The sequence below is a fragment of the Macaca thibetana genome, chromosome 1, assembly GCF_024542745.1.
Source record: "Macaca thibetana thibetana isolate TM-01 chromosome 1, ASM2454274v1, whole genome shotgun sequence".
Lineage (NCBI taxonomy): Eukaryota > Metazoa > Chordata > Mammalia > Primates > Cercopithecidae > Macaca > Macaca thibetana.
The window spans coordinates 14,088,122-14,205,260 of record NC_065578.1 but is presented as its reverse complement, the minus strand read 5'-3'; the positions used below and the strand labels follow the sequence as shown (position 1 = coordinate 14,205,260).

At 51.9% G+C, this 117,139-nt stretch overlaps 4 protein-coding genes and 1 long non-coding RNA gene across 24 annotated transcripts in view; 1 reads left to right on the top strand and 4 right to left on the bottom strand.

Moving 5' to 3' along the window:
- Nucleotides 1-11,823: 11,823 nt before the first annotated feature.
- On the bottom strand, nucleotides 11,824-20,508 carry LOC126959986 (chymotrypsin-C-like). Its single transcript, XM_050800162.1, is given in 9 exon segments — nucleotides 11,824-11,838; nucleotides 12,762-12,947; nucleotides 13,796-13,941; nucleotides 14,987-15,123; nucleotides 15,966-16,091; nucleotides 17,936-18,033; nucleotides 18,135-18,154; nucleotides 18,157-18,225; nucleotides 20,463-20,508. Coding segments are annotated over 9 exon segments (837 nt in total). The 5' UTR covers nucleotides 20,503-20,508.
- A 17,072-nt stretch (nucleotides 20,509-37,580) lies between these two features.
- On the bottom strand, nucleotides 37,581-49,262 carry LOC126959451 (chymotrypsin-C-like). The gene is made up of 11 exons (XM_050798988.1): nucleotides 49,235-49,262; nucleotides 48,498-48,626; nucleotides 48,311-48,388; nucleotides 45,740-45,799; nucleotides 43,810-43,901; nucleotides 43,614-43,711; nucleotides 41,644-41,769; nucleotides 40,667-40,803; nucleotides 39,465-39,610; nucleotides 38,435-38,620; nucleotides 37,581-37,595 (listed from the first exon to the last, which is right to left on the bottom strand). Exons 1-11 carry the CDS (start codon nucleotides 49,260-49,262, stop codon nucleotides 37,581-37,583), a joined length of 1,095 nt encoding a protein of 364 aa, XP_050654945.1.
- Nucleotides 49,263-50,619: 1,357 nt separating this feature from the next.
- EFHD2 (EF-hand domain family member D2) lies at nucleotides 50,620-70,339 on the bottom strand. Its single transcript, XM_050788956.1, has 4 exons — nucleotides 69,900-70,339; nucleotides 54,847-54,994; nucleotides 53,630-53,764; nucleotides 50,620-52,324 (listed from the first exon to the last, which is right to left on the bottom strand). Exons 1-4 carry the CDS (start codon nucleotides 70,205-70,207, stop codon nucleotides 52,193-52,195), a joined length of 723 nt encoding a protein of 240 aa, XP_050644913.1. The 5' UTR covers nucleotides 70,208-70,339; the 3' UTR covers nucleotides 50,620-52,192.
- A 295-nt stretch (nucleotides 70,340-70,634) lies between these two features.
- On the top strand, nucleotides 70,635-77,091 carry LOC126953824 (uncharacterized). Of its 2 annotated transcripts, XR_007725370.1 has the most exons (4): nucleotides 70,635-70,904; nucleotides 74,382-74,570; nucleotides 74,666-75,094; nucleotides 76,071-77,091. It is a non-coding gene; the product is annotated as an uncharacterized LOC126953824 (long non-coding RNA). The 2 variants fall into 2 exon arrangements; XR_007725369.1 differs by lacking the exon at nucleotides 70,635-70,904 and having other exon boundaries at nucleotides 74,147-74,570.
- Nucleotides 77,092-80,331: 3,240 nt separating this feature from the next.
- FHAD1 (forkhead associated phosphopeptide binding domain 1) overlaps nucleotides 80,332-117,139 on the bottom strand; it is a 155,265-nt gene continuing 118,457 nt past the window's right edge. For 6 of the 19 annotated variants that reach the window (XM_050787852.1, XM_050787927.1, XM_050787937.1 and 3 more), the window contains 13 exons: nucleotides 115,718-115,802; nucleotides 112,597-112,703; nucleotides 110,717-110,876; nucleotides 108,847-108,979; nucleotides 103,715-103,844; nucleotides 102,639-102,766; nucleotides 98,602-98,697; nucleotides 97,948-98,168; nucleotides 97,211-97,376; nucleotides 95,543-95,597; nucleotides 91,254-91,334; nucleotides 88,087-88,140; nucleotides 83,081-83,313 (listed from right to left, as the gene is read on the bottom strand). In XM_050787852.1, the coding sequence (XP_050643809.1) occupies nucleotides 83,216-83,313; nucleotides 88,087-88,140; nucleotides 91,254-91,334; nucleotides 95,543-95,597; nucleotides 97,211-97,376; nucleotides 97,948-98,168; nucleotides 98,602-98,697; nucleotides 102,639-102,766; nucleotides 103,715-103,844; nucleotides 108,847-108,979; nucleotides 110,717-110,876; nucleotides 112,597-112,703; nucleotides 115,718-115,802 (1,514 nt within the window). In that variant the 3' untranslated portion in view covers nucleotides 83,081-83,215. Of the gene's footprint in view, nucleotides 80,519-83,080; nucleotides 83,314-88,086; nucleotides 88,141-91,253; nucleotides 91,335-95,542; nucleotides 95,598-97,210; nucleotides 97,377-97,947; nucleotides 98,169-98,601; nucleotides 98,698-102,638; nucleotides 102,767-103,714; nucleotides 103,845-108,846; nucleotides 108,980-110,716; nucleotides 110,877-112,596; nucleotides 112,704-115,717; nucleotides 115,803-117,139 lie in introns of those variants that run through there. The other 13 variants (XM_050787885.1, XM_050787974.1, XM_050787947.1 and 10 more) reach the window with 11 other exon arrangements.

Below are 117,139 nucleotides of genomic sequence, written 5' to 3'. Positions count from 1 at the left end.
ATCTCAGCTCACTGCAACCTCTGCCTCCTGGGTTCAAGCAATTCCCCTGCCTCAGTCTCCCTAGCAGCTGGGATTACAGGTGTGAGCCACCATTCCTGGCTAATTTTTGTATTTTTGGTAGAGACGGGGGTCTCATCATGTTGGCCAGACTGGTCTCCAACTCCTGGCCTCAAGTGAGCTGCTCACCTTGGCCTCCCAGAGTGCTGGGATTATAGGCTGAGCCACTGGGCCCAGCCAGGAGTTGTGTTTTCAATGTAAAGATGAAGGTGGCATGCTGAACCCCCAGCGTTCTAAGGCGGTATTTCTCAGTGGGGCTGGTTCAGCCACCAGGAGACGTTTGACAACATCTGGAGACATTGTTGGGTGTCATGGCTGGGGTTGATGTTATTGGCATCCAGCAGGCAGAAAGCAGAGATGCTGCTAAACCTCCAACAATGCACTGGGCAATAGGACGTGCCCTGCCCTGGATGTCAATGGTGCTGAGGCTGAGAAAGCCTGTTCTAGGCCACACCAGGGCTTGCAGTGTGACCTTGGCTGGGTCATGTAAGTCTCTAGACCCATCTGTGAAACAGGGAGACAAACCTGTGCCCAGCGTGTTTCACAACATTATGGTAAGGATTTGTGTAATGTGGGGAAGGGAAGGTGCACCCGTAGCAGAAGGCGAGGCCGACATGCACAGTTAGGATCTGGCTGCTCTAATGATGGGGGAAGCAGAACGCTGGCAGAGGAGGGCTTCATCTGGTGGATCAAAATGCACTTGATGGCCAGGTACAGTGGTTCACTCCTATAATCCCAGAACTTTGGGAGGCTGATGTGGGTGGATCACCTGAAGCCAGGAGTTTGGGATCCGCCTGGCCAACATGGTGAAACCCTGTCTCTACTAAAAATACAAAAATTAGCCGGGTGTGATGCTGCATGCCTATAGTCACAGCTACTCAGGAGGCTGAGGCAGGAAAATCTCTTGAACCTTGGAGGTGGAGGTTGAGGTGAGCTGAGATTGCACCACTGCACTCTAGTCTGGGCAACAGAGCAAGACTCCATCTCAAGAAAAAAAAGAGACCAGCCTGGACAACATAGTGAGACCACCCGTCACTACAAATTCTTTTTAGAAAGTTAGCCAGGCGCGGTGGCACACATATGTGGCTCCAGCTACTCTTGGAGGCTAGGCTGAGGCAGAAGGTCACTTAAGCCTGGGTGGCAATGGCTGCAATAAGTTGCAATTGATCCATCTCAGCCTGGGTGGCAGATACATTTTATTGTCCTCTTCCAAGAGAACAGCGGTGTGCACTTCTCCAATAACGTCATCTTCCAAATGGGGTCAAAGCAGAAGCTTCTCCAAAAGGGGAACAAACAAAGGTACAGTGACACCCAGCACCACACAGATGTTAAATGCACTCACATTCCTTATTGAATCTAAGCCACAAAAAACCCTGCAAGAGGCTCTGTTATTTCACAGGAGGAAGCTGAGCTTCGGAGAGGTGAAGTGACTTGCCCAAGATCCTACAGCTTCTAAGCGGCAGAATGGGAATTGGAACTAGGTTGGTCTGATTCCAAAGCCCATTACTTGCCACCACTGGAGACAGCATCCTGCCTCACCTCCTAGGACTTCAACTTGTGTTGGGGGAAGCGTGGAGTGAGCACGGTTTCCTGGTGGACTCTCTTGTTCTTCCTTAGACCTTCACTCTTCTTGCCTTTTGGGAGAGCACAAAGCCAGGCAGGCCCACTGCTGATGAGGAAGCTCCACTCTGTGATCACAAACTCTAGCTTTTGCCCCAGTCAAAAAAACAGAAGGGAAAGTGAACTTCAACTCTTTTTTTTTTTTTTCTGGTGAGATGGAGTCTCCTTCTGTCAACCAGTGGCATGATCTCTGCTCACTGCAACCTCCACCCCCCAGGTTCAAGTGATTCTCATGCATCAGCCTCCGGTGTAGCTGGGATGACAGCTGTACGCCACCATGCCCGGCTAATTTTTGTATTTTTAGTAGAAATGGGGTTTTGCCATGTTGGTCAGGCTTGTTTTGAACTCCCGATCTCAGGTGATCCACCTGCCTTGGTCTCCCAAAGTGTTGGGATTACAGGCCTGAGCCATTGTACCTGGGCGGACTTCAATTCTTAAGGCTTGAGTTCAAGTGATTTTTTTTTTTTTTTTGTGGTGGAATCATGCTGTGTCCCCCAGGCTGGAGTGTAGTGGTGCGATCTCGGCTCACTGCAACCTCTGCCTCCCGGGTTCAAGCGATTCTTCTGCCTCAGCCTCCTGAGTAGCTGGGACTACAGGTGCCAGCCACCACGCCCGGCTTATTTTTGTATGTTTAGTAGAGATGGGGTTTCACCATATTGACCGGGCTGATCTTGAACTCCTGACCTCGTGTTCACCAGCCTCAGCCTCCAAAAGTGCTGGGATTACAGGCGTGAGCAACGGCACCCAGCCATGTTCAACTCTTTGATCCACCAATTTTGAGTGTGGTGGTCTGGACAAGCCACTTATCTTCTGGGCCTTAGTTTCCTAGATAACCATCCAGGCCTGGATTGCAGGATAGTTGCACGGGTAAGAAAATGGGTGGGAAAGAATTCTGTAATCTCCCTAAGATTGTGCAAAGGTGAGGAAGATTGGGTGGGGGTGCGGGGGCAGAATCCCGTGGGACTGGATGTCAGAAGACGTGAGTTCCAGTCCCAACTCCATCCCATGCTCCCTTTGACAGTTTGGACTCATTTATGGATCTGTATCAGTCACTGCAGCAAGCAATTATTTCTTAAGTCCCATATTTTATCTTAAAGGTTCATGTGAATTCGGCATTCTGTTCTGTATCTTTGTTTGTTTTAATATAAAAATAAAGTTGGTCCTGTATGAGAACACTGAACAAACACCTGCTGTGAATTTGCTGTGTGACCTTGGGTCAGTCCCACAGGCTTTCTGGCCTGGGGTGCCTAGCTACAAACAGAGAGAGGAACAGATGCTTTGTCTGTTCCATCCCATTGCTGTCAGGATTTTTTTTTTTTTTTTTTTGAGACAGAGTCTCGCTCTGTCACCCAAGCTGGAATGCAGCAGTGCCATCTTGGCTCACAGCAACCTTCACCAGGAGGTTCAAGCGATTCTCCTGCCTTTGCCTCCCGAGTAGCTGGGATTACAGGTGCCCACCCCCATACCCGGCTAATTTTGTGTTTTTCTAGTAGAGACAGGGTTTTACCACGTTGGTCAGGATGGTCTCGAACTCCTGACTTCAGGTGATCCACCCACCTTGGCCTCCCAAAGTGCTGGGATTACAGGCATGAGCCACTGTGCCCGGCCGCTGTCAGGATTGGAAAGTGACACAAAACTTCACTCGGTTGTTCTTAAGCCAAAAGGTCATTCATTGGGTCACAAAATGACAAAGGCCAGGAGCAAAGCAGGTTTCAGGGCCCTGGTGATGGCCCTTGAACTTGACTTTTCTTCATCTTTTGCTTCTGCCTTCTGCTTTGAGGTCTCATATCAGGCTCCGTTAAGAGGCCTGTGGCTGCTCCAGGTTCTCCCTTCCTTGAGGACAAGATCACCGCAGCATCTCTGGTCCAGAGTTCCTCACCTGCAGCAGTGTTGACATTTCGGGCGGGATGATGCTTTGTTGTGAGGGCTGTGTCTATGTTCTGTGCATTGTGGGAGTTTGACAGCATCCCTGGCCCCAGTCTGCTAGATGCCAGTCCCTACCCCTCCCCACACAGTTGCCGCAACCAAAAATGTCTCCACACATTGCCAGATGTACGCTGGGGAGCAAAATCACCCCGTCTCCCGCTTCCTCTCTCATTTTGCTTTGGAGTCTCACATCCACTCATCCTCACACCGGTGCAGCGAATGAGTGACAGCCATCTGGTAACTCCGGGCACAAGTCATGCAATCTCTCTGATTGGACCTACCTCAGGTCACATGCCTATCCCTGAGCCAATCGCTGTGGTAGGGAAGGGGATGCAATGTGTTGATTGGCCAGGCCTGGAGCACTGGCTCCTGCCTTGGTCTGGGCCATGAGGTTTCACCCAGAACCGCCGGGATCCGGTGGGGCAGCGCCTGCACAGAAATCCAGGCTTCTGTGCTGGTAGGAGAGGAAATAGAGGCAGAGGAGGCAGAGTGCAGGAAGCTGCTACAGCCCACTTCCCTCCCTGGAGCTTCATTCTCCATTTACATATTGTTTAACAATGATGTAATGTGTCAGATTGTGTACTGGGCTGGGTCCTTGGGGTCTCAGTGGGGCAATGAGATGTAGATGCGAAATTCTTTTTTTTTCTTTTTTCTTTTCTTTCTTTTCTTTTTTTTTTTTTTTTTTTTTTTTTTTTGACAGTCTCTCTGTGTTTCCCAGGCAGGAGTGCAATGATGTGATCTTGGCTCACTACAACCTCCGCCTCCCATGTTGAAGCAATTATCCTGTCTCAGCCTCCCAAGTAACTGGGATTACAGGTGCCCGCCACCACGCCTGGCTAATTTTTTGTAATTTTAGTAGAGACGGGGTTCACCATGTTGGCTTGAACTCCTGACCTCAGGTAATCCACCCACCTCAGCCTCCCAAAGTGCTGAGATTACATGTGTAAGCCACCGCGCCCAGCCAGATGCAAAATTCTCATGGGGTTTGTGACTCATTCAGAACAACTACTCTGAAGAGCCACGTGGCCTAGGGGCTGGGGGCCTGGGCTTAAGACCCCAGTGCCTCTGTGTAGTGAGTCTGTGGTTTGGCTCCTCTCTACGGAGTGTGACCTGGGCCAGCAGCATCAGCACAGCTCAGTCGCTGGTTAGAAATGCAGAATTTCCCATCTTCGGTGTCTGTGGTTTAATAGGATCCCCGGATGATTTCGTTCCTCTGCATATTAACATTTGAGAAGCACTGGGCTAGGGCACATTTCACTGTCTATTCCTTGGGTTTCTCGGCTATCAAAGAGAAACAATAACAATACCATTTATGTCTTAGAGTTGTTAGAATCAAGCAGCAGTTTATTCACTGAAAGCACTCAGAATAGTAACTGTGCAATAAACATTCACTCTTAATTCCTTAGACCTTCAGACCTCAGATATTAGAACAGCACAGAATTCTTGAAACCTTTTCATCAAATAATCCACGTAGTTTAGCGGCTGGCAAGCTTTCTGTGTAAAGGGCCAGATAGTAAATATTTCAGACTTGCAGACCATATGGTCTCTGTCGCAACTAGTCAACTCGGCCGTTGCAGTGCAAAAGCAGCCATATGGGCATAGCCATGTTCCAATAAAACTTTATTTACAAAACAGATTTGGTTTGCAGGCTCTAGTTTGCAGTAAAGTGATGATCTGGGATCTAGCACTCAGCACTAACAATAGCAAAGTGTCTTGGAAGTCTCGTTCTTCATCTGAAAGCTTAATTTGAATTTTGCAACTTCGTAATATAGCTGGGTTTATTTCCATATAAAGTTTTTTCTTCCCTCCCGATCTTCACAGACAATGGATGCTATGGGAAGATACTGCCTGTTTATTCTCTGCCTTCATGTGGTCCCCTGGCCCACTGCCATGAGGTCCTTTGTAGACTCAACCTGTGTCTCAACTTGATAGGACTCAGTTTCTGGGAAGTGGACCCCCAAGGATATGCTGGAAGCCTGAGACCTGAGGCCTGCTAGGAAAGAGGCTTCCTCTCCGAAGGAACGAAAAGAGAGAGGGAAGGCCGGGTGCAGTGGCTCACACCTTTAATCCCAGCACTTTGGAAGACTGAGGCGGGTGGATGACCTGAGGTCAGAAGTTCGAGACCAGCCTGGCCAACATGATGAAACCCAGTCTCTACTAAAAAAATAAAAAATTAGCCGGGCATGGTGGCGGGTGCTTGTAATCCCAGCTACTCGGGAGGCAGAGGCAGGAGAATCACTTGAACCAGGGAGGCGGAGGTTGCAGTGAACCAAGATAGCGCCACTGCACTCCAGCCTGGGCAACAAGAGCGAAACTCCATCTCGAAAAAAAAAAAAAAAAAAAAAAAAAAAAAGACAGAGGGAAGATTTGAGTCCAGGGAGTGAGGTCAGTAGTAGTAATGGCCCCTTCCGCCCCATTCACAAGCCTCTGCCATTTCATTGGCTCCCCAGTAAGGAGACAGGGCAGGTGTCCATTTCACAGATGGGGAAAACTGAGGCCCAGGGAGGTTAAGTGACTCAGCCACTGACTGCCTGTCGGTGGTGAGTTCAGAGCTCCAGCCCAGTGAGTGCCCTCCCTCTGCCCTGCCCTAGTTTATGCTTCTCATTTGAGTCAGAGAGAATGTGGATGTGGTGGCTGACCGAGATTGCCCTGATTCCTCATCCTCCCTGCATCCATGCCCTTTGCCATGCAGTGCCCTCCCGGGATGTGGGTGAGACATGCAGAGCCAGGCTGCCCAGTCTGACCCACACTGGATCAGCCAACCCTGGCTGACCCCTAAACATATGAGTGAGTCCAGCCCAAATTAGCAGGGCTGCCTGACACCCCCAACTGTCCCCAGACGTGTCAGCAATAAGTGCTCATCACTGCCTGCCCCTAGGCGTTTGGGGTTGGTTGTTAGGCAGCATTATCATGCCTCTGCTAGTTGATACAGTGACTGAAAGTCTTTCGTGAGCATCTGGGAGCAATGACTCTCCTCTCCAGCCTCTGGGCTGGGCTTATCGCTGGTTTTACTGAGGCTTCTCGGCACCCCCATAGCCTACACCTCCCTGGTCACTACAGGGGGTCAGCGTGCAAGGGGATCCTTAGACTTTAGGATTCATGGCAGAACAACAAGTTGTTAGTTGCACAGGCTCTGGGGTTAGACGACCTGGGTTTAAATCATGGTGCCCCGTTACTAGCTGTGTCATCTGGTCTGAGTTTGAAATCTCTCTGAGCCTCAGTTTCCTCATCTGTAAAGAGGGATAATAATCAGGGTTGCCATGAGGATGAAATGAGATCGTATATATGAAGCCTTGGGTGGAGCCTAACACAAATTACTGAGTGCTCAATACATACCAGCCACGCAGCGGCTATTAGGCACCCAATGCACCCTAGTGGATCAGTGGCTCGTGGGGCTCAGTAGCCCCTTCCAGGCCTCCCAGCCCCCAGGCAGAAGGTGGCGGTGGGAGGGTCAGTGCCTATATTTCCAGTTTCCCTCCCTTCCAGCCACCAGTTTGTGACTTCTTGGACAAAGTCCACAAATCCCTACTGTTACCCAAGCCAGATCCCAGGGAGTCCTTCCTGACCCCTCCCTCTCCCTCCCCACTACACCCACCACAGTGCGCTTTGATTTTGCCTTCTAACACGGGAGGAAGGATGGTGAATTTGGTTCCTATTGCTGTTGTAACAAATCATCACAAACTTAGTGACTAAAAACACACACATTTATTATCTTGTAGTTCTGAAGGTCAGAAGTCCACAGTTCGTCTCACTGGGCTAAAGTTCAGGTATGGGCAGGACTGTTTCCTGCTGGAGGTCTGGAGAAGAATCCATTTCCTGGCCTTTACCAGCTTCCAGAGGCCGCCTGCGTTCCTTGGTTTGTGGCCCCTTCCTCTATCTTTAGAGCCAGCAGCGTAGCATCTTCAAATCTCTCTCTGACCCTGACCCTCTTGTCTCCCTCTTCTAAGGACCCTTATTGATTACACAGAGCCCACCCAGATAATCCAAGATGGTCACTCCATGGCAAGATCCTTAATTTAATCGTATCTGAAAAATCTCTTTTGCCAAGTAAGGTAACATGTTCACAGGTTCTGGGGATTGGGGTGTACACATCTTTTGCAGGGAGCATTATTCTGTTTACCATATATAGGCATTGATTCTTGGGCATAATAGTGGATCTTGTCCCCAAAGCTGAGAATTTTACACCCCCTTTTTTTTTTTTGGAGACAGAGTTTCGCTCTTTTGCCTACCCAGGCTGGAGTGAAGTAGCACGATCTCAGCCTCACTGCAACTTCCACCCCCCAGGTCCAAGCGATTCTCCTGCCTTAGCCTCCCGAGTAGCTGGGATTATAGGCGCCTGCCACCACGCCTGGCTAATTTTTTGTATTTTTAGTAGAGATAGGGTTTTGACATGTTGGCCAGGCTGGTCTTGAACTCTTGACCTCAGGTGATCTACCCCCAGCTCGGCCTCCCAAAGTGCCAGGATTACAGGTGTGAGCCACCGCGCCTGGCCAAATTTTACAGTCTTGTTGAACAAATTGAACTGTGGGTTGTGTTTCACCATGTATTAGCTAACAAATAGTCATTTTTGTTGTTGTTGTTTCTTGTTTTCTGAGACAGGGTCTCACTCTGTTGACCAGGCTGGGGTGCAGTGGCACGATCACGGCTCACTGCAGCCTTGACCTCTTGGGCTCAAGTGATCCTCCTGTCTCAGCCTCCCAAGTAGCTGCCAGCACAGGTACATGCCACCACGGCTGGCTAATTTTTGTATTTTTTGTAGAGACAGGGTCTTGCGATGTTGCTCAGGCTGGTCTCGAACTCCTGAGCTCAAGCAGTCCTTCTGCCTCAGCCTTCCAAGTAGCTGCGACTACAGGTATATGCTACCATGCCTGGCTCCTGACAAATAATAGTTTTGATAATTAAGCAGATTCCTGGAAGTTTATGTCGATGTGGGGCTGGAGGCCTGCTGCTCTACGCTAGTTGTGCCTCTTAAATAATTACTGAAACCTCCCTTTTCTCCTTTTCATTACCACCTCCATCCAGGCTGTATTATTTCTGGCCTAGACTGCTACAGGAGCCTCCTTACTGGCCTCTCTGCCTCCACTCTTGCCTGCTCCAAATCACCCTCCCTACAGCTGTCTGGTGGACACTTTAGTGTACACGTCGGACCATAGTGGCCACTTTGCTATCTAAAAGCCCTCTACAGCTCCCTCTGCCCTCAGCATGAAGTCCCAGCAGCCCCTACCACTGCACAAGGCCTTCCATAAGGGCGTTTGCTTCCTTTCCAGTCTTGTCGCTTGCTCCTCCCTGCCAGGGTGACCAACCATCTTGGCTCGCCTGGGACTGTTCCGGTTGTAGCATTGATACACCCGTGTCTTGGAAAACTCAGTCCAGGCAAACCAGGACAATTGGTCACTCTGCCCTTGCCCCTGACTTTATGCTCTGGCAACACTGGAGTTCTCTTTCAACCAGTCGCTATAGCTTTGCTCATGCTGTTCCCTCGGCTAGAAAGTGACCCCTTCTGTTCCCTAGTGAATTGATTAGCAAGTAACTGAAAACCTTCAGTGGCTAAAACAAGTGCAGATGTATTTTTTTCACATAGCCAGACATTCAGAGGAAAATGGTGGCTGGCATTGGATCTATAGCTTGACGAGGTCTAAGCTGACATCTCTGTAATTCTCTTGGCCACAAGGTGGCTGCCTCAGCTCCAGGCATCACATCCATATTCAAGGCAGGAAGAAGGCAAGGGGCAGCATCAGCTATATCAGATCCTTCTTATCAGGAAAGATTTTTTTTTTTTTTCCCCAGAGGATGTTTTACATTGCAGGGCAGCAGAGCATGGTAGACAGGAGCACAGGCCCTGGCGTTAGATCACTAAAGTCTGGATCCCGGCTCCACCATCTTCTAGTTAAACATTGGGAAGTCAATAACCTTCTCTGGCCTCAATTTTCTCATCTGTCAAATGGGCATGATGTTAATAGTAACCTACCTCACAGGGTTGTTTTTGGGGATTGAGATAATGTAAAACCTATAGGATAGTGCTTGGCACATACTAAGTGCCTGATAAATGTTAGATATTATTTAACATTTCTTAAATAACATTGCAATATTAATTAACTTTGTAATTAGCTCCTTAACTACAAGGGATCTGAGGACAGCAAGCATTTAGCATTTATAACCCCCAATATAAAGACATACACAAAAGAAGACAGCTGGGAATGAGGCTGGGCCTGGTGGCTCACGCCTGTAATCCCAGTACTTTGGGAGGCCAAGGCGGGCAGATCACCTGAGTTTGAGACCAGCCTGGACAACATGGTGAAACCTCATCTCTACTAAAAAATTACAAAAAATTTAGCTGGGGCTGGGCATGGTGGCTTACACCTGTAATCCCAGCACTTTGGGAGGCCAAGGCAGGTGGATCACGAGGTCAGGAGATCGAGACCATCCTGGCTAACATGGTGAAACCTGTCTCTTCTAAAAATACAAAAAAATAAAAAAAAATTAGCTGGGCGTGGTGGTGTGTGCCTGTAATCCCAGCTACTTGGGAGACTTAGGCAGGAGAATCGCTTGAACCTGGGAGGTGGAGGTTGCAGTGAGCAGAGATGGTGCCACTGCACTCCAGCCTGGGCATCAGAGCAAGACTCTGTCTCAAAAAAGAAAAAAAAAAAAAAGAGGATAGCCTGGAATGAAGTCTGGATTAAGCAAACAGGACTGCCTTCTGTACTTGGGTACCTTCTGGTCAAATTTTAAGACCGAGCTTGGGCATCATTACTTCTAGGAAGCCATCATGAATTCCTCCTGCCAACTGACACTGGTTTAAGTGTCCCATTTCTATGCTTCTGGTCTGTATTTCTGTTTTCAAATGTATACCAGGGAATTTAATGATCTATTTACTGGTCCGTCTCCTGCACAGCTGGGGTTACCCCATCCTGGATTCCCGGGTCTGGGTGGTCCGGGGCTCCCTGTAGCCCCCACTTCTTGTCGATAAGTCAAGTCTTTCCTGAGACTTGCCTTGGCATCACTGGGGTGTGGGAGTCACAGCATGGTCCCCACTCCCAGAGGACAAAGTCTGGTGGAGAAAAGGGAGAACTCTTGGGCCAGTCTGAGCAGCTGCAGCCGAGGGCTCTCCAGCGAGGGGTCCAGAGGCTGGGCTAGGGGCACCTCCCCAGAACAGGACATTCCCAGGAGCACGCCAGGCCAGAGGCCCCTATCACCAGGGTCTGATCCCCCTGGCATGTCCCTCCCTGGACACTGGGTCCCTCTCATCTCTGGCCACCCCCATCATCAGGGTCCGATCCTGCTGGCACGTCCCTCCCTGGACACTGGGTCTGTTTCATCTCGGGCTCCTCTTGGCCTCTTGTCAGCCTCGGGAGAACTCTCTTCTGCTGGATCAGGCATTGCCGGCTGTCCCAACTCCTTCCTCTCTCTGGGCCTCAGTTTCCCCACCTGTCTAATGCAATGAAAGCATATCCAGCTCTGACCACTGTGATTCTGTGTGGAAACCATTGCCTTCAAACATGTGTCTCCTGAGGGTGATGCTGGGGTCTCCTCCTCTTCCTTTACCCTCATCATGCCCAGCACAGGGCAGGACACAGGGGCGGCTCAGTAAACACGTCTCAAAGCAGAGAGCCCCTGCCAACAACAGCCGTGGGGTCTGTGCTGCGGGGTGGGTTGGGGGGGTCCTGGCTAGGGAGCCCCTTCCCCAGGAGTGGCTGTCCCTGAGCTTTGGCCATCCTCCTGTGGGGTGGTCTCTCTGGCCTGCGGGAGGCTGCTCTTGGGGAGACCCTGCCTTCCACCTGCAGCTGGGGGCCGTGAGGACCTGCCAGGCCCCTCGGTGGAGGTAGGATCAGAGAAGCGAGTGATTTCATCAGCGTCTCCCCTGTTCACAGCTTGGGAGATGGAGTGGGGAAGGTGTCTGATGTGTCCTTAACTCCCATCCCCTCCGGCTTCACACAAGACTCCCTGGGCTCTCCGCCCCCAGCCCCCTGCCTGCCATTAATGCCCCAGGAGGCTGTTTCCTTGGTCCTCTCTCTGGGCCTCCGTTTCCTCACCTGTCTAATGCAGGGTGGGGGAAACTGGCTGGGTGGGGTCTCTCTTTGGCTGCATAGTGTGGAAAGGGGCAGCCCCAGAGAGCTGGGAAGCAGCAGTTAGTGGCTGCGCAAATCAAGGATCCAGGCAGCCCCGGGAGAAGGAAGTTTATTGCTCTTGCAGGGACTCCCTGTCGCCGCTCCCAGCAACAGGTCACAGCTGCATTTTCTGGAGGAGCAGAGAACAGTGTGAGGGACTCAGGGCTGTGCCACCTTCTGGGGCAGCACAAGGCTCTGCCCGGAGGGTAGGTCCATGGGGGCATGGCCGGCGGCCCCCAGCCTTCACATGCCAGCCTTATCCCTGTCCAAAGGGTCTGAGCCCCTCAGCATTTCAGGTTATTGTGCAAAGGGGTCTTGGAACACACCCTGTCCCCAGTGGGGAAGCCCCCAGCCCAGGGCGACCCTCTGTTCCCCTACTCTCAAGATGATAATGGCCATCCACACCATCCCTCTCCTCTGCTGGGCCATAGCCTCAGAGGGTCAGGTTTTGGGGGAGACTGGTGTGGGGCCTGGATGGGGACATAAGTGCTTGATGAAGGCAGTGGATGGATGGATGAAGGAGTCGATGACTGTTTTCCTTATTGGGACCCAACTTAAGGCCTGCTACTGGAAGCACTCAACCAATATTTCTTGAATGAGAGAGTGAATGTGTGAATAAGTGCATGAATGAATCACTGAATGAGCAAATGAATGAGTGACAAAATGCATGAATGAGTGAATAAATGCAAGCATGAGTGATTAAATGCATGAATGAGTGAATAAATGCAAGAATGAGTGAATAAATGCATGAATGAGTGAATAAATGCAAGAATGAGTGAATAAATGCATGAATGAGTGAATAAATGCATGAATGAGTGAATGAATCAGTGAATAAATGAATGAATAAATGTGTGAATGAGTGAATAAATGCTGAATGGGTGAATAAATGCATGAATGAGTAAGTGAATAAACGCATGAATGAGTGAATAAATGCATAAATGAGTGAGTGACTAAATGCATGAATGAGTGAATAAGGGCAGGAATGAGTGAATAAATGAATGAATAAATGCATGAATGAGTGAGGGGGTGGGCGAGTGAGGGGGAGGGACTGACAGGTGCAGGGACAGCTGTGGAGGCGGCACCCACCTCGTTGATCCAGTCGATGTAGGCGGACACCCGGGTGTAGACTACCGGCTTCTTGCGGGTGTTGCAGCCCTGCGAGGAGCCAAAGCTGACGATGCCAAACACCTCCCAGGAACCGTTCTCCAGCTGGCAGTTCAGTGGACCACCGGAGTCCCCCTGCACCAGACCGGGAGGGCATCAGCCACCAGGCCCCCGAGAGGCAGGCTTGGGAAGCAGGGCTGGGTTGGGGTGGGGGATGTGGGTTGGTTTCTCAGCCTTAGTTAGTAGACAGTTTTGGCCTCAGACTTCTCATGGTGAGGGAGGCAGAGGAAGTGTGGTTTGAGGCTGCCTTGGCCTTGTTCTAGGAGGCCCTGGGGTGTCGGACTAGCTCTTGGTTTGCTGCGTGATCTTGGGATGATGTTACTCCTCTCCGTGCCTCAGTTTCCCTAGCTGTTCAGGTCTCCTTGTCTAAGACTCTGTGAGCTAGTCAGAGCAGTGAGGATGCTGGCAGCTGTGCCAGAGGCCTGGGAAGGTGGGGAAGGAGGGCGAGAATGGGGAAAGGGTTGTGTGTGAAAACAGGACATTCCCTGATTATCTTAGATGTTTTATGGTTCTGGTCTCCCTGGACTGGCGGAGCAAATGGCATGGAGGAGCATGTGTAGAGACTTCAGTGAAGCCTCTTCTGCATCCTTTAAACTCATTTAATCCTAACCCTGTGAAGTGGTTACTGTAACTCCATTTTACAGATGGAAAAACTGAGGTCAGAGGTTCAACAGCCTTCCCAAGGTTCTGCAGCTCTTAAATGGTGGGACTGGGGCTTGAACTCAGATACTCATGCTCAATGCTCATGCTCTCACCACAGTGCTGAGCGGGGGGCGGTGATGGGCTTACCCTGAGCCTGCTGGGCCCAGTCAGGGCTTGCTCAGTCTCCTCCCAGGGGAAGGGTTTGGTCCATTACACCCCTCTCCTCCCACGTCCTCTTGGCCACTTGGAGTAGGGACAAGGTGCAGAACCTAGTCACTCACATTGCAGGCTGAGATGACGCCGTCGCCCCCAGCACACACCATGGTTTTCCTCACCCTGAAGCCCCACCAGTCAATCCTGGAGCACGTAGCGTGATCCACCACAGGCTGCAGGCCCTGCTGCAGCTCATCAGCAATGGGGCCGTTGGCTGGGGAGAGAGTGAGCAGTGACCAGGGAGGCAGCCGGGCAGCCCAGCCCAGTCCAGTCCAGTCCCTCCCCAGGCCTTCAGGGAGCAGAGGCCTGGGATGGGACCCAGGGGAGCGCCGGCTGAGATGCTGTGCAGACCACACACCTGCCCTTCATCAAGAGGCAAGCCCAGGTCCCAGAGGGCCAGGAGCAGGCTGCCGGCAGAAGGAAGCTGCAGCGGTAAGTTGAATTGTTTTTAAATTGGATTCTGGGGGTTTAGTTGTCAATCATTTCTTGCAGGTCTCTGTCTTTGCTGTCACACATTAAAAAGCCTTTCTCACCCCCAAGATTTTCTTTTTTTTTTTCTTTCTTTTTTTTTTTCTTTTAAATTTTTTGATATAAGGTCTCACTCTTGCTCAGGCTGGAAAGATCACAGCTCACTGCAGCCTCAAACCCCTGGGCTCAAGTGATCCTCTCGCCTCAGCCTCCTGAGTAGTTTGGGACTACAGGTACACACCACCATACACTGCTATTTAAAACATTTTTTTTTTGTAGAGACAAGGTCTCACTATGTTGCCCAGGCTGGTCTTGAACTCCTGGCCTCAAGTCGTCTTTCCTCCTCAGCTTCCTAAAATGTTGGGATTACAGGCGTGAGCCGCCACACCTGGCTTCTCCCCCAGGCTTTTCTAAATAGTGATCTGCATTTTCTTCTAAGTATCCCACAGTTTCATGATTTGCATTTACCTTTCAATTCCCCTGGGATCTATTTGGGCATATGGTATACCGTAGATGTCACCCCCCCCCAAATGGTTTATTTTCCTTTATCTACATGACAGTGTGTGCCAAGTGCTGTTCTGAGCACTTGACAAATTATAATTCGTCTAAACCTTACCACATCTCTCAGAGACCCTTGTTAGTGTCTGCCACATGGTATGTACTTAATAAATACTAGCTGTTATTGCTACACGGTTTACAAAGACATGAAAATGTGAAGGCAGAAAGGGAAAGTGGGTGGCATGCTGCTTCCTTCAGGAAGGCTCTCGGGATTTGCCAGGGACGATACTCACTCCAGAGGCGGCCCCAGCCAGTGACATAGCAGGGGTAGTCGTTGGGGAGCAGGGAGTCCTTCTCTGGCAGGCAGGCCACCTGGATGGTGTCACTCAGCTCCACGTGCTCTGCAAGCTTGATGAGGGCAATGTCGTTGCTGGAATCCAAAGTGGAGAGGGTGAGTGGGCAGGAGGACCCTGGCCCCACAAGTCCGGGTTAAGGGGCTCGGGCTGTGAGTTGGGAGTCAGGCCCAGGGTGCTCAGGGGTCCTGCACAAACTTCCTGACTGCCAGCTGCTTCTTGACCTTCGGGGATGTCGGGACGAACGATTCACCATCTAACACGATCACCCGCCCTGTTGACGGCTTCTTCTCACATGTCATCACCTCGGGAAAGGGTTAACAGAGGGAGGTGGGGGTGGAAGTGTTCGAAACCACTGCTGGCTGTGTGCCCATTGAAACAGAGGCTGTAGCAAGTTGCGAACTCTAATGCCAAAGATGGCACTTGCAGATGCCAGTTTTAATATTTTCATGTTTCAGGCATAAAAGCTGGCTGCCCCAGACACACCTGGTTTGATTCCTAGTTCTGCCACAAAGTGGGCTGTGTGACCTGGGACACATTTCTTAACCTCTCTGAGCCTCGGTTCTTTGTCCAGGGCTGTTGTTAGGATTACATAACAGATGGCACATAAAGTATCTATTGCAATGTGGGCATACAGTAGGCACTCAATAAAGGTGAGCCCTGGCCCAGCCTCTGGAGAGACACTGTGGGGGGCCTTCCTTGTGCACCTTCCTGGGAGTCTTGGCCAATGAGGGGGATACGAGGGGTATTTGTCTCCACTCAGCATTTTGCCATTTTGTGTAAGAGAGTCATTCGCTGGCTGTCCAGGGTGAGGATGGGGTGTCAGGTGTGGGGTGCGACAGGCTCTGCGGCTCTGTCTTGGGGACCCCTCCTTCCACACTGCCCCCAGCGGCTGTGGGATGGGCAGTTTGTCACTCACAGTACTAGTAAGGAGATCCATTTCTCGTGGACATAGATGGTGTCCACACCCACAATCAGGGATCCCTCCTCATCTTCCACCTCCAGGTTGTGCTTTCCCAGGGCCACACGGTAGATCCGGTTGTTGCTGGGCAGAGGAAGGGGACCAGGTCAGGGTGGCCCCTGGTCCTGCCAGCCAGAGGGATAGAGAGGGAGCTTGGGGCTTTGGTGGGACTCATTTGAGGGCAAGAGAGTGTCCCCATTGTCCTTTCCCAGGGTGACGGGGAAGGGCCTAGGACTTGGGGTCAAGGGACTTGGGTTCATGTTGTGAGCTTGCTGCTCCTGGCTGTGTAGCCTCGTGCCTCAGTTCCCTCATCTGTAAGGGGGAGGCAATACTGGAACATACTCCCAGGGCGGCTGTGAGAATAAACTCATCCAAGCTTACACCGCTCTTGCCTGCATAGTTGCAGCATCCACCTAACTGCCCCTCACTTGTACGCTGGCCTACTCCTGTCTATTCTGAACCCAGCGGTGTGGGTTTAAAAATATCCCAGGCCAGGTGCAATGGCTCACGCCTGTAATCCCAGCACTTTGGGAAGCTGAGACCTGAGGATTACTTGAGGCCAGGAGTTTGAGACCAGCCTGGGCCACATGGCAAATCCCCATCTCTACAAAAACAGAAAACTTGCGGTGAGGTTTGGGCTTCTAAGTTAAAAAACAAACAAACAAAAAAACAAGAAGAAAAATTAGCTGGGAATGCCTGGTGGTGTGTGCTTATTGACCCAGGTGGGGTCTTATATATTCAGGAGGCTGAGGTGGGAGGATCGCTTGAGCTCAGGAGGTCCAGGCTACAGTGAGCCATGAAGGCGCCACTAAATGAGACTCTGTCTCTCTAAAAAAAAAATTATATATGAAATATATAAAATGAAATATATTGCAATATATGTTTTTAATAAACTATATGAAAAATATTTTATGGAATATATAAAAATATGTCAGCCCACAACTCTCCTTTGCTCAGAAACCCTTCCAAGAGCTCCCTCTTACTCAGGGCCAAAGCCAAGGTCCTGACAGTGACCTGCACTTATTTCCTCTCTAGCTCCCCTCCTCCCACTCTGCTCTAGCACACGCTGCCCCTGCCACACCGGCTTCCTCGTTAGTTCTCAACCACACCGACAGGTCTCTTCTCCAAGCCTTTGTGTGGCTGTTCCCTCCACCTGGAACACCCCTCCCCTAGACCCACGATTTCCTCCCTCACTTCCTCCAGGCCTTTGCCCTAATAACCCCCTCTTAGCTCTCTGAAATGTCCCAAATATTTGCCAAATATCCCCCTTTCAGCTCTTCCCCTGGCCATCCCTTTAAAAATAGAACCCCTCATTCTGTTTCTCCTCTTCTGACCTTATTTTTATTTATTTTTATTTTTTTTGAGATGGAGTCTTGCTCTGTTGCCCAGGCTGGATACATGGGTGCCATCTCGGCTCACTGCAACCTCCGCCTCCTGGGATCAAGCGATTCTCCTACCTCAGCCTCCCAAGTAGCTGGGATTACAGGTGCCCGCACCACACCTGGCTAATTTTTGTATTTTAAGTAGAGATGGGGTTTTACTATCTTGGCCAGGCTGGTCTTGAACTCCTGCCACCTACCTCGGCCTCCCAGAGTGCTATGATTACAGGTGTGAACCACTGCACCTGGTCAATACCTTATTATTATTATTTTTTAAAATCACCCGAGATGTAATATCTTGTTTAACTGTCTGCCGCTCTGCCTGCCACAAGAATATAAGCTTCCCGAGAGCACAGACTTTGTCTTCACTGCTGGTTCCTGGCACATAATAGATGCACGATAAATACTTGACTGAATAAATGAGCTACTGGGTGTGAGTAGCTTCTGTAGCCCAGCGCCTGGAGTGTGGAGAAGCTGCTCAGTAAAAGCAGAGTATCAGGCTCCCACCCATGGGTGATGGCCAGGTCTCAGGGTACCATCCCCGCACACCTGATGCAGTGGGCAGCGGTGAGGACGAAGTTGCTGGCGATCAAGGTCCCGCCGCACGTGTGCCACCACGTGTTGTTCTTGAGGTACTGGAGGGAGATCTGCAGGAGGGTGGGGAGGGCTGTGTGTCAACCCGCGGGTCCCTGGGACCCTCACCCCGCCAGCCTCTCTATCTCTACCTCCCAGCCCCACACAGGCTTACCTGCCAGGGCCAGCTGTGGGCCGGGCAGTCTCTCCTCCCACCACGCGGGCGGATAGGCTGGGCGGGAAGCTGGGCACCCCGCAGCTGGAGGCTGGGGAGACAGGAGGCCAGGAGAGCCGGTGAGTGGGGCTGGCTGCCCACGGGGAAACAAGTGGGAGGGTGGGCAGGTGGAAGGAGCACAGATTTGGGGCTGGGCAGACATGGGGTTGATACTTTACTGTGTGACAGGGGGGAAGTCACCCAGGTTTCTAGGCCTCGTTTTCCCTTTCTGTGAAATGTGAAGAATCACACTAACCCGGTGAGTTTGTCCTGAGGACTGAATTAGACAACACATAGAAAAGAAAGCGTTTGGCTGGGCGCGGTGGTTCACACCTGTAATCCCAGCACTTTGGGAGGCCGAGGCAGGCGGATCCCTTGAGGTCAGGAGTTTGAGACCAGCATGGCTAACATGGTGAAACCCTGTCTCTACTAAAAATACAAAAATTAGCCAGGCGTGGTGGCACCTGCCTGTAACCCCAGCCACTCAGGGTTACAAAAATTAGCCTGGCTAATTTTTGTATTTTTTGGATTTTTAGTAGAGATGGGGTTTCACCATGTTGGCCAGGCTGGTCTGGAACTCCTGATCTCAAGTGATCCACCCACCTCTCCTGAGGCAGGAGAATCGCTTGAGCCGAGGAGACAGAGGTTGCAGCGTGCTGAGATCGTGCCACTGCACTCCAGCCTGGGTGACAAGAGCAAAACTCCATCTCAAAAAAAAAAAAAAAAAAAAAAATGTGGCTGGCATATGTGCGAGTGCCTGGTACACCTGTGTTCTTCTGTCCCTTTTTAGACCCCTGTATCATGGTGTGTGTGTGAGAGAGCACGGAGTCCACTGTTATAGCTGGGAAGATGTGTGGAGCGGTCAAGAACACGTGCTGTTCCGCGAGACAGACGTGGACTCAAATTCTGCCTCTTCCACTAACCTGCCATGTGATGTCAGGCAAGATACTAAGTTGCACTGAACCTGGATGTCCTCATTTGTAACATGGGGCTATTAATAGACCCTACCTCTTTTTCTTTTTCTTTTCTTTTCTTTTTTTTTTTTTTGAGATGGAGTTCCACTCTTGTTGCCCAGGCTAGAGTTTGATGGCACGATGTCGGCTCACTGCAACCTCCTCCTCCTGGGTTCAAGCGATTCTCCTGCCTCAGCCTCCTGAGTAGCTGGGATTACAGGCGCCCGCCACCATGCCTGGCTAATTTTTGTATTTTTTGGATTTTTAGTAGAGATGGGGTTTCACCATGTTGGCCAGGCTGGTCTGGAACTCCTGATCTCAAGTGATCCACCCACCTCGGCCTCCCAAAGTGCTGGGATTACAGGCGTGAGCCACCGTGCCTGGCAATAGACCCTACCTCTTAGGGTTGTTTTGAGGATTGAATTGGCTCCTACATGTAAGGGTCCCAGCACAGCACCTGGCACATAGTAAATACACAGAAAACAGGAGCTGCTATTATTACTGTTGTTGTTGTTGTTAACGGAAGGACTCTTCATTAAGTGCTCTCCTTTGCCAAAAAAGCCAGTGAGATTTAGAGAGGTGAAATGACTTTTCCAGGTCCTGCAGAGAAGATGTGGCATTTAAGCCAAGTCCCTGGGCTCCTAATCTTGGAAAACGCCACCAAAATGATGGAATGGAGAATCCCCAAGGGAGAGAGGGTGCCGGGAAAGGCAGACCCTGATGGTCCCTGGGGTGAACCCAGGATGAGGCATCTCGTGTCCCTGCCCCTTGTGTGCAGCTTTCCACACCTCGTTTCTTTTTTTTTGTTGTTGAGATGGAGTCTTGCTCTGTCGCCCAGGCTGGAGTGCAGTGGCCGGATCTCAGCTCACTGCAAGCTCCGCCTCCCGGGTTCACGCCATTCTCCTGCCTCAGCCTCCTGAGTAGCTGGGACTACAGGCGCCCGCCACCTCGCCCGGCTAGTTTTTTGTATTTTTAGTAGAGACGGGGTTTCACCGTGTTAGCCAGGATGGTCTCGATCTCCTGACCTCGTGATCCACCCGTCTCGGCCTCCCAAAGTGCTGGGATTACAGGCTTGAGCCACCACGCCCGGCCTCCACACCTCGTTTCTAACTGGGGACACATCAGATCATCTCCCCTATTCTGCAGATGTGGAAACAGAGTTGCTAGGCAGGCTGTGGCTTGCCTGACACACAGCTGGTTGGTAGCATCCGAACCCACAGGAGACCCCAAAGTGTCTTACCTGGAGAGCAGAGGCCCCCCACCCCCATCCTGTCCTTGCCCTGGAGGCCAGCCCGAGCTCACAGCCTGCTGGCTGCAGCCCCACCCCACCGCTTACCACAGGCCAAGAGCGCAGCGAGGACAGTGATGCCCAACATGGTTGGATGCTCAGGACTGGCTGACCCTCAGGATGGGCTGGGCACACTTATAGGCAAGAGCAGGTGAGTCACCTGGTCAAGGCCAAACCGCCCCTTGGAGAGAAACCTGCTCTGATAAGGCCCTTTCCCCGACCTTGGGTGGTTACTGTTTAATTCGGGCGGGAGATGAGGCTTTCTCAGAAGTATGGATTTTCCAAATATCCTGAAACAGAAAATTCTGAGTTGCAGTGCTTTTTGGCATCCCCCACCCCACTCTGCTTGACGTGTGTGTTCGTTCTCTCTCCCTACCTTATACTATTTATTTATTTATTTATTTATTTGGAGACGGAGTCTTGCTCTGTCCCCCACACTGAAGTGCAGTGGCACAGTCTTAGCTCACTACAACCTCCACCTCCCGGGCTCAAGAGATTCTCGTGCTTTAGTCCCCGTGTAGCTGGGACTAAGGCACCTGCCACCACGCAGGGCTAATTTTTTGTATTTTATTTATTTATTTATTTTTAGAATGGGGTCTTGCTCTGTCACCCAGGCTGGAGTCTCGGCTCACTACAACCTCTGCCTCGTGAGTTCAAGCGATTCTCCTGTCTCAGCCTCCTGAGTAGCTGGGACTACAGATGTGTACCACCATTTTTTTAAATTTTATTTTAGTAGAGACAGGGTTTCCCCATGCTGCCTAGGGTGGTCTTGAACTCCTGAGCTTAGGCAATCTGCCTACCTCAGCCTCCCAAAGTGCTAGGATTACAGGTATGATTACAGGCCGCTACCTTTTTCTTTTTAGTTATTTATTGGGCACCTACTGTGTCAGGCATTGCGCTCAATTCTTCTTGCATTATCTCACTTAATTCTTCCAACAACATGAATAGACACGATTATCTGCTCTGAGATGAGATGAGATGAGAAAGGAGCAGGCACAGTGGCACATGCCTTTACTCCCAGCTACTCCTGAGGCTAAGGCAGAAGGATCGCTTGAGCCCAGGAGTTCAAGGCTGCAGTGAGCCATGATCGTGCCACACTGCATTCCAGCATGGGTGACAGAACAAGACCTTGTCTCTAAAAAAATAAAATAAAAGTGAGGAAGCTGAGACTCAGCGGCTAAGTGACCATCTAGGGTCACACGGCTGGGCGGCAGCAGAGCCAGACTTTGAAGGTGGAGCTTCTAACACCAGCCTGGGCCTTCAAGCTGTGGAGACACACTGCTCCTTCTCTGCCTTTCTAGTGCTATTAGATCGCTTCCTGGTGCTCTTTCTGTCTCATCTTTCTAATTGCCTGGGCTTGGTGCGCTCCTGCACCTGCCTCCAGGGCTGTTGTTGGAGGCAGAGGCCCAGCAGGCTCTGGAAGGTGCTTAGTTGGCCAGATTCCCTCCTGCAGTCAGCTTAGTTGTCGGTCCTCAGTTTCCCCATCTCTAAAATGGGCAGATAGGACCAGATGGACTTTCAGGCTTTTTTCAGTCCTACGATTCTGTGACTTGAATGCCAAGGTCAGTGGCAGTTCTGAGGGCCCAAAGCACTGAGTGACAGAAGTTCCATCAGAGCCTCCGGCATTCGGGGTTGGCCATCCCTTGGAACATGTGGGTTGATCCATTCGCCCCAAGGCCTGGCCTCAGCCTGGTTGGTTAGATTCTGTTCCTTTTCCCCTCTACTCATACTGAGCTCCCCTTGAAGGTCATTTTCTGAGCTGGGCCTACTGGCCACCTTAGGAATTATTTCCTGAGAGAAAAGTTCAGAGCACTAGGCACCCCACCATTCATAACGGTGATCTGGGGGTGAAGGAGGATTTTAACCTACACTTTACACTTTTTTACTTTTTTTTTTTTTTTTTTTTTTTGAGAGTCTCGCTCTGTGGCCCAGGCTGGAGTGCAGTGGCGCGATCTCAGCTCACTACAACCTCCACCCCTGGGTTCAAGCAATTCTCCTTCCTCAGCCTCCCGAATGGCTGGGATTACAGATGCCACCACCATGCCTGGCTAATTTTTGTATTTTTAGTAGAGACCAGATTTCACCATGTTGGCCAGGCTGTTTCTTTTTTTTTTTTTTGAGATGGAGTCTCCCTCTATCGCCCAGACTGGAGTGCAGTGGTGCAATCTTGGCTCACTGCAACCTCTGCCTCCCAGGTTTAAGCAATTCTCCTGCCTCAGTCTCCTGAGTAGCTGGGACCAGTGCCACTAACCTCGCTAATTTTTGTTCCTTTTGTAGAGACAGGATTTCACCATGTTGGCCAAGCTGGTCTTGAACTCCTGACCTCAAGTGATCCACTCACCTTGGCCTCCCAAAGTGCTAGGATTACAGGCATGAGCCACCGTGCCTGGCCTCTAACTTACACATTTTTACGCAGCTTAAATTCTTTTTTAAAACAAACCTATGTTACTTTGGTAATATAAAAATCAATAGGTTGAATGTTTTAAGAAAGATACACAGACAGGGAGTGGGAATGTGCACTGGGGGCTCTGTTTACTGCGGTGACCTCAGTCCTGGGGTGTCTGGGGATTTCAGGCTGTGAGGAATTTTCTGTTTCATTTTGGAGGTTGGTTGTACATGATACAGGTTTATCAGTAGCTACTGCCCAGTCTGCTTCAGACCCAGGGCTTTTGGTTGCCAAGCCTTGCAAAGGGTCATTCTAGCCTGGAGACTGGGAACATAAGCAGAGACGTGGCTTGAGCTAGGTGACCGGTCTTGGAAATCAGCAGGGTGTGAAGGCGGGAGGCAAGACACCTGGTTTCCGTCTCAGTCCGTGACAGAATGGATGACCCAGACCCTGAGCAACCTCTTTGAGCCTCAGTTTCTCTCAAGTGCCTTGAGCAACCTGGGAAGATGAATTAACTGGGCTTCTCCTCATAGGAGCTCATCAATTTATACTCAGAGATACAGCAACTTCCTAGCACGCATCTCAGCCGTGTATACATGCCCATGGATTCACAAATATACATGGACAGGCGACACATACACATGGACACACACACACATGCACACACATGCACACACACGCTCCTCCGTTACCACAAATATGCACACGCCAATGACATAATACATATAAAGCATTCGGTTATGTGTAGAGCCAAGCAGAGCCATGGGCCACGCATTCAAACATGTACACAAACATGGAAATGGCCGAATGGATTGATGATGAGGTGGCAGGTGAAGAGAGCTATTGTTAGCTTTCTGAAGGTTCTCAGAGGAACTGACCATTTTTGGAGGCAGGTTGCTGGCTGCTCAGCTATCGGGAAACTTGCTTGTTTTGAGACATCTACAGGGAGGGGTCTTTTATGTAAGGCGGCACCAAACAATTGTCCCTGGAAAGAACTGAGGCTGCCCTTAATCTGTTTCAGATGCTGAAGACGGATGGTAAGTGCTTTGCTTAGGGTTGAACCAAACCCAGCACTATTGCTTCGTAGCTCTCTGGCCTTATACTTGTGACTTGACCTCTCTGTGCTTCCTCGTTTGTAAAGTGAGAGTGAAAACGGTACCTCCGGCCGGGTGCGGTGCCTCACGCCTGTAATCCCAGCACTTTGGGAGGCTGAGGCAGATAGATCACTTGAGGTCAGGGGTTCAAGACCAGCCTGGCCAACATGGTGAAACCCTGTCTGTATAAAAATACAAAAATTAGCCGGGCGTGATGGTGGGTGCCTGTAATCCCAGCTATTCGGGAGGCTGAGGCAGGAGAATTGCCTGAACCTGGGAGGCGGAGGTTGCGGTGAGCCGAGGTTGTGCCATGGCACTCCAGCCTGGGTGACTGAGCGAGACTCCATCTCAAAAAAAAAAAAGAAAGAAAGAAAGAAAATGGTACCTCCCTCTAGGGCTGTTGGAAGATGTGCCTGGCACATGGTAAGAACTGTGTAAATGTTTGCTGTTACTATTATTATTGTTGTTTTCTGGTTCTTATGAGAAAGTTTGAGACTGGACTTGGTCACTGAGTACTTTTGCCTTCATGGGTCCCTTTCTCGATTAAAAAAATATTAAAAACTGGCTGGGCATGCTGGCTCGTGCCTGTAATCCCAGCTACTCAGGAGGCTGAGGTGAGAGAATCTCTTGAGGCCAAGAGTTCAAGACCCGCCTGGGCAACATGGTGAGACCCTTGTCTCTAAAAGAATTTTAAAAATTAGCTGGATGTGGTGGCACAGGCCGGTAGTCCCAGCTACTCTAAAGGCTGAGGCAGGAGGACTGCTCGAGGCCAGGTATTTGAGGCTGCAGTAAGCTATGATCGTGCTACTGCATTCTAGCCTAGCTGACATAGAGAGATCCCCAGCTCCAAAAAATAAAACATAACAAAATGAAAAATTATGTTTCCTTCAAAAAATAATAAAAATAATGTTTTATTATATAGTTATAAAATGCAATCCAGTTTGGATCCTTTTCATTTTTTTCCTACTGATTTTAAAGAAATCAAAATATTTTTGTGTGCCCCTAAAGCTATTATGGGTTCCAGGCCCTGTGGCCCCTCCTTGTGTGAGGTTCTAGATGACCCAAGGGCTGAGAGTTTGGGGAATGGTCTGTGGATCCCCCTGAGCACCTTCTCTGGGCCCTGGAGGTGCCTTTAGCTGTGTCCCAGGGCAGTCAGGAGAAACTTGCTCTTCCTGAAAAAGGTAGACAGGTGTAGAAGCTGCCTCCGGGCACATGCGTGGCTGGTGCCAGCCCCTCCTGACCCCAGGCCTGGTTCAGGGAGCAGCCAGTCAGGTGACACCATGATCGCAGTGGCTCAAACTGCCTAAGTTACGGTGGTGACGCTGGGTTGGCTGACCTGATTTTCTGGCCTTGATCACCGAGACTGAAGAAGTACCCCAGGGGGCCTATGGACATCTGCAGACGGAAGCCCTGGGAGGGCGGATTTCCTGTGACGGGAGGGGTCAGGGCTTGAAGTTGGATTAACTTGTATATTTATTTATTTATTGAGGCAGAGTCTTACTCTGTCGCCTAGGCTGGAGTGCAATGGCACAGTCTCAGCTCACTGCAACCTCTGCTTCCTGAGTTCAAGCAATTCTTGTGTCTCAGCCTCCTGAGTAGCTGGGGGTACAGGCACGAGCCACCACGCCTGACTACTTTTTATATTTTTAGTAGAGACAGGATTTCACCATGTTGACCAGGCTGGTCTCCAACTCCTGACCTCAAGTGATCCATCCCCCTTGGTCTCCCAATGTGCTGGGATTATAGGCGTGAGCCACCATGCCTGGCCTAATTCACATATTTAAAGAAGTGACTGTTTTGTTTGCTGGGGCTGTGAGTCACTGACATACCGTATATCCAGAAAACATCATTCATTCACTCATTCATTCCTCCCACATTCACTGAGCAACTACTGTGTGCAGGCCCCATGACAGGATTGGGTACACAGAGATAATAAGACCCGTTCAGCTGTGGGGAGCTCCCTGCTGGACAGGGTGAGTGGTCCTTGGAGATAGTCTCCCATGGAGAGATGGGCCAGGGCGTGGAGTTCTGGGTGAGAAGAGACTGGTTCTGGTGGGGTCTGATGGGGGCAGGTGGGGAAAGGATTCCTTCTGTACCGAATCCATGTCCAGAATGAATCTGAGGCCTCGAGGCTGAGAGAATGCTGGAATCCACCCCCATCCCACTGCTGAACCCTGGGATTTTCAGGGCCTGGAGTGGGGTCTCCCAGGACCCAGGACTTCAAAGTCCTTGAGCCACTTGGGGCCAGACTGTGCTGGAGAAATAACCAGGGCCGACTTGGCAGAGGCAGCTGGAAAGGGGTGGGGGACGTGGTCAGGTGGTGCCCTAGGGCCTCAGAAGGAGCAATGCCAAGGTGGGGGTGGGGCGGGGTAAGAGCCTGAGAAAAGAGGCAGCTGTCACTGACGGGGCTGGCATTTTGTGGCCGCTGGGACAGGACTCTTGGGTGGCAGCTGTTACATCTCGGGTGAGGCCCACTAAGGGGCCAGCTGAGGGGCTGGCAGCGCTTCTCCTCCAAACCGGATGGAAGCACTGGGGGTTAGAGAGGGATGTGGGCCCAGTGAGGGGTTGGCGTTCATCGAGGGGTTAACAGTTCAGAGAGAGAGGCTGGGGGTTCCACGGGGATTTGGAGCTGGGACTCAATGCAGGGAGGCTTAATGAGAGGAAGGAACCTGGGTTTTTTTTTTTTTTTTTTTTTTTTTTTTTTGAGTGACAGGGTCTTGCTCTGTCTCTCAGGCTGGAGTGCAGTGGTGCCATCATAGCTCACTGCAGCCTTGAACTTCTGGGCTTAAGTGATCCTCCTCCTGAGCCTCCTGCGTAGCTGCCCAGCTAGTTGTTTTAAATTTTTTTTCTAGAGATGAGGTCTCGCTATGTTGCCCAGGCTAGTCTTGAACTACTGGACTCAAGTGATCCTTCTACCTCGGCCTCCAAAAGTGCTGGGATTACAGGCATGAGACACTGTACCCAGCCTTGGGGGGTTTAAGGAGTCCTCTCTCTTGGTGCTGGGATCACTCCAGGTCCCTTCCCGCCTCAACTTCCTTTCACTGCCAGGGCTGGGAGTTGGGGTCTTGTGCAGGCCAAGGCTGGGGGCTCCTGACAGGCGGAGACCCTTGGTGGAGGGCCCTGGCATGGGACAGCTGGCCCTAGTCTCTCGCGGTCCAAAGACTCGAGGCCCATGGCCATAACCGTTAGGTGCTTCCTTTTCAGTATGATTTGTTATTATATTTTGTAGAGATCAGGTCTCACTGTGTTGCCCAGACTGGTCTGGAATTCCTGGCTTCAAATGATCTTTCCACCTTGACCTCCCAAAGTGCTGGGATTACAAGTGTGAGCCACCGTGCATTCTTTCAGCGTCCCTGTCCCTTGTTCCTGAAGCCCTTTCCAGCAGGATGTCAGGGATGCAGATGTTCCTCCCTTGGGGAAGGCTTTTTGAAAGGCAGTGTGGAACTGAAAGTCCCAAGTTGGTGGTGGCTTACAGTCTCAGACCCTGGCTAGCATGTGGGGAGGACACTGCCTTCCCCAGGCATCCCGGCTGCTGTAGTACCACCCCTGGCCACCTGGGGGCAACAATGCCCAGCCTAATCCAAACTCCAGCTCCCACACCCTCCTGGGAAGACCCCAGACCCTTGCCCATACTCGCATGGAATAGATGGGGAGACTGAGACCCAGTGGGGACCTGATGTATCTAAAGCCTCACACAGAGAGCTGCTGGTGTCCGCCCCATCACCCCTGGGTTTTTCCAGCCTGTGGAAGACTTTGGGTGTCTCCCTGGCAGGTGTGCTTGGGGGTCTCTGGGGTGCACAAGCCATAATTCCCAGGGCCTTAATGCCACTGCTGGCCACCATGTGGCCTTGTGGAGAGGGGCAGCCCCTCCTCTCTGCTCACCTGGTAGGTTTGCGAGCTGTGACCTCCACAGCCTGGGCCCTGCCTCTTGCCGCCCCACTCGCCTGTGTGTCTCTGAGAGACTTTCCAGGCCTCCCTGTTTTGTTTTGTTTTGTTTTTTGAGATAAATCTGTTTGTCACCCAGGCTGGAGTGCAATGGTGCGATCTTGGCTGACTGCAACCTCTGCCTCCCGGGTTCAAGCAATTCTCCGGCCTCAGCCTCCTGAGTAGCTGGGATTACAGGCATGTGCCACCACGCCTGGCTAATTTTTGTATTTTTGGTGGAGATGGGGCTCCACCATGTTGGCCAGGCTGGTCTTGAACTCCTGACCTCAGGTGATCCACCCGCCTTGGCCTCCCAAAGAGCTGGGATTACAGGCGTGAGCCACAGCGCCCGGCCACGTCACTGTTCTTTTCTGCAAAAGAGGAGTAAAAATATCACCTCTTGCATGGGCTGGTTGCAAGGATTCAAGTGAGTTAATAGACACAAAGCGCCTAGACTGGTGCCTGGTGACAGCGTCTGTGCATCCAACACCAACCTCCTCCACGGGGGCGGGTCCCCTCTCCTCCCAGGCTCTGACACCACTGTCCCCACACCTAGTGACCTTGTCATTTCCCTGCCCACTCACCATCAAGAACCATACACACATAAGAATATAGAATTTTATCTTCTTTTAGTTAAAAAAATAATTGTACCATAGAATGAACAAGTAGCCCCCCTTTTTTTTTGCAGGGGCGGGGAAGGGAAGGTGAGAAGGGGGAGGAAAAAAAGCAAAAAGCCCAAAGAAAAAAACATTTTAGGCCGGGCGCGGTGGCTCAAGCCTGTAATCCCAGCACTTTGGGAGGCCGAGACGGGCGGATCACGAGGTCGGGAGATCGAGACCATCCTGGCTAACATGGTGAAACCCCGTCTCTAGTAAAAAATACAAAAAACTAGCCGGGCGAGGTGGCGGGCGCCTGTAGTCCCAGCTACTCGGGAGGCTGAGGCAGGAGAATGGCGTAAACCCGGGAGGCGGAGCTTGCAGTGAGCTGAGATCCGGCCACTGCACTCCAGCCTGGGCGGCAGAGCGAGACTCCGTCTAAAAAAAAAAAAAAAAAAACATTTTATATTCATCTGTATAAACATATCCGCTAAGGCAAACGCAATCCGGGGCCAAGGCTGCTGCGCTGGGCTCCGTGCCTCCTAATTTCCGCAGATTCTAAGGCCAAAAAATAAAACCTCTGCAAGTCCGCGTAGGTTCAAGGACTCCTGGGACATTTTACTAAAATAAAGAGTTATCGTGTTTAAAAAGCAATGACGCCGTTATGGCACACACTGAAAGTTGCATAACTGTGGCCTCGAGGGCCACTGACTTGTTTGGACTGAGTGATGGTCACAGTTTCACGACACAGCAACAGACACCACACACAGGCATACGTATGTCAGCAAGCACGTGGGAAGCTGTGGCCTAACTGGGGCGGGCATGACAGGCAGGTCGCTGGCAAGGCAGTGGACATCACTTGGGGAAGGATGGCAGGAAAGGGCTGGACAGGGCCCCGCTGCCCACCGCCTGGCGCATGCAAACACACTTAAAGCACTTCTCGGACACTTCTCGGAGAATCAGGATGATGCGCTCATTTCCTTCCCTAGGAAGGCGCCAAGTCTTCCTCCCACCCCACTCTCTCCAGAGCCCCCTGGGACCCTCAGGTTGTTCTGCGTGGGTGCTAAGGAGCGGTGTCTCCGACCCTCAGAGCCTTCCCTGCCCAGGATCCCACGGCATGCCCGGCAGGGGATGGGCGTGTGACGTAGATTGGCACAGCTGCCCCCACCCCCTGCCTGGCTGGGCCCCAGAGATCTGGGGGTCTCCAAGTCAGCATGGGATGCTGGGGGCCTAGGTCCCTTCACCAGAACAGAAGCTCCCCACACCCTCTCCCATTTCAGTAGATGGAAGAGGCAGAGGTGGAGGAAGAGCCCCTGGGGAGGGGTCCCCTCGTGCCTCCAATAAGCCCCTTGGGTCCCACTCTGTGGGGGCAGCCCTTATTCTCTCTCTTCTGCTGTCTCCCAGTCTGGGAAGGGGCTGGCAGGGGGCCCCGGGGGCGGTGCGGCCTGCTGGAGGAGGGCAGGGGTTCCCAGGTCGGGGGGATGGAGATGGTGGTGGGCAGGCACATGGGTCCAGGAGGGACCTAGTGCCACGAGCTGGGCCAGGGGCAGTGCTGGAGCAGACTGCGGGGCAGTCAGGGGTGCAAGACAGCCCAGGGATTGCCAGGGAGGGCCGGGCCAGGCAGGGAGCCGGTGTCGCGGCCTCGCAAAGAGCAGAAGGGAGCGGGGAGAAGCCGGGCCACCTCCGTGAGACCCCTGAACTTGCTCCATTCACAGACATTTTAGGTTTTTAGTAGTGGTCCCGTCAGACAGAGGCAACGATTCAGGCTCGGCCTCCCATGCGCCGCCCTCGCCCACCGCGCTGGGGCCGGAGCAGGGTGGTCGGTGCAGCCCCCGCTACTTAAACGTGGACTGCAGCTACTCAAAGGCCGCTTTCCGCTGCTTCATCTCCTCCGCCTGCTTCTTCCGTTCCTCCTGCTCCGCCTTGATCTCCTCCTCGAAGCGGCTGGACACGTTGATGGCCTGGACCTGTGGGGGTATGGGGGTGAGGGGTCAGGGCTGGATGGTGTATGTTGGGGGGGTCTCCCTGCTACAGCTGCTTTTTCTTTTTTTTTTTTTTTTGAGACGGAATCTCCCTCTGTCGCCCAGGCTGGAGTGCAACGGCGCATTCTTGGCTCACTGCAACCTCCGAGGGGTGCAGGAGGCACGGCCAGGTGGCAGGAGGCGGCCTGGGTGTGTTCAGGGAAGTGTGGCGCAGTGCCTGCAGGAAGTGGCGGAGACTGGCTGAGGGGTAGGAAAGCCAGGAACAAGCATCAGGCGATAGAGATGACTCCCCTCCGCCCTGCACACTCAGGTTTTCTTTTTTCTACCAACACAACCTGGCAGAGACAGGGATGGGTTGGAGGCAAGTCCCTCTTGACTGGCTTCTGTGTAGTAAGAGCCTAGGTGGCCTCTCTGCCTGTTCCCTGGCTGGGAAGGCACCACTGGTTCCTGGAGCACACAGCCTGGTGAAAGAGGGCCAGGTGCTGTTTGCCCAGCTAGGCTCTCTTATCAACCAAACACCTGCCCTACTGGTCTCTGGGAACAGAGTGGGAAGAAGACAAGATGGGGGCTGGGGAGAGTGATCCCTGTGTTGGTAAAATGGGCTTTTCTTTGGGACGGGTGTCATTGTTGCTCAGGCGCGATCACAGCTTATTGCAGCCTCTACCTCCTAAGGAGGTCTCAACCAATCCTCCCACCTCAGCCTTCCAAGTAGCTGGGACTGCAAGTGCATGCCACCATGCCTGGCCAACTTTTGTATTTTTTTGTAGAGATGTGGTGTATGTTGTTCAGGCTGCTGTCGGAACTCCTGGGCTCCAGCAACCCTCCCACATCAGCCTCCTAGAGTGCTGGGATTACAGGCGTGCGCCTCTGTACCCAGCCAAAATGGGTTTTTCCACACCTAAAGCTGCCTTGTGCAGCCCCTAAGGCCTTGAACTGGCTGGGTGACAGTGCTGGTGACAGCAGCACAACACAGGGACCTGTGTCCCAGAATTCTGTGTCTTGGACGCCTGAGCTTCTGAATGAATGTCTCATTTGTGCACCTTTTCCAGGCTCCCCAGCTCTCTTCACCTTCTCTAGGTAAGTGTACTTTGAACACCTAATAGCAACCACGTACTGAAATGTGTCTTTACGCTGCAAACTACTTACTTAATACTTTTAATAACCTCATTTTATAACCAAGGCTCAGAGAGGTTAAGTGACCCACCCACAATCACACAGCAGTAAGGAGCTGGGTCTCTAGACTAGGTCTCCTGGGTTCATAAACTTGCACCATTTGCTGTGCCCAGTCCCTCCCCCACATGTCCTGGCGCCACTGCAGAACACAGACAATGCCTGGAGTGTGAAGGGAGCATTTTTGCGAGGGATATAAATACTTCGCAAGCCAGTGAGTCTCAGTGGTTGTGTCCCTAGAATTGGTGTGCTCTTGGTCTCAAACTCCAAGAATGAAATCGCGGACACTTGTAGGTGTTACAGTTCTTAAAGATGGTATGGCCGGGGTTTGTTCCTTCAGACGTTCATGTGTCTGGAGCTTCTTCCTTTCGGTAGGTTTGGGTTCTTCTTGTCTTCAAGAGTGAAACTGCAGAGCTGCGAGATGACTGTTACAGTTCTTAAACGCACCGTGTCTGAAATGCACCGTGTCTGGAGTTGTTCATTCTTCCTGGTGTGTTCATGGTCTTGTTGGCGTCGGAAGTAAAGCTGCAGACCTCCGCAATAAGTTTAACGGCTCAAAAACACAGCATTCAGCCAGAATGATCAACATTTATTGCAGAGTAAAAGAATAAACCTTCCACACTTAAAGAGTAGATCTGATCTCGGTTGTTACTGGTAGCGCAGGCAGCCTGCTTTTATTCCCTTATCTGACCCCACCCACATCTTGCTGATTGGTCTATTTTACAGAGAGCTGATTGGTCCATTTTACAGAGAGCTGATTGGTCCATTTTACAGAGAGCTGATTGGTCCATTTTGACAGAGTTCTGATTGGTGCGTTTACAATCCTTGAGCTAGACAGAGTCACAGAGTGCTAGTCCTCCAAGTCTGCACTAGGTTAGCTAGATACAGAGTACCAATTGGTGTATTCACAAATCCTGAGCTAGACACAGAGTGCTCATTGGTGCTTTTACAATCCTTGAGTCAGACACAGAGTCACAGAGTGCTAGTCCTCCAAGTCTGCACTAGGTTAGCTAGATACAGAGTACCAATTGGTGTATTCACAAATCTTGAGCTAGACACAGAGTGCTCATTGGTGCTTTTACAATCCTTGAGTCAGACACAGAGTCACAGAGTGCTAGTCCTCCAAGTCTCCACTAGGTTAGCTAGATACAGAGTGCTGATTGGTACACATACAATCCTCCCGCTAGATATAAAAGTTCTCCAAGTTCCCATTCGGTTTAGGAGTCCAGCTGGCTTCACTCAGTGGATGCTGCATTGGGGCTGCAGGCGGAGCTGCCCGCCAGTCCGGAGCTGCGCCTGCACTCGTCAGCCCTTGGGCTGTCAATGGAACTGGGCGGCTTGGAGCAGGGGGCGGCACCCGTTGGGGAGGCTCAGGCCGCGCGGGAGCCCACCGCACCTAGGGGAGCTCAGACTTGACGGGCTGCAGGTCCGAGCCCTGCCTCACGGGGAGGCAGCTACACCCGGCGAGAATTTCAGTGCAGCGCCAGCGGACCAGCACTGCTGGGGGATCTGGCGCAACCTCCGCAGCTGCTGGCCCGGGTGCCAAGCCCCTCACTGCCCTGGGCCGGCGGTGCCGGCCCGCCGGCCGCTCCGTGTGCGGGGCCCGCCGAGCCCGCGCCTGCGCCTGCGCCTGCCGGAACTCGCACCGGCCCGCGAGCGCCACACGCAGCCCCGGTTCCCGCCCGCGCCTCTCACTCCACGCTGCCCGCAAGCAGAGGGAGGCGACTCCGGCCTCAGCCAGCCCAGTGAGGGGCTCCCACGGTGCTGTGGCGGGCTGAAGGGCTCCCACGGTGCTGTGGTGGGCTGAAGGGCTCCTCCAGTGCCGCCAGAGTGGACGCCGAGGCTGAGGAGGCGCTGACAGTGAGGGCTGCTAGCACATTGTCGCCTCTCAGTTGGAAGTGACGCAGCACAGAAAAGATGGGTCTTGGGATTCCTGGAGGGAACACAGGGTCCTGGGGCCTTCTGTCCCACTGATGGGTGAGGGCTGGGGTGGAGGCGGATGGGCCAGCGGCCCCTGTGGGCAGTGGCCACCTCTGTGGCAGTAGAAGGTGGGGACTCAGAGGGTCAGGCAGGCCAAAGCTGCTGCAGTCCAGCCTCTACCTGGAGCTGGAGGGGCTCTGGGGACACAGCGGAGGCCTCTCCTGTCACCTCTGGACCCTGTTTGCTGCCTGCTGGAGGGCTGGGCGGGTGCCACATGACCACGGCGCTGTGCAGGGGCACCTGGTGAGGGACTCAGTCTTTCCGGAGCCAAGTCACGAGGACTCTCCTCAGTGCCCCCCACGAAAGCAAAGCCCCTGCCGCTTTCTGACCCTGGGCTCCCAGGAAGGTCAGCGATGACAATCGGGCTCTGGAGACAAATTGCCTGGGCTCCTCAGCCACAAAATGCAGCATCTCTTAAGCTGGGGTGCATGTGCCCCCCAGGGGACATCTGGCAATATCTAGAGATGTTTTTGGTTGTCATACCTGGGGCGGGGGGTGCCGGTGGTATCTGGTGGGTGGAGGCCAGGGAAGCTCCATAGCGCACAGGGTGGCCCCACCACAAAGAATGACCTGGCCGGCCAGGCGCGGTGGCTCACGCCTGTGATCCCAGCACTTTGGGAGGCTGAGGCGGGCAGATCATGAGGTCAGGAGATCAAGACCATCCGGGCCAACATGGTGAAACCCCGTCTGTATTAAAAATACACAAATTAGCTGGGCATGGTGGCAAGCACCTGCAATCCCTGCTACTTGGGAGGCTGAGGCAGGAGAATCACTTAAACACAGGAGGAGGAGGTTGCAGTGAGCTGAGATTGTGCCATTGCACTCCAGCCTGGGTGACAAAGTGAGACTCTGTCTCAAAAAAAAAAAAAAAAAAAAAAAAAAAAAAAAAAAAAAAAAAATGACCTGGCTCCAAGTGCCAGTGGTGCTGAGGCTGAGAACCCTGCTGCAAGGGGGCCTCCCTCATGGGCCACTGTGAGGAATGACAGCCCATCCCTGTCAAGCACTCAGCACAGCTCCCAGCACACAGAGCTAGCTGCATAAATGGCCGTCGACGCCACTAAAACAAGATTGAATCACCTCCACTAACCTCCTGACGGCGCAGCGCTTTCTCTTTACAACCCCCGTGCTCAGCAATCCTCCAGGTCCGGATTAGGTCAGAAGGGCTGTTATCGGTGGGGCCACCAGCCCCCTAACCAGCAGGTCAGGGGTTCAGGTCCCAGCCTCTGGGTCCCATGTCTCTCTCTCTCAGCCCCAGCTTTATCTATTCAAATGGATGGGTTTCTTCTGCAGCCAGGGGCAGCTCAGTTTCAGAGGAAGTGCAGATAAAGTGTCCAAACTTGGATGGAAACGTGGGCTGTGGATCCCTCTGTCTTTGGCAGCTCCCAGGCCTGGCTGGGCCGCAGCTCAAACCACGATTTGAACGGCCGCCTCTATCAATCAAGGGCCAATCAATTACTGGGGCTGGGCTCCATCCAGGGCAGGCTCGGGCCCCCAGGGGGACAATATAGGAGCTGGCTGTGGTGCCAAAGAGTCCATCACCAAGAGGAGGTGACTGGGGCTGCGAGAGGCCAGGTGGTGGGGTGGGAGGTGAAGCCCCCAGAGGTAGCCGTGGAGGAGGCCATTCCCAAGAGACTCCTGGAGAGTGGCCATCTGCCCTGTGCCCTGGGCTCTGATGTGGTCTAGTGCAGGGGATCAGCCAGGTTCCAGGGTCAACCTGATTGAAGATGGCCTTGAGGGTTTGTGGTTACGTCAACTGTGCTGAGACTGACCTGGGTCCAAACCCCAGCTCTGCCATCTGCTGGCAGGATAACCCTGGTCAAGTCATCTAACTCCACAGACCTCAGTTTCCTCATCTACATCATGGAGATCAAAGAACTCATCTCAGGATGGAGGCAAGGATTAAAAGAGACGATATAAGCAGACTCTTAGCACAGAGGCTGGTCCACAGGAAGCACTTTATACACGCCTACTATGATACTAAAAACCAGTTATTCTTCCTAACATCTACCTTTAAGATTATTAAAGAGTAAATGAGGCTGGACGCCATGGCTCACGCCTATAATGCCAGCATTTTGGGAGGCTGAGGTGGGAGGATCACTTGAGCCCAGGAGTTTGAGACCAGCTTGGGCAAGATAGGCAGACCACATCTCTATAAAAAAAAATAAAGGGCCAGGCGCGGTGGCTCACGCCTGTAATCCCAGCACTTTGGGAGACTAAGGCAGGTAGATCACCTGAGGTCAGAAGTTTGAGACCAGTCTGGACAACATGGTGAAGCCCATATCTACTAAAAAAACCCAAAAGAATTAGCTGGGCGTGGTGGTGTGTGCCTGTAATCCCAGCTACTTGGGAGGCTGAGGCAGGAGAATTGCTTGAACCCAGGAGGTGGAGGTTGCTGTGAGCCGAGAACGTGCCACTGCACTCCAGCCTGGGCATCAGAGTGAGACTCCATCTCAAAAAGAAGAGGATAACTGGGAGTGAAGTTTGGATTAAGCAAACAGGACTGCCTTCTGTACTTGGGTACCTTTTAGTTAAATTTTAAGACCAAGCTTGGGCATCATCACCTCCAGGAAGCCATCCTGGATTTCTCCCGCCAGCTGACACTGGTTTAAGTGTCCCGTTTCTCTGCTTCCGGTCCATATTTCTGTTTTCAAATGTATACCAGGGAATTTAATGATCTATTTACTGGTCTGTCTCCTGCACAGCTGGGGTCCCCCCATCCTGGATTCCTGGGTCTGGGTGGTGTTGGGCTCCCTGTAGCCCCCACTGCTTGTCGAGTAAGTCAAGTCTTTCCTGAGACTTGCCTTGGCATCACTGGGGTGTGGGAGTCACAGCATGGTCCCCACTCCCAGGGGACAAAGTCTGGTGGAGAAAAAGGAGAACTCTTGGGCCAGTCTGAGCAGCTGCAGCCGAGGGCTCTCCAGCGAGGGGTCCAGAGGGTGGGCTGGGGGCACCTCCATAGAACAGGACAATCCCAGGAGCACGCCAGGTCAGAGGCCCCTATCACCAGGGTCTGATCCCCCTGGCATGTCCCTCCCTGGACACTGGGTCCCTCTCATCTCTGGCCACCCTCATCATCAGGGTCTGATCCCCCTGCCATGTCCCTCCCTGGACACTGGTCTGTTTCATCTCGGGCTCCTCTTGGCCTCTTGTCAGCCTCGGGAGAACTCTCTTCTGCTGGATCAGGCATTGCCGGCTGTCCCAACTCCTTCCTCTCTCTGGGCCTCAGTTTCCCCACCTGTCTAATGCAATGAAAGCGTATCCAGCTCTGACCACTGTGATTCTTTGTAGGAACCATTGCCTTCTTCAAACGTGTGTCTCCTGAGGGTGATGCTGGGGTCTCCTCCTCTTCCTTTACCTTCACCATGCCCAGCACAGGGCAGGACACAGGGGCCGGCTCACTAAACACGTCTCAAAGCAGAGAGCCCCTGCCAACAGCAGATGCGGAGTCTGTGCTGCGGGGTGGGTTGGGGGGGTCCCGGCTGGGGAGCCCCTTCCCCAGGAGTGGCTGTCCCTGAGCTTTGGCCATCCTCCTGTGGGGTGGTCTCTCTGGCCTGGGGGAGGCTGCTCTTGGGGAGACCCTGCCTTCCACCTGCAGCTGGGGGCCGTGAGGACCTGCCAGGCCCCTCGGTGGAGGTAGGATCAGAGAAGCGAGTGATTTCATCAGCGTCTCCCCTGTTCACAGCTTGTGAGATGGAGTGGGGAAGGCGTCTGATGTGTCCTTAACTCCCATCCCCTCCGGCTTCACACAAGACTCCCTGGGCTCTCCACCCCCAGCCCCCTGCCTCCCATTAATGCCCCAGGAGGCTCCTTCCTTGGCCCTCTCTCCGGGCCTCCGTTTTCCCACCTGTCTAATGCAGGGTGGGGGAAACTGGCTGGGTGGGGTCTCTCTTTGGCTGCATGGTGTGGAAAGGGGCAGCCCCAGAGAGCTGGGAAGCAGCAGTTAGTGGCCGCGCAAATCAAGGATCCAGGCAGCCCCGGGAGAAGGAAGTTTATTGCTCTTGCAGGGACTCCCTGTCGCCGCTCCCAGCAACAGGTCACAGCTGCATTTTCTGGAGGAGCAGAGAACAGTGTGAGGGACTCAGGGCTGTGCCACCTTCTGGGGCAGCACAAGGCTTTGTCCGGAGGGTAGGTCCATGGGGGCATGGCCGGCGGCCCCCAGCCTTCACATGCCAGCCTTATCCCTGTCCAAAGGGTCTGAGCCCCTCAGCATTTCAGGCCATTGTGCAAAGGGGTCTTGCAACACACCCTGTCCCCAGTGGGGAAGCCCCCAGCCCAGGGTGACCCTCTGTTCCCCTACTCTCAAGATGATAATGGCCATCCACACCATCCCTCTCCTCTGCTGGGCCATAGCCTCAGAGGGTCAGGTTTTGGGGGAGACTGGTGTGGGACCTGGATGGGGATATAAGTGCTTGATGAAGGCAGTGGATGGATGGATGGAGGAGTCGATGACTGTTTTCCTTATTGGGACCCAACTTAAGGCCTGCTACTGGAAGCACTCAACCAATATTTCTTGAATGAGAGAGTGAATGTGTGAATAAGTGCATGAATGAATCACTGAATGAGCAAATGAGAGAGTGACGAAATGCATGAATGAATGAGTGAATGAATGCATGAATGAGTGAATAAATGCCAGCAGGAGTGACTAAATGCATGAATGAGTGAATAAATGCAAGAATGAGTGAATAAATGCAAGAATGAATGAATAAGTGAATAAATGAATGTATGAATAAATGCATGAATGAGTGAATAAATGCATAAATCAGTGAGTGACTAAATGCATGAATGAGTGAATAAGGGCAGGAATGAGTGAATGAATAAGTGAATAAATGATGAACGAATAAATGCATGAATGAGTGAGGGGGTGGGCGAGTGAGGGGGAGGGGCTGACCGGTGCAGGGACAGCTGTGGAGGCGGCACCCACCTCGTTGATCCAGTCGATGTAGGCGGACACCCGGGTGTAGACTACCGGCTTCTTGCGGGTGTTGCAGCCCAGTGGGGAGCCAAAGCTGACGATGCCAGACACCTCCCAGGAGCCGTTCTCCAGCTGGCAGTTCAGTGGACCACCGGAGTCCCCCTGCACCAGGCCGGGAGGGCATCAGCCACCAGGCCCCCGAGAGGCAGGCTTGGGAAGCAGGGCTGGGTTGGGGTGGGGGATGTGGGTTGGTTTCTCAGCCTTAGTAGACGGTTTTGGTCTCAGCCTGCCCATGGTGAGGGAGGCAGAGGAAGTGTGGTTTGGGGCTGCCTTGGCCTTGTTCTAGGAGGCCCTGGGGTGTCCGACTAGCTCTTGGTTTGCTGTGTGATCTTGGGATGATGTTACTCCTCTCCGTGCCTCAGTTTCCCTAGCTGTTCAGGTCTCCTTGTCTAAGATTCTGTGAGCTAGTCAGAGCAGTGAGGATGCTGGCAGCTGTGCCAGAGGCCTGGGAAGGTGGGGAAGGAGGGCGAGAATGGGGAAAGGGTTGTGTGTGAAAACAGGACATTCCCTGATTATCTTAGATGTTTTATGGTTCTGGTCTCCCTGGACTGGCGGAGCAAATGGCATGGAGGAGCATGTGTAGAGACTTCAGTGAAGCCTCTTCTGCATCCTTTAAACTCATTTAATCCTAACCCTGTGAAGTGGTTACTGCAACTCCATTTTACAGATGGAAAAACTGAGGTCAGAGGTTCAACGGCCTTCCCAAGGTTCCACAGCTCATAAATGGTGGGACTGGGGCTTGAACTCAGATACTCATGCTCAATGCTCATGCTCTCACCACAGTGCTGAGAGGGGGGCGGTGATGGGCTTACCCTGAGCCTGCTGGGCCCAGCCAGGGCTCGCTCAGTCTCCTCCCAGGGGAAGGGTTTAGTCCATTGCACCTCCCTTTGCTCATGTCCACTTGGCCACTTAGAGTAGGGACAAAGTGCAGAACCTAGTCACTCACACAGCAGGCTGAGATGATGCCATCGCCCCCAGCACACACCATGGTTTCTGTCACCATGAAGCCCCACCAGTCAATCCTGGAGCACGTAGCGTGATCCACCACAGGCTGCAGGCCCTGCTGCAGCTCATCAGCAATGGGGCCGTTGGCTGGGGAGAGAGTGAGCAGTGACCAGGGAGGCAGCCGGGCAGCCCAGCCCAGCCCAGCCCCGCCCCTCCCCAGGCCTTCAGGGAGCAGAGGCCTGGGACGGGACCCAGGGGAGCACCGGCTGAGACGCTGTGCAGACCACACAGCTGCCCTTCATCAAGAGGCAAGCCCAGGTCCCAGAGGGCCAGGAGCAGGCTGCCAGCAGAAGGAAGCTATAGTGTTAAGTTGTCTTTAAATTGGATTGAAATTAAATTGGATAAAATGGGGGTTTAGTTGTCAATCATGTGTCTTTGCTGTCACACATTAAAAAGCCTTTCTTACCCCAAGATTTTCTTTTTTTCTTTCCTCTTTTTTTTTTTTTTTTTTGATACAAGGTCTCACTCTGTTGCTCAGGCTGGAGTGCAGTGGCAAGATCACAGCTCACTGCAGCCTCAAACCCCTGGGCTCAAGTGATCCTCTCGCCTCAGCCTCCTGAGTAGTTTGGGACTACAGGTACACACCACCATACACTGCTATTTTAAAAAATTGTTTTTTTTTTTGTAGAGTCAGGGTCTCACTATGTTGCCCAGGCTGGTCTTGAACTCCTGGCCTCAAGCGATCGTTCCTCCTCGGCTTCCTAAAATGCGGCATTACAGGCGTGAGCCGCCACACCTGGCCTCTCTCCCAGGCTTTTCTAAATAGCGATCTGCACTTTCTTCTAAGTATCTCACAGTTTCATGATTTGTATTTACCTTTTAGTTCCTCTGGGATCTATTTGGGCATATTATACGGTAGATGTCATCCCCCACCCCAAATGGTTTATTTTCGTTTATTTATGCTACACTTACTATGTGCCAAGTGCTGTTCTGAGCACTTGACAAATTCTAATTCGTCTAAACCTTACCACATCTCTCAGAGACCCTTGTTAGTGTCTGTCACATGGTATGTGCTTAGTAAATACTAGCTGTTATTGTTACAAAGTTTACAAAGACATGAAAATGTGAAGGCAGAAAGGGAAAGTGGGTGGCATGCTGCTTCCTTCAGGAAGGCTCTCGGGATTTGCCAGGGATGATACTCACTCCAGAGGCTGCCCCAGCCAGTGACATAGCAGGGGTAGTCGTTGGGGAGCAGGGAGTCCTTCTCTGGCAGGCAGGCCACCTGGATGGTGTCACTCAGCTCCACGTGCTCTGCAAGCTTGAGGAGGGCAATGTCGTTGCTGGAATCCAAAGTGGAGAGGGTGAGTGGGCAGGAGGACCCTGGCCCCACAAGTCCAGGTTAAGGGGCTCGGGCTGTGAGTTGGGAGTCAGGCCCAGGGTGCTCAGGGGTCCTGCACAAACTTCCTGACTGCCAGCTGCTTCTTGACCTTCGGGGATGTCGGGACGAACGATTCACCATCTAACATGATCACCTGCTCTGTTGACGGCTTCTTCTCACATGTCATCACCTCGGGAAAGGGTTAACAGAGGGAGGTGGGGGTGGAAGTGTTCAAAACCACTGCTGGCTGTGTGTCCATTGAAACAGAGGCTATAGCAAGTTGCGAACTCTAATGCCAAAGATGGCACTTGCAGATGCCAGTTTTAATATGTTCATGTTACAGGCATAAAAGCTGGCCACCCCAGACACACCTGGTTTGATTCCTAGTTCTGCCACAACGTGGGCTGTGTGACCTGGGACACATTTCTTAACCTCTCTGAGGCTCGGTTCTTTGTCCAGGGCTGTTGTTAGGATTACATAACAGATGGCACATAAAGTATCTATTGCAATGTGGGCATACAGTAGGCACTCAATAAAGGTGAGCCCTGGCCCAGCCTCTGGAGAGACACTGTGGGGGGCCTTCCTGTGGACCTTCCTGGGAGTCTTGGCCAATGAGGGGGATCCAAGGGGTATTTGTCTCCACTCAGCATTTTGCCATTTTGTGTAAGAGAGTCATTCGCTGGCTGTCCAGGGTGAGGATGGGGTGTCAGGTGTGGGATGCGAGAGGCTCTGTGGCTCTGTCTTGGGGACCCCTCCTTCTACACTGCCCCAGCAGCTGTGGGATGGGCAATTTGTCACTCACATTGCCAGGTCATAGCTCCAATTCTTGTGGACATAGATGGTGTCCACACCCACAAACAGGGATCCCTCCTCATCTTCCACCTCCAGGTTGTGCTTTCCCAGGGCCACACGGTAGATCCGGTTGTTGCTGGGCAGAGGAAGGGGACCAGGTCAGGGTGGCCCCTGGTCCTGCCAGCCAGTGGGATAGAGAGGGAGCTTGGGGCTTTGATGGGACTCATTTGAGGGGAAGAGAGTGTCCCCATTGTCCTTTCCCAGGGTGACGGGGAAGGGCCTAGGACTTGGGGTCAAGGGACTTGGGTTCATGTTGTGAGCTTGCTGCTCCTGGCTGTGTAGCCTCGTGCCTCAGTTCCCTCATCTGTAAGGGGGAGGCAATACTGGAACATACTCCCAGGGCGGCTGTGAGAATAAACTCATCCAAGCTTACACCGCTCTTGCCTGCACAGTGGCGGCATCCACCTCACTGCCCCTCACTTGTACGCTGGTCTACTCCTGTCTATTCCGAACCCAGCGGTGTGGGTTTAAAAATATTCCAGGCCAGGTGCAATGGCTCACGCCTGTAATCCCAGCACTTTGGGAAGCTGAGACCTGAGGATTGCTGGAGGCCAGGAGTTTGAGACCAGCCTGGGCCACATGGCAAATCCCCATCTCTACAAAACACAGAAAACTTGTGGTGAGGTTTGGGCTTCTAAGTCAAAAAACAAACAAACAAACAAACAAAAATAAGAAGAAAAATTAGCTGGGAATGTGTGGTGGCGTGTGCTTATGGACCCAGGAGGGGTCTATAACCTACTCAGGAGGCTGAGGTGGGAGGATTGCTTGAGCTCAGGAGGTCGAGGCTACAGTGAGCCATGATGGCACCACTAAATGAGATTCTGTCTGTACCAAAAAAAAAAAAGTTATATATGAAATATATAAAATTAAATATGTGGCAATATATATTTTTAATAAAATGTATTAAAAATATTTTGCAGAATATACAAAAATATGTCAGTCCACCACTCTCCTTTGCTCAGAAATCCTTCCGAGAGCTCCCTCTTACTCAGGGTCAAAGCCAAGGTCCTGACAGTGACCTGCACTTATTTCCTCTCTAGCTCCCCTCCTCCCACTCTCCTCTAGCTCACGCTGCCCCTGCCACACCGGCTTCCTCGTTACTTCTCAGCCATACCGACAGGTCTCTTCTCCAAGCCTCTGCGTGGCTGTTGCCTCCACCTGGAACACCCCTCCCCTAGACCCATGATTTCCTCCCTCACTTCCTCCAGGCCTTTGCCCAGACCCTTTTAGCTCTCTGAAATGTGCCAAATATTTGCCAAATATCCCCCTTTCAGCTCTTCCCCTGGCCATCCCTTTAAAAATAGAACCCCTCATTCTGTTTCTCCTCTTCTGACTTTATTTTTTATTTTTTTTGAGATGGAGTCTTGCTCTGTTGCCCAGGCTGGATACATGGGCGCCATCTCGGCTCACTGCAACCTCCGCCTCCTGGGTTCAAGCGATTCTCCTACCTCAGCCTCCCAAGTAGCTGGGATTACAGGTGCCCGGCACCACACCTGGCTAATTTTGAATTTTAAGTAGAGATGGGGTTTTACTATCTTGGCCAGGCTGGTCTTGAACTCCTGCCACCAGCCTCGGCCTCCCAGAGTGCTATGATTACAGGTGTGAGCCACTGCACCTGGCCAGTACCTTATTTTTATTATTATTTTTTAAAACACTTGAGATGTTATATCTTGTTAATTGTCTGCCGCTCTGCCTTCCACAAGAATATAAGCTTCCCAAGAGTACAGACTTTGTCTTCCCTGCTGGTTTCTGGCACATAATAGATGCACGATAAATACTTGACTGAATAAATGAGTTACTGGATGTGAGTAGCTTCTGTAGCCCAGTGCCTGGAGTGTGGAGAAGCTGCTCAGTAAAAGCAGAGTATCAGGCTCCCGCCCCCGGGTGATGGCCAGGTCTCAGGGTACCATCCCTGCACACCTGATGCAGTGGGCGGCGGTGAAGACAAAGTTCATGGCGATCAAGATCCCGCCGCACGTGTGCCACCACGTGTTGTTCTCGAGGTATTGGAGGGAGATCTGCAGGAGGGTGGGGAGGGCTGCGTCAACCCGCGGGTCCCTGGGACCCTCACCCCACCAGCTCTCTATCTCTACGTCCCAGCCCCACACAGGCTTACCTGCCAGGGCCAGCTGTGGGGCCGGGCAGTCTCTCCTCCCACCACACGGGCGGATAGGCTGGGCGGGAAGCTGGGCACCCCGCAGCTGGAGGCTGGGGAGACAGGAGGCCAGGAGAGCCGGTGAGTGGGGCTGGCCGCCCACGGGGAAACAAGTGGGAGGGTGGGCAGGTGGAAGGAGCACAGATTTGGGGCTGAGCAGACATGGGGTTGATACTTTACTGTGTGATGGGGGGAAGTCACCCAGGTTTCTAGGCCTCGTATTCCCTTTCTGTGAAATGTGAAGAATCACACTAACCCGGTGAGTTTGTCCTGAGGACTGAATCAGACAACACATAGAAAAGAAAGCGTTTGGCTGGGCACGGTGGTTCACACCTGTAATCCCAGCACTTTGGGAGGCCGAGGCAGGCGGATCCCTTGAGGTCAGGAGTTTGAGATCAGCGTGGCCAACATGGCGAAACCCTGTCTCTACTAAAAATACAAAAATTAGCCAGGCGTGGTGGCACCTGCCTGTAACCCCAGCCACTCAGGAGGCTGAGGCAGGAGAACCGCTTGAGCCCGGGAAACAGAGGTTGCAGCGTGCTGAGATCGTGCAGCGCACTCCAGCCTGGGTGACAAGAGCCAAACTCCATCTCAAAAAAAAAAAAAAAAAAAAAAAAATGTGACTGGCATATGTGCGAGTGCCTGGTACACCTGTGTTCTTCTGTCCCTTTTTAGTCCCCTGCATCATGGTGTGTGTGTGAGAGAGCACGGAGTCCACTGTTATAGCTGGGAAGATGTGTGGAACGGTCAAGAACACGTGCTGTTCCGCGAGACAGACGTGGACTCAAATTCTGCCTCTTCCACTAACCTGCCATGTGATGTCAGACAAGATACTAAGTCGCACTGAACCTCGATGTCCTCATCTGTAATATGGGACTATTAATAGACCCTACCTCTTTTTCTTTTTCTTTTCTTTTTTTTTTCTTTCTTTCTTTCTTTCTTTCTTTTTTTTTTTTTTTGAGATGGAGTTTCACTCTTGTTGCCCAGGCTGGAGTTTGATGGCACGATGTTGGCTCACTGCAACCTCCTCCTCCTGGGTTCAAGCGATTCTCCTGCCTCAGCCTCCTGAGTAGCTGGGATTACAGGTGCCCGCCACCACGACTGGCTAATTTTTGTATTTTTTGTATTTTTAGTAGAGACAGGGTTTCACCATGTTCGCCAGGCTGGTCTGGAACTCCTGATCTCAAGTGATCCACCCACCTCGGCCTCCCAAAGTGCTGGGATTACAGGCGAGAGCCACCATGCCTGGCAATAGACCCTACTTCTTAAGGTTGTTTTGAGGATCGAATTGGCTCCTACATGTAAGGGTCCCAGCACAGCACCTGGCACATAGTAAATACACAGAAAATAGGAGCTGCTATTATTACTGTTGTTGTAGTTGTTAGCTGGAAGGACTCTTCATTAAGTGCTCTCCTTTGCCAAAAAAGCCAGTGAGATTTAGAGAGGTGAAATGACTTTTCCAGGTCCTGCAGAGAAGAAGTGACATTTAAGCCAAGTCCCTGGGCTCCTAATCTGGGAAAACGCCACCAAAATGATGGAATGGAGAATCCCCAAAGGAGAGAGGGTGCTGGGAATGGCAAGTCCCGATGGTCCCTGGGGTGAACCCAGGATGAGGCATCTCATGTCCCTGACGCTTATGTGTTGCTTTCCACACCTCGTTTCTGACTGGGGACATGTCAGATCATCTTCCCTGTTCTGCAGATGTGGAAACAGAGTTGCTAGGCAGGCTGTGGCTTGTCTGACACACAGCTGGTTGGTAGCATCTGAACCCACAGGAGACCCCAAAGTGTCTTACCTGGAGAGCAGAGGCCCCCCACCCCCATCCTGTCCTTGCCCTGGAGGCCAGCCTGAGCTCACAGCCTGCTGGCTGCAGCCCCACCCCACCGCTTACCACAGGCCAAGAGCGCAGCGAGGACAGTGATGCCCAACGTGGTTGGATGCTCAGGACTGGCTGACCCTCAGGATGGGCTGGGCACACTTATAGGCAAGAGCAGGTGAGTCACCTGGTCAAGGCCAAACTGCCCCTTGGAGAGAAACCTGCTCTGATAAGGCCCCTTCCCCGACCTTGGGTGGTTACTGTTTAATTTGGGCGGGAGATGGGGCTCAGTTCTGAGGGCCCAAAGCACTGAGTGACAGAAGTTCCGTCAGAGCCTCCGGCGTTTGGGGTTGGCCATCCCTTGGAACATGTGGTTTGATCCATTCGCCCCAAGGCCTGGCCTCAGCCTGGTTGGTTAGATTCTGTTCCTTTTCCCCTCTACTCATACTGAGCTCCCCTTGAAGGTCATTTTCGGAGCTGGGCCTACTGGCCACCTTAGGAATTATTTCCTGAGAGAAAAGTTCAGAGCACTAGGCACCTCACCATTCATAACGGTGATCTGGGGGTGAAGGAGGATTCTAACTTACACTTTACACTTTTTTTTTTTTTTTGAGAGTCTCGCTCTGTGGCCCAGGCTGGAGAGCAGTGGCGTGATCTCAGCTCACTGCAATCTCCACCCCTCCCGAGTAGCTGGGATGATAGATGCCACCACCATGCCCGGCTAATTTTTGTATTTTTAGTAGAGACTGGATTTCCCCATGTTGGCCAGGCTATTTTCTTTTCTTTTCTTTTGAGAGTCTCTCTCTGTCGCCCAGACTGGAGTGCAGTGGTGCGATCTTGGCTCACTGCAACCTCTGCCTCCCAGGTTCAAGCAATTCTCCTGCCTTAGTCTCCTGAGTAGCTGGGACCAGTGCCACTGACCTGGCTAATTTTTGTTCCTTTTATAGAGACAGGATTTCACCATGTTGGCCAGGCTGGTCTTGAACTCCTGACCTCAAGTGATCCACTCACCTCGGCCTCCCAAAGTGCTGGGATTACAGGCATGAGCCACTGTGCCTGGCCTCTAACTTACACATTTTTACGCAGCTTAAATTCTTTTTTAAAACAAATATATGTTACTTTGGCTATATAAAAATCAATAGGTTGAATGTTTTAAGAAAGATACACAGACAGGGAGTGGGAATGTGCACTGGGGGCTCTGTTCACTGTGGTGACCTCAGTCCTGGGGTGTCTGGGGATTTCAGGCTGTGGGGAATTTTGTGTTTCATTTTGGAGGTTGGTCGTGCATGATACAGGTTTATCAGTGGCTACTGCCCAGTCTGCTTCAGACCCAGGGCTTTTGGTTGCCAAGCCTTGCAAAGGGTCATTCTAGCCTGGAGACTGGGAACATAAGCAGTGACATGGCTTGAGCTAGGTGACCGGTCTTGGAAATCAGTAGGGTGTGAAGGCGGGAGGCAAGACACCTGGTTTCCATCGCAGTCAGTGACAGAATGGGTGACCCAGACCCTGAGCAACCTCTTTGAGCCTCAGTTTCTCTCATGTCCCTTGATCAACCTGGGAAAATGAATTAACTGGGCTTCTCCTCGTAGGAGCTCATTAATTTATACTCAGAGATACAGCAACTTCCTAGCACGCATCTCAGCCGTGTATACATGCCCATGGATTCACAAGTATACATGAACAGGCAACATACACACATGCACACACACATATGCACACACACATGCACACACACTCACGCAAACGCATACACACACATGCACACACACAGGCAAATACATGCACACACATGCACACACACTCTCCTCCACGTCCACAAAAATGCACACGCCAATGACATAATACATATAAAGAATTCGGTTATGTGTAGAGCCAAGCAGAGCCATGGGCCACGCATTCAAACACGTACACAAACATAGAAATGGCCGAATGGATTGATGATGAGGTGGCAGGTGAAGAGAGTTATTGTTAGCTTTCTGAAGGTTCACAGAGAACTGACCTTTTTTGGAGGGAGGTTGCTGGCTGCTCAGCTATCGGGAAACTTGCTTGTTTTGAGACATCTACAGGGAGCGGCCTTTTATGTAAAACGGCACCAACCAGGGGTTTCACCATGTTGACCAGGCTGGTCTCCAACTCCTGACCTCAAGTGATCCATCCCCCTTGGTCTCCCAAAGTGCTGGGATTATAGGCGTGAGCCACCACACCTGGCCTAATTCACATATTTAAAGAAGTGACTGTTTGCTGGGGCTGTGAGTTACTGACATACCGAATACCCAGAAAACATCATTCACTCATTCATTCCTCCCACATTCACTGAGCAACTACTGTGTGCAGGCCCCATGACAGGACTGGGTACATACAGATAATAAGACCCGTTCAGCTGTGGGGAGCTCCCTGCTGGACAGGGTGAGTGGTCCTTGGAGATAGTCTCCCATGGAGAGATGGGCCAGGGCGTGGAGTTCTGGGTGAGAAGAGACTGGTTCTGGTGGGGGTCTGATGGGGGCAGGCGGGGAAAGGATTCCTTCTGTACTGAATCCATGTCCAGAATGAATCTGAGGCCTCGAGGCTGAGAGAATGCTGGAATCCACCCCCATCCCACTGCTGAACCCTGGGATTTTCAGGGCCTGGAGTGGGGTCTCCCAGGACCCAGGACTTCAAAGTCCTTGAGCCACTTGGGGCCAGACTGTGCTGGAGAAATAACCAGGGCCGACTTGGCAGAGGCAGCTGGAAAGGGGTGGGGGATGTGGTCAGGTGGTGCCCTAGGGCCTCAGAAGGAGCAATGCCAAGGTGGGGGTGGGGCGGGTAAGAGCCTGAGAAAAGAGGCAGGTGTCACTGACGGGGCTGGGATTTTGTGGCCGCTGGGACAGGACTCTCGGGCGGCAGCTGTTACATCTCGGGTGAGGCCCACTAAGAGGCCAGCTGAGGGGCTGGCAGCGCTTCTCCTCCAAACCAGATGGAAGCACTGGGGGTTAGAGAGGGATGTGGGGCTCAGTGAGGGGTTGGCATTCATCGAGGGGTTAACAGTTCAGAGAGAGAGGCTGGGGGTTCCATGGGGATTTGGAGCTGGGACTCAATGCAGGGAGGCTTAATGAGAGGAGGGAACCTGGGAGGTTTTTTTTTTTGAGTGACAGGGTCTTGCTCTGTCTCTCAGGCTGGAGTGCAGTGGCGCGATCATAGCTCACTGCAGCCTTGAACTTCTGGGCTTAAGTGATCCTCCTCCTGAGCCTCCTGCGTAGCTGCCCAGCTAGTTGTTTTAAATATTTTTCTAGAGATGAGGTCTCGCTATGTTGCCCAGGCTAGTCTTGAACTACTGGACTCAAGTGATCCTTCTACCTCGGCTTCCAAAAGTGCTGGGATTACAGGCATGAGACACTGTACCCAGCCCTGGGGGGGTTTAAGGAGTCCTCTCTCATGGTGCTGGGATCACTCCAGGTCCCTTCCCGCCTCAACTTCCTTTCCCTGCCAGGGCTGGGAGTTGGGGTCTTGTGCAGGCAAAGGCTGGGGACTCCTGACAGGCGGAGACCCTTGGTGGAGGGCCCTGGCATGGGACAGCTGGCACTGGTCTCTCACGGTCCAAAGACTCGAGGCCCATGGCCATAACCGTAAGGTGCTTCCTTTTCAGTATGATTTGTTATTATATTTTGTAGAGATCAGGTCTCACTGTGTTGCCCAGACTGGTCTTGAATGCCTGGCTTCAAGTGATCCTTCCACCTCGGCCTCCCAAAGTGCTGGGATTACAGGTGAGCCACCGTGCATTCTTTCAGCGTCCCTGTCCCTTGTTCCTGAAGCCCTTTCCAACAGGATGTCAGGGATGCAGATGTTCCTCCCTTGGGGAAGGCATTTTGAAAGGCAGTGTGGAACTGAAAGTCCCAAGTTGGTGGTGGTGTACAGTCTCAGACCCTGGCTAGCACATGGGGAGGACACTGCCTTCCCCAGGCATCCCAGCTGCTGTAGTACCACCCCTGGCCACCTGGGGGCAATGATGCCCAGCCTAATCCAAACTCCAGCTCCCATGCCCTGCCTGGGAAGACCCCAGACCCTTGCCCACCCTCGCATGGAACAGATGGGGAGACTGAGACCCAGAGGGGACCTGATCTGTCTAAAGTCACACACAGAGAGGTGCTGGTGTCCGCCCCATCACCCCTGGGTTTTTCTAGCCTGTGGAAGACGTTGGGTGTCTCCCTGGCAGGGGTGCTTGGGGGTCTCTGGGGTGCACAAGCCATAATTTCCAGGGCCTTAATGCCACTGCTGGCCACCATGTGGCCTTGTGGAGAGGGGCAGCCCCTCCTCTCTGCTCACCTGGTAGGTTTGCGAGCTGTGACCTCCACAGCCTGGGCCCTGCCTCTTGCCACCCCACTCGCCTGTGTGTCTCTGAGAGACTTTCCAGGCCTCCCTGTTTTGTTTTGTTTTGTTTTGTTTTTGAGATAAATCTGTTTGTCACCCAGGCTGGAGTGCAATGGTGCGATCTTGGCTGACTGCAACCTCTGCCTCCCGGGTTCAAGCAATTCTCCGGCCTCAGCCTCCTGAGTAGCTGGGATTACAGGCATGTGCCACCACGCCTGGCTAATTTTTGTATTTTTGGTGGAGATGGGGCTCCACCATGTTGGCCAGGCTGGTCTTGAACTCCTGACCTCAGGTGATCCACCCGCCTTGGCCTCCCAAAGAGCTGGGATTACAGGTGTGAGTCACTGCACCCAGCCGCCTCCCTGTTCTTATCTGCAAAAGAGGAGTAAAAATATCACCCCTTGCATGGGCTGGTTGCAAGGATTCAAATGAGTTAATAGACACAAAGCGCCTAGACTGGTGCCTGGTGACAGCGTCTGCGCATCCAACACCAACCTCCTCCACGGGCGGGTCCCCTCTCCTCCCGGGCTCTGACACCACTGTCCCCACACCCAGTGACCTTGTCATTTCCCTGCCCACTCACCATCAAGAACCATACACACATAAGAATATAGAATTTTATCTTCTTTTAGTTAAAAAAAATAATCGTACCACGGAATGAAGAAGTAGCTTTTTTTTTGCGGGGGGTGGGGCGGGGGGAAGGGAAGGTGAGAAGGGGGGAAAAAAAAGCAAAAAGCCCAAAGGAAAAAAAAGCATTTTATATTCATCTGTATAAACATATCCGCTAAGGCAAACGCAATCCGGGGCCGAGGCTGCTGCCCTGGGCTCGGTGCCTCCTAATTTCTGCAGATTCTAAGGCCAAAAAATAAAACCTCTGCAAGTCCGCGTAGCTTCGAGGACTCCTGGGACATTTTACTAAAATAAAGAGTTATTGAGTTTAAAAAGCAGTGACGCCGTTATGACACACACTGAAAGTTGCATAACTGTGGCCTCGAGGGCCACTGACTTGTTTGGACTGAGTGATGGTCACAGTTTCACGACACAGCAACAGACACCACACACAGGCACACGTATGTCAGCAAGCACATGGGAAGCTGTGGCCGAACCGGGCCGGTGGCGTGGGCCTGACCACGGCCTGTCTGGGTCCCCATGCTTCCTCAGGGTGTGGGCATGACAGGCAGGTCGCTGGTGACAAGGCGGTGGACATCACTTGGGGAAGGATGGCAGGAGAGGGCTGGACAGGGCCCCGCTGCCCACCACCTGGCGCATGCAAACACACTTAAAGCACTTCTCAGACGCTTCTCGGAGAATCAAGATGAAGCGCTCGTTTCCTTCCCTAGGAAGGCGCCAAGTCTTCCTCCCACCCCACTCTCTCCAGAGCCCCCTGGGACCCTCAGGGTGTTCTGAGTGGGTGCTAAGGAGCGGTGTCTCCGACCCCCAGAGCCTTCCCTGCCCAGGATCCCACGGCACGCCCGGCAGGGGGTGGGCGTGTGAGGTAGATTGGCACAGCTGCCCCCACATGCTGCCTGGCTGGCCCCAGAGATCTGGGGGTCTCCAAGTCAGCATGGGGTGCTGGGGGCCTAGGTCCCTTCACCAGAACAGAAGCTCCCCACCCCCTCTCCCATTTCAGTAGATGGAAGAGGCAGAGGCGGAGGAAGAGCCCCTGGGGAGGGGTCCCCTCATGCCTCCAATAAGCCCCTTGGGTCCCACTCTGTGGGGGCAGCCCTGATTCTATCTCCTGCTGTCTCTCAGTCTGGGAAGGGGCTGGCAGGGGGCCCCGGGGGCGGTGCGGCCTGCTGGAGGAGGGCAGGGGTTCCCAGGTCCGGGGAACGGGGATGGTGGAGGGCAGGCACATGGGGCCGGGAGGGACCTAGGGCCAGGAGCTGGGCCAGGGGCAGTGCTGGAGCAGGTAGCGGGGCAGTCAGGGGTGCAAGACAGCCCAGGGATTGCCAGGGAGGGCCGGGCCAGGCAGGGAGCCGGTGTCGTGGCCTCACAAAGAGCAGAAGGGAGTGGGGAGGGGCCGGGCCATCTCCGTGAGACCCCTGAACTTGCTCCATTCACAGACATTTTTAGGTTTTTAGTAGTGGTCCCATCAGACAGAGGCAAGGATTCAGGCTCAGCCTCCCATACGCCACCCTCGCCCACCGCGCTGGGGCCGGAGCAGGGCGGTCGGTGCAGCCCCCGCTACTTAAACGTGGACTGCAGCTCCTTGAAGGCCGCTTTCCGCTGCTTCATCTCCTCCGCCTGCTTCTTCCGTTCCTCCTGCTCTGCCTTGATCTCCTCCTCGAAGCGGCTGGACACGTTGATGGCCTGGACCTGTGGAGGCATGGGGGTGAGGGGTCAGGGCTGGATGGTGTATATTGGGGGAGTCTCCATGCTACAGCTGCTTTTCCTTTTTTAATTTTTTTGAGACAGAGTCTCGCTCTGTCGTCCAGGCTGGAGTGCAACGGCGTAATCTCGGCTGACTGCAACCTCCACCTTCCAGGTTCAAGTGATTCTCCTGCCTCAACCTCTTGAGTAGCTGGGTTTATAGGCGCACTCCACCATGCCCGGCTAATTTTTGTATTTTTAGTAGAGATGGGGTTTCACCATGTTGGCCATGTGGCTGGTCTTGAACTCCTGACCTCAGGTGATCCACCCACCTCAGCCTCCCAAAGTGCTGGGATTACAGGCGTGCGCCACTGTGCCCAGACTTGTGGCTGCTTTTCCTGGGGTCCCTTCTGGCTCAGGCTTCTGCTGAGTCCTACCCAGCAACACAAACAGCTTGACCGCACCAGCTCTGGCCCCGGGTCAGGTGCTTCATTCACCTTCCTGAGCCTCAGTTTCCTCACTAGAACCTGGCACCCAATAACTCTGATCTTATGGAGTTGTCGAGAGGATTGAAAGAGAGAACGTATATTCTGTGGCTGCTGCAGAGCAAGGGTGCTCGAAGGGCGTCACTTAAGCCGCTGCCATCCTGATCCTCTGCTTCCTGTCCGGGGAGCCCAGTGGCCCACCCAGTGCCACTGATGAACCCTGAAAAGTTCCACTGATGCTCGGAAGCCCAGAGGGAGGTGGGAGGCAGTCTCTGGAAGGAACGTTCTTGGCTTAGCAAGGAAAGAGAGAAACAAGGCGGGAGAGCTGGAGCCCTGGGTGGGCAGGACCCAGGAGCCACCAAACCACAGGTGTCCCTTCCATCTGAGAACTTGCTGAAAGGGGAGGGTATTGTGCATGCAGGTGGTCTCTGAGCCCCCAGGCTTCCTCCCAGGCTGGAGCTGGTAGGGCAGGTGTCTGCCGGGGACCCTGGAGAACCAGTGCTGTGTTCTCCTGGGCCCTTCCCTCCTAAGGCCCAGTCCTCTGGGTTAGCGGCTCAGTGTGCCAGGACCGGGGCACCTCAAGGTAGTCCCTGTCCCATTTTGAAGAGTACATGTCCCTCACCCATCCTCTGGTGGCTGCCAAGGATCTCAGCCAGGAGTGGGAGGGGACAGAAGACAGAGCGTGTGGGCCTGGCCCAGCCTGGCAGGGAGTCAGCTCCCATCTCTGCAGCCTCAGCAGGGACGGGAAGGGGACGTATTAACTTCGGGCCGACCCAGGGTCCCCTTGTCCTGGAGTGTGGGTCAGGGCACCCCCCGGGCTCCTCACCTTGGCCTCAAAGAAGCTCTTGGCTCCCTTGACGCCCTCACTGGAGACATCGATCTCAGAGAGGCGGGCCAGCACGCACAGCCCGCTGTCCTCCTGAAGCTCCCCAGCCGCTGCCTTGCGGAAGATCAGGAGGAACTGCAGTGGGGAGAGAGGCGCGCGGTGTCAGGAAGGCAGAGAGGGAGGGGAGCCGGAGTCCCTGGCCACACCCAGGCCCCAGCCTCAGGCCTCCCCTGCAGAGAAGGACTGGGGGGCAGTGAGCTGGGTCTTGCCCCTTGGTGCTCCTGTGCTTCCCTTCACTGGGCCTCTGCCCATCTGTACGATGGACGGTGACTCATGTACCCACCCAGGATGCTGGGATTCTGCAGCCCTGCCCCACCCACACCAGCTCCCGATGACACGGCCTCAGCCTACCTCTTACCTGTCTCCCACTGTTCCCCTGTGAACCTACTCTGTGTTCCATGTATTGAGTCCTGAAGGTGTCATGACAGAATGAGGGAGCCTCCGAGACAGTAAAATACATGCCCAAAGTCTCAGCGCCTAAAAGTATCAGAGGGATTTGAACCCTGCTCTCTAACTTCTAAGCTGTTACCCTGCACTGCCCTCCCAGCCTCTCACACTCCCTCACCTGCCCCTGCCACCTCTCTCCTTCCCTGCATCCTTCATGCTTCCTGCCAGACCTCCTGGGCCCCACTTGGGCCTCGAGTCCCCACACCTAACCCTGTGCTGCCTGGGGTCCAGTATCATTGCTGTCTGGCTTGGAGCCTCCATTTCCTTCCCTGAGAAACAGGCTTGCCCCAGCTCCTGTCTGGGAGTGAGATCCTGGGCATGAAGTCGCCCAGTGCTGTGGCCCTCTTCCTCGGTGTCACAGCCCTGATTTCCCTCTGTGGTGTCTCCCCCTCTACACTTCCAGGAAGGAACCTTCCAGCACAGGGCCTTCCTCTACCCCAGAGCCTGCACAGGGTCAAGTATACAGAAATCGCTCAATATAAGCTCCCTATGTGAAGGAGGGGATGTCCCTCTCTCCTCTTCCTCCCTGAAAGGACCTCACAACCCTCTCTGGTGCCTGCTCTAACAGGCCCTCTGAAGCCTCACTCGGCCAAGCAGCAGCTGCTCAGAGCTGCTGTTCAATAGTGACGCCGTTCATTCATTGACAAAGGGTGGGGGTTGGTCTCTCCCGGGCCACCAGGTCCTCAGGTGAAGCCCCTGGTCGGCCTTACCTCCCGGAAGCTCAGCTTGCTGTCAAAGTCCTCATCCACCTCCTTGATCATGTTTTTCAGGCCCAGGTGGGTCTGAGGGGCCCCAAGTTTCTCCATCATGAGCTTTAGCTCCATCAGGTCGATGAAGCCATCCCGCCCGGCATCATACCTGCAGACGCAAAAAGAGAGGACATCTTGGCACTGGCTCAGTCAGAGAGGCTGCAGGCTTGAGTGCAAGGAGACTGGGGGACTAGAGGGCATCTCCCACCAAACATATCATCCCGTCACTGCCGGAAGGGACCTCAGTCCAGGCAGAGGACCCATATGTGGCTCAGCTCCTGCTTGGTTACCTCTGATGACGGGGAACTCACCACAGGGCCTGGCAGCCTCCTGCACGTAGAATAGCACTAACTTCTGGACAAGCCTGAGGCACAAGGAAGCTGAAATGACAGCCTCCGTGTGCTGACTGTGATGGCCCAGACAGTGAGAAGGAATTCTCTTCTTCTTTTTTTTTTTTTTTTTGAGACAGAGTCTTGTTGTTTTCCAGGCTGGAGAGCGGTGGCTCAATCTCGGCTCATTGCAATCTCCAACTCCCCAGTTCAAGCGATTCTCCTGCCTCAGCCTCTCGAGTAGCTGGGACTACAGGCATGCACCACCACACAGCTAACTTTTGTATTTTTAGCAGATTCAGGGTTTCACCATGCTGGCTGGGCTGGTCTTAAACTCCTGACTTCAAGTGATCCACCCACCTTGGCCTCCCACAGTACTGGGATGACAGGAGTAAGCCACCGTGCCCGGCCGAGAAGGAATTCTCAATACCATGGCAGGATGGATCAGGCTCTGAGCTGAGCACTCAGCACCTCCATGACCAGCGGGCTCACTGGAATCTCCATGGGCACTTGGGGGACATCTGACCCCCACCCTAGATGGTAGAACCTTGCAGGCAAGGGCATGGTTTCTCAACCTCAGACCTTAAACAATCTGGACAGAATAAATCCTTGCCGTAGGGGCTGTCCTGTGCATTGTGGGAGGTTTCTAGTAGCATCCCTCCTGAGTTGTGACAGCGAAAAATGTCTCCCAGACATTGTCAAATGTCCCCAGGGGGGAAAAAGCATTCCCTGTTGAGAAGCACTGGAATGGGGGATGTGGCATGGGTGTGGAAGGTGCCCTCTTTCCATGTGATAAATGACTCTTCTTACTCAGCACCCTCTGTACTGGGGGGTCTATTTCACGCCCCCCCCCACCAGCTTACCCTAGGTACTGGGAAGGAGGTTAAAAAGCACAGTAGGTGCTCAAAAATGTGTAATGAAGAAATAAGACGTGAATAAATGAAGGGGTATCTAAGGCAGGGTCTCTGCCTTTGTCGAGGGCACAGAGCAGGAGGGGGACAGGGGGCAGTGCCAGGTGGCAGGAGGCGGCCTGGGTGTGTTCAGGGAAGTGTGGCGCAGTGCTGCAGGGAGTGGCGGAGACTGGCTGGGCGGTGGGGAAGCCAGGAACAAGCATCGGGCGACAGAGATGCCTCCCCTCCGCCCTGCACACTCAGGTTCTCTTTTTTCTACCACCACAACCTGGCAGAGACAGGGATGGGGTTGGAGGCAAGTCCCTCTTGACTGGCTTCTGTGTAGTAAGAGCCTAGGTGGCCTCTCTGCCTGTTCCCTGGCTGAGAAGGCACCACTGGTTCCTGGAGCACACAGCCTGGTGAAAGAGGGCGAGGCGCTGTTTGCCCAGCTGGGCTCTCTTACCAACCAAACACCTGCCCTGCCGGTCTCTGGGAACAGTGTGGGAAGAAGACAAGATGGGGGCTGGGGAGAGTGATCCTTGAGTTGGTAAAATGGGCTTTTCTTTTTTTCTTTTTCTTTTACTTTAGGACGGGTGTCACTGTTGCCCAGGCACGATCACAGCTTACTGCAGCCTCTACCTCCTGGTCTCAAGCGATCCTCCCACCTCAGCCTTCCAAGTAGCTGGGACTGCAGGTGCATGCCACCACGCCTGGCCAATTTGTGTAATTGTTTTGTAGAGATGGGGTGTCAGTATGTTGTTCAGGCTGGTCTCGAACTCCTGGGCTCAAGCAATCCTCCTCCACTCAGCCTCCTAGAGTGCTGGGATGACAGGCATGCGTCACTTTGCCCAGTCAAAATGTTTTTTTCTACACATAAAGAAGCCTTATGCAGTCCCCAAGGCCTTGAGCTGGCTGGGTGACAGTGCTGGTGACAGCAGCACAACACAGGGGCCTGTGTCCCAGAACCCTATGTCCTGGGCGCTTGAGCTTTTGCGTGAAGATGTCTCATTTGTGCACCTTCTTCCCAGCTCCCTTCGCCTTCTCTAGTTAGGGGTACTTTAAACACCTAATAGCAACCAGGTACTGAAATCTGTCTTCATGCAGGGAACTGCTTACTTTACTTAATCCTCCTAATAACCTTAGTTTACAACCAAGGCTCAGAGAGCTTAAGTGACCCACCCACAGTCACATAGCAGTAAGGAGGGAGCTGGGCTTCCAGACTAGGTCCGCTGGACTCATAAACTTGCACAGTTGCTCTGTACCCAGCCCCTCCCCTGTGTGTCCTGGGGCCGCTGCAGAGCACAGACGGCTGCCTGGAGCGCGAGGGGAGCATTTGTGCGAGGGGTATAAATAGTTCACCAGCCAGTGAGTCAGTGGTTGGAAGTGACACAGCACAGAAAAGATGGGTCTTGGGATTCCTGGAGGGAACACAGGGTCCTGGGGCCTTCTGTCCCACTGATGGGTGAGGGCTGGGGTGGAGGCGGATGGGCCAGCGGCCCCTGTGGGCAGTGGCCACCTCTGTGGCAGTAGAAGGTGGGGACTCAGAGGGTCAGGCAGGCCAAAGCTGCTGCAGTCCAGCCTCTACCTGGAGCTGGAGGGGCTCGGGGGCACAGCGGAGGCCTCTCCTGTCATCTCTGGACTTTGTTTGCTGCCTGCTGGAGGGCTGGGCGGGTGCCACATGACCACGGCGCTGTGCAGGGGCACCTGGTGAGGGACTCAGTCTTTCCGGAGCCAAGTCACGAGGACTCCCCTCCTCAGTGCCCCCCACGAAAGCAAAGCCCCTGCCGCTTTCTGACCCTGGGCTCCCAGGAAGGTCAGCGATGACAATCGGGCTCTGGAGACAAATTGCCTGGGCTCCTCAGCCACAAAATGCAGCATCTCTTAAGCTGGGGTGCATGTGCCCCCCAGGGGACATCTGGCAATATCTAGAGATGTTTTTGGTTGTCATACCTGGGGCGGGGGGTGTCGGTGGTATCTGGTGGGTGGAGGCCAGGGAAGGTCCATAGCGCACAGGGTGGCCCCACCACAAAGAATGACCTGGCCAGCCGGGCGCTGTGGCTCACGCCTGTAATCCCAGCACTTTGGGAGGCTGAGGCGGGCAGATCATGCGGTCAGGAGATCAAGACCATCCGGGCCAACATGGTGAAACCCCGTCTCTATTAAAAATACACAAATTAGCTGGGCATGGTGGCAGGCACCTGTAATCCCTGCTACTTGGGAGGCTGAGGCAGGAGAATCACTTAAACACAGGAGCGGAGGTTGCAGTGAGCTGAGATTGTGCCACTGCACTCCAGCCTGGGTGACAAAGCGAGACTCTGCCTTAAAAAAAAAAAAAAAAAAAGGAATGACCTGGCCCCAAGTGCCAGTGGTGCTGAGGCTGAGAACCCTGCTGCAAGGGGGCCTCCCTCATGGGCCACTGTGAGGAATGACTGAGCCCATCCCTGTCAAGCACTCAGCACAGCTCCCAGCACACAGAGCTAGCTGCATAAATGGCCGTCGACGCCACTAAAACAAGATTGAATCACCTCCACTAACCTCCTGACGGCGCAGCGCTTTTTCTTTACAACCCTTGTGCTCAGCAATCCTCCAGGTCCGGATTAGGTCAGAAGGGCTGTTATCGGTGGGGCCACCAGCCCCCTAACCAGCAGGTCAGGGGTTCATGTCCCAGCCCCTGGGTCCCACATGCCTCTCCCTGAGCCCCAGTTTTATTTATTGCTCAAGTGCATGGGTTTCTTCTGCAGCCAGGGGCAGCTCAGTTTCAGAGGAAGTGCAGATAAAGTGTCCAAACTTGGATGGAAACGTGGGCTGTGGATCCCTCTGTCTTTGGCAGCTCCCAGGCCTGGCTGGGCCGCAGCTCAAACCACGATTTGAACGGCCGCCTCTATCAATCAAGGGCCAATCAATTACTGGGGCTGGGCTCCATCCAGGGCAGGCTCGGGCCCCCAGGGGGACAATATAGGAGCTGGCTGTGGTGCCAAAGAGTCCATCACCAAGAGGAGGTGATGGGGGCTGCGAGAGGCCAGGTGCTGGGGTGGGAGGTGAAGCTCCCAGAGGTAGCCGTGGAGGAGGCCATTCCCAAGAGACTCCTGGAGAGTGGCCATCTGCCCTGTGCCCTGGGCTCTGATGTGGTCTAGTGCAGGGGATCAGCCAGGTTCCAGGATCAACCTGATTGAAGATGGCCTTGAGGGTTTGTGGTTACATCAACTCCGCTGAGACTGACCTGGGTCCAAACCCCAGCTCTGCCACCTGCTGGCAGAATAACCCTGGTCAAGTCACCTAACCCCACAGACCTCAGTTTCCTCATCTACATCATGGAGATCAAAGAACTCATCTCAGGATGGAGGCAAGGATTAAAAGAGACGATACAAACAGACTCTTAACACAGAGCCTGGTCCACAGGAAGCACTTTATACACGCCTACTATGATACTAAAAACCAGTTATTATTATTCCTAACATCTACCTTTAAGATTATTAAAGAGTAAATGAGGCTGGATGCGGTGGCTCACGCCTATAATGCCAGCACTTTGGGAGGCTGAGGTGGGAGGATCACTAGAGCCCAGGAGTTTGAGACCAGCTTGGGCAAGATAGGGAGACCACATCTCAATAAAAAAAATAAAGGGCCGGGCGCGGTGGCTCACACCTGTAATCCCAGCACTTTGGGAGGCTGAGGCAGGCAGATCACGAGGTCAGGAGTTCAAAGCCAGCTTGACCAACATGGTAAAACCCTGTCTCTACTGAAAATATAAAAATTAGCCAGGCATGGTGGCATGCACCTATAATTCCAGCTACTCGGGAGGCTGAGGCACGAGAATTGCTTGGACCCAGGAGGTAGAGGTTGCAGTGAGCTGAGATTGTGCCACTGCACTCCAGCCCGTGCGACAAAGTGAGACACTGTCTCAAATAAATAAATAAATAAATAAATAAATAAATAAATAAATAAATAGCTGGGCATGGTAGTGTATGCCTCTGGTCTCAGCTACTAGATAGGCTCACTTTAGCCCTGGAGGTTGAGGCTGCAGTGAGCCCTGATCGAGCCACTGCTCTTTAGCCTGGGCAACAGAGTGAGACCTTGTTTTAAAAAAAACAAACAAAAAAGAGAAAATGAAAACGAGATTACAGATATAAAATGCCTGGTTCATAGCGCATCCTTAAAACCTGTTAATTTTATCATCATCATAATAGTAGTTGTTACATTGAGAAGTTTGTGTGTGTCACATATACACATCATATACTTCACACATACAATATAAAAAGGGTGATGATATTAGAAATAATGTTAAAAAATACACTGGCCTCTGCCACAGGCTCCAGTCCTGATTGGTGGTACAGGGCTGGGAGGCAGGGCTTGTGGTGGCTTGGCCTGGAGGCAGGGGTGGATATGACGACCCAGGGGATCCCTCCAGCATGAGCCCTCCTCTGAAGTCCTCACTTCTCCCCTACTAGGCCTGACGCAAAGCCCCAGCATCTCTGGGAGGTGGGAAGACAGACGGCCGGCCGCTGGACAGAGCCCTTGAACAGGGAGAAAGGAGACTCAGGGAGCGAGGAACCTTCCCTTGGTGTTGGAGGGAACACTCTCACGGTGCCGGTGTGTGTGTGCAGGGGGTGGGGGACAACTGGCAGCACAGGAGAGAACGAGGTTCCACGATGGCTGGAAACAGACATCTCCCGGGCTAGGGGCCCTCTCACCCACCAGCCCTTCTCCCTGAGCTGGAACTGAGGTTGCAGGTGGCTTAGAGCATCCAGAAAAAGAGAGGTCAGCCCGCAAGATCCACCCAGACAGCCTGGTCTACCCGTTTTCCATTACATAGGGAAACTGGGGCCCAGAGTGGGCAGTGACTGGCCCAGGGTCACACAGCCAGCAGACTGCAGGATTCCAACAGCTGGAAGCTCTTCTCCTCCCTGGCCCCCTCTCTTTTTCCTGGTCCCATGGAGGGTCCCACATTCTCAAGCTTGAAGGGCCAGCGGAGGCTGGACTGAGAGCCCAGCGTGGTGCCTGTTTGGGAAGGCCAATGCCATTCGGCAGGACTGGCAGAAAGCACCCAGCCTGGGAACTCAGCACTTTTCTCCAGCACCGGAGGGAGGCTGTGGGGCCTGGCACTGTGCCTGCATTCCTATCTGCCTCCCCCTGAACTGTTCTTGCCAGGAAGGGCTCAGCAGCTAGCTGCGCCTGGATGCTGGGAATGAAATCCCCACCCATCCCCCTCTTGAAAGCGGAGCAACGGGTTACCCCCCAGGACAACCCTTCCCCTTTGGGGTGAGCATGGTCCCCAGCTGGTTGCTTCCCTGCCCCTGCCTCTCTCCCAGTTCTGATAACTAGGGGGTCACAGGGGTAGGCAGTGGAGGCGTCAACCATGCATAGTGCAGACGTCCCAGCCTTGCGCACAGGCGAGCCACACGTCATAACCTATCATCATTCCTGGCTGCTCTGCTGGGCGCTTGCTATGTGCCAGGCGCGATGCCAGGTGTTTCGCATCAGATTCTCACAAGAAGTCCATGAAGCGGCATGAACATTCCTATTTAACCCACAAGGAGATGAGGCTCAGAGGGGAAGCCACTTGGCCCAGGTCATAGGTGACGAGGGTGTTGATGGGCTCTGAACCAGGCCTGATCAAACACATGCACTCTTAACGACTATGCTATGCCCTGATGCCGATGGGTACACAGCAGTGAACTTCAGGGTTGGAAGGGATATTGGAGGCCATCTTATTCAGTCCTTCCTGAAAATCAGATTCCTCATGTAGTTCTTTGTTTAGTGCCTTGAATACCTCTGAGGGCAGGAAGCTCATTGCTTGTCTAAGGGGGCCCATCTTGGCTTTGGAACTATTAGAAAGTTGCTCCTCGGCCAGGTGCAGTGGCTCATGCCTGTAATCTCAGCACTTTGGGGGCTGAGGTGGGCGGATCACTTGAAGCCAGGAGTTCGAGACCAGCCTGACCAACATGGTGAAACTCTGTCTCTACTAAGAATACAAGAATTAGCTGGGTGTGGTAGTGCAGGCCTGTAATCCCAACTACTAGGGAGGCTGAGGCAGGAGAATCGCTTGAACCCGGGAAGTGGAGGCCGGAGGGAGCCAAGATTATGCCACTGTACTCTAGCTTGGGTGACAGAGCAAGACTCTGTCTCAAAAAAAAGAAAGAAAGAAAGAAAGTTGCTCCTCATGTAGGTCCCCCCGAGCTGTGCTGCACGTTCTGATGGCAGAAGCAAGCAGAGTCATCGCAGCCACTGCACTTGGGAAGGTGGGAGCACAGGGGACCCCAACTCTGTCTCTCCTGACTCCCATCCCAGGCTTTGCTGATGGCCCTTCTGGGCATGCGGGTCCCAGGAAGACAGACAACTGGACGGGGTGCGTGTTGGGTATGGGCTCAGGAGCCCTCAGGCCCCCCTGGCTTCCCCAGTTCCTGCACGTCCCCACCCCCAGACCGCCTGACTCATACGGGGAAAGCCCAGCGCTCGCCACTTCCTCTAGTCCTATCTGGGAATCTCACACTTGATCTGTTGCCCTGGGTCAGCTAAGCGGGGTATGGGGTAGGGAGAAAGAGAGAGAGAGAGATGGAGAGATAGATAGAGAGCACACAAGTGTGGCACTCGGGGCTCCCCCATGGAGGATAAAGAGGGAGACACCACGAAATTTGCTGGGGGGGCTGTCAGGGCTCAAGGGCATCCTAACCTGGAGTTCAACAACATCTCACCGCACCTGTGGCACTCCCTGCCAACCGCCCCCTTTCACTTCTTGCTCTTCATAATCATTATTGTTATGATAGTGATTATAAAGAATATTTATTGAATGCCTAATATTAATATAACCCAGTGTTTATAATGTAACTCAATCTTTACTCCATTCATCTTATCCTCTTACAGCTCAGACAGACAAAGTCACCTGCCTAAGGATAACCTTAAGTCAACCTCAGGAAGCAGTGGGGAGATGGCTGTGCGGGGCCCTGAGCCGTGGCTTAGCGCTTCTTAAACGTCAGTGGGCACACCTGGTGAAGCTGGTTACAGTGCAGATTATGGGCTGGGCGTGGTGGCTCATGCCTGTAATCCCTGCACTTTGGGAGGATGAGGTGGGAGGGTGGCTTGGAGCCAGGAGTTTGAGACCAGTCTGAGCAACATAATGAGACCCCCATCTCTGCAAAAATAAAAAAAATTAGCCAGATGTGGTGGCGTGTGCCTAGAGACCCAGCTACTCAGGAGGCTGAGGTGGGAGGATCACTTAAGCCCATGAAGTTGAGGCTGCAGTGAGCTATGATCGTATCACTGCATTCCATCTGGGTGACAGAGCAAGACCCTGTCTCAAAAAAAAAACACAGATTACAGTCTGGTACATCTGGGGTGGAACCTGCGCGTCTGCATTTCTAACATACTCCAGGGCGGTGTTGCTGCTGGTGTTTGGGCAACTGTAAGGGTTCAGAGGACTTGGGAGCCAGGGAGGCCCAGGTTCAAATTCTGCTTCTGCCCCTCACTAGCTGTGTGACTTTGGACAAGTCACGTAACCCTTCTGAAAGCCTAGTCTCCTTAACTGTGAAATGGGCGAGGACAATGTTGCAGGATAAGAAAGGACCGAATGGGAGGCAAAGCACCTGGTTTGAAGCATCTGATGGCTCAGGACTCCCCAGGTGGCCCGGCTCCCGTCTGGCCACACCTTTCTGGCACTGACCCCTGCTTCTCTGCTGTCCTCGAAAAGCGGAAGTCAGCCAAGGAGAAGGCTGCCAGGCAGTCAGGGGAACTCAGCTGCTCCAGGGTGTGCGGACCTTCCCTGCAGAGGCTGCCAAGTGACTGCCTCTGCTGGTGGGGCTGGCCTTGTAGAAAGGACCTCCGACATCCCCTGAGGCAGCAAGGCCTGCTGTCCTAGAGCCTAGACTCTCGCAGTGGAAGCCAGTCCAAGCCACCCAGGCCTTGGACCCAGGGGGCGTGGAGGAGAGCAAGGAGGCCGAAGAAGAGAAGGCAGGAAGGGTGGACCAAAGAGGAACCAAAAGTCCTGGGTTGGGGGTGTGGGGGAAGGAGAGGTGACTCAGACACTGATGTAGAGGGGAAGTGGGAGGAACGGAGTAAGGGCCGAGGCCGGGAAATCCTCCCTCCCCAGGGGTGCAAGGCATTCTCCCCACCCACTGACCCTAAGCTGCAGGTGAAGGACCCCACCTCTCCACCTCTCTAAGGCTCTGGGAGGCTCCCCCAAGCCCCACCCACAAACACAGCTTCACTTGGCCTCCAGGGGCTCGTTGCAGGAGGATCCGGTTCTAATCCTGTCACTGTCAGTTCATATAATCTTAGACAAGTGACAATTGCCTTGAGCCTCAGTCTCCTCATCTGTCAAATGGGGATAGAAATGATAGTACCAGGCTGGGAGCGGTGGCTCACGTCTGTAATCCCAGCACTTTGGGAGGCTGAGGCAGGCAGATCACTTGAGGTCAGGAGTTCGAGACCAGCCTGACCAACACGGTGAAAACCCATCTCTACTCAAAAATACAAAAACTAGCCAGGTGTGGTGGTATGTGCCTATAGTCCCAGTTGCTTAGAGGCTGAAGCAGGAGAATCACCTGAACCCAGGAGGCGGAGGCTGCAGTGAGCCAAGATCACACCACAGTACTTCAGCCTTGGTGGCAGAGTGAGACTCCATCTCAAAAAAAAAAAAAAAAAAGGAAAACAAAGACAGTATCAATCTCATTGTGCTGGTGTGAGAATTCAATTCCGTTCTCTAAATAATACACATAGGCTCCTCCAGGAATGGCTAGAACTAGTGGCTCTGTTTAACAAGGAGGGGGCACAGAGGTAGGGGCTGGCTGCAAAGAGAACATCAGCATGGTGTGATGCGTGAGAGCTTTTGGTCCTCATGGCAGAAATAAAGAAGGAAACCTTCCATTGATAGCCCTGTGGGTGCATCCTCTCTACCCCTAAATCTCTACACGTTTGTTCTATATAAGACTGTAAGCCTCCTGAGGGCAGGAACTTGATTCATTTAATTCTCTGGATCTTGTAGCACAAAAACTTAATAACATATCTGTTGGAAGAATGATCACATGCGTGAACCTTGCATTTTTCAAAAACATCATCTATCATGCAAACAGCCCAGACACCATGATGGGCTCTTAACAAAGACCCAGAGCTTTTTTATACCTAATCCTCAGAACTTTACCAGGTAGGTTCTTAAGCCCCTGGGGAAACCAAGGCTCAGAGAAGCTGAGTTGTCTGCCTGGAGCAACCCAGCTGGGTGGTGGCAGACGGGAATCCCTGTTGTGCACCCTCCAGAGCTGTTGTTTGCTCTCCCCTTTTTTGTGCCACCTGCCTTTCCTGTAACTAGGTGATAATGAATTCATTTCTCTCTTTTTGTTATTTATCAAAGCCATATGTAGCTGTCAATCAGAGTGGCTGTTCAGCAGGAGAGAAGGGGGGCTCTAACCTTGGGTCCTGTCACTAGGGCCCAGAGCAAAGGGTTGTCAACAACCTGGCAGGCCGGAAGCTCCACTGATGGTTAAGTGGAGGCAGCCAGTGGGTGTTGTGGAGCTGGCTCTGAGCCAGCCGCAATGACCAATGCCAGGGCCCTGTGAGGGGGCCCAGGAGAGGGTGTATGCTGAGCTGGGGATGGCGGTGACAGTCATTTAGTAACGACTTGCTCTGTGCCAAGCACTGGGCTAAGCGCCGTACCCAATCCTGTGAGGTGGGTCCCCTGTCCCCCCTGTTCCAGGGTGAGGAACAGAAGCTCAGAAGGGCTCCAGGGCCCACAGCTGGATTCAAACCCAGGGCTGCAGACTCCAGAGGCCCTGCCGACTGTGTCCAGGAAGAGCTCCTGGGAGAGCTGTGTCCCTGGAGGTGGAGGGTGGAGAGGAGGGTGGAGAGGAGGGTGGGATGCTTCCAGAGCTTGTGCAGGGAAGAGTTGGCCACAAGGAAGGAAAGCCTACGTCTCTGATGCAAGGTATCCTGAGATGAAGTGGCTGGGGACGAGGGTGGGGACAGGGCCTGCAAGGCTGGGCTAGGCAGGAGACAGGGATCTAGGGCATCGTCCTCAGATTCCACAGCAGGTTCAGAATTACACGGCTGCATACCTTTCCGGCAGGTCTCGACTTACAAAACCCTCCAGAGCACCCCCTAGGCTGTTGTCAGCACCCCCGAGGCTCTCCAGGGCCATTCTATTTGCCTCTCTGACAGGAGGGTTCCAGAGCCAGCCCTGGAGGAGCAAAGAGAGGGAGGCAGCAGCTGGGAGATCAGAGGTGCTGGACATAGCCTGAGGCCGCACGGGGAGGGGGACGGGGAGTCCTGGCTGCCGGGGCCAGGGAGACGCAGGGCCTCCTCGTGCCTGGCACTGGGCCAGAACTCTAAATGTCTCATGTCCTCTGAGCCCCACCCTGAGACACTGGGACCATCTCCTCACCATACAAGGTTTCAGCCTCACTGAAAACCTCTCTGTAACCACGAGCAAGTCACCGCCACACCTTTCTGGGTCTTGGTTCCCTCTTCTGTAAAACGGGGGGAGGGGCTGGAGTCAACTCTCCAGGTCTCTCTCAGGGGGAAGCTGAATGACTCTAGGTGTGACAGCAGTGATGGCTGAGAGTCTACCTTCCCCCTGTCCCCTCTCTTCCCCATCGATCTCCAGCCTCGGGAAGCACCTGCTGAATCAACATAGATGGGTGGAACAGAAGGCCCTGGAAGGCAGTTCCAACATCCAGAAGCGCTCAGGACCCCTCAGACATACGCAGGTCAGGGCTGAAGGACCTTTGGGGATCATCAGGGATAGCCTGCCCCTTTTACAGGTGGGTAAGACTGAGGCCCAGGGAGGACATGCAGGCTAGGACGGAGGCCCAGCTTCCTTGCTCCTGGCCCCCAAGGAAAGGCCGGCTCCCATTCTCCTGCTGACCTCATGGTCTCCTGCCTTCTGCTCTGGTGACTGGCTTCCCAGGAGGGCAGGCTCCCCTCCTCCCTACCCTCTGCCCTCCCCAGAGCCCTGGCTCTGATGCCCTGGCTATGATCCGGGGACCCTGCTTGGACCCAGGAGGCTGCAGCCCCACTCGGACAGCGTAAGCAGAACAGGGGTTTTGTCTTCCACGAGAGTCCGTCTGTTGGCGGCGGGGTTGGGCTCGGTTGGCACAGTGAAGCCTTGTTTCCTTGAATACACAATCTGCAGCTTTCCACCCTCACCCGGGCCCTGACGGGCGGCACTTGCTTCCCTAGAGGTTCAGCTTCCTGGCCCCTGCCTGCCCCATCAGCCCTCCCAAAAACCTGGCAAGCAGTGCTGGCGCCAAGAGGTAGCTTGGAGGGGTCCAGGTGCCCTCAGTCTCCCTCAGAGTACCTCTCATCAAACTAGAAACGGCCTATGTAAAAAAAAAGTGAGTTTGCTGTGCAGATGAAGCTTGCAGACTGTTCCCTCAGCCGCACGCCACTTCCAACCATACTGCAGCCTCCCAAGTCCCGCTCATCTGAAGTGTCTGGCTTCTCCCACAACAGCTCCACCTTTGTTTTGGTGGCCAGTGGGCAGGGAAGCTATGGAAGCCCAGGAGAAGGCAGGCTCTGGGGGAAAGCAGAGACTGTGGCTGGAGGTGGGGACATGAGTGGACAATCCGCCAGGAGCATAGAAGCAGGTGTTGGAGGTTTTCCAACATGAAAGCAGATGTCTGTGATGGGAAACCCAGAAGGAGAAGAACCCAGGATTTGGAGTCACAGACCTGGGTTTGAATCCAGGCTCTATCATTTTCTAGCTGTGTGGTCTTGGCAAGTTATTTAAGACTCCTTGTCTGCACAAAGGTGCCGAAGAGCTCTGTGTCACGGGGCTGTTTGAAGGACCTGGTGAGTGCCTCGGCGCCATCAGCACAGGGATCTCTGCGGTGTCTGAATCAGCTCTGCACTCCCCGATGGGGGCAGTGACAGACACGGATCCATACCCACCCCTGCATCTGCCCGCCCCGGGAGTGTTCAAGCTACTCTTTCAGGAAGCCTGGAAATCCTGCTCTCCCAATCTCGCCAGTCTTCGGCTGGGAAGAAACTTTAGAAGAACTCCAACCAAACAGCCTGGAGTCAAGGAGGTGGCGCCCTGGGATTTTCTCAGAGGTTCAGAGGGGCTGGGGGTCAAGGACTTGATGTTCCCCCAGAAGGACCTTGGGAAAGCATGGGACTCGTCAGTCACCCCCAACTGGGAACCAGAAATCCTTCCCCCTGCCTTGGGGCCAAATGCAGAAGCTGCGGCAAGCTGTCCTGAGCAGGGGAGAGCCTTTCTCAAACTGTGCGGTTGCAAAACGCCCCTTCCTGGGCTTCCGGCTTGATGTCTGGGCACTGACAGCTGCATATGGTGAGGTCTGCCCCCACCTCCTGCCCAGCCAAGGGGGAGCCGGCCTTGCTGCATTGCTCCCTCGGCTTTGGGCTGCCTGTGCCGGGTGGGCTAGACCTCCTGGCTCACCCCCAAGACTCAGCCTCAAGCCAATTCTATCCCCTTCCAGAACCACTCCCGACCAGCACCCAGATCGTGGAACAGAGGCTGTTCCCTCTCCAGGAGCCAGGGGCAGGGGGACAGGGAACAGGAGGTGGGGACAGGTACCAAAGGGAGGGGCACTGGCACCTTCCCCACCCCCTGGGCACACACATGGTTGGGAGAGAGTGGCTGTGCATCTTAGACCCAACAGAGTGGGACCCAGGGATGGGCCGGAGGGAGCTGGGCCCTCTCTCTCTAGTCCCTCCACAGAGACATTAAGACTGTTTTTGTGGGGGGAAGGGGGGATGAGTCCACAGGCCTGGGGGTGCCCATCTACCCTGGTGAGGGCACAGCACGTGGAATCTGATGGAATAAAGGGTAGGTATGGGGGTAACAGGGCAAGTCACATAGGAAGGGGCCCCTTTCGACTAGGGTGGGTGTGGGACATTGGGGGTTCCTGTGGGGAGGGAAGGGGATATATGGAGTGGGGAGGAGAGATGGGGGCCTTGTGACAGAAGCAGGTGAGCAGTGACTGCAAGCTGCTGGGTGCAGGGGGGTGGGGCGGGCAGGAGGAGGAGGGAGGCCTTCCAAGCCCAGAGGGGACTGGGCCCACAGGGACGACTGGAGTGAGGTTTACACTCCTGCAGAGGGGGAACAGGGGCCGAGGGGTCCCTTCCTAGGGAGACCACTTGTGAGTGAAGGATTTGGGTCCTTTTTAATGAGTGGGTGGAGATGGGAAGGGCAAGTCTTCGCCCCCAGTTTGCTGGTAGATGCTAAATAACTGGAGAGGAAGTTGGGGGAATCCCTGCCCAGAACCCACCTTGAGGGAGACCTGAGATCAGGAGAGGAAATGAAAAGACCTTAAGGAAAGGAATGTGGTTGGCATGTGGTGTCCGGGGTCACTGGGGTGGGTGTCTTTGGCCAGCGTGTGTTGGGGTGGGGGTGGGGAACGCGAGCAGCTGGGATGGGGGAAGGAAGGCCGCTGAGTCCTCAGCCTCGGTGTGTGCCTTGTGGGGTGGTGGAGAAGCGCCACTAACAGGGTGGGGGGCCCGGGACCCACACGTGTGGTAGTGGGGGTGGGGCTCGCGGGGCCTGGCGATTATCTGGAAGGAGGTTCGGGGTCCCCAACTCTGTGGGTGCGTCTATGGTGTACCGGAGGCAGCACAAATATGAGTCACCGCCGCGTGCCAGGGCCCGGGGGTCCCCCAGACTAACGTGCGTGGTGGGATGCCGGGTCTAGATCTGGAAGGGGACGCGGGGTCCCTAATCCCGGTGCATCTGGGTTCGGGGAAGCTTGGCTGACTGCTGGGATCCTGGGTCGGCGCGGGATCCGGGGATCGGGGGGTTCGGGGCCCGATACCGGGTAGTGGGGCGGGCGGGGGGCCGGGTCGCGCGGGCACTCACTGCTTGAACATCTTCTCCATGTCCTTGATCTGCTTCCTGGAGAACTCCTTGAACTCGGTGTAGGGGTTGAAGACGCGGCGGCTGGGCGACTGGGGCTCGCCGATGCCCTGGTTGAGGTCGGCGCGCCGCAGCAGCTTGGCGCTCAGCTCGCAGTCCGCGCTGCCCAGCGCCTCGGCCGCCTCGTCGGGCGCCCCCGCCGCCGCCGCCGCCGCCCCGTTCAGCCCGGGTTGCTCCGGGGTCTCGCCGCCGCCCTCGCCCTCCATCTGCAGCCGCCGGCTCAGCTTGGTGGCCAGCTCGTCCGTGGCCATGGTGGCCCGCACGGCACTCGCCTTGACCGGGCCCCTGTTCACAGCGCAGCGCCGCCGGCCGCGCTCTTCCTCTTCCTGACACTCCCCGGGCCAGGCACCGCCCCCGAAGGTGGGACTTGGGCCCTGGCGGGGACCGCGCGCCCCGCCTCCGCCCCCGCCCCCGGGCCCGGACCCGCGCGGCGTGCGCGTGATCGCTCCCGGCCGCCGGGGGTCGAGTGTACTCTGCGCGCCCCGCCCGCCGTCGTCTGCCCCCCGCGAGGCTGGGGAGCGCGACGGAAAGCCATTGCCCTCTTGGTGCCCGCTGTAGCAGCTGAGCGGGAGGGGTCCGGCTGGGGGCCGGGGCCGGGCGGGAAGGAAGAGGGCTCCTCCCCCGCGGCTTGGGTGAGGAGCGGGGCTTGCCGGGGGGCAGGGGGGCGAGGAGGGGTGCCGCCCCACCCCCTTCTCCGGAATCCCCACGCCGTGAAGTCATAATCCTGTATCTGTGACACCCTGTCGGTTGCTATGGAGACGACTCGCTGTTAAACACTGGCGTTCTCAATGAGGGTTGCAGGGGTTCCGAGGCGGACCTGAGGAGCACAAACCCCTGTTTAGGGTGAACCGTGGCGGGCGCCGCTGGCCTCTTGGAAGAGGACAGACTAGCAGCTGCGAGGGAGATGGGGCTGGGCTTCACCCCTAAAAGGGCCCCTGGAGACAGCGGGTGAGGGACAGGGGAAGGGGCTGGTGGTCCTCTCTCCCGAGGCCCCGCACCATCACACAGATGACTTGGCAGAATAGCTGCTGGGCCAGTGTTGTCGCCTGTGACTGTACTTTAAGGAAACTGACAGGGAGATCATGATGTCGCCATTTTGATGGGGTCACCAGAGGAGAGATGTCCTCTCCAAAGGCTCCTGGACAGGGCTAGGGAAAGAGTTCAGATAATAAGTATCTCTGTGGTCTGGGCTGTCACCTCACAACTGCACAACTCTGGACCTTCAGCATCAGAACCACTGGGGCCTAGGTTAATAATACAGATTCCCGGGCTCCAATTTGGACAGACAACACTGATCTCTGGGGTGGGATCCAGGAATCTACATGTAAACAAGCACCCAGTGGAGTGCTGCTCACTGAAATTTGAGAATCCCTGATTTAGAAGGACTATGCTCTGTGCATGTTCTCTGACATGTTAGGTCAATCAGGACCCCTCTACTGAAACTGCTCCAACCAGCCAAGGTGCAGAGAAAAGATGCATGCAGGGCCCCCAAACCAGTGTGCTGTGGAGGCAGGGAGCCCTGGAGAATGTAAAGCCAGCAAGCTGTTACAGAGTGATTTGCACAGAACAGACACTCAGTTGATATTTGTCAATTTGCTCTGTTTAAGAACATTGCTGAATTAATTTAAAAGGTATTTTTAAAAGAATGAAATTGAGGAAAAACCTTCAAGGTTCAGAAAATGTGAAGTTCTCATTTACTTGTTTATAAAAATTGTTTTTGAGTCCAATAAAGATGCTTAGCTTAAATGATTTCTTTTTTAAATCTCAGAATTAAGTTTCTCTTAGTTTTGGGCAGTTTGGTCCAGCTGTTTGCAAAAGACAGGCTTCCCTGTCTCCCATATGCGGCCCTGAAGGACCCAACAGAAGCAAGATAGTTATTTAAGGAATGTAAAGGACTAGGGACAGGATGTAGATTAAAATGTTTAAGATGATGTCTGCAGATGATTTTGTAGATGCTGAAGTTTGTTGAATTCTTAGTCTTCCTCACAAAGCAGATAATTTCAAGACTCTGGTGAGCCTCAATTTACTCCAGTTTATGATTTCCAATGGTTCTGCATAAAACTGGGTTGCCGTTTTATGAAATTGTTTGCATCTGCTTCACGTGGGCGCAAACTTCACAGTGAGGAGATAATGTGAGGGTTTTGCCTTCTTGCAAAACAACTTACATATATATGTGAAGAAACTGGGGTTTGGGTTTGAATTATGTGGACTGCCTGTGTGTAGTAAGCTCTCTGGTCAGTTACCCATTTGGCTTTGTGTGGACACAGCTCATGGGAGCGAGGGTTGCTTTCCATAACACACAGGTTGGGGGAATTCCTGCTCGTTACCTATAGCATCTTGCAGGAGGGCTGCTGAACACCGGAGCCTTGCAACTGTTAAACTCAGGCAGAGCTCAGGAAATGCTGCCCGGATGGGTGAGTCGTTTTAACACCTCTTGGGTTGATTTTTCTCACAGGTTTTTGGAGTTTGCAGAGCTCTGAGCCTGTGACCCCAGGGTGAGACCTCAAGCTGCCCAGTACTGTGGCCCCATTTCAGAGGCCTTGGGCCTGGGCCAGAGATGGACGCTAGGGGCTGTCTTTTACTCTAGGTTTTTTTCTTCATTGGTCATTGGTCATTGGGTTTCAAGAAAAGCACTTTTTTCAAGAATCAAAGAAGCAGTGATGGAAGGAAAAGCAGAGAAAACCGATGAGCCCTGATTGGCGGTGAAACTTCCAGGAAATATCACTTGCCTCTTGATTAGGGGAAATCACTTTTGAGTGACCCTGAATTTTGTGCCCCAAGCATAGATTCTGGCAGAAAGAAATGATCTGGACTGATGACACACTACAGCATTCAGTCATGTGGAAAGAATGATCTTCAGGAAAAATCACACCCTTGGCAAAGGCTTTTTACAGAGGCAAGGGCGAGCCGGCCAATTCTGACAATATTCCAGTGGCAAGGGAGCCAGGCTGACTTAGTCATCATTACTTATGTTTCTTCTCTTCCTCCCACATCTCCTTGTATAACTGTCTTTTGGGGAGGGGTGAAGTGATAGTAAGAAAAACAACAGCACTTTGAAAAAGGGGTGGGGGGAGAAACAAGAAGGAGAGAAGGAGTTGGGAAGAGCTCTTGAGTGATGGGGAGATGGCACTGGGGACATTCTGGAACCTGACAGAACTGTGTGGTCCCTCCAGCCTGAGATGCTGGGAAAACAGGAAGGGATTTGGGAGATGGCAGAGATGAAGTTGGCTCACAAAATGCAGGGCTCCCTTAGCACTTCACAAATACCAGCTTACGAATTAATCATTACAAACACTCCGCAGTCATCAGGAAACCCTTGATGGATGGAGAAAGATGCACAGAGATCAAAGTTCAGGGGCAGCAGCAATATTCATTTGGGGCAATTGGAGTGACAGCAGCACGGGTTCACAGCCTGGTTGACCTCAGAGGCTTTCTCATCTCTTGCAAGATTTGGAAGCTATGCAAAAGGTGTAATGGGGAGAGGCGCTGATGTCAGGCATTTATGGGACCACTGAGGGGGGCAAAGAGGCAGGACAAAAAGCCAGTGACGATGGGTCAACAGCTGCAGGTAGACCCATTTGCAGGTTATTAGAAACTAACTTATCTATCCAGCTCTCTCTCTTTTTTTTTTTTTTTTTTTTTTTGAGATAAGAGTCTTGCTCTGTCACCCAGACTGGAGTGCAGTGGCGTGATCTCGGTTCACTGCAACCTCCACTTCCTGGTTCACGCCATTCTCCTGCCTCAGCCTCCTAAGTAGCTGGGACTACAGGCGCCTGGCACCACGCCCAGCTAATTTTTTTGTAATTTTAGTTGAGATGGGGTTTCACCGCGTCAGCCAGGATGGTCTCGAACTCCTGACCTTGTGATCCACCCGCCTTGGCCTCCCAAAGTGCTGGGATTACAGGCGTAAGCCACCACGCCCAGCCCTCCAGCTCTCTTTTTGTGGTTACCTTAGACACTATGAATCTACGTGAAAACCAAGACGATCGATCCTTCGAGTGACTGCAGGTGTCCAACGGGCTGTGTTTTTTGCTTCTAAGCGACAGGCAATTCCATGTGCAAGTTTAACACCCTGATAGGCCCTAGCCTTAACTATGTTTTAAACTCCCCAAAAGTGTTTTTGTGTTTGTGTGCATGTGAGGGAGATACCTTAAAATCCAGCAATGCTGCTTCCACAGTGCTCTCCTGGGCCCCTTCCAAAGATAGTAATAATATGGGCAGCTGGTTTCGATTTTTATACTTCCAACAGCTACTCTGTGAAAACGGTGTGCAGCAACAGCCAGGCAATCCATACATACTTATTAGATGTGCTGGGCACTGGGTACTGGTCCTGGAATTCTCCTGGTTGTAGGCAAGCTGGGGGACAGGGAGGTGAGAGCTGGAATCGTCATTCTGAAGTGTGATATTTATTGGATCCCATACTAGGCGACTGATGGAGAGGGGCTACCACTCTTCCAGCTGAACCCCGCTCTGGTTGGGACCCAGCGATTATTTTCCATAGCGAAGTGTTCATAAAATATCTATCACTTCCAACACAACCTCCTGGGGGAAGGGACCTGTCTGTCTGTTTCAATTCTGGATCCTCAGCACCCATATCAGGGTACCTGGCCCGAGGTGAGTGCTGTAGAAATAGTTGTTGAATGAATGCATGAAGGCCTGCTCTGCCTGAGGGCTGGGGACAGATTGGGTATTTTCTGTGTCCCCTCCAGAGCATCCGGTGGCCCAGTTTTAGGTCTCAAGGTCACTGCCAAGAAAGAGAAGCTGCTAAAGTGACACCTCAGTGCACCCACATGACTCAACACAAAAGTTAACAGGAACTCTTCAAAAACCAGCCTCTCAAGTGTCTGCCTCCTGTCGTCCCTGAGGACAGCATCAGTGGCATCAGATAGGGGTTGGGGCTGGGTGACCTGCTGGTCCTCAGCCATCACCTCATCCACAGCTCTCTGCTTAGCAGACAGGCAGAGGGAATAGATGGAAGGTACAGGTAAACACTGCATGTGGCCACCGCAAGGACACCCCAGAGCCTGGGAAACGGACAGGGACATCGTAAAACCAACACATAATGGACGAGTGCAGAGAGAGGCAAAACCAGTCAGAAGAAGTAGCATGGTGCCTAGCCCAGGGACACCGGACTTAAGGTATTTTTGTTCATTTGTTTTGTTTTTGGAGACGGGGTCTCTCTCTGTCACCCAGGCTGGAGTGCAGTGGCACACTCACTGCTCCCTGCAGTCTCAACCGCCTAGGCTTAAGCGATCCTCCCACCTCAGCCTCCTTAGTAGTAGCTGGGACTACAGGTGTGCACCACCACACCCAGTTAATTTTTTGTATTTTTTTGTAGAGACGGGGTTTCGCCATGTTGCCCAGGCTGATCTGAAACTCTTAGGCTCAAGCAATCTGCCTGCCTCGGCCTCCCAAAGTGTAGGGATTACAGGCGTGAGGCACCACACCTGGTTGACCTAAGGTATTAACTAAAGAAAGCAGGTGATTCTCAGGGGGGCCTATGAAAGCAGCCTGCCTAGAGGAAGGGAACATACCATGAAGGCATTGTCTTCTGAGACTCAGTCCAGGAGAAGCAGGTCTTTTAGACCCAATGACAACGCTCCCTAGTGTGCAGATGCATCTCTCTGACTACAAAAGGCAGTGTGGTTGTGATATTTTATATATACAGTTTTTGTTATTGTTGTTTTTGGGATAGGGTCTCTGTCACCCAGGCTGGAGTGCAGTCGTAAGAACATGGCTCACTGCAGCCTCAAATTCCCAGTTTCAAGCAATCCTCCCACCTCAGCTTCCTGAGTAGCTGTAACTACAGGCATGTACCACCTGGCTAATTTCTCACATTTTTTTGTAGAGACTGGGTCTCACTGTGTTGGCCACGCTGGTCTCAAACTCCTGGGCTTAGGCAATCCTCCTGCCTCGGCCTCCCTCAGTAGTGGGGTTACAGGCGTGAACCACTGCACCAAGCCCATATTTTGTTTTTTGTCCACAGTTCCTGGCTTATAACTCCCATGGCCCTTGTTACAGTAAACACGATCTCACTCTCTGACATCCTTCTACCCTCCTTTCACCTGCCCACAGCAGGACTCTAATCTGATTCTGGGTCTAATCTCATTGCAGAGAGGATCCTGCCGGATACCCTGGAGGAAGGAATGCTGCACAGAGAAGCTGAGAAGAGTTTGAACAGACAGGCCTTGCTGGGTTTAGATCTCTTTTTGTCCAATCCCATTTTGACACAGTTGTCCATGCTTCAATCATACTTATCCAATGAGGTTTCCGTAACAGGCCTGAGAGGACCGGGTTCAGGAGCTTCCAGACAGCTGAGCAGGTGGAGGTTCCTGGAGGGTGGTGTGCCAGGGAGAGTGCGGAAGCTCCGCCCCTTGCCCCATACCTTGCCCTATGCGTTCCTTCATCTGCATCCTTTAGTTTTTTTTTATTTTTTTTGAGATGGAGTCTCGCTGTTGTCGCCCAGGCTGCAGGGCAATGGCACGCGATCTCAGCCCACTGCAACTTCCACCTCCCAGGTTCAAGCGATTCTCCTGCCTCATCCTCCTGAGTAGCTGGGATTACAGGCACCCATGTATCAGCCACCATGCCCAGGTAATTTTTGTATTTTTAGTAGAGACGGGGTTTCACCATGTTGGCCAGGCTAGTCTTGAACTCCTGACCTCAGGTGATCCACCCACTTCAGCCTCCCAAAGTGTTGAGATTACAGGCGTGAGCCACTGTGCCTGGCCTGTATCCTTTATAGTATCTTTTATAAACAACCAATCAGTAAATGTGTTACTCTGACTTCTGTGAGCTGCTCTAGCAAATTAATCAAATCCACAGAGGGGTCATGGGAACCCCAACTTGAAGCCTGTCGGTCAGAAGTTCCAGAGTCCCGGACTTGTGACTGGTGTCTGAAGTGGGCAAGTCTTGGGGACCGAGCCCCCAGCCTGTGGGATCTGATGCTGTCTCCACGTAGATAGCAATGGAATTGAATTGGCGGACCCTCGGCTGGTGTCTGCTGCAGAGCTCATTGCTTGCTTGGTGGTGGAGAGAAGTCTCCCTCCACATGTGGTCACAGCATCTTCTGTCTGTGTTGATTGCTTTTGGTGTTGATCGAGAGAACAGGAAAAAGCACATTGAATGGCATTCTTTTTCCCCATATTCAAAGTGGTGTAATTGTTAGGAGATGGGTTTGGAAATCCCAGTGGGGTGACCTTGGCCAAATTACCTTTCTGGCCTCAGTTTCATTGTCTATAAAATGGGATCCTCTCAAGCACTCCTATCTCTTCCTGGAGTGCTTGAGAGGATTCAATGAGAAAATTTATGGAAAGTGTTTACTTCAGTGCATGGCACATAGTAAAAGCTCAAAAAGGTCTCAATGATGAAGATGACAATAATCTTGCTTCTAGGTTGTCATGTGGCAGGCAACAGCTGTGCAGATCCTAATAATCTACTCTGGATGACAGTTTAACACAGGGGTTGGCAAACGTGGCCCACTTCCTATTTTTATAAATAAAGTTTTATTGAAACATGGCCATGGTCATTCATTTATGTATCATACTGCACTGGTAGAGTTGAGTGGTGGTAATGAGACACCTGTGGTCAATAAAGCCCTTTAGAGAAGAAAAGATTTACTATTTGGCCCTTTACAGAAAAAGTCTGTCCTCCTGTCTTCATTCATTAGTGGACAACCAGCTGGTTCCTGGACTTCCCTGAGGAAAGTGCTATATTAAGCAGTTGTGGGTATGAAGTCTGAGCTTCAACACTTGCTCTGTGACCTTGGGCAAGTTACTTACCTACTCTGGACTCATCATTTTCACAGGTATAACAGGAGTGATGACATGGTGGGGATGAAGTGGGCTATTGTCTGGACCACGTTTTGCATAGGGTCTGATGGCCAGGAAGGACTCTATACAAAGTAGTTACTATTATTAGCTATTATATTTCAACTGATGAAAGGTACAGAGAAACTCCCAGGAAGAGGGTCTCTTTAAAGAACACCCAGCAGGGCCGGGCGCGGTGGCTCACGCCTGTAATCCCAGCACTTTGGGAGGCCGAGGCGGGCGGATCACAAGGTCAGGAGATCGAGACCATGGTGAAACCCCATCTCTACTAAAAATACAAAAAATGAGCCGGGCGCGGTGGCGGGCGCCTGTAGTTCCAGCTACTCGGGAGGCTGAGGCAGGAGAATGGCGTGAACCCGGGAGGCGGAGCTTGCAGTGAGCCAGGATAGCGCCACTGCACTCCAGCCTGGGCGACAGAGCGAGACTCCGTCTCAAAAAAAAAAAAAAAAAAAAAAAAAAAAAAAAGAACACCCAGCAGTAATCCCATACATAGCCAACAAGATATGTGGACGTCAAAAGTAAGTGCTCCCATGCAACATACCCAGTAAATTAATGATTCCACTTCCTTTTCAGTCAAAGCAGTGGATCAGAATTTGAAAAGGAGTAAAGGTCAAGGCCATGAGGTCTAACTAACATGGTAGCATCAGTGCCTGGCCCATAGTAGGCCCCCAGTGTCTGCTGGCTGAATGGATGGAGGCTGGTTGTTTAACTGTAACACCATACTCTCTGATGATAAGACCACAGTTAGCCAGAAGATAAAGTTTCTGCCTCCAATATTTTTGGGTCCTAGAAAGGAAAACCGTGTGCTAAAGATGACAGGAAACTCAAAACAAGGACCTGCTAATGCTTCCCCCAACTGGACAGAGGCATTGCAACGGATCCCTGGGCAACAGATGGCAAAGAAAAATGTTTAAAAACAAAAGCAGGCACATAAGGTCATGAATTGGCCCAAAATAACCTGGGACACTGAGCAGACGGACGCAAGCAGCACACCTGATGGAAATGAGGCCAAGCTGATGAACTGAAATAGCCTCACCAGTGCCCTCCGTCCTGCTTTAGGAGGCCTCAGGATGGAAAAGAGGCATGCATTAGTATTATCAGGTTTAAGTTTCCTCACATCCTTAGTGGATTGCTTTCATTCCTAAGTCCCTAAAAAATTGGATACCACTCCACTTACCAGGAGCACGCTTTGGAATGCAGATCTGGAAGCTATTTTTTCCCTCCAGACATTTCATGACTTTGGTTTCTACAACAGCAGGCGATGGTGACACTGCCAAGTTTCAAGAGAAGGGCACCTTATCTGCAAAGTCACGAATCCAAGGATCCACATGGGCTCCCACTGGCAAGGGCGGAAGGAAGTTGTTTGTCTTAGCTTCTTGAAAGATCAGAAGAAGACTGGGAGGTTTGGGTATACAGGTACGTCATTGTACCGTGGTACAACCCCCAGGGGAAAGACAGCTGCTAGCTTCTCAGAATCAGTAGTGGGTGGGGGCTGTGTAGCAGAGCGTCATAGTAAATGCCCATTTGGTTGCAATGAACAGAAACTCAAACCAGCTAAAGCAAAAAGGGGGCATCTATAGGGAAGAAAAGCCAGCTCCTGACATCCAAGCCTGACTCTTCAGCTTTGCTTAGCCACTGATTCTCTGACCCTCCTCATTTCCTTCCAGTAAACTCTCTTTCTGTTTAAGTTAGCCACAGGAGGTATCTGTTGTTTACAACCAAGGGATCTTGAGTGATACAAAGGGTCCTAGTGGAACCCAAGGGCAGGCATTGGAACTGGCCTTCACAAGGAAGGGAACTGGGAATAGAAAGTCATTGGGAATCAAGGTAACTTTCTCCTGGGTCAGCTGGGAATGCATTCAGCTTCAAATAGCAGAAAACTCAATGTGAGTAGATTGTAAAAATTTGGAGCTCCTCCCGCACCGACTCTGGCTTTATCTGATAGGATATTAACAAACACAAGGCAAGTAGAGACTTGAAAAGTGCTTGTGTATTGGGGCTTGTTCTCACCTGCTGCTCTTGGGAACCTGTGGCCACCACATGTGAATGAGCCTAGTCCAGTCGGCTGAAGAATGAGTGGGCCTGCTGAGCAGAGACAAAGTGTGGCAGTGGAAGGCCTCTCTAGACCAGGTTTCTCAACCTCAGTGCTATTGACATTTTAGATCAAATAATTCTTTGTTGTGGGGAGTTCTTTTATCCATTGTAGAATGTTTAGCAGCACCTTTGGCCTCTACCTCTAGATGGGCACCTATACTTCCTTTGTTGTGACAACTAAAATTATGTCCAAACATGGCCAAAGTTCTCTTGCGCAGCAAAATTGCTCCTCGTTGAGAACTACTGCCTTAACCCAACTTGCCTGCCAAGGCCAGGTGTATGAAAGAGGCCATTCTAAATCATCCAGCCCCAGCCAAGACAGTCCAGACAGGACAAGTGTGCACTTGATCCATAGAATCAAAAGAAATAATAAATATTTGTCATTTTAAGTCACTCAGTTTTGGGTGGTTTGTTCCACAGCACAAATACATAGATCTGACTACAGTGGCTTAAATAGATAGGGATTTATTTGTCTTATACAACAGGAAGTACAGAGGTAGGCAGTTCATTCATGGTTCAGAGCTCAGCGATGCCACTGGGTGCCCACCTGGGCCTTCTCATCCCTCCACTCCACTATCCTTTGCCCTGCTACTGGTGTCTGCTGATCCCCAAGGTGGCTGCTCCAGCTTCTGTTCTGACCTCCAGGAATGAGAAAGGAGACAAGACAAAGGTACCAAGGGTGAATGCCTTCTCCTAGAGAAGCTGGAAGGGAAGCCCTCCACAGGGGCTTTTCCTTATATGTCATGAGCCAGATTGGTCCAACATGGCCTGCCCTAGCTGCAAGGGAGGCAGGAAAATCATGGCGATTAGCTTTGAGCCTATATGGTAGAGGAAAGTGATGTCTGAGCAATGACTAGGTAGACTTAGTATCTGCTGAGTAGCTGCAGTATCTGCTGCACTGCCTCTTGAGGTTCTGTGGGTTTTTTTGTCTCTCCTTGTTGCATATCTATTCCAGCCTCTTTTTTTCTGACGACTGGCTTTGTTTCCCTGAACACAAGTGGGGAAATGGCTGCTCTAGCCCTGGAACTGCATCAAGACTCTCAGCTCTATATTTGGGGATATGATACAGTCTAATACCAGGTTCTTTAATGTATTAAGTTTTTGAACATTTCTGAGATTTTCTAGAATATTTGTAAAGTCATGTTACACTCCCATTTCTTACTGACTTTATTTATTTATTTTTGAGACAAGGTCTTGCTCTGTTGCCCAGGCTGGAATGCAGTGGGATCACTGGGCTCAAGTGATCCTCCCAGCACAGCCTCCCAAATAGCTGTGACTACTGGCACACACTACCACACCAGCTAATTTTTAAGTTTCTTGCAGAGACAGGGTCTCACTATATTGTCCAGGCTGATCTGGAACTCCTCAAGCAACTCCTCAAAACTTGAGCCTCTCAAAGTGTTAGGATTATGGGTGTGAGCCACCATGCCCGGCCTCTCACTGGCTTTAGATCCTAACCATGTGTAAGACGTGCCTCCTATGGAATATCACACAAAGAGTTTGTCCTACTTCCCCCAGGTTTAATGGGTTTAAAGAATACATTTGGTTTTAAAATATTAAAAGACATTTTTATTGTGCCTTTTTAAAAATAAAAAAAAAGCAGTCTGGGTGCAGTAGCTCACGCCTGTAATCCTATCACTTTGGGAGGCTGAGGCGAGTGGATCACCTGAGGTCAGGAGTTCAAGACCAGACTGGCCAACATGGTGAAACCCCATCTCTACTAAAAATACAAAAAATGAACTGGATGTGGTGGTGGATGCCTGTAATCCCAGCTGCTCAGGAGGCTGAGGCTGGAGAATCACTTGAACCTGGGAGGCAATGGTTGCAGTGCCATTGCACTCCACCCTGGGCGACAAGAGCAAAACTCCATCTCAAAAAAAAAAAAAAAAAAAAGTATTCATGACTTCTGGCTCTTCCATTTTTTTTTTTTTTTTTTTTTTTTTTTGGCTGTGTGGCCACACAAGAATGGCAGTGAGGGGATGGATGGATGGAGAGAAGGCAGAACTTGGAAGGAGCAGAGAGTACAGCAAGGAAAATGGGGGTCTCTCCAAACACAGTGGAACAGGAGTGTGCGTACCTAGGCCGTGTGTGCTCTTTGGTGACTAGGAACTTGGTCTGTCCTTGTGGCCTGGGACTGTAACAACTAGGCCATCTGGTGTATCAGAATGGACAGTATGAGATGGAATTAGAAACCTGGGTTCAAGACCCAAATCTTGAGTTGACCAGCTGTGTGATTTTAGGCAGGCATGTAAGTTCTCAGGGCCTCGGCTTCCTCATCTGTCAAATGGGGAATGTAATACTATTTACCTCCCAGGGCCTGGGGGAGGATTCAATGAGATGTGTTTTGAAAACTGTAGAGTGCTATGATTACAGTCATGATTACAGAAGCAATAAAACTGATTGGTGTTCTAAATGTATTGTAATAAACCGAGATTTTTTTTTTTTTTTTTGAGATGGAGTCTTGCTCTGTCACTCAGGTTAGAGTGCAGTTGTGTGATGTTGGCTGACTGCAACCACCACCTCCCAGGTTGAAGTGATTCTCCTGTCTCAGCCTCCCCAGTAGCTGGGATTACAAGTCTGGCCAATTTTTTTTTTTTTTTAGATAGAGTCTCACTCTGTTACCCAGGCTGGAGTGCAATGGCATGGTCTCGGCTCACTGCAACCTCCGCCTCCCGGGTTCAAGTGATTCTCCCGCCTCAGCCTCCCGAGTAGCTGGGACTACAGGCCTGTGCCACCACACCCAGCTAATTCTTGTATTTTTAGTAGAGACAGGGATTCACTATGTTTGCCAGGCTGCTCTGAAACTCCTGACTTTGTAATCTGCCTGCCTCGGCCTCCCAAAGTGCTGAGATTACAGGCGTGAGCCATCCTGCCAGACCATAACTGAGATTTGACTTCACTATCCCGAGGCCCTGGTAGTTCCAAGGCTACAATTTTGCCCTGAGGCTCCAGTACAAGTCTTAGGTTTTCTCCAGTGTGAGTCTGTTGGAACTCTTAGGAGGTTTGATATTTGGGAACATCATGACCCAATGTGGAACCACATAATTATATCTACCAGGCCTGGACATCTGGGTCACACACTTCTATTCTTCATATACCTGAGTTCGTGTACATTCATAGGTATTTTTTAAAAAGAACGCTTCTCCCCACACACTCCAAAATATAACACTGTTCAAAATACCAGTCTAGAAAGCGGAACACTAGGGTAACAATCTTTAAAGTCCTACAAAAGCAACTCAGTATTTTGACACAGATGACACAGAAGAGTCACATGAACTCACACAGGATCACACGAGGCCTGGTGGGACGAAGTTTCTCTAGTACTTTCCACTGGGCTTAGAATGCAAAAGGCTCTGGCTGGACTTGCTGGAGGTCTCTTTTCTCAGCATCTCTCTTTCTTGGTCCATCTTTAGGGAGGCTTTTCTGGTTCCGACCTTTAACAAGCAAGAGAAAAAACACACAAACTCCATTGCAGCAAGACTCCAACTGTTCCACTCAAGTGGTTTTGTTATTTTTTATTTAATTTAATTAATTAATTTATTTTTTGAGATGGAATCTCGCTTTGTCGCCCAGGCTGGAGTGCAGTGGTGTGATCTCGGCTCACAGCAAGCTCTGCCTCCTGGGTTCATGCCATTCTCCTGCCTCAGCCTCCCGAGTAGCTGGGACTATAGGCACCGCCACAACGCCCAGCTAATTTTTTTGTATTTTTTTTTTTTTAGTAGAGACAGGGTTTCACCGTGTTAGCCAGGATGGTCTCGATCTCCTGACCTCGTGATCCGCCCACCTCGGCCTCCCAAAGTGCTGGGATTACAGGCTTGAGCTACCACGCCTGGCTTTATTTAACTATTTTTAACACGAGGAGGACTAGACACTTTCCATGTATTTTATTGTATTGTACTTATTTATTTACTTATTATTATTATTATTATTATTTTTTTTTTGAGATAGAGTCTTGTTCTGTGGCCCAGGCTTGAGTGCAGTGGCATGATCTCCGCTCACTGCAACCTCCACCTCCCGGATTCAAGTGATTCTCCTGCCTCAGTTTCCCAAGCAGCTGGGACTACAGGCACATGCCACCATGCCCGGCTAATTTTTGTATTTTTAGTAGACACGGGATTTCACCATGTTGGTCAGGCTGGTCTCAAACTCCTGACCTCAAGTGATCTGCCTGCCTCAGCCTCCCAAACTGCTAGGATTACAGGCATGAGCCACCACACCTGGCTGGTTTTGTTATTTTTTTGTACACAAAATAAAATGTTTGTTGTAAAAAATATATATATATATATATATACACACACACACACATACACATACATGTACACACATAGATATGAGCAAAAAAGAGATAAAACAATTTATTATCATCACATTACTCAAAGATGAGCCTTAGCCTTAGTGAGGTTTTGGGGTGCACCCTTCCAGGTATAAAGATATTGCTTTCCCTTTCTCTATTTTCTTTTCTTTTTTCTTGATATGGGGTCTCACTCTGTTGCCCAGGCTGGAGTGCTGTGGAGCAATCCTGGCTCACTGCAGCCTCGACCTCCTCAGGCTCAGGTGATCCTCCAAACTCAGCCTCCCGAGTAAGCTGGGACTATGGGTGTGCACTACTATACCCAACTAATTATTTTATTTTATTTTTTGTAGAGACGAGGTTTTGCCATGTTGCTCAAGCTGCTCTCGAATTCCTGGGCTCAAGTGATCTACCCTCCTTGGCCTCCCAAAGTGCTGGGATTACAGGCGTGAGCCACCAAGCCTGGTCCATTTACATGTTTTTTAGTTTGAAACCAGGAGGTTATTATGGTAAGCACATTCATTGTGATGGTGTTTCTCCTGAAAAGCTGTTACTGAATTGAATGTGTCTAAAGTCTCTGATGGCTTAGAACCGGGTGTCCAATCTTTTGGCTTCCCTGGGCCACAATGGAAGAAGAATTGTGTTGGGCCACAGGTAAAATACACGAACACTACCAATAGCTGATGAGCTAAAGCAAAAAAAAAAAATTATCCCCTAATGTTTTAAGAATGTTTACGGATTACTATTGGGCTGCATTCAAAGCTGTCCTGGGCCGCAGGGTGGACAAGCTTGGCTTAGAAGGAGGAAATGAAGTCTATTTAAGGGGGTCTGTTTAATCTCTTGAGCACTTCCCAGCTCAAAGGAGGGGGCATCCTGGTGGCCACATGCATGACCCCACTCCCAGGCTGTATTTGTTGGACACTTGGCACAGCCGGGCTTTTCCGATGCCCACTCCTAGGAGTCGGGGTAATGGACTGTGAGATGCCACTCACTCCCTGGGCTGGCCCTTTGAACTGAGGGACTGTAAGGTTGTCCCTTCCTGTCACACGACTGGAGAGAGAAGAAATCAGCAGAGGTATGGAGAGGGGGAGAGAAATGACAGAGACGTGTGTGTGCCCGAGTGCGTGCATGCATGAGACAGACGATGCCTGGGCTATCCTAGTTCTCTCCCATAGCTTTTATGAGGCATTCATTTCTGTATCTTTATAAAAGCCCTCCGCTCTGCCCCCTTTCTGAGTAGGTTGTTAACTGCAACCCAAGATCTCTCTCTCAAACAATTCTGGACACACTGTAGACACTACTGTGGCTTGCAAGTTTCTTGCCAACAGGATTTCCCTTGCCGACCCTGTCTCCTGCATAGCTTTGCCACCAGCCTTCAGGCTGCACATACACCTGGGGCAAGAGGGCTGGGTGGCCAGTCGCGTTTCAGCTCTGCCACTCGCTACGTGATCCTCAGTTTCCTCATCTGCCAAATAGGGATGAATATCCATCCTGCCTTCCTCAGAGGGCAGAGAGGAGATTCTGGGAGGATTTCAATGGAAGGGACTGTTAGGACTATCGCTTAAGCTCTTTCCACCTTAAGATGGATTTAAAAATCACCTCCTGAGCCCATGGCAGTGGCTGATGGGAGCCTCAAACGTGTTTTGAGACTCTCTGGGGGCCGGGCGCGGTGGCTCAAGCCTGTAATCCCAGCACTTTGGGAGGCCGAGACAGGTGGATCACAAGGTCAGGAGATCGAGACCATCCTGGCTAACACAGTGAAACCCCGTCTCTACTAAAAAATACAAAAAACTAGCCGGGCGAGCTGGCGGGCGCCTGTGGTCCCAGCTACTCGGGAGGCTGAGGCAGGAGAATGGCGTGAACCCGGGAGGCGGAGCTTGCAGTGAGCTGAGATCAGGCCACTGCACTCCAGCCTGGGCGACAGAGCGAGACTCCGTCTCAAAAAAAAAAAAAAAAAAAAAAAAAAAAAGAAACTCTGCATTCAAGATCGTTTCAGGGCAAGAAAGGGTAAGTCAGTCCCATACCAGCCCACAAAGTAAATATTTGTCTGAATGCCCAGGGAAAAAGAAAACAGACAGCAAACTCAAAAGCCTTCCCCCTTAAACAACTCTTACTTTATATTCCTTTTCATTTGATTTTCAATAAAATTGCCTACTGTGGATGGTTTCCAAATGCCAGTGCCCTGAGCCGGTGTGGAGTTGGCTATCAGAGTTGGAGCCAGGGAGTTATTTAAAGAGTCCCAGGTCCCCGGTCCCCAACCCCAGGGCTGCCAGGAGCATGGGATGGGAAGCACCAGGGAAGGGGCTTTGGTTCTCTTCATGAAGTGACAAGGGATGGGGCAGCAGAAGGCAGCCAGGACGGCTGCCCTAGGAATGGGGAATGCGAAATGCACAGATTCCGTTTGAGATATTTGGAACCACGTGCCTCACCCTTAGAATGAAAAGGCAGGGGTAGAAGTCAGTCATTTAAATAGCGACACCCAGGTGTGAATGACCTCAGGCCATCCTGGGGTGGCTGCTTCAGGGAACTGCAAGCCTCAGCTCTAGGAATCCCCCTGGCCACTCCCACACAACCTCAGGAATGGGTTTAAATATCTGGTCCTTGGCCGGGCACGGTGGCTCACGCCTGTAATCCCAGCATTTTCGGAGGCCCAGGTGGGCGGATCACGAGGTCAGGAGATCCAGACCACGGTGAAACGGGCCCGATGGCGGGCGCCTGTAGTCCCAGCTACTTGGGAGGGTGACGCAGGAGAATGGTGTGAACCCGGGAGGCGGAGCTTGCAGTGAGCCGAGATGGCGCCACTGCACTCCAGCCTGGGCAACACAGCCAGACTCCGTCTGAAAACAAACAAACAAACAAACAAACAAACAACATCCGGTCCTCGAGGAGGCGTCTCCTGGAGCTTGGACGGGGGCTGAAGGGGTCCCTGTGAAATATGCTCAGTTTCATCCAGAGGCTTTTGTCCTCCAAACACCGGGCACAAAGTTATCAGCCCTTGCCCCCTGAGAATTCTTTCTTTATTTTTTTTGAGACGGAGTGTTGCTCTGTCCCCCCGGCTGGAGTGCAGTGGTGCGACCTCGGCTCACTGCAAGCTCCGCCTCCACTGCAAGGTTCGCGCCAGAGTAGCTGGGACTATAGGCACCGCTTCCACGCCCGGCTAATTGTTTGTATTTTTAGTAGAGACGGGGTTTCACCTTATTAACCAGGATGGTCTCAATCTCCTGACGTCATGATCTGCCCTCCTAACCAGAGCAGCAGCCACCTTCTAGTAGTCTTAGGACAATGGTGTCAGTTAAGAAGAGGCTTCTATTTTCCAAAAATATCCCTTGCATAGAATATCTTCAGTTTTTCCAATGATAATTTTGTTGTCTCAGAATAACTGTGGCCTTTTATCAAACTTGTTAAATAAGTCTTTCTTATTCAACCGAAATGTATTTTGCTTTCAAGCTTCCTGAGAGCTTGCCTCTACTTTCTGCAAAGCAGGAGTGTGGATTGGATCAATTCCAGTTCCAGGGCTGATTTGTGAATGGCAATGATTCAACGTGTTTAAGATTTTATAGACTTGATTTAAAAAGAGTATTCAGCCGGGTGCGGTGGCTCACTCCTGTAATCCCAGCACTTCAGGAGGCTGAGGCAGGCGGATCACGAGGTCAGAAGATCGAGACTATCCTGGCTAACACGGTGAACCCCTGTCTCTACTAAAAATATAAAAAAAATTAGCCAGGTGTGGCAGCACGCACCTGTAGTCCAAGCTACTTGGGAGGCTGGGGCAGGAGAATTGTTTGATCCTGGGAGGCAGAGGTTGCAGTGAGCTGAGATCTAGCCACTGCACTCCAGCCTCGACAACAGAGTGAGACTCTGTCTGAAACAAAACAAAACAAAAAACAGAATTCTAGAGGATGCTCTTTCTGCTCACCTGGGAATTTGAGTTCTGCATCCTGTTCTTCACCATCTTTACAAATACTCGTCTCTTTAATACAGAAATAATAGGAACAGAATTTAGCTTAGATTCCTCTTTGCCTTTTGCATCAAAGAAAAATGGATTTTTCTCCACTCTTAGATGCTACCCATTTGGAATGCTGGGCCTTCCCAGGGACAGCATTCCAGATGAGTAGCACATGAAAATTGAGAAAAATCCATTTTCTCAACAAGAAGGGGGCACAGCTTTTGGGAACCGCGGTGCCCCATCTTGCTGAGTCTCTTGGGGGTCTCTGTTCTAGATTTCAGCAGAGGTGGAGGCTGCTCAACCCAGGGCCTGTGAAGGACACTGCTCTTCGCGGAGGACACGTCTGTTTTAGCTGGAGGCAGCGCCTCCAGAGCAGGTGGAAGGGGCTGCAGATGCCCGGTGGTTCACACCTTGGCATCCCAATGGCTCAGGGATGGTGGGGCCCATGATGGTTGAACTCCCTTCAGGGGGGCCTGTTGAATGCCATCGTCACCCAGAATCTGAAGCTTGCTATTTCCCTGGGGTTTGATTTACAGTTGCTGATCCTGGGGTCCCCAAGATGTGGCACCTCAGGGACAGTTCCCTGAAGAAAGAGCAGCCCCAGATACTAGGGACCCCTCAGGGAGGGAGGGAGCTGGGCCCCCTCAGAGATCCCTGACTTTCCCCGGGGGTCACCAACCTCATGCCCATAGGGGCCAGGAAGTCAAAGGCGGCGGCGAGATGGACATGGCAGCAAACCCAGGGGCCGGGGTCCTTTCTAAGGGGCTGGAAGCTGGTGGCGTGTGGGACTGTGGGCCTAGTGTCACCAGCAGATCCAAGTTTCCCAAAGAAGTCAGAAATCTGGAGTATTCTGTTAAAGTGCCATTTTTTTTGTTTTTTTTTGTTTTTGTTTTTGGTTTTTTTTGAGACAGAGTCTTGCTCTGTTGCCCAGGCTGGAGGGCAGTGGCGAGATCTCAGCTCACTGCAACCTTTGCTTCCCAGGTTCAAGTGATTCTCCAGCCTCAGCCTCCCGAGTAGCTGGGATTACAGGTGCCTACCACCACACCCGGCTAATTTTTGTATTTTTAGTAGAGATGAGGTTTCACCACGCTGGCCAGGCTGGTCTGGAACTCCTGACCTCAAGTGATCGGCCTGCCTTGTCCTCCTGAAGTGCTGGGATTAGAGGCGTGAGCCACCATGCCTGGCCAAAAGTGCCTTATTTTGAAATGATACTTTAACAAACCCCCAAAACAAAAAAAAAATTCCATGGGTCAAAAGAGGCATAGCCTTGGGCTGCCATTTTGTGACGTCTGCCTCAGGGCCGCCCTGCTTGGCATCTAGCTGGCGCTCAGTGGACAGCTGTGGGTTGCCAGATAAAATACAGGATACCCAGTTACATGTGAATTTCAGAATGAAAACAAACACTTTAAGTATGTCCCATGCAATATTTGGAACATACTTAACACTAAATCACTATTTGTTATTAATCTGAAATTCAAATATAACTGGGTATCTTGTTTTATTTTTTTCCTTTAAATCTGGCAACCCCATTTGGCATTCCCCAGACCCACGGGGACAGCGAGTCAGGCTGTCTTTTAGGATAGGGACATAGGTGCTCATAAGTCTCCACTGTTCTCCCACAGCAACAGGCTGTGAAGACTCGTGGCCTGTATTTAGCTGACAGTTGACCTCTAGAAGGCCTGCAGCCTGCAGCCACTCAATATTTATCACAAAGTTAGTGAGAGGAACAAATTCAGCAGAGAGTCATCATTTCAGATATTGCCAGGCAATGGTTTTAAACCTCTCTTCCCTCCTAATTTCTTCTTTTCCAGCAGGTTTTGTTTGTTTGTTTTTGTTTTTGTTTTTGAGACAGGTTCTTGCTCTGTTGCCCAGGCTAGGGTTCAGCGGTATGCTCAAGTGGCTCATCGCAGTCTTGAAATCTGGGCTCAAGAGATTGTCCCACCTCAGCCTCCCGAGTAACTGGGACTACAGGTGTACGCCACCATGCCTAATTTTTTGTGCTTTTGTAGAGCCAGGGTTTCCCAATGTTGCCCAGGCTGATCTCGAACTCCTGGGCTCAAGTCATCCGCCTGCCTTGGCCTGTCAACATTCTGGGATTACAGGTGTGCCAGCAGGATTCTTTACCCACACAAAGTCCGCTCAGTGGACACCTGAGCACTGGAGAGCAGAGCCCCGCCCCGTACAGATCTGCTAGATCTGCTTTTACTGAACTTGACTGGATTCAGTGGGATGTGATGACATCCATCTGTCTCAAGGGCTGTTCTCAGCCGTGGCTCAGCCCACGTCACCCCACGAAGGCTGTTCTTCAAGATGCTGCTTTTTACGTCGCACACCGTCCCCTCCAGGGGGAAAGTCCAGCAAGGTCTTTGTTCTAAGAGCACTTGCGAGCGTCCATCCATTGTATCTCATGGACACTGTGAACTGTGACCAAGTTGATTTCCCATTTCTCATTGGCTGCCAGGAAGGTGGGAGTCGAACAGGGCTCCCCCTTGGCAGCGGTGGAAGTGCTTATGCGAGGCACTTTCATCCTCATTCCCGCTCCGTTTTGTAACCACTCCCACCTTCTTTCACCCCCCTCATTTCACTCTTAGGACAGGGGTTCCTGGGGCTCCTCACTCCTCCCTTCTTCTCTTAGGACCTTGTCTCCAAGTCCCCAAGTCACTTAGTGGCCTAGGAAGGCTGCTCCATGAGCTAAAGCTGCGCTGGAATATCCCTTCTGCCTTCTCTCACCTTAACGGACTGGGCTTGATGCTTGCTTGTCTCTTAGGTCATCCATTCAAATGAGGCAGGGGCTGGGGAGGGAAGGGAAGGAAGGGAGGGGGAGGGAGGGAGGGAGGTGGGGCAGGGGCTGGGGAGGGAAGGGAAGGAGGGGAGGGAAGGGAAGGAAGGGAGGGAGGGAGGGAGGGAGGGAGGTGGGGCAGGGGCTAGGGAGGGAAGAGAAGGGAGGGAGGGAGGTGGGGCAGGGGCTGGGGAGGGAAGGGAGGGAAGGAGGTGGGGCAGGGGCTGGGGACGGAAGGTAGGGAGGGAGGTGTGCGGTGCTCCTTGGGCAGCGCGTGCAGGCGTTTGCACGCCAAGAGCTCTTACCCCATGTTGAGACTGTCTCTACTGTGTCTGCAACATCAGAACACCTCCCATACCTGCTTCTCTTTCTCTTTGAAGGCACAGTTGCAAGGTGTCGGTTCTTTTGCGTTTTTCGGTTCGTGCTCCTCTACACTTTCCTAAGTGAAAAGTATCAGGTTAGCAAGAGAGCGCTAACCTTAGTGTATCCTTACCTGTTCCAGTCTGGGACAGGCATCTGAGGTTTCTAGAAGATGCTGGGACTCACTCAGATAGGTGGGCAGAAGATAGGGGATCACTGCAGGGGAGTCTTTTTCTTTTTTATTTGAGACAGGGTCTCACTCTGTCACACAGGCTGGAGTGCAGTGGCATGACCACGGCTCACTGCAGCCTCGACCTCCCAGGCTCAAGCGATCCTCCCACCTCAGCCTCCCAAGTAGCTGGGACTACAGGCATGCACCACCACACCCAGCTAAGTTTTTTCATTTTTAGTAGAGATGGGGTTTTGCCATATTGCCCAGGCTGGTCACCATCTCCTGGGCTCAAGCCATCCTCCTATATCAGGCTCCCAAAGTGCTGGGATTACAGGTGTGAGTCACCATGCCCAGCTAATTTTTTATTTTTTGTAGAGATGGGAGTCGTGTTATGTTGCCCAGGCTGGTCTCAAACTCCTGGCCTCTAGCTATCCTTCTGCCTCGGCCTCCCAAAGTGTTAGGATTACAGGCATGAGCCACTGCACCCGGCCTGGTATCTTTTTCTTGAGCCATTGTCTATCCACACACTGCACCACTCTAGCCACATTTTACTTTTCCATCCTGGCGAGGGCCCGAGGTTACCACCCCCAAACCCCCATTCTATTCTCATCCCACACATCTACCAATTTCTACTTTTTGATCAAAAACACATAGTGGTGCTGAGGAAACCAGGATCTTGAAAATACCTGGGCCAATGAAAATCTTGGGAAATAGTTAAATAAAATAGTACTGATACGATGATGTAGAAAACAATACTGATATGATGGCCGAGTGTGGTGGCTCATGCCTATAATCCCAGCACTTTGGGAGGCCAAGGTGGGCAGATCACTTGAGCCCAGGAGCTCCAGACCAGCCTGGGTGACACAGTAAAACTCTCTACTAAAAAATACAAAAATGACCCTCTACTGAAAAAATACAAAAATTAGCCGGGCCTGGTGGCGAGTGCCTTGTAGTCCCAGCTACTGGGGAGACTGAGGTGGGAGGATCATTTGAGCCTGGGAGGCAGAGGTTGCAGTGAGCCAAGATTGTGCCACTGCACTCCAGCCTGGGCAACAGAGTGAGACTCTGTCTCAAGCAAGCAAACAAACAAAAAGAAAAAACAAAAACAAAAAACAAAAAGAAAGAAAAGAAGAAAAAGAAAAAGAGAAAAGAGCATGATTGAGAGGTCCTGTTAGCTAAGGGTTTTTATATGCGTTCCTTCACGGGATTGACTCCTGTGGGTTAAGCACATTTTTATTTTCATCTTAAAGAAGAGGGACTTGAGCTCATAATGCAGAGGGAAGGTTAGGGGCTCCAGCCCAGCTGAGACCACTCCGCAAAGCTGTAGCCAAGCCCCTTGGGGAGGATTTGATTGGCTGGAGCCCGGAAGGGGAGCTGGGCGGCTCCCCAGCCAGAAGCAGCTAGTACATTTCAGTGGTTCTCACATTCAAGTCCTAATAAAGGCCGAGGAACAGGCTTGCATCCTTCTCCAAGGGCAACTTCTGTGTGTTTAAAATGTTCCTATTGAAAATCCCAGTCTTAACCCATTCACGAAAATATCAGCTGTTTCTTGGCTGTGGCCCTAGTTGTATTCACTAAATAGAAAAGACAGCTTTACAAAGGCACTGCTGGCTCTAGGAGGACCCAGGAAAAAGTCTCGGGGTCTGCAGGACTCGCCAGCGGGCAGGAAGCTTATTGAAAGCGATGCAGGCATTGCCCCCGCCCCCGAGTGGCCTTTTCTCTTCCCCACAGTAACCGAGTAACCGAGCTTGCTCTGTGACGGGCTCTGCCGGCATCACACCATTTAACCACCCCACGAAGCAGGTCCTGTTGTTACCGTTATTGCCGCTGTTGAGAAACCTGAGACAGAGGTAAAGTTACCTACTGAGGCTCATTCAGGGACAGCGGTGGGCTTGAACCCTCTACCCTATCTGTTGGACTCCAAAGTCTGCCTCTCATCTCAGAGAAACTCTGCCGCCTTATTTAGCAATGTGGGAAGTGAACTAGATGGGGCACAGCCTGGGCCATTGTCACTGTCACACTGTCACTGCAGGGGAGCTGTGGACCCAGAGCATCCCAGAGTTAGGAGGCCGATGACCACGAGGTTCTCTGTGAATGACCAGCACTGAGGTTTTTCCCAGCATTTTATGTCAGGTCTGATTTGCCAGAGGTATTAGTATAGAACTATGCCTTTTTTCTGTTTTAAAAGAGATGAGGTCTTGCTCTGTTGCCCAGGCTGGAGGGCAGTGGCGTGAGCATAGCTTACTGCAGCCCCAAACTACTAGGCTCAAGTGATCCTCCTGCCTTAGCCTCCCAAGTAGCTGAGACTACGGGTGTGTGGTGCCACACCTGGCTAATTTGTTTATTTTTATTTTTAGAGGTGGTGTCTTGCTATGTTGCCCAGGCTGGTCTCAAGTCATCCTCCTGCCTCAGCCTCCCAAAGTTCTGGTATTACAGACGTGAGCTGCCCTGCCCGGCTGGAAGGATGACTTTTGACTCTGGGAAGTTCTGCTCAGTGAAGAGATGTTCAGGTATTAAAACTACAGTGGTTGTCTGTGTGTCGGGGGCGGGTAGTTCTGAAACGCAAGGTGACTAATTTCGTTTCCCAGAGCCTCGACTGTTCCATCTTTATGAAGGGGCGCTGAGATTGTATACAGGAGACTTGGAAAAAAATCGACCCCTTGTGAAAATATTAGGTGTGAAACTTAAAGGAATTCTACTTTCCTTTAACTTCCATTTAATGCAAATATACTCCTAGGAAGCAGCTGCTGCCCAGACAGATGTATACAGGTTCCCTTTTGAATCTTGCAACACTGAAAAAAAACTGTTTTCTGTGATGTTGTCAAACTCTTGAACAGCAAGAAAAAAAGAGATTTTTTTTCCCCCCTTTTTTCTTCCCTTAACAAACAGGAGTTTCTGATAACATGTTAGTCACAAACCTTAAATGCAAACTGAGCCTGGGGATGAACCCCCAGAGAAATAGTGAGGGAGTAGATGGGGTGCACCTTGGAAAGGAATGAGGTGGATGAGTGGAGGGGCTGGGAGGGTCGGGATCGGAGGTCACTGAGGTCCCGTTTCTGTAGCTGAGTAGCCGGGTGACACCGCCCTCCGACCTTCTCAGTTTCCCCTCAGTGGGCAGATGCCCAGCAGCCCTCCTTGCAGGCTGACATGAGGTAAGGGTGGGCCGTGCCCTGTGGGGTGCGCCTGACAGCAAGTGCTCCGTAAATAACACCATCAGCCTTGCTGTGATCGTGGCTCTACTTCTTATCAAATCTTTCCCTACGTTGTGAATTCCACAAATTTGAAAGTTCCCAGCTCCAGCTGGGGACCTGACACAGGTTTGGCTTGGCCGCCTCGGACCTTCCTCCTCCCGCTCCGTGGACGGCTGGCCAGCCCGCATTGTGTGTGCGTAGGGAGGCCATGAATAATGCATGTGGACTGATTATGTAAATCTGCAGGTTTTCTTTCATTTTCAGCCAGTGCATGACAATGGGCTTTTTAGGGCCCTCTGCTGTCCCATTCTGTGGTTTGGTGTCTCTGCTGTGGGCCTGGCCTGCCAAGCCCTGGGGGACGCTGCCTCGGGAAGGAGCGAGCTCTCCAGTGGGCACATCAAAGGACATCTCAGGCCTCTGTTGCTGCCCAGATCTCCCTGGCATGGCACAGCGTGAAAGGAAACCGTCCTCTGCCCGAGGCGGCCCCATGACATATGCAGAGGGGGGCCTGTGATGTTTAATTCAGAGTGGTGAGTGCTGGAAAGGCCGCGTCCAGAGCAGGACGTTGACTTCATTTTTGGGGCTGCAAGCCAGGGAACCTGTGGTCTGCAAGGTTTGTGGGATGAAGGCCAGGACTCTGCAAGGAGGTCACCTGGTTGGTGGAGGGCACACCCTTCCCCGGGGGTTTGACCCTCTCTGAGCTCAGGCAGGCAACACACACACACACACACACACACACACACACACACACAGTGTCACACATAGACAAACCCTCATGCACATGGCACACATGTACACACACACACAAGCATGCATGCACACATAAAAGCTGACAGTTACAAGGAGGGGACTCAGGGCCAACCCCACAGAGAGCAGGAGAACTGGGGTCAGAGGGATCTGGGGTCAGGTCCCAGCCCTCCTTACCAGCCACTGTGTGCACTTGGGCGTCTCTTAACTCTCTGAGGCGCAGTTTCCTCATCTGTAAAATAGGGATCATCGTACCAGGCATGGCTATTAGAGGCTATTAGAAGCCCTATCACGCCTGCAAAGCTCAGATGAGCCCAGTCCCTGGCCTGGAGACGGTCATGAAGAGACGGTGGCTGTGGCTCTTTCCCTTACTTGCCTAACCCCAGCCTTGGGATCTGATCCGCCTTAGGCAAGAGTGAAGGAAAGGGAGAGTCCGGCTCTATTTAGAAGTTGCTGTTCCAGTGCCTTGTGGACTGCAGGAGTGGATGATGAATATGTAAACTGCAGAGCAGACAGGAAAGCCTCTCTGGTAGCTTTCAGGGAGCTTCAGAAGCCGCCTGGGTGCTGCTCATACGTGACTTGGTTTGGGGAAACTTTCCAGTGTGTAGACCCTACCGGGTCTGAGGCAGGACTCACCCAGGAGATCAGGTGCACGGGTTATGGGCAGCACGGGTCATGGGCAGCATAGGGAAGGCAGTGTCCACCGGCTGGTGCCAGGCCCTGGGCAGGTGCTTCAGAGACGGGACAAGCACCCTCACCGTCCGAAAGCACTTGGCTCCCGAGGTCTGATGACAGCAAAAGTGGACAGCAGATAGCGAGGGCTGCCTGCATTCTTTCATCCTCACCATCTGCCTGCGAGGCAGGGGCTGGAAGCTCCCATTTACTAATGAGGAAAGCAAGGCTCAGAGAGGGGAAGAGACCTGCCCAAGGTTGCATAGTTAATAAGTGCAGGGATTTGAGCCCAGGACCGGCTGACTCCTGTACTGTGTTACAGATGAGATACCAGGGTGTGTGTGTGCGCATGTGTGTGTGGTGGGAGGGGACCCATTTTCCCTGGGTCACCAGCCCGAGACTGGAATCTTGGTTTCTCAACCCAGTGCTATTTCCAACTCTGCACCAGGAAGCAAATCTCATCCTCACGCCTTTCCTCCGTGGCTCCTTCAGCCAGGAATGCCCACCCTTTCATCTCTTTGGTGGGCAAGCTCCAGCTCTCCTTTGCAGTCACTGGCAGTATCGGGGCTTTGGCAGGCCCTCCCTGCACGCGCTAGGCAGGCTGAGTGCCCTCCCTGGACTGCACAGCCCTGGCAGCCTTCGGTGATGGAATCCACCTGAAGTCAGCTCTCTGTCTGTTCCACACTAAGGGATATGTTCTTCGACGACATCCATCTGCCCATCCACCTGTATACTCCTCAGTCCATCTATTCATCCATCTGTCTATCAATCAACCTGTCTGTCTTTCCACCCATCCATTCACCAAATATTTACTGGGTGTCTACTGCGTGCCGGGCACTCAGAATAGTGAATCCAAATCTCCACTCTCTGAGCTTATATATCCCTAGCGCCTGGCAGATTAATATAAATATGAATAACAGCCACCATTCGAAAAATACAGATGAGCACCATGAGTCTCAGAGAGGTTAAGAAACCTATCTAAGGTCACATAGTAAGCGGCAGAGCTCTGGTCTAAACCTAGGTCTGTCTGATGCAAAAGCTATCCAGTTGCCTCCCTTTCCATCCATCCATGTGTTCTGCACTACCTGGATCCTCCAGGGACTTCCCTTGGCCATTGCTAATGAGAGCTGCAGGGCAGTCAGGGAGGTTCTGCCCTGGGCAGCAGCGCCTCACCTTCTGCTGCCGGATGGCCCTGTTGATCCTCTTCTCCTGGCACAGCTGGTGCTCCATGCGTTCCAGGGCCTCCTTCAGCAGGGCCTTTTCTTCGGCCTCTTTGTAGATATCATCCTCCAGCTTTGCTACCTGCGACTGGTACATCTCAACGGACACTTTGCTCCGCCTAGGTGCACAGGAGAGATGGCGTCTCTTTTTCCCTTATCTTTCCCAATCACCATCAATGTGCCAGAGCTGGAAGTCTCTCAAAATACATCCAGGTGGGGCTCACTCATGAGTGTCACGCAAGCAGGAGAGCATGTCAAAGATTTGGGGCACGGAGAGCGGAACGAGCCGCTCGTCAGCAGAGTGTGTAGCGGGAGGGGATAAAGGAGGTGCTACCAGCCCCTCCCGACTTCCCGGGGAGCGGGGAACTGTGACTCTTGAAAATATGACAGAGCTGTCAACGCCACACAAGTGGGAAACCGTAAGTCGAGGGTTGTGAGAGGTGCAGCTTGCACAGAAAATAGTCCACAGAATGGAGAAACCATGCACTTCTGCAGCCGCCATCTCAGGGACAGAATTCCCTCTACCAGGCCTAGTCAGTGCCCTCCCTGTTACCTTTCTGACATTTTAGGTATTCCACACTCGGGTCTCTGTCCTCCTGTCCCAGGCCTAGGTGTCTGCTGCTAGCCTGAGTTTAGCCAGGAGAAGGGAGGCACGGGCCTTTATGCGGGGATGTAGGGGTGCCGAGGTACCTGAGCTGTTCAACGTCTTTTTCGTATCCTCTCAACAGCTCCTCTTTCCTCTCCAGTTGGTTCTTGAGCTGGGTGATCTTATCAAATACCAGGTCGAGGTCCCTTTGTCGAAGCTGGTTGACCTTGTCCCTCTCCTGGCGGGAGAGGTATTTCATGGACACGTGGCCGGACATGTCCTTGATGTTCATCAGACTTCCAAGGGTTTTGCTCATATCCAGGTACTACAAGGAAAACGTTCATGTATAAGAGGCATTACCGGAGGCCGCTGGTGGCCGCTTTAAGGAGGCCAATGTCTAATTCTGTTTCATTCACTTTCTGCAATTGCAGAGAACACACACACGCTTTGAAAGGAGTGCAACTGGGGCTTTCAGCATGACTTTCATTTCTCCCACATCCATTTACGCTATGCCTTTTTTGAGAACCGGGGGTGAAAAATGACAACAGATATAAACACTTCATTGTAACTACCCAGTTTTTCAAGGAATTTGGCTATGCGATTCCTGACCCATGCTGGGATAGTAGGTAGGTCTTGCAGAGTTATTAGAACAACTAAACAGGCATGTGAGGTTGACATTTAAACTATCCCGTGGTTAACACTGACTGCAGGGGACCCAGGCTTTGGATAGCAGTGGGTTGGATGCTGGATGTACGTACCAGCTTTTCACTGAGCTCTAAAGCCTCAGCCACATCCATCTTCCCTGACTTCTCCATGGCTGAGCTGAACCTTGCGTTGCAAAGGCCATTCTGAGGCTGAAATCAGAAAGAAATGAAAGCGCTCTCTTGACATTCCATTGTGACCTTCTATGACCGGAAGCTAAAGTACTGTGTGATTGCCGGAGATTAACTCAACAGAGTTGATTTTCAGTCCGGTCCTAATCATTCCGTCTGATTCCTTTGTCAACTGCTTTCTTATAATTGTATTCCTACCCTTCAGAAAGCGACTCTGTCTTTGAAGTCTCTGTAATTATACATCACTTGTCTTGTTCTTTGATCACCACCTGTCTTCCCTCTACAACAGTGGTTCTCAATTGGGGTGGTTTTGTCCCCTCCCCTGGGCCATTTGGCAGTGTTTGGACACATTTTTGATTGTCACAACTGCAGGCGGGGAGTGCTGCCAGCATCTAGGGGGTAGAGAGCAAAGATGCTACTAGACATCCACACGTCCCCCAGTAAACTGCGCCAGACTGTGGGGTCCTAAAATATCAACAGTGCTGAGGCCTGGAAACCCTGGTCCAGATGAGAGTGCCATAGCAGCAGGGACTGGGTTGCTGTTTGCTCACTCTCCCCCTCCTTGTGCCCAGCATGGCGCCTGGCAGAGTGGGCATGTTTGTTGAATGAATGAATGCAGGTTAAACAGAAAATACCCCCCATCCTTTTATTAAAGGAGTGTCATTTTCATGCAGTGGAAACTGGACCCTCACTTCTGACGCTTTCCAGAGATGATGCAGATGGTGGGTGAGCATCACTTTAGACCCTTTCCAGAGAGGAGACAGCTGTGCACCTGCTAAGACCCTGCTCAGCCAGCTCCTTGCTGAAAGCCCCAGCCAAAGGCCTAGAAAAGGCACCAGGCCAAGCGGGGAGTCTGGAGGCCATGGACAAGCCCCATACATCCCCTCACCACTAAATTGGGTTGTCAGTGCTCGCCACGGACACCAAGATCATGTCAGCTCGCAGCATTTACTGGCTCTACATTGTAAACCTGGGAGATTTAAAACAAAAACAAAAACAAAAACAACACCCATTCACAAAAATATAAAAGCCTAAAGGTGACTGTGATAGGTGTGACATATTTGTCTATATTAAGAGCGGACATATTTATCTATCTATGAGATGAGAATAAAGCAGGTATTTAAAGACGACAATAAATTGGGCAGACTTGCTACAAAAAGAACCTAAAACGCAGCTTGGTGTCTCCAGCTCCCTGAGCCGCGTCCTCTGCACTCCCCTTCAGAATCCCTTCTCTTTTCCTGCAGGTTGCAGGAGTCCGGAGGGAGGGTGGCCTAAGGAAGAGTCCAGGCTGCAGGTTCAATCACACCATTCCCACCTCCTTCTCTGCAGACCAGCAGGCTACAAGAGGCAGACCTCCAGGGACACAGTCCTGGCTCTGTCATTCATTATTTTTGTGTCCTTGGGTGAGGTGCTTGACCTTCTGAAGCCTTAATTTTTCTTTTTCTTTCTTTTCTTTTTTTTTCACGGAGTTTCACTCTGTTGCCCAGGCTGGAGTGCAGTGGTGCGATGTTGGTTCACTGCAACCTCCGCCTCCCGGGTTCAAGGGATTCTTGTGCCTCAGCACGGATGTGTACCACCATGCCTGGCTAAGTTTTATATTTTTAGCAGAGACGGAGTTTTGCCACATTGGCCAGGCTGGTCTCGAACTTCTGGCCTCAAGTGATCTGCCTGCCTCGGCCTCCCAAAGTGTTGGGATTACAGGTGTGAGCCACCGTGCCTGGCCTGAAGTCTTAATTTTTCTCATCTGTAAAATGGGGATAACAATGGTAACTGACGTGGGCTGCTGTGTGGATTAAATGAGAAAACACATGTCAAGGGCTTTGCTCAATGCCTGGTACACAGTAAGCACTCAGTAAACGCCAGCTATTCTTCTTCCTGCTCCTTCTCTTCTTTTTTCTTTTCCTTTTTTGAGACAGGGTCTCACTCTGTCACCCAGGCCAGAGTACAGTGGTGTGATCTTGGCTCACTGCAGCCTCCACTTCCTGGGCTCAAGTGATTCTCTAACCTCAGCCTCCCGAGTAGCTGGGACTGCAGGCATGAGCTACCAATGCCTGGCTAATTTTTTGTAGAGACAGGGTCTCGCCATGATGCGCAGGCTGGCCTTGAACTCCTGAGCTCAAAGTGATCTGCCCGCCTTGGCCTCCCAAAGTGTTGGGATTAGGCATGAGCCACTGCGCTTGGCCCCTTTCTCTTAATTTGAATTGCTGCCAGTGTTGTGTTGGAAGATTGAGGTCTTTTGAGAGAGTGGAGAGGTTTCTTGCTGTGTGGTGTCCGTGGTGGGACTGGGGTCCTGCGGAGGGGAAGGCCCATCTTGGGAGCGGGTCAGTCTGTGGTGGGACTGGAGCACAGCCGAGGGGGAGGCCTGTCTTGGGAATGGGTCGGGCTGGGGATCAAACTGATCCCAACCTGGAGGCTGTCCCTCCACTCCCACCCTCAGGGAAGTAGGGTTTGATTTTCTCAAGAAAAGCAGCTCATTTCCAAAGACCCTCTTCCCGGACTCTCGTAAATGTCCAGAAAAACTGCCGAGAGAATGCAGGATAGCCTCATTGTTTCCTCTAGAACCCTGTGTGGTGTGGATCCAGCTGCGGCAGCACACGTGCCCTCAGCGGGTCCTGTGACAGATGCTGACCTGTCACGTGTCCATCAAATGCCCAAACATCCATTTAGGGTAAAAAGGCACGTTCAATTGCACAATCAAATCACTTCTGGAAATCCTGTTGTCCCCGCTGGAGAGCAGCGGCACGATCATAGCTCACTGTAGCCTCGAACTCCTGGGCTCAAGTGATCTTCCCATCTCAGCCTCCTGAGTGGCCAGGACTGCAGGTACCTGGCACCATGCCTGACTAACGTATTTTTAATTTTTTTGTAGAGATGGGGTCTCGCTATGTTTCCCAGGCTGGTCTCAAGCTCCTGACCTCAAGGAATCCTCTTCTCTTGTCCTCACAAAGTGGTGAGATGACAGGCATGAGCCACCATACCTGGCCTATTTAAATAATATTTAATAATAACATCTATCATTTATTTTTTCCTCTGAGCCAGCACTAGGCTAAGCACTTTCCAGAATTATCTCCTTCAGTATTTTTGTCATCATTTTACAGCTGGGAAATGGAGTCCCAGAAAGGTCAAGAGCCTTGCTGCCCAAGGTCACACAGCTTGCAGACCTTGGATCTGGACACAGGACCCTCTGACTCTAGAACTTGTGTGCTCTGAATCACGGCTCCCTTCTCCTGCCTTTTATGTATTTGTGTTTTTCCGGTGACAGCGAAAAGCAAACTTTAGGCAAACTCATGGCATAACATGATCTATTAGCCTGCTGCACATGTTCTGCAGAATATCATGCATGATCGGCCAGGCGTAGTGGCTCACGCCTGTCATCCCAGCACTTTGGGAGGCCGAGGCGGGTGGATCATGAGGTCAGGAGATCGAGACCATCCTGGCTAACAGGATGAAACCCCGTCTCTACTAAACATACAAAAAATTAGCCGGGTATGGTGGCGGGCACCTGTAGTCCCAGTTACTCAGGAGGCTGAGGCAGGAGAATGGCGTGAACCTGGGAGGTGGAGCTTGCAGTGAGCCGAGATAGCGCCACTGCCCTTCAGCCTGGGCGACAGAGCGAGACTCCGTCTCAAAATAAATAAATAAATAAATAAATAAATAAATAAATAAAATCACACATGATCTGCAAAGGGGGCCAGCCATGCTGGCCCATTGACAGTGTGGCCCAATGTCAACGCCATGCTGAACCATGCTGTGCACAAGCATAAGGCTACCTTTCTGTGCAAAGCCTGGACAATGGGTATGGTTGGGGCACCAGCTAGTGAGCATAGACAGCAGCCCATGAGGAAGGACCTGGCCCTGAACCACTGATATGTATGGCTGTGCCAGGGAACCCAGCTAGTGTCTGCCCTCAGGCCCCTCCTCTCCACACGCCAGTCACAGCAGAGAGAATTGTCGTTGGTTACCGCTAGGATCTCTATTCTTGAGAGAGTTGGCAAATCTGGTTTTGCATCCAATAGTATTTTCTGGATATTGCTTTTCATTCTGAGGTTCTTTAAATCTAGAAAGGATTCATTCTGGTGGTCTTTATGATCTATAAAACAAATAAAGTAGACTCAAAAGAAAGGCTCAGGAAGAAGTTATTTCATGTAATAACCATAGCAACTATTTACGGGACAGTTACACAGGCCTGTTTTAATCCTTACGATCTCCCGTGGCAGATGAGGACACAGGCCTAGAGAGATTAAATGACCTGGCCAAGGTCACCCGGCTCATAGGAGGCTGCAGCCGCACAGGTATCAGTGCTGAGGCCATTGACGGTGGACTTGCTAAGGTCCTTCAGCCACAGAACCAGGATAGAACCTGAACCCAGGCTTCCAGGTCCTAGTCCAGTGCCCTAGCCTGCAGTGGGCCCCAAGTCTTAGGAGAGCTCTATCCCCTCTAAAGGGGGTACTCTAAGTGGTCCTCCAACATAGATCCTTAGACAGTATTCATCCATGACAAAGTTCTCACCCAGCCACCATGAAATAAGAAAAACTAGGCCAGGAGTGGTAGCTCACGCCTATAACCTCAGCACTTTGGGAGGCTGAGGCAGGTGGATCACGAGGTCAGGAGTTCAAGACCAGCCTGGCCAACATGGTGAAACCTTGTCTCTACTAAAAATATACAAATTGGCTGGGTGTGGTGGCTAGTCCCTGTAGTCTTAGCTACTAGGGAGGCTGAGGCAGGAGAATCACTAGAACCTGGGAGGTGGAGGTTGCAGTGAGCCAAGATTGCGCCACTGTACTCCAGGCTGAGTGGCAGAGCGAGACTCTGTCTCGAAAAGAAAAGAAAAAGTACAATAGTGAGTTGTGCATGAAATGTTATTTAATATCAAGGCCTGCACTTGACTCTGAGATCATGGCCTGCCCAACTTTTTATGTATTACAGTGTCCTCTGAGTTCTGGGATGATGCGGATAAAACATGGTAGTCTTGGTAAACTGGTCAGTCCCCAGAGTGAGCCTGGGGTCCGCTGCTCTGACTAGGAAGGAGGAGATTTACCTGGTGCGTGCGCCTTCTCTAGTTCTTTAATTCGCGCTCGAAGTTCAGATAAGGCCTTTTTCTGACGCTGAATGACCTCCTCGTGCCGGGACCCTTTGCACTTGACCCCTAGATCGCTGAAGGATTGCTCCTGTGGGCAGAATGGGGTGGGCAGCAGTTGATCAGGGATTGGAAGATTTCTCTTACATTCACAGAAACATGAACAATTCATGTATAGTGGAACCCAGTCGCTTAGCACCTTTGGGAAAAGAGCATTCGGGCTTCCGCAGAGGTAGAATTCACATTTTCCATCTCAAATATCGGGTCACACGTGGGAAGACCTCCAACTTTCCTATTTAGCATCACTATACATAAAAGAGCCCCTCCACGTTCCCTCTCCACGTTTCATTTTTTCTTCTCATACTGTTCTACGCCTGGATTTCCATTTGCTGTCACGCTGGTCTTGTTTCTGAACAATCACAGCAAATTCTACTCCTGGAGGGGCATTTTCAGATGAGAACGCAAGATGCTTTCTTTTAACTGGTGATAAGGATGATTATTTAATATTTGCTAGGGGGATTTGATAGACTGGCTCTTGGTTGGGCTGGAGAAAGGAAAACCTTCCTCTGAGACTTTGGAGCCTCTGCAACAGCACTGTCCCACAGAACTCCCTGTGGTGAAGGGAATGTTTTATACCTGCACCGGCACCGTCCAATATGGTAGCCACTAGACCCAGAGGGACCATCCTAAACAGCTCAGGTTACAGTTGCAGTTTTTTTTTTGTGTGTGTGTTTTTGATGTTGTTTGTTTTGGTTTTTGGAGATAGGGTCTTGCTCTGTTGCTCAGGCTGGAATGCAATGGCATGATCATGGCTCACTGTAGCCTCTACTTCTGGGCTCAAGTGATCCTTCCAGTTCTGTAGCTGGAACCACAGATGTGTGCCACCACGCCCGACTAATTTTCCTGTATTTTTTTGTAGAGACAGGATGTCACTTTGTTGCCCATGCTGGTCTCAAACTCTTGAGCTCAAGCAATCCTCCTGCTTCAGCCTTCCAAGGTGCTGGGATTACAGGCATGAGCCACTGTAACCAGCCTAGAGTTGGGTTTACTAAGAGCACAGACAAAGAAAGGTCTTTTTCACCTGTTTTTTTTTTTTTTTGACGGTATGTGTGTATGTGTTGCTCTGTCGCCTAGGCTGGAGTGCAATGGCACAATCTCAGCTCACTGCAACCTCTGCCTCCCGGGTTCAAGCGATTCTCCTGCCTCAGCCCCCTGAGTAGCTGGGATTACAGGTGCATGCCACCACGCCCAGCCAATTTTATTGTGTATTTTTAGTAGAGACAAGGTTTCACCACATTGGCCAGGCTGGTCTCAAACTCCTGACCTTGTGATCCGCCTCCCTTGGCCTCCCAAAGTGCTGGGATTACAGGTGTGAGCCACCGCACCCAGCCGTCTTTTTCATCTTTTAAGGGTCATGTACCCTTTTAAGATTTGGAAGCATGCAGGGTTTTTCCTTCCAGAAAAATTCGCAGCGACACAAATATTTGCATACAACTTCCAGAGGGTCAAGACCTCCCGAAGTCCATTCATAAACTCTGAGCTAACCAACGCTTCTCCAGGGTAAGCAAGTCATTCGTTCATCTCACATCGATTTATTGTGCCAAGCCTTGTTCTAGGCTCTGGGGATTCAACAGTGGCTAAACCCAGCAACATCCCTGTTGTCATAGATTCTGCATCCTCGTGTGGGCAGACAGACAAGGGGAAAGTATCTGGTAGAAGTTATAAATGGTAAAGAGAAAATTAAGTGGGTAAACAGGGTGGGGTGCTGGGAACAGGTTTCAGTTGCAGATAGAGTTGCCAGGGAAGGCTTCAGTCAAACTGGCAAGAAAGAGAAAAAATTGACAATCTGGCTCTTTTATAATACTTTTTAAAGTAACAGTTTTGGTTCACTTCATGCATATACATATACATATATAGATAGCTATAGATATAGAAGATAATATATATGTAGTATGAAGTGAACCAAAATTATTTTAAAAGTTGCCTATCCATCTATCTATTGAATGGTAGCAATGGCTGCATGCCAGACACTGTTCTAGGCACTGGGGCGAGATCAGGGAGCAGGCAGACCAGCCCTTGCTGCTGTGGGTGCGTTTCTATGGGGCAGACAGATAACAGGCAGACAGGCGCACAAATACTCTAATTTCGGAGAGTGATAAGTGCTCCCAGGAAAAGAATGCAGAGGAGAGCAAAGGAGACATCTCTTTGTTCTTCCTCCTTTGATGGTTCAAATGCTTATCAGAGGCCTGTATGACGCATCCCTGGCCCTGCGCTAGCCACACTGCCACCAGGGGAACAGGGCCCATGGCCTCCTACAAGGGGCTCAACAGTGCTGTCTGAGGCCCTCCTGGGACGGCCCCCTACCCCCACCCCCATGTCCCTACCTCTCGTTCCCTCCCTTCCTTCTGGCTCTGCTCCAGGTCTCCTCCAGCACAGGCCTCCCTGACCACCTGACCACCCCCCTCCCCCAGGTCAATCTGTTCCGAATCCTGCTGTACAGTTTCTCAGAGCGCTTCTTCCCACTGGACATTTTACTTGATCTTGGCTTGTTTATTTCTGTGTCTCTCCTCCCAGATGACAGGCTCCGTGAGAGCAGTCTTTATCTCCTTTGAAGACTGTGCTATTTCCAGGGCCCAGCACTGTGTCTGAGCACAGTAGGTACTCAGTAAATATGCAGCCTGTCAGAAACAGGAGCTGTAAGGAGCTTGTCCTGGCTTTCCAGCTGGGACCAGGGCTCAGCAGCTGGGAGAGAGACGCAGGCCACCCTGGCCGCGCTTAGTAGGGCCTCGCCTGTCCTCGGACCCTGGCTCCACCCTGCTCACAGGATGCATGGCTGGCTCCCTTGCGGGGTTGGCTCTACACTGGCCTCGGTCACCTCTTGAGGATGCGTGCTTGCCCTGAGAGTAAACGACCTGGAATGTTCTCCCTCTCTCTCTGTCTCTCAGTGTATAGCGGGGGGCAGGAGATACTGAATTTTGGGGGTGTAGGGGTAGCCACGCATTGAGGCTGCCTCACAGCCTGTGCTAGCCTGAAGGGGTACCAGGAACGTCACATGACCCCTCCTTGCGGCTCTTCTGGGAATTTATTTATTTGGAGAGGATGAAATTCTTTCTCATACAACTCTTAAGCCCTCTGACCCACTCTGGCTTAGAAAGCAGGAAGGAGCCCGAGGGAGGAAAACCATTCCAAGAAGGAACAAATACATTTTCCCTTTTATCTTGCAGTCTCCCTCCCCCATCCTCCTCCACTAATCCCTCCATATAATATAAACTAAAAATCAAGGGCATCCCAGTTCAACAATCCAGTCCAACAGACGTGCACAGAGTCCAAGGGCGTTTGGTGTGGGCGGGAGCCGGTACATCTTCTCCTGTCCCTGGCGTAGGGCCTGGCACACCGCAGGTGCTCAATAGTTGTTGAACAAGTGAATGAATATGGGTCAGGTTCTGCTCTAAGAGCCTGGGATTCCAACAGGAGTGCCACATACTCTCTGCCCCACGGAGCTTACGGCCACGTGGACCTGCTGCAGCCCCCGCCTTCCTGGTCACCCTGAGCAACCAGGAGACACTTCTGTTAAAGTGCTCTGGACAGCAATCGATGCCAAGGACAGCTGGCTGGACCTCGAGCCCTTTCGTTCAAGCTGTTTGCGGCCCTGGCTCAACGCTGTCTGGCAGGGGAAAGGCATCTTTGAGAAAGCCGGAAAGCAAGCTGACACATTTGGCCTGGCTTCCCAGTGAAAATCCAAAGCCCATTACTGGAACGTCATGCTCTCTAGGCTCAAAAAGCCCCAGGGAAAGAAGAGCCCCAGGCTCCAGGAAACCAGAGCCTTGAGGAACCACTGAGTCTCATGATTGCATGCTGCGGACCGTGGGGAGTATCACAGCCCCAGCCGTAGGGACAGAGTGTGAGTGCCTGCTTCTAGGACGGCCCAAGGAAGGCTGTTCTCACTCAAAGACACACTCCCATCAGATGCTTCTGGGCAGGTGCATAGAACAGCTACCAAGACACAGCCACAGAGCACTCCCTACGTGGCTCTTTGGGAGGGCAGTTTGGCTCCAACAATCACAATTCAGGAAGAACAAGTACATTAACTACAGCATTGCACAAGAGGAGAAGCAATGGAAGTGTCCATCAAGAGGGGACTGGTTGGAAAGAAGAAACAATGGGATTCTACACAACCATTTAAAAGGGTGAGGCAGATCTTCATATACTTGCAAAGATGCCCATTAAATAGTGGTATGTAAAACTAAACCCATGTTGCAGAATGTACGTGGTTTGACACCATTAGTAAAAAAATTATCTACTAAACAAATATCTATATGGGCCAGGCGTGGTGGTTCACACTTGTAATCCCAGGACTTTGGGAAGCTGAGGCAGGTGGATCTCTTGAGTCTGGGAATTCCAAGACCAGCCTGGGTAATGTGGTGAAACCTCATCTGTACTAAAAATACAAAAATTCGTCAGGTGTGGTGGCATGCGTCTGTAGTCCCAGCTACTAGGGAGGCTGAGGCAGGAGGATCATTTGAACCTTGGGAAGTTGAGGCTGCAGTGAAGTTGTGATGGCATCCCTACACTGCAGCCTGGGTGACAGAGTGAGACCTTGCCCGGAATAAAGGAATGAATGAATAAATATGTGTATGGATTTGTGTGTGTTTGCTCAGATGTGTATATACATAAAATGTATTTCTCAGCCAACCCATAAGGTGGGGATGGTCATTACTGTCAGAACAGGGAACTGGTGCACAGTGACCTCCCCAAGGTCACAACAGAGTTTCTAAGTGGAGGAGCTGGGATTCAAACGCAGGTGCAGTGAATCTACGCCTGATCTTCAGCCACTACACTTTCTTGACCGTGTCAGAACGTGGAGGCCTCTACGAGGGAAAGATCTCATGGCATGCACATCACACTGTGGACAGCTGTGACCTCTGGTGACTGCGACTGAAGAGGCAGGATTCTGCGACTTACTTTATACGTTTCACACAAGCAAGTCATACTTTCGGAACTTAGAATGAAAATATCTTCAAAAGGAAAGAAAGCCACCACTGGGCCGTGTCTTAGCACGTCCTTCCGGGTGCCCAGGAGTTGCTGGCACTCACCTCTTGGCTGCTGGAGAAGGCCTCGGTGTGGACGGGTTCTATCTGCACAGAGGTGTCACACGTCTGGGTCTTCTTCCGGGACTTCTGTTCCTTCTCTGTGTTCAGCTGGAGTCTGTGTTTCTCCTGGGAAGCCCTGGGGTAGAGAAGAGGAGGATAGCACGAGGTTCCAGGAACCACAAATGACTTTTGCAGTCATTGGAAGACCAGGAAATGGAGCTCTATTTTTACAGGAAACAGAATTCTTTTGAGACTTCAGTTTCCTGCTCCCAGATTTCTAGAGAATTCAGTTTCAGGGGACTTACGAGAGAGTGACCAGGGCAGGGAGCACCTGCCCTTGGTTCCTATACTGGGGCTGAGGACACCTGCTGTGGTTTTACAGGGACATTTGCTGCATGTCTGCTGTTTCTAACACTTTATGTGTGTCTAACCCTTCTCTCTCTCATAACAATCCCACAAGTTAGGTCCTCTGCTTGTCCCATTTTACAGACAAGTAAACAGACACACAGCAATCTGCCTGTAGTCACCTTGCTTGTAAATGGATGGTCTGGCTATTTTTTTTTTTTTTTTTTTTTTGATGGAGTTTTGTTCTTGTTCTCCCACCCAGGCTGGAGTGCAATGGTGCGATCTCCACTCACTGCAACCTCTGCCTCCCAGGTTCAAGCAATTCTTCTGCCTCAGCCTCCCAAATAGCTGGGACAGGCATGCACCACCACGCCCGGCTAATTTTGTATTTTTAGTAGAGACAGGGTTTCACTATATGTTGGCCAGGCTAGTCTCAAACTCCTGACCTCGGGTGATTCGCCCGCCTTAGCCTCCAAAAGTGCTGAGATTACAGGCGTGAGCCACCGGGCCCGGTCTAGGGTCTGGCTTTGAAACCAGGCAGCCAGGTGTGGAGTCTGCTCCTTTAGCCACTACGTGAATCTGCTTTGGCCACGAGGCACACAAAGCTACCAGATATCCACAAAACATCAATTTCAGTCAAACTCTTTTTTATGAAAACATGACTCATTCTAAAATATGGATAAGCTGCGGGTAAAAATGCAACTCACGGATGTTTTTAAAGATGAACCCAGGGGACGATGACAATATTTTGTATGTATTTTAAGCTGACACCTCCAGTTTATTCATTTGTTAAATAAATATTAAGTTCCCTTATGTGCTGGGCTGGGAAATCAATAGTGGGCAAGGTCTACACAGACCCTGTCCTCGTGGGAAGGGCAGACAATAAACAGGCAATGGGGCCGGGCGCGGTGGCTCACGCCTGTAATCCCAGCACTTTGGGAGGCCGAGGTGGGTGGATTGCTTGAGGTCAGGAGTTCAAGACCAGCCTGGCCAACATGGTGAAACTCCATCTCTACCAACAATACAAAAAATTAGCCAGGTGTGGTGGCTCATGCCTGTAGTCTCAGCTACTCCAGAGGCTGAGGCACAAGAATGGCTTGAACCTGGGAGGCTGAGGTTGCAGTGAGACAAGATTTCTCCACTGCACTCCAGCCTGGGCAAGAGAGCGAGTGAGACTCCATCTCAAAAAAACAAACAACAACAAAACAGGCAAAGGTAGCCTTGCTGTGTGCTAAGTGGTAGGTTAGACAGAGTGCAGGGGCTGAGGGAGACCAAGCATGGCAGGATCCCTTGGCTATGTTTGGTAAGGGTGAGTGAGGGAGGGCTTCCTGGAGGAAGTGGCATTTAAGCAGAGACCTGTCATCTGGAATATTGGACAAGGAAGTTTGAGAAGCACAGAATAAGCAAAACCATGAAACACATTCATTGATTCAACTCCTCAAGCAGCATGTACTGAGCCCTCTCTCTATGCAAGACTCAGGGGCTCCCTATGCCAGGTGAACTATCCCCCCTCCCCCGCCCACCCAACCTGAGTGCCTCCTTGAGGGCCTTCAGCTCCCGGTCTTTCTTTTCCGCCAGACTGCTCATCTGGGCCATCTTCTCCTTGAGCACACTCAGCTCCTTGCTTTGCTGCTGGACCAGCGCCACGTTCCGTTCCAGTTCCATCTTCTGCTTCTCGTTTAGCTCCCCTGGGAGTGACAGGAGGGCCGGTAAGGGGGTCTCTGCCTCCTGGGTTCAAGTGATTCTCCTGCCTCAGCCTCCTGAGTAGGTGGAATTTCAGGCATGCGCCACCACGCCTGGCTACTTTTTTGTGTATTTACGTAGAGACAGGGTTTCACCATGTTGGCCAGGCTGGTCTCAAACTCCTGACCTCAGGTGATTCACCCGCCTCGGTCTCCCAAAGTGCTGGGACTACAGGCATAAAGTAGCTATTATTAGCATCCTCACTTCACAGATGCAGAAACTGAGGCTCAAAGAGGTAAGGGACTTACCTGAGGTCATGCAACTAAGAGTGAGCAGATATAGAATTGGGCCCGACATCTCCAGAGAACTGGGCATTGTAGCCTGTACCCCACACCCTTCTTTTTTTTTTTTTTTTTTTTTTTTTTTTTTTTTTTTTTTTTTTTTTGAGACGGAGTCTGGCTCTTCACCCAGGCTGGAGTGCAGTGGCGCGATCTCGGCTCACTGCAAGCTCCGCCTCCCGGGTTTACGCCACAGCCTCCCGAGTAACTAAGGCGCCCGCCACCTCGCCCGGCTAGTTTTTTGTATTTTTTAGTAGAGACGGGGTTTCATTATTACAAAAAACCTCAGCCATAAATGTCTTGGGGTATTAACAGGAACAGCTACAGGGAGCGAATACCCTGTAGGGTTTGGGATGGAGACAAGATAGGAGCATTCTTTTCCCTTCCTCCACTTCCCCAGGCTTAGTTCCATCTCCCAGCTCCTGCCTGTCTATCCATGCCCTTCAGCTCAGGGAGAGTAGACATGGGAAAGAGAGGCTGCTATCAGATGCAAGAAGGAGGGAGGCAGAAGTAAAAGCACAGAGATAAGGAGGAACAAAGCAGGAATATGAAGGCAGCATTGTTTGTGTCTGTCTGGAACAGCACAGAACTCAGTTATTTTGCCCCTACTCTAGGGGCCACTGATGCCCATGTTAACCCTAGGAAGAAGGCGTGTTGTCCCTACTTGGCATCTGAGGAAGAGAAGGCCTGGAGAGCCCCCTTGTCCTAGGTCCCAAAGCTAGTGAGTGCTGGGGCTTGTGCAAACTGGCCTGCCGCAGGAAGACCCCAGGATTGCCCTCAGGCCTTTGCTTCCGGAAGCAAATCTGTGCTAAAGGAAAATTCTCCCTGAAGAAGAAAGTTGCATTTCAGTGCAGAGGTCCAAAGTCCTGTGGAGAATGTGCCCTGTGCCCCTTGGCATTGAGTCAGGGACTCAGTGGGGGGTGGGAATCAGGGACATATCCAGGATACGACTTTTGCTGACCCTGAGTTACAGATGCTGGGACAACACAGGGAAGCAGGGTTGTTTATGCCAAGGTTTCCAACTCTTTTTTTTTTTGGGACAGAGTCTCACTCTGTTGCTCAGGCTGGAGTGCAGTGGTGTGATCTGGGCTCACTGCAAACTCCGCCTCCCGGATTCAAGCAATCCTCTGCCTCAGCCTCCTGAGTGGCTGGGATCACAGGCGCCCACCACCACACCTGGCTAATTTTTGTATTTTTAGTAGAGATGGGTTTTCACCATCTTGGCCAGGCTGGTCTTGAACTCCTGACCTTGTGATCCAATTGCCTTGGCCTCCCAAAGGGCTGGGATTACAGGCGTGAGCCACTACGCCCGGCCAACTCTTAAGCCTCATCTCCTTCCTTTCTCGAGCGGGTCAGGAGGTCAAGAGACACCGGAAATTGTTCAAACCTCTCAAATCCGACATTCTGCTGTGGGCCTCTGTAAGGTCTTTCCTCAACTTCATAATGACCTCCTGCTGAGACAGGATTTCCTTCTGAGCAGCCAATAAGTCATCTCTGAAATTCACAAAAACAGGTGAAGTCAGTTCAACTCAAACTCCACATTGTCTCCTGAGTGTCAGGAAGGGGCCAAGTACAAATGCAAACAGATTCTCAATCATGGTCCATGCGATGCCAGTCCCAGCAAAGGATGAGGACAGTCTTCAAAAACTCTAAAACAAAAATGACTTTTTTGTTGCACCTTCGTTTAAGAAAATAGATGGAGGCCAGGCACTGGGTACATGCCTGTAATCCCAGCACTTTGGGAGGCCAAGGCTGGAAGATCACTGGAGCCCAGGAGTTCGGGACCAGCCTGTGCAAGAGAAATCAGAACCCCATCTCTACAAAAATAAATTAAAAAAAAATTAGCCAGGCATAGTGGTGTGTGGCTGTTGTCCCAGCTACTCGGGAGGCGGAGGTGGGAAGGTTGCTTGAGCATAGGAGTTGAAGGCTGCACTCCAGCCTGGGTGGCAGAGCAAGACCCCGTCTCTAAGAAAAAAAAAGAAATAAAGAAAAAAGAAAATCCACTGAGACAGAACACAAGATCTGGCTGAGTTGAGTCTGAGGCTCGAACATGCCTTGCATGAGACTGATACCCACTACCCAGCATCATGACTTGATGTGCCTGTGGACTTCTGATGGTGGAGGGAGAGGGGAAAACTATTTGGGGGAGGTTCAGGGATTCTTTGGGGACAGGGAAGAAAAAAGAGAGGAAGACAATGTGGCTCTGTTCTCTCAGCAGCTCCTTTGAATTCCTGGTGGAGGGAGGCGGGGCCAGATGTGAATGAATGGTGTTCTTGGGGGAGCTGGTAGAAGTGTGGCCTCGGCGCCCAGGCAACAGGGGGACAGTGATGGTGACAGGACAGCTCCCCCTCCCACACCCCTGGAGGGCAGCACACCGTTGGCACCCTGAGACTCAGGATGGCTGATGGGAGGGTGGCTGCGCCCAGTGGAGGGGTGAAGGGTGCCCAGCAGGAACAGCAGGGGAGGCGCCTTGGGTGGGGATTTGACAGGAAGAACACAGGGTGCATGCCTCAGCAAGTTGAGAAACTGCAGCCTAGCGGAGACAGGTCTTGTGTGTGTTGCAAGGAGTAGGTCTTGCCCTTTTGGAAGGGGGTTGGGAGCCTTAGCCTTTGGGCAGGTATTAATGCCACTTCATTTGAGTTCACAGGCTTTTGAAATCCAGGCTCTTCTTATAAAGACTTTATTTTTTATTTATTTTTATTTTTTTGAGACGGAGTCTTGCTCTGTTGCCCAGGCTGGAGTGCAGTGGCGTGATCTCAGCTCACTGCAACCTTCATCTCCTGGGTTCAAGCGATTCTCCTGCCTCAGTCTCCCAAGTAGCTGAGACTACAGGTGTCTGCCATCATGCCTGGCTCATTTTTGTATTTTTAGTAGAGACGGGGTTTCACCATGTTGGCCAGGCTGGTCTCAAACTCCTGACTTCAGGTGATCCACCCACCTCAGCCTTCCAAAGTGCTGGGATTACAGGCATGAACCACTGCACCCAGCCTTATACAGACTTTAGAAGGTACTGCGTTTATTATGAATTAAAGTAAAACACTGGCAGGTTGCATGTCAAATAAAAAAAAAGACTGGTGATCATTAGAATGAACATAACTACATATATATAGTATATTCTGTGTGTGCATGCATCTGTGTGTGTCCACGTGAGCGTGTTCTTGGCTGCAACCACAAATCTTCCAACTCGAGGATAAAACCTCAGAACTCAAGCATGTTCACACGCCAAGGAAGTGGACCAGAGCAGGGCCGGGAGGTGCTGACTCTTCTCCAAGTCACGGGCACCACTGTTTCTAGAGTTTAAACAGGAGGAGGAGTCAGGAACTTTTCACAATGCGGAGGCTGGGTATCCTTGTCCTTTTGGGGTAAAATCCCTGTGACATTAGACTTCAGTCACTAGGATTTGGTGCAAGGATCGGGCAGGTGGTTGTCCTCTTGGGGGAGCTTCTGAATCCCTACGCTGCATCCCATCGGCACCTCCTTCTTTATGTGCTGTTTTCTGGATCTTTCCCATTCATACGTTTGTTTCTCTGAAAACTATCAGTTCTTCGAGGATAGACTTCTTTATAGACTCACTGGCTCTCAGAGTCAGGAAGGTTGAAATCATTTATTTGAGGTCATTTAGCCAACTCCTTAACTTCTCACCTTTGCAGGGCCCCGCCCCACCAAGTGGTCTCCACTGTTTGAAATCTCTGTCTGCTTAATAACACCTATGAATGGGCTTGCCTCTAGCTGATCCTCGGGAAAAATAGCTAATAGCAGTATTAGCTAGATTTCCCAAGCACTAGGCATGTACAGCCTTATTTCACAGACGTGGAAGCTAAGGCTCAGTGAGGTGGCGTGACTTGCCCAGGGTCACACAGCTGGAAAGTGTCAAATTGGAATCTGCTATGTTTTGAATGTTCATCTCCTCCAAATCTCAAGTTGAAACTTAACCCCCAAGGTGGCAGTATTGAGAGGTGGGGCCTTTATAAAGTGATTGGTCACAAAAGTACAATTATGGATTAATGGATTTGTGGGCTACTGGGTTAGTGGATTAATGGATTATCATGGCAGTGAGACTGTGGATTTATAAAAAAAGGCAGGGAGACCTGAGTTAGCACACTCAGCCCCTGGACATGTGATACCCTGCACCACTCCCAGACTCTGCAGAGAGTCCCCAACAGCAAGAAGGCCCTCACCAGATGCAGCCCCTCAACCTGGGACTTCTCAGGCTCCAAAACTGTAAGAAATGAATCTCTTTTCTTTATAAATCACCCAGTTTTGGGTATTCTGTTATAAACAGCAGAAAACAGGCTGAGGGATCTGAATGTAGATCCATCTAAATCTTTCCACGACATTGCCCTGCCTTGAAGGAACGGGGAAGTGGAAGCAGCACTGGAAAGGCAGCAGGCCCAGCTCTTTGTATGGCTTCTGACAGTGTGGCCCAGGTAGGGGCTGGTTGCCTGTTTGCCCCCACCCAGGTGGTGCCGGTGAGAATGCCTGGCGCTCACGCGCCTGCGGGTACTCACATCAGGTGTTCGTACGCCATGTCTTTGGCACTGCTGTCCATCGTGGGAGCCACCAGAGGGTCTTGCGGCCTTTCCTCCTTTTGGGCTGTATCAGAGAGACATGTGATCGTTGTGAGAGGAGGCTGTCCTTCCCCTTTGCTTACAAGCACACCTGTCTTTCACAACTTACAAACCCTGCCTCCACCTGCAGCCCTCTCCACCTTGTGAGACCCACATGTGTGCTGTGTCACAGGCTGGGGGCTCTCCCAAAGTGCGTGGCCATGAGATTGTCCCAGTTACTCTAGAAGGCAGGGGCCATCAAGTCCACTTATAGACAGGGAAAGGGGCACCGGAGTGATGGAAGCTGCCGGCGACCCACTTGGCTAAGCTGGTGAGCAGTGCAGCCTCAGCCCCTGGTCCCACCGCCTGCCTGTCTCTCTTGGAAGAAGAATCTGTGTTTAGCACCTTCCTCTCCTCACCTCCCATTTACACCTCAGTGCACCGCCTCTGGCGTCCTGTCTCACTACTCACTCACGTGTTCACTCACTTGTTTATTCCTTCAACAAACATGTGTGGAGTGCACACTGGTCTAAGTACGGGGGTGACAAAGATGCAGTCACCCTTTAGGTCCCAGCTCAATCTCAAACACCTCGCTCTGACCTGGACATCACCCTTCAGGTCCCAGCTTGATCTCTTTTTTTGTTTTTGAGACAGTCTCGCTTTGTTGCTAGGCTGGAGTGCAGTGGTGCAATCTCAGCTCACTGCAACCTCTGCCTCCCAGGTTCAAGCGATTCTCCTGTCACAGCAGCCTGAGTAGCTGGACTACAGGCGCACGCCACCACGCCTGGTTAATTTTTGTATTTGTAGTAGAGACGGGGTTTCACCATGTTGGCCAGGATGGTCTCAATCTCTTGGCCTCGTGATCTGCCAGCCTTGGCCTCTCAAAGTGCTGGGATTACAGGCATGAGCCACTGAACCCAGCCCCCAGCTCAACCTCAAACACGCTTCCTCTGACCTGGACTCTGGGTTGGGAAACTGAATCCCACTCTTCGTCCTTGTCATGGTGCCCTATTCATCCTGGATCACCTGTCAGGGCAATAATTTTGTTACCATGGGGACAAAAACTGGCTTGTCCATCACTGGATCCTGAGTGCCTACATGAGATCGGAACGTAATAGAAGCTCCACCGAGAGAGCTGAATGAGTGAATGAATGAGGGAAGTCCTGACGGCTTGCCGACTTGCTGGGAACTAGAGCCGTGTTTCCTAACCAGGAGTGAGTTTGCCTCTAGGGGACATTGGGCAATGTCTGGAGACATTTTTGGTTGTCACAGCTGGGGTAGGGGTGCCACTGGCAGCTGGTGGGTGGAGGACAGGGAGGCTGCTAACACCCAGTAGTGCCCAGTTCAGTCCCATCCATGAAAAAATGATCCTGCCCCAAATGT

What these genes read in the sequence shown, in the direction of transcription:
- LOC126959451 (XM_050798988.1), bottom strand. Translation starts at nt 49,262, where the DNA reads ATGGCCATGGGCCTCGAGTCTTTGGACC. An exon ending in CGCTGCGCTCTTGGCCTGTG is followed by an intron (nt 43,902 to 45,739) that starts GTAAGCGGTGGG and finishes CTGTCTCCCCAG; the next exon opens with CCTCCAGCTGCGGGGTGCCC. An exon ending in TGGAGCTATGACCTGGCAAT is followed by an intron (nt 40,804 to 41,643) that starts GTGAGTGACAAA and finishes TTTGGATTCCAG; the next exon opens with CAACGACATTGCCCTCCTCA.
- EFHD2 (XM_050788956.1), bottom strand. Translation starts at nt 70,207, where the DNA reads ATGGCCACGGACGAGCTGGCCACCAAGCTGAGCCGGCGGCTGCAGATG. An exon ending in ATGGAGAAGATGTTCAAGCA is followed by an intron (nt 54,995 to 69,899) that starts GTGAGTGCCCGC and finishes TTGCGTCTGCAG; the next exon opens with GTATGATGCCGGGCGGGATG. An exon ending in AGAGCTTCTTTGAGGCCAAG is followed by an intron (nt 52,325 to 53,629) that starts GTGAGGAGCCCG and finishes ATGCCTCCACAG; the next exon opens with GTCCAGGCCATCAACGTGTC.